Below are 144,179 nucleotides of genomic sequence, written 5' to 3' on the forward strand. Positions count from 1 at the left end.
GTTTACCCTTGCCTAAATGCTGGGAAAATAAGGCCCAGATGTATCCTTTGGGGTTTGAAATGTGGAGTTGATGGAAAAATATAAGCATTTGTTATTTTTTTCTGTAGAAGAAAGATGAGTTAGGTTACTGTTTTCCTTGGTTAATAAATAGAGTTATTATCTCAAGTGAACCCACCTACATAAATATTTACTGTTTGCTTTATACTGTAGGTTTAGTTTATATTTTTAAACAACAAACCAAAAATGTATTTGTTCTATCCTCTTACCTTCAATCTGGTTTGTCTGCCCGTCCCTAGACAGTGTGCTTCTCAAAACGAGGAAAATACTTTACCGGTGGCTTGGAAAGGAGTTAGCTTGGGTCTAGCCACAGACAAATAACTGAGAATGTAGTCTAAGTAATATGTAACTAACAGTCATTTAAAAAGATCTGAAGTCTTAGGGCTAGATCCAGTAAATTGTTCTGTTCTTCCAGGTAGGTGCCCTAAGCAGAAGGTTACAGAGTCCCAGCTGCTGCCTCTGAGCCAAGGAGTGGTGGATTCCTGTGTGAGTCCAGGGACCAGTCTTCACTGCAGGGCGAAGGATTGCCCTCACCTCAGCTGACCTACAGCCAGACAGTAACAGTACTCGCCTGGAAAAAGAGGCAGTGTGGACTGAAGGTGAAAATTACACCAGTGTTTTCCAGTTACAGGGACTAAGCTTTAGCCACTAGGCTATTACACAGTGAGATAGGAACCAGCAGAAGGAGCAACACTATGTCTTACAAGAGAAGCTGGAGCTTTGTTTATGGTGTTCAGGAGCTGGGGTAGACACCTCCCTCTGAGAGATGCTGTCGATCTCAGCAGAACAAAGCTGTGCTCTAGTGCCAGGCTTTTACTCAAAAGAGAAGGCTTGACTGGGACCATTTCCAGCAGGCCTGCTTTACGGGTGCCCTTCTTGTCCTGGGGAGTTTTTTAGAAGGTCATTTAGGGATCCCAACTCTAGTTTTGCCCTGGATTGGCACCTGGGTTCCTTCCTCGGCTCTGGATTCCAGCCCAGGGTTGGATGTAGCTTGCAAGTCCAAATAACATGCATATTCAGTTGCACAGATCAATGATGCCCCGGTGGCACAGGCCAGGGAGGTGGTGCAAGATCACAGGTTCCCCCACAGATGGGCTGTGCCTCTGAGGAACCTCCAGAAAGATCTGGGAGCATCAGGAAGACATTCAGTAAGTGTAAGGTGACTGCTACTCTGTTGTCAGGAGCTCACGCATATGTTTCCTGTGGATGATTTTGGGCTTGCAAGTTAGCAGTCCAGGCACCTTACTCTTTCCCCAGGGTCATCTTACTCAATGTGTTTCAAATGTCCTGGATCACGTCCAGATTACAAGCTAAGTGTTCTAGAGTAGTATTTTGAGAGGAAGGATTATTTCTTCTACCAGCGTTGATACTAAACACTAGGGCTAAACACCAGCCACATCAGGCTGTTTCTTTAAAACTTCTTTGAGCTTTGGATGGATCTCTGCAGCCCACAGCTTTGTATAACTGCAGAGGCTTGTTCAATTTGGCTGGATGTTATATAATCAGTCTTTTATTTTCCTTTTGCCTGTGATCATGTTATGTAGGCTGCCTTCTTAAATTTCAGCAACCCTAAGGCAGCCTGAGTCATGTGTATGAGGCTCTTCTTTGCACTGTTGTGTAAGGTAGTGAGTTGCAAAGGTCATGGGAATGAGTTATTTAAAAACTGAAACATGCTGGGCTCTATCCAGCTTAGAATAGATGAGCTCAGAAAGGCATTTACGTTTTAAATTACAGCTTTCGTTATCAAGGACTGGTTGACTTCAAGTCAGTATTCCTGTTTCCTTAGCAAACTGCAGTAGCACACAATATTCCTGTTTCTTTTATATGTGTTGCTGATATAATCATGCATTCACACATGAGACAATGAATAAAATATTTACTTTCAGTCCTCAGAAAACAAATGCAGTCATAAATATTGCCAGCATAGGCACAGTCTTCATACTCATTCATTTTCAGTGCTCACAGCAATTCATCTCCCTTACCGTTTGTTCTCAATGGAAAGCATTAGATTCACGGTCGAAGTGCGTACTTGGGTGCTTTGTTCCACCCAGTGGACGATGTGTCACTACGCTCTTGTGTAATCTGGCTCAGTCATACCAATGCTATTCAGGTAAAAGGCACAAGAGCAGATAACTCTGGAGGTCCCTCGGGCAGGTCCGTATGTTTCTATTTACTCTGTCCCGTGTCTGATTTAAGCCATCCAGCTGTACCCTCATTTATAGGAAGCTCTTTCTTGCTTCCTCCTTCATGTCCCCTCCCAGGCCCTCCAAGTCACCACCCATGCAAGAGTGTGTCCAGCCGTACTTTAAAGTGGAAGTGCTCTGAACTACCCCAAAAGCACTTTTAAACTTGGAACATTTCACAGATCAGTTCAGGGCACGGCTCCACAGACCGCTCAGCAGGCAGAGCAGGGCAGGCAGCAGCCTCTGGCAGAAGGGAAGGGCATTGCAGGGAAGGGCTGGGGGAGCAGGAGGGAACACAGAGTCACACCCTGGGAGTGATTTTTGTTCTCTCCATCAGCCTATGCAGCTATCCCAACATCATTTTGGCCATTTGCAAAATCCCACATGTACAATTGTAATTTACTTCCATTTTCATGCAGCAAAATGTAATCAGCCTGTGATCACATCAACTCTTGTTGAAAACAGTAAGAGAAAGTTATGGGATGAGAAAAAAAAACCATTAAATTGGTTTGGCATGAGGAAGCAGTTAAATGACTCTGATTACTGAAAACCAAAACAGTACGATCCACCTCCCAAAATATTGCGCCAGTATCACAAAATTAAGTAATAGCATGCCCCCTAACAGGCCGGTAATACAGCATATTGGTAAATAATACAGACAGAAAGTGGTTAAGCCGTGAGTTGTGGAGTCACACATGTGCATGTAAGAGAGGAAAAAAAAACATAAAAAATGAAGGGTAGAAATGCAAAGGGCGCAGTAAAATGAGTTCAGGGACATGACACTGGGGCAAAGGGCTTCCTGGAAAAGGCTTGAATGTGAGCACAGGTGGGCTCTTGCTGTTTGCCTGCCTGCTTTTTGCCGTGTTCAGAAAAACAAGAACTTTGTACATGTCTTTTTAAATAAAGGAATTGTGTAAAGAATAATGCTTGAGTCTATTGCGGTATACCCAGTACCAGCATCACGACTTGAGGTGATTGCTAGGATCCAACAGGAATGGCTATGAAAGGAGAACTGGTATAAGGGAGAGCACGGGCTATGAAGCTGTAAGGGTTTAAAGATGTGAGCAAAAAAAAAACCCCAGTGATTTTCCTAGATTCGAGTCTTTCTGTTTTGTATTTGCATGTGTCAGTGGGTAAAATATGTAAGATTCAAAGGTTTGTGTGTTTCTTGCATGTTAATAATGTAGGGGTGCCTTACCCAGAGTCAAAAAGCAATGCCTTAGGTTAGTCTGGAAACCACTGCTTGAATCTGCCATCACCTGGAATCTGGCAACAAGCTCGCTTTCCTCCAGAGGAGAGCTATAAAACCAAGCAAGAGAAATCTGCAAAGAGAAAGTCTGTTCGCTTCTCTAACACTGCTCTTATCCTCTTGAACTACCTCAGGTCGAGCAACTGGAAGACGGCATGTTCTGTAGGCAGACGGCTCCTGGCAAGCAGTCAGTACAGCTGAGAATATGACACTCCGTGCCAAACATGAGTTTGTAATTTCTACTACTCTCCAATTGTCTGCTTTTTGAGGATACCATTTAGTCATTTCCTAGGAGGACAAAGGGTGCCCGACAAAGCTAATGATACTTTACTTGCACACGCGTTGCAGTGTGGGAGGTCGTTATAACATGGACTTGGAAAATGAGCACAACTGATGCAGAATCACAGCAATGATGTTGATGCAGGAATGTGCTGCCAAGCAGTTCTCAGAGTCCCTGCACCCTTTGGTGAACAAGGAGGAGTTTTCTTCTGACTTACTTTTCTCAGCCATCTAAATAAGCGAGCAAATGTGCCTCAGGAGAAATGAGAAGTGTGTTAGTTTTCATTAACTTTTAATTTGAAGCCTGCATAACTGAATGAAACCACTGTAGTAATCTGGAAAGGGTATCTGAAAGCCCTGTTGAATCAGAGATAATTCCTCCCCTCTCTCTGAAAAGTATATATAAAAAGGTGCTTTGTTCAGAGGCACAGTATCCCCACCAGTGCCGGCAAAGAGTCTTCTCTGACTCAAGCAGTGGGAGCAGCCCTAGAAAGTCATTTCAGGCTGCTGCAACATTCCCAGGGCTGTACTAAAGGTCAGTGTATTGTGTCCTTCAGCTGTGTGGAGTTTTGATTAGCAAATCTGTGTGGTCGACAACTCTGAACTGCTTCCAGACGGCGATATATTAGGGCTCCCATGTGCGGAAGAAGGGCACTCCCTGTGCCCAGCTTGTGCTCAAAGGCACGGGACTTGCTGCACAGTATTTAGGCTGTAACACTTACTGCAGCAGGGCTCACACCCAAACATTCCAGTCATGTCAGGAAAGAAAAGTTTAAAAATGTTGTTTTGCTGCCAGGTCTTCCTCAAAAAAAAAAAAAAGGAGACTAGTTTCAAATACTTAAGGATAACCTACGATAATAGACAAACCTCTGGGTCTCAAATGCCTCCCTGCATGCTCGTAATGAGTAATGCCAACCCTCTTGTGAACAGGGATTTTGTATATGAAATAAGGAAAATTTGACTAAGGGAAAAGGGACTGTAGTGTGACTGAGTCTCTCCCCACGCTGTACCATTTTCCAGGGTCATTCCTTAAGGCCATCTTTACAGCACTCACAGTGCCAGACCCTCATGTTTTCAGGATTTCAGCACGCCTGCAACAATCGTAGTTCTGCCAGGCGCCTTGCCACCTCTGCCTTGAGTTTTGTGACTGTGTCCAAGCCTGTTTGGCCTTGCTACCAAGGCCAAATCATCAGGTGTAGTGTGGTGTTGGAAGCCACGTGTCCCTGACCCCTTTAGAGCTTCAGTGATAAGAGTCGTGCCAGAAACCTGCCCATACCTGTGAATTAGAAATGCCTTCTTTCTTGTGTCCAAGCGCCACTAACCAATCCTGTGTGGCTAAGAATTAAGTTAAGGGTTTGTCAAGTATAGCTATGGTGCAGTTGCTTCCATATGGTGCATTGGTATCGTGAATGTCGCAGTAAATACAGGATCTGGAGCATTCTTCCGCTTCTTTTGGTCACCAATAAATAGCAAGTGATAGCTCATTCGCTAGCTGTCTCAAACCAGGCAGCTACATCAAATATAAATATAAAAAAATATAAAAATATATATAAAAATATATAAAGAGGAAGGGTTTGGTTTTGGTGTTTGAAAATTATTATTTTTCTTCCTTTTGCTTTGTCCTCCGTCAGCCACAGCCACTTTCTGCACGAGAAAAAAATAGAGAAAAATGCCGTTTGAAGCAGAGCTGAATGACAGGCCTGTGCCACGTGCCAGGGAGCAGCCGGCGAGTGAAGCACCTCCCTGGCAGCCCAGAACATCAGAGGAGCTGGATGTGGAGAGGAAATGTCACTATGTTGATCCATTACTTCTGTTTTGCTTTGTTTTCTGTTAATACCACACCACTCCCTTATTCGAGCTCACGTGTGGGGAGCACTGGGGACTGTAGCAACACAGCGAGCCAAGGCTGCTGACGCCAGCGAAGGTGGGAGAGAAAAACATACATTTAAGTGAGAGAAGAATTTGGCCCAGTGTCACCTTTTGCTTTTGTACAATCAAGGAAAACTAAAATACCGTTGCTGACAGTGCCAGCTTTTAACACTAACTGCAAAATTACAGGATACTGTATTAGAATTTATGTTAATATTTAATTTCGGATTTCACCTCTTTTTTTTCCTTTGCCTGTCATCTTGAAATGTATCTCCCTTAATGCCTGGCCACCTGGAAAGACGTGTCCCTGTAGTCAACATGAACAGGGATTGCAGAGGTAATGTCAAATGATTTCTGCAAATACGAACTTCCTAGGAAGTTTAATTTTTGTAAAAGTTCATGACTTTGAAACGTTTGTAAGCCAATGTTGTAGATAATTTATTCAGGCTTCCTGAGTGCACTATTTTTCTATACTCTCAGTTAAATACTGTGAATGAAGGTTGCCATAGTTACAGCTGAGTTCAGAAATTAGCTCTCTTGTATTGTAATTCCAGTTTCTTGTCTCACTCCTCTTGCTCTGATACAATCAAAGACACGCTTCCATCTCTGTAATTAGCCATGATGCGAAAGACCTTGCTCATTCATTTAAAAATGCTTGAGCAAATGTGGGAGGAGGGACATTTTCCATTCTCTTGTTTTCACCAAAACCAATGAGTGACATGGTACTTCCTGCACCCAGTCTGCATACCTTCTGTGCATAACTTCAGCTTAGTCCTGGAAATTTAATTTGGCATTTTAATTCATTGCAAAAATATACACCGTAAAGTAAACAGGTACACCCACGACTTCCTTTTATAAAGGATATATTGCATGTAAAGACCTGCATTACATTTGCATTTATTTTGACAAAAAAAAAAGTCCCAAGGTCTTAACATTGACTTCCGTGTGGTTTGGATCGGGTCTTAAGATGGTGGCTGGTGAGCAGGAATCATCAAGGACTTCATGTAATACCTACTGCAAAGCGAATGCCTTCTCCTCTAGATGAGGAACGACAAGGTGTCTGTCTTACTGTCAGAACAACTTGTCTCCATGAGCTGTTTGCTAACACATCAAAAATGACACATGAATAATTGGTAATGATTCAGGAGGTTTTTTTCAGGTTCCTGGGTCATTACAAAGCAGACTGGGAGCCGGGTTGTACCGCCCTGCAGGCGACAACTCTGCACATCTGGGTCTGTCCCGTGCTTACTGGTGAGAGCAACGCCTGCTCCGGGCTGCCGCTGCTCACGGGTCTGAGCGGGGAACGGGGCAGCGGCTCGGCAATACAGCTGCAATAATACATCCTCACCGCGCTCCTCCCTTCTGCTACCCGCATTTCTCACCCACAGCCCAGCCCCTTTCCCTGTGCTGGCCGTCACGCTCTGCGGACCCTTTGCCGGGACAACGCAACTCCCAGAGCTGGGAATAGAGAACTATTCAGTTTTTTCTCATTGCGTTAGATGCTGCTGGTTCAGTGAGTTGAATCCTGCCCAGAGAGGAGCAGAGGGCTGCTGGGCTGGGGCGAGGGGAGTCATTGACTCCTGGGGAGAAGCAAGGGGAAGCGAAGGAAGGAGGTCTGCCTCTCCTCTTGGCTCCGTTCTATCATCAAGCTGTGCCTTTTGAGCTTAAAGGTGTGTGTTGCCTTGCGATTTGTTGAAGAATCAGCATCTCTTCCTTAATACAGTAGTGAGAATAAATATGCTTTATTCCCCTGAGATAGTGGGTGGGAGGGCACGTCCATGGCGCAAGAGGGGGCAGGGCCAACCTTCATCCTGTGAACATTTTCCTGGGATTTTTTTTCCCCCGACAGGAATAAGGCATGTGTGTACCTTACAGAAGGGATCCACTGGCCATTTGGGACAAACCACCATAAACTGGCATGAACAGGGCTTTGTTTTGAACATGATATTTGATGCAACACTGGTGGAACATTAAGGAAAGCCAGCATTTACCATGCTTTAATATTAAAATCAAGCTGTCGGAGATTATATGCATGTCACATCTACATAGTGGACGTAATGAAATATGCATTTCGTACCCGTATTGAAATGAATCTTCAGTTTACTTGCAACCCGTGAACTGCGATGGCACATGCCTGCCTGAGCATTGCTGCTGATGGATCGCCGTGCAAGGATGCCTTACGCTGGGGGCTGAGCTGCTTGGTGAGTCACTGGAGTAGAACACACAGTAGAAAAGCTCATTTCCCCAGTTACTCAGAGGTAAAATATTTTTGGATCCACGCCTGGTTTGTGCTAGGAATATTAAGGATGTTTCTGTTTTTCTGATAAAGTTCAGTTAAGAGAGAGCGATTATTGTTACTGCAGTTAGCACTGAATTCTCTCAGCCTACAGCTGAGTTTTCCTTTCCAAATCAGTTCGCATGGCTCTGTCTGAAACACGCCTTGAAACAGTATGGTCGGCTTCTGTATCGAACACAGAGGACTGCATTTACTCTTTCATCTTTGCTTTATAGTTAATCCCCCATAGCAAACTAGCATTCAGCCCTCATCTGAAACATGGACCATAGGAAATCTGTAATTTTTCAAGCCTTGATGGAGTAATTAGAAGATGAGAAGTCCTATGATAAAAAAAAGATTTTAAAGGAGTAAAGGCATGTTTAACTCAGTTAAAGCTGTCCAAGCTCTTCAAAATAACGAGTGGAATTAAAACCAAAGCAGTGGAAGGAGTGCCCAAATTTTCCCGTAGCGAAAATCTGAGGAGGCTAAGAGTGAAATAGTGCTGGAGCTGGAGGTCAGCCGGTAAAGTGGGGCACGTTCTGCACTCACGTGTCTGTGCACGGTGCTGATCGGCTCTCATGACATCTGGATGTGAGCGGCTGAGCGCAGAACTTGCTCTGCCAGCAGCAAACACAACAAAAGCAGACAACCGAAGAGAAAGAGGTGAAGGACTGATCGGTTGCGCGTCTCCGAGTTCAGTAAGTCCATGTCCATCAGGGTGGGAAAAGGATGGCCCAGATCAAAGTGTTTGTCTCTCCATTTATTGAATCCTAATCTCTTCTAAACATGTTATTTCTCGTGCCCATTCTGTTTCTGAGGGGGTGGCTGCCCGGTTACAGAGGGCAGCAGGGTCATCTGAGCTGCGTACGGTTCTGACGGACCAAGAAAAGGCACCACACTGAACACGATGAGGATTTCTGGCTGTTTCTGCTGGAGGCACAATACTACAACCTTGTTGGCAGATGCTTTTAATTGCACTAAAGCAACAAGGTCTGGTAATCAAGTAATGGTAGGGAAAATAGGGTGATACGTCAAGCCAGGATATATTTGACATCAGAAGGCATCTCATAACCCCTGCTGTAGGCACCAAGCCTCAGTGGTGACAAGGAGAAACCTTTTCTTCCCCTCAAACCCCTCATCTCTCCTCATGTTCTCTTGTCTGTTGTTCCCCGTGTCACTTACTCCTTTTACTTTCTGCAAGCAAATGAAATGAGATGTATTTAGTGCCTTTCCTCAAATCCTGCCGGGGTCTGTGGGGCACCTTCTCTGCTCTCAGCTCGGGGGTCTCCCACCCTTTGCAGCTGGTGCTCCTTTGCTCACACCTGCATCAGATGATGCTAAACCAGACCTTTGGAGGAACGTGTAGGTGTCTGATATGGTTGTTAATGAGGAATTCAAGCCGGTGCTTATAACTGAGCGGACTCTTAACCACAGGTAATCAACCAGAAACAGCAACAGAAGCGCTTTAGGTGGAGGTTATAAGTGTGTGCCTTGTCCCTTTAGGGGCTGGGAAGTGTGTCTGTCAGAGCTAGGTATCTGCAGTTCTGCAAAATGCCCCTGAATGTCACGTTTAGTGTGAGTCCTGCAGACCGCGTTTCTCCGAGCTGCGGGTGCTCAGTGCTGGGAAGGCATTTAAACAGCTCAGCGTGGGTAAGAAAATGAGGGCTGTGGGCTTGTCACCTTGTACAAAAAGCCCTTGGACCGCGCAGAGTAGCCTTCGCTCCCTCCAGCAGTTTTAAAAGGCCTGCCCAACTGGACATCTAGTCTTGCCCTGGGTGGCAGAAGGAAAGGTCTACCCGGAAGAAGAGACTATCGTAGCCGCATCCAAAGCGGTACGTCTCTTATCCTGCCCTATCTCTGGATCTCATATAGGCAATTTCACTCTAGCATACATAAAAGAAGGAACACCTGTTATTACGACACCTTGGGAATCATCGGCAAATAGCTTTTATAAATATCAAACACAGGAGAGAGAAGCACCTGGATAAAAGGACAAATCGTGTGCCCTCAATACAGTGAAGCCAGCACTGAGGGAAATACATTTCCCATAAGAAATCTGCAGGGAAACCTGCAGTTCCTGCAACAAGTAAGAGGAAGGGATGGAGAGTTACAAATCCCGAGCACTCTCCTTTCCCAGCGGTGGGAGGACAAGTGGTGGGTTTGTTCCTCACAGACCACAAAGTATATGTCCAATTTCAAAATGAAGTTTGGATAAACATGTAGACATGTATGAGACCTGAACAGAAATCCTGGGCTTTAGGTTGGTTGTTTAGGGTTTGGTGTTCCTGTAAACCTCCTTTTTTTCCAGGAATTTCCTTTTGTGTTATCCAAGTCCTTTTCAATGTGTCCAGGCTCCTTGTTCCCTGAGCGTGGGCATGGGAACCCTAATGTCCTTGGTGTGAGATGGTATCCTCCGGGATGCCAGGCTCTGTCCTGTGCTGCAGGGAGCTAAGCGCTGTTCCTGCTAGGCATTTCCAGGCTTCCCAGCCCTGGAAAATAAAAAGTCTGAAATGTTAGGAGCCCCCTGGAGCTGCAAGTGCAGAAGTCCAGTGAGACTGTGCAGCTCAAGAAACCAGCAAGGAATGAGGCAGGTCCTGAAAAAATCTGTTTCTTTTTACTCAGAAGTTCATTAAAAGCTGCTCTGCTGGTTCAAAGCGTGCTGATTTTGACAACTGGCATTTTCTGATGAAAACCTGTTGTTTTGATGGAAAAAATCCCGCCAGCTGTAGGAGGTACGTTACAGCCTGGTAGAGCTGCAATGACGAGTGTCAGCCGGGCAAGTGAGCCCTGAGCCCCCGTGCCCGGGGAGCACGGTCGGGGTCCATGAGCTGCCTTCAAACGAGGCCAGGACCGGAGAGGAGCAGCGTTACAGGCAGCAGCTCCTTCTTCACATCTCCTGCAGCCGGCTGCTGGAAGGGCCTGGCCCTCCCCCTCTTCGCCCGTTGACGCAATAGGGCTACCGGGGCTCGTGTATCTCCAGAGCAGTTTCTAATTTGTTTATTGACAATGACAAAAGCCCATTTTTACTTCTGTCAGCAGAGTTGACGTGGCTGTAAACGAGCAGGCTGCTCTGCCTCCTGCATTATCAGCAAAATCGCCAGCTAAGCACTAACTCCTGGACCCTTTTGCGGCTGATGCTCGGCACTGGTGTATGGAGCAGAGCAGCAAAACAAGTTGCCTATTTACATTTTGCTATGCCGGGGGTGAGAAAAATGTGATTTTAACCGCTGAATTGACCGAGTGCATAAACAGGGAATGTGTGTGTATGCAGGTGGGTATACGGCCCCGGCATACGATTTCATGGAAGTATGTTTCTGATCATAATCGATCTAAAATAACTGGGGTTTTGGTAATGTCTAGCTTTTTTGCCTGAACTCATACTTTCCGAGTAAATCTCGTAAGATGTAGATGGCAGTGATAAGAAGCTGATGGCCCTGGAGTGATTTGCGTGTTGCTCTGTGTAACAATACATATATATAACATATAACAATACGATACAACAGCTTTAACTCGGATTCTTGTAGGCATAACATTACAAAACCAACATTAACTTGAGATAATTACAGGGAGATTGTTTTTAATTAGCTCCAGGACCATACTTTCTCCATTGGAAACACCAGTTCTGCTGTTTGTCCCTTTAACCTCCTCACTTGGCACGGAAAGCAGGGACAGGACAGGGTGGAGCTACAGGCAGCACAGGAGGAGAGAAGAATAAGACAGACGCAAGGATAAGACACGCCAAAGACACAGCATGGAGCGGGCTGAAGCAAATATACATAAGCAAATTCATGATAGCAAATAGCAAGTATTTAAGGTCACTTCCTGGCAGGGGGAAGTTTTATAACCTAGTATTTTGCAGTGTTTAATATATTTTTTTATCTGCCATTCTCTGGCCACACAGATAAATATCTGTACAAAGATAAATATCTGTGTAATCTTTCACGTTTACCTCTCTCCCTCTATGAGATCCTATTCCATGCATGTTGTTTTGAAGTCCCTTTAAGACACATTTTGTGCTGTTGTAGGACACTTAAAAACCCAGCTGGAGTTCAACGTGGAGGTTGTCACAAGCAGAAGGGGAAGGCTCTTCCCTTTGGCTTCTGCCTCAAAATCATCCCCTCGGCAGCCAGCACTGGCAGAGTCTGATACGCAGTTGATGGACAGGGTGATTGGAGAAGATAGCGGTTTTGTTCTCTTTGAAGAAGCCTCGGCACTGAAACCCAGCTGGCAGTGCTGGGGTCGCCTCTGGAAAGGCAGCGTTTGGGCCAGAACTTGTCCCTGTGCAGGAGCAGGCTGCACGGAGCGGGCTTGGACCGGGGGTCTCCAAGTGCTCGGTGGAGATTTGATGGCAAAGAAGTGATAAAACATTTCGCAAAGTATTTGGGGAGCTTGGAGTGTTTCAGCCACCATTCTCAGTGTGCATTCCCAACTCTCTGTGCTGTGGTGGCATCAAGCAAGTTAAATTGCCACACCAGTGCTTTCAGACTTCAGCCCAGGTATTTTCGGAAAACAGCAGCAAACTTCATCAAAAGGCTTTTCTCCTGTGTTCCCAGATGTTTTTACCCTCCTCCCCGAGCCCCCTCTACCCCAGGAAACAAAACAAAATCCTGTATTGGCCCCGGATGCAGAATTTCCCCGGGGCCAAAGGTGGTCCTGTACTCGCTTTCTGTCTGAGAAAAAGCCTGGCTTTGTCCGACCTGACTTCTCTCAGCAGCCGAGCGTGGGAGTAACCACACAGGGTGGTGGTAGCCAGAGCTGCCTGTCAGCACCCGTTCCTGGTGGAGAGCCCTGTCCCTGTGGAAAGACTGCAGGGCTGGCATCTGTCCTGCTGCGGGACGTGCGGGCAGGGGGACACTCGGTGTTTTGCGGTACAGTGACAGGCAGGGTTGTAATGTTTGGGATAGGCAGGTGCATAAGGTGGGGAAATGTCCTTAGAGAGGTTGAAAGAGTGGACTTGTGGGCTTAGGAGGGAAGAGGGGTTTGGGGCGACAGCCAAGCAACCCCCAGTGACATGTCCAGGAGCGGTGTGACAACTCCTTATCCCTCAGGAGCCGGGCCGGCATGGCAGAGCCTCTCCGGCTCCTCTTCCTGCGGTGGCGAGGAGGAGTTTCTTGCTGAGCAGAGCTCGGCCTGACAGCAGAGCTCGGCCTGACAGCAGAACTGCTGCTGCGCAATGGGTTTGATCCTAACATGCCGACTCGATGCCAAAAGGGCCATTTCGGAGGCGGGTGGGCGGCGCAGGGGTGTGGGAGCGCTGCTGCGGCTGCGCTGGGAGCAGCAGCTGGAGAGAGGAAGGGGTGCCAGAAAACACCCTTCCTCCCTCAGCCCTCATAGCTTATAGAAGAATGTCTTTTGTCCCGCTTTTTTACATGCTCCCAAAGATGCCGGCTGCGGTAAAATCACCTCTGCCAGCTCTCTGACATGTTTTGGGAGTGCAGCCCCCTGACCCAAGAGCCAGCCCAACCCCAGCAGGGCTCTGGCACTGGCTCGGCCCGGGCAAGGGCCTTCCAAAATCACTTCTCTGAAGCTGTATCTCATTTAAACCTGCATGCTCAGGCATAGACAAAAGGGGAATTACCAGCTGCACTGCTTCGTGCTTTTCCAGAGCCCTCCTGTTTCGCCTGCGACGGGCCGGTGCAGCCTTCCAGCAGAACTAATGGGCACAGCTGGCTGCCCGGGGACCGGGGCTGTGGCGAGCCCAGCACAAACTCCTGCTCCTGTCAGGAAAGGGCTTCACTGAGAGACCCCCCTTTTCTCCCCAGGTTATGAAAGAAATTTAAACTTTTCTAATGTGTCACTGGCAAGACAATATTCTTAAGTCAATACTGCTCCGGGACTGAGCAAACAAGGGGGAGGTCGTTTAAAACATTTCTGTTCCAGGTTTGGCTCGAGTACAGCCTTCATTACGCATGTGTAAACCCAGAGAAAAATTACATTTGATTAACAGCGTAGTTTGTGGGGAGCATGCGTACCTTCCTCCGCTCTGAAATTAACCCTGAAAATAAGTATTGTGAGAGCAAACCATGCAAGAGCCTGTGCTATGAGGCAGCAATGGGGAACGGGCCACTGGTGGGGTTTCAGCATGTGCTTGATGGCTTTTTTTGAGAAAAGCATTTACAGGCACCAGCGTCACCGGCCAAAGCAAACAGGGTGATTTCCCCTGTCCTTTAGCTAAAATCAGGCCTTGGCAACAGGGGAGAGCGAGCTGCAGCATCACCAGACTTTGGACGGGGATGTGAGCTCTGGGGCATTTTTATGATTGCTTACAACCTTCCTTTACACTCTTAAGCAATGCCTTGGGGCCAGGAGAGTAACTGGACCCTACTGGCTCTTGGGCTAATGGTTACAAGAACACTGGGGCCCAGGGGAGATGACTTTTAAGCTGCCAGCGTGGCCACCCCGCTGGGAACCATCAGGTTTGTTTGCAGAGGTGGTTCGGGGTGGGGAAAAGTGCCCTTTGGGGATACCCAGACCTGCTGTCGGGAGCCCTGCAGGAAGGTGCTCTCTACTCCCCCCCTTGCTGACGGCATAGGTGCTCCCGCAGAGAGTTGAATTTGCGCGTGCCAGCGGCTCCCGGTGCCCTTACTGGTCCCGTCTGCCTCCCAGCAGGGACTGGCAGGGAAGCAGGAGAGGGGGCAGCTCCCAAGGAGTCTCCGGGAGGGAAAAGGAGCTTTTCTCTCACAGCAGGCAGCCTGTCTTGAGGGATCAGGCTTTGTCCCCGGCCACCCCCAGAGTTTCTGACACTTGTCTTGGGAAAATCCCGCAGCAGCCGTCCATGCAGAGCGAGGACTTGGCTTGGCCTGAAGCTATGAGGGCACGTGCTGGGGGGCTGCCTCTGGTCCTGAGGGGTGACCTGGGCTGAAGCCATGAACCTGGGGTGGAAGAGGCACGTCCTCAGGACGTCTCAGGTTGGGTTTTAGGCTTGTCAGTGACAAACCTACCCAGCAGGCTGGGCAGCATTGTGTTATTTAGATGCACATACCCTCTACTGGCTTCTGTTCTTAAATTAAAATGACATCTTCTCCCAATAAATACGTGTTTCCTTAAACTGTGCTCCAGAGTGCTTGTAACTAAGGAGATTTGGCCTGTTAAGATGTCCCATGGAGAGGTGACCGAGTTTCCCTGTTTCTTAGCAGGAGCTCCAGATGGTTTCACTGTTTATCAGGAGAGACCACAGATACATCCTCTTCCCCTCAACCCAACACACGCACGCACTTTCTCTTGCTATTTACCACATCACGGGAGGCTTTTCACTCTGCCTGTGCAATTCCTGCTGGTTTCACCCCAAGTGAAAAATTCAGCCTAAATTGCTCTTGAAGCAGATGCTCTGCAGCGTAACCGGTGTTCAGCAGAGAGCAGCCTGGCAGGAGCAACTTGTTCAGAAAAGCGTTTTTTCTCACGCAGGAGTAAAACCAAGTGCAGAGTCACAAGTCAGAGTGTGAGACACTGGAACAGGTTGCCCAGAGAAATTGTGGACGTCCCATCATTGGAAGTGTTCATGGTCAGGTTGGACGGGGCTTTGAGCAACCCGATCTAGTGGAAGATGTCCCTGCCCATGGCAGGGGTTTGGACAAGACAATCTTTGAAGGTCCCTTCCAACCCAAACCATTCATGGTTCTATGATTGCTTATGAAATGGGAGGGTTGGTGGTTCACCATGGATCCCTCATTCACTCTGGGGGTGACTGCAGAGACCCATCAGGCTGCCTTGGCTGGGCACACGCAGGTAGCCAGGCACGTGGCCACACACCCAGGAGGGAGCCCAGGGATCAAACAGGAGTATCAGTGGTTCTAGTCTCCAGAAACCAGACCTGCAGGTCCCAGTCACTTATGCACCGTGGGTCTCCTGAGCCTTTGTCACACAGTGAAAAGCTTGAAGATGGCAACATTCGTGACTGTGGGCACCTTTCTCAAGAAATGCCGTCGTTGGTGGGACAAGGGAATCTGTCTGGTGATTCTTGGGTAAGGTCTGAATACAAAACCGTGTGAGAAGGTGTCATCACAGGGTGAGTGTCTCTGCTGCATCGGCTTTGGGTCCCTCGCTCTCACCCCAGCTCAGTGCACGTCAGGTGGGCAGATTGCAGACAGCCAGGGATCGCAGTGGTGCCGTGCATTCAGCATTCACATTTACTGCACGCTCTTCTCGCGGCAAAGGGGCTGCAGAGAAGGAGTACATGAGAACGGTCTGCCTTGTATTTCCTGCGTGATGCAAAAAAAAAGCCAGCCAAAAGAGCTGGTGGACGTGAGCTGACGCTGTGCTTCGCTCTGGTGCCTCTGGGCCAGGCTGGACCCCTCTGCCCCCACTGCCCCGGGTGCCTCTTCCCAGGCCTGGCTCCTCCACTTGTTCCTCTCCTCACCTGGTGCCACCAGCATCGTCCTGGCCCTGCGGGGCAGCAAACCCTGCCAGGGCTCCTTGCTTACCAACAACCCTCCGAGCCGCTTGCTCATTTAGATCCATTTCAGTGCCATTGCACAGATGGCGTTAGGGGCCAGGGCTCGCTCCCAGCTGTGAGCTGATTTCTAGGGGTGTTTATTACGGAGTGCATGCACCCGCAGAGCTGGCTCGCTCTCCTTGCAGACTCCTGTTATACCGTCCTTGAGCTGAGAGGCTGACAAGGGGCGTGAAAAGCAGCTAGGATTTTTCACTCCAGCATATACACAGGCACAGAATGTGAAAACATCCACCTCCTCTAATTATACACTGTTGTTTCCAGTACAGCTTTTATAACTACCGGTGGCATGACAATGACTGGGGGGGTTTAAGCTTCCCAAATTCTCTAACTGCTGCTTTCACCTGCTGCACCCATTTCAAGCTCTCCCAGTTAAAGCAGCTGCAACTGAGCAGTGCTGGAGAGAAAGGGGAAGCTGAGAAAGCTAAAAGCCTCAGGAAACAAAAGCCATTCCCCAGAGGCGATCAACTCCTTTCTGTTCCTCTGTCTAGATACGTTTAAATGCGTCTGCTACTTAATTGCATCTTTAAGAGTCCCAGCCCTTCCCCAGTAATGGTTGCTGAGGCTGCAGCGTTGCCCTTGATGACAACTGATGGGGAATCGGGAGGGCTGGGTTGGAGGAGCCAAGAGCACCAGGTGGCACCAGCAAGAGAGGCTCCATTACCTCATGGTCTCTTCTGGCTTGACATCTGGTGAGTATGGGCAATGAATATTATTGTTTCCAAGAAGTGTGTCATCGAAGCATCACTCTACATTTATTCATAATGTCAGAAATAAGCCACTGGGGAGCAGTGCTAGCTCTAAACAGCAGAAGAGGTTGAGGAAATTGTGGTTTGCTCGCAGTATTTGGGGTGAGGAAGCAAAACTTCCCTGCTGACAGCAGCCGACCCTCCATTACACCAACCTGTATATCAGGGGTGTCGCAGCCGCACATCTGCGGCTGCAAAACCAGACAGCATGGCTGTAGGGTCCTGCTGTTTCTGTTGCCAGACCAGATGGTACTGATCCACAGGTCTCAGATCCAGCTCTTTCCCATCACCATGCTCACAAATCCCTGGGACCCATCGCAGCATCTCCAGCCTTGAAAGGAATTCAGTATTTTGCCTTCCAAACAGTATATTGCTGGGCGCTCTGCAAATGCAAAGGCAGGATGCCATCTGAGAGAAATAACATGCAGTAAGGTCAGTGTTAGTCAGGAATGAGAGCTGCAATGAGCCTGTGCAAACCATGTAGCCATATTCTCTCTCTTTCCTTTTTTTTTTCTGAGAACTGTAATCATGTCCACACGGAGGAATTTGTCAGGCTTTGTCTCCATCCCTATGGAGAAAGATGTCTCCCTGTCCCTGCGGGTTTGGGATGCTGCGGGGGGAACCTGGAGTCTCAGCAAGTTCTGCACTGAGTTTGGGTGTCCCATGACACAACTCACCTCTGCACAGCAGTCTCAACAGAAAATACTGTCTGCATGTCCTATCACGTGTCTGACCATGCGGTAATGTTTTCGTAAAGAGAACTACTGCATACAGGGCACAGATGAGCAACTCTGGTGTTTCCAATGGTGTGGCTCAGATCTTTGCATACACCAAAAAAAAAAAAAAAAGAAAAAAGAAAATGTTGAAAATGGGAAACGCAGCCTTTTCCTTTCCAGGAAAAAGTGCACTTTTTCTCAAACTGTGAAACAAACAGAAACAGATTTCTGACTGCACGCTTTTAGGAGTAATGAACACTTGAAAAGTCCCTCTCCCGGCATCATCTCTGCTCCGACCTTCCAGTATAATGTAATAAATACTGAGCTTTCAGCATAGCTGTTATTAAACATAAAGATATCAGCATATCTATATCTCCTGCGTCCCCTTGCCAAGATTTCCGGGGGGTTGGCTCTCTGCAGGGCCAGGTGAACCTGGAAGCAAAGAGGTGAGGGGAAGGGCCGGTGCAGGTGGGGCAGCAGCCTGGGGGCTGTGCCCCAAAGACAGCTCCTGGATCTGTCCTCTGAGAGGCCAAGGAGGGAGGTGCTGGCCCCCACAGTGCCCCAGCAGCTCCACGGCACGTAGAAAGGATTCAGGGGAGACCACGGGCATGTGAAATCACTTGGGGAAGTGATCGTGCCCCTGTACTCGGCACTGGTGAGGCCGCACCTTGAATACTGTGTTCAGTTTTGGGCCCCTCACTACAAGAAGGACATCGAGGTGTTAGAGCGTGTCCAGAGAAGGGCAACGAGGCTGGTGAGGGGTCTGGAGAACAAGTCTTCTGAGGAGCGGCTGAGGGAACTGGGCTTGTTTAGCCTGGAGAAAAGGAGGCTGAGGGGAGACCTCATCGCTCTCTACAACTACCTGAAAGGAGGTTGTAGCGAGGTGGGTGTTGGTCTCTTCTCCCAAGTAACTAGCGATAGGACGAGAGGAAATGGCCTCAAGTTGTGCCAGGGGAGGTTTATATTGGACATGGGGAAAAATGTCTTTACTGAAAGAGTGGTTAAACATTGGACCAGGCTGCCCAGGGAAGTGGTTGAGTCCCCATCCCTGGAGGTATTTAAAAGACGTGTAGATGTGGCACTTAGGGACATGGTTTAGTGGGCATGGTGGTGTTGGGTTGACGGTTGGACTCGATGATCTTAGAGGTCTTTTCCAACCTTAATGATTCTATGATTCTATGAAAGAGCAAAATCTGTTTGTCCCAGCTCGGCTGCCTCCGGCGGGGCACAGATGGGAAGGAGGATTAGGTCAGGCTCCAGGAGATACTGAGCTGTTTGCTCAGGAGGGAGGTCGGTGCAACTCTTCTTGTCCCAGGCATCAGGCAAAGCCAAAAGCAAATATCTCTGTTCAGCATTTGCAGAAAGAACTGCAGACTTATTTTTTGCATAATTTGAAGGGGATTATTTTCCCGCAGTTGTAAACCAGGGTGAAAAGGTCACGGAGACCATGGGGGTACAGGTCGGTTTTTCCATTTCAGTTTCTTCCATACTGCATGAGCCTTTCTAACACCCTGATGCACAGAGCTGTAAAATGGAAATTCGATAACTGCTGTAACAGGAGGCACTTGTGCAAAGAAGAAAAGAAAAAAAGAAACCATCTAGATCTGCCTCTTAATTGTTGTGTGTTTTCTAGGCAAAATTGCTTTTGTGCTGTGACAAATATGTTTCCTTCTCTCTGGTTAGATACAGCCTCTGCTTTTCATACCATCAAAGCTTATTGAAGCTGTACCAGGAAAAGATGGAAACGTTCATCTTACAGAGGCAAATCCATCTCCCGTGGGGTATCCTGGGGAATGTCCCTCAGGCTCCGTGATCCCCAGCCTGAGCTGTGGATCCACGTCCTCCCCATGGGCACCGGAGTGCAGAACTGCCTGCACACTCCTGCCCACGGAGGCTGGCAGCAGCTCGGCCATCCTGCCTGCAGGGTGACATCCACAGCCCCGCTCCCTTTGGCAGCCAGTGGCGGGCCAGCGAGGACGGTGGTTTTTCCAAGCCACCTGTGGCAGGTGTCATCTGTCTGCTGTGGTGTGGTAAGAGTCACACGAGGAAGCTGGGAGTGCTGGGGTGGAGATGGTATGTAGAGAACAAAGGAGGCAAAACTGGAAGAAGCCAGTGCTCAAAGAGCAGTTTGTTTGGAGGTGTCATGGTGTCATTTATTCTTCCTTTTAGACATACACGGAAGTTGGGACTTCATGCTTTTAAACTGATTTCTAATGCTGTGTTTGGATTTTCATTCTTCTCACCAAAGAACCTGTGCTGCTACCCCGAGGCCCACCTTGGCACGCAGTTCGTTGCCACCCAGCTTGGCAGCATTCTCCTGCAAAGGCCACCTCCCCTCAGCCTCTGGCCAGCCAGACTGCGTTTCCCTCATTTGCCCAGGGAAGTGGGGATAGGCAGCAACTGCCCCAGCACGCAGCCCTGCTGCCAGACCCACAGGCAGGAAGGCAGGGGCAGGACCTGAGGTGGTGGGGCAAAGTAGGAGGCTGTGGCAGGCACCACCCGGAGGCACTGGCTTGAGGCACAGGAGAGAGGGACAGGGGATTAGTGCTTGTGTGAAAAGGTGCAGAAGAAAAGCGTGCGATGCTGGGATCCTGGCTAGAGAAAAGAGGAGATGTAGGGGAAAGAAACGTTGTTGAGGGAGACCAGTTCTGAGATGTTTGATAGTTACCTCCTTCCACCATCCCAGTTTACTTGTGATTTTCATAGGAGTGTATCACAATGTCACACTCCCCTAGTCACCTACTGCTCATACACTCCCTTTCAGACTGACAACAAACAGAAAACCCCATGAGCTTGGCTTGGATGGCATCGCCGTGCTGCTTACGCTGCAGCAATCTGATGGGCAGGATGAAATTTTGAGCCTCGTGCCAGTTGCGCTTCTCACCTCCGGTACGATTTACCTCAATCACACGCCTGCCCCTACCATTAAAATGAATGCTGTAGTAAGCCACAAATCAATCAAGTCCTCAGTAGTAAATGAAACCTGTGAATTTTAAACATATTCTTGAAATTACTGTACCTTCTCTGTATATATGAGTTATAATTATTTGCAGAATTGACTATTTTGGCATCTAGCCCTTAAGATACTTGGCAATAAGCAACCATCTCTTTCCATTAGTTGTGATTATCCAAAACCGTATCCCTCCTTTGCCACACCGACCGCAGAATCCCTTTCTTACGCTTGTCCTGACAGAGCTTCTGTGGACTGCAGAGCCATTGGTGGCTGCCCTATCCTGAAACCTCTCATGTTCGTGGAAGGAAAAGTGTGTGGTAGGCTTGGCTCAACTGATTTAACAAGTGCAAAAAAACTTCTCTGGTCCTTGAAAATTTTTTTATTGCTTAGAGGAACAGATAGGAGAGTTTGAAATGCCATGTGATTAAATAAAACATTTAGAAACTTGAAAGACACTCGGCAACGACACATTGTAGCTGCATATTAATTTTTAAAAAGGAAAAACATTAAGTTGGAAATAAAATCAGAAGAGCTATTTCTTGAACAAAGATCAAGCAATAGGAGAACAAAGCGCAGTCAACCCGTTTCAAGTGTTCACTGGACAGCAAGAATGAAGAAAAGCTTCTATGAATTTCTGGAGCTTTTGACTCCTGTAATTATTTCCTAAATCATGTAGAGTGCCTATGTTAGCTATATTAACATTTTAGATAAATGACCTGGAAAAATAAAACACAACAGAGTAGTGTGTGCACTGAGGAGAAAGAGGGGGCCAAGCGACTGAACTGTTTTGACAGGACATTTTTAGATTAATTTATCATTTATCTGTAACAAGAGTTGCCGTTAGCAGCAGTTCTTGCAAATTGCAAGGTCATTAAAGCTTTCACATGCCCTTCCGAGCAGCAGATAATTAAAGGCATATCTAAAGCAAACTCAAAGCACGATTTTTGCACAGAAAGGTGTACCTGGTTAGCAAAAGCATTGAGAATAGGGTACAGAGTGAGAGGCCACATGCCGAAACGTCTCCGTTTCTGCTGGTACCGGACTAACTAAATTAAAACTACGCGGCTGTGTCTACAGATGGCACAATCGCACCTTCGTTTCGCTTGCAGACATTCCCTGGTTTACTCAGGTCTGGTTACTACTTTTTAGTTATTCTGACTGAAGTCGGCCATAAATCAGACCATTCTAGAGGAGGTATGTTCGAAGTGTGGTTCTGTTCCCTAGAATAACTTCATGACTATGGACACGTCATCAGAATCTGCACAGAGAAAAAGCCTGTGCCCGTTACCATTGGCAATGATGCCCACTTATATTGCTGGAAAGTGACAGTAAGAAAAGACCTGTATTAGGGTAATTCATTAGGGTCATACTTGCTCACTTACGGATCACAGCAATTTTCTACACCCCTTTAGTCACATCAGTCCTCTTGAATAAATATGGTCACACGAGAAAGATTGTATTTCCTCTTGTACATTGATATTTCAGTAGGACTTGCAAGATCTGGAAAGTTTAGTTGTTTAGTTGAGCTATGCTTGCATCATGCAAGCCTAACTTTGCCTTGCAAATGTCCTGCCGCAGACCGTTTTTCAGATGGCTCCTCAGCTTAGTTTACAGGTTTGCCACTTGGTACATCACTGACAGGCAATACGACAGAAACCTCACAACTAGTGAAGTCGTCATACAGTCATGGTACTCAGCGGAAATAAGATTTTTGGCTGTTTTAACAGATAGAGAACCTAATGGATGCTTTAATTACTACATTCACTATAAAGGTAACAACCTTGATTTTATTTATAGTGGGCACTTCCCTCTGTTGGAAGTTTTGCATTCATACCTTTTTTGAGGCATAGTGTGCGCCAACAAACTAAGAATTGTGCACAGAAGTAGACTGAAGTAAGGAAAGCATGTCATGGAAATATCCATGCCAAACTGCATATTAATAAATGGATGTCCTGCTGAAAACCAACTCCTCAGTTATCTACCTTGTTACAGCCTTACTGGCAGACACCCATTCTATCAGTTAATAGCACCTATATCGGACTACCAAGCTGCAGAGGTTTTGCAACACCAAAAGCAAATGCAATAGCGAGCAACAGTGACCCTGAGATTTATGTCCATGTTACCATAAGTTTAATATCATGATATGATATGGTATCAACATGAGAACACGTTCCTCTCTATGAAGCCAAAAACACCTGAAATTCAATGCTGCTTCAACTCAGATAAGCATGTCTGCACTGAAAATCTGCTAGGTCCAACTGATTGTGTCCTCAGTCTCTGTTTTGGAATAAGCATGCTAACCTCGACTTACATTTTTATGGTGTTTTTGCTGGTGAAAGTCCCTTGTTGAATCATCTAAAGACAAGTAACAGCTATAAAACCAGAAAACACTATTCAAGTTCAATCATTTACTGAAAAACATAGTTTTAAAAAAGTAGGGAGACTTTTCAGAGATACAAATGGGAGGTAGACACCTCACTTTAAGGTGTTTTGAAGGCCATTCATAATCTCCCTTAACACTTAATAAGTGGCACCTGAATAATTATTAACTTGTCTAAATTCCAAAAATATGATGACAGTAAAATGATTATGGTCTCTGTGTTATATCTAAAGATAATAAAGCCAGAAAGTTAGAGAGACAGAGGTACATGAGCATATATAGGCACCTGTGCAAACACTTCTAAAAAGATAAGAACAATTGCTTCTATTTCACTTGTGTGGAAACAGCACAGAAGAATTACTGTATTTCCCTGGGCATCTCGCATCAGATGACAGATCAGGAACAAACACCAAATACCTATAACCTCTCCTCTGCCTGTTTTTCTGCATTGCTGTAACACTACTGTATCTCAAACACAAGGAAACTTTGTCATGTGTAGTCCACACCTAAGAAAAACAATGATAAACTTCAAGAGAAGAGACAAAAGCATACAATACTATGACACAATAAAGAAAAGCTAAAATTTCAAGTTGGAGTTGCTGTAAATAAATGATCTTTAAATCAAGTCCTCTTGACATATTAATTTAATTCAGAACAAGTCCTGTGCTGCATAAAACTGGAAGTATGTTTGCTAAACGTTATACCTCAAAATAAATTACCAAAAAAGAGAGAAAAAGATTTAAGGGATTTTCAGAAAACTGAAGAGTTGACAGCCTCTCCTGCCAACTGGAATGCTCAAATTTTTGTCTCAAAGTGAGTGGTCCGTACCTCAGCAAAAGCCATTAAACAATTTTTATCTTATTCTAATAATAAGAACAGTAAGTTTACGTCTGTCTTATTTTCATTTCATGTACCTTTCCTTTTAAAGGCCTATGGCTTAGTGTTCACAAATTAAAAAATATTTGTAAATACACAAAAATAAAGCTTAATAGCACACAATGTAAAAAATGATTCATTTCAAAACCATTGCATTATTATTATTGAAAAGTGCATTACAATTAACCTGTAGGTCAGAGACGCTTTGATCATGGACATAATTTCCATGATTAACTCCTCCACAAAGTTTTTCGTCTTCTTAATTAAATGAGAAATCTTTCATCCACCAAGGTTTTGGATGCCAAATTCTTCTGCCCAAGTGTATTACGAATAAACCTAAATATCTAAGAACATTTTAGAAAAAATGTGTTAACAAAGAAATACTTAAACCAGTATGTTTCAGTACCTAACATAAAATAACTTGATATTATCTTTAAATCATAAATAATATGAGTGAATTAGGTGCTTAACTTCCTTTAGCATTTTTGAAATATTTCCCAGTATCTTTCCACCCTGAAATATGATATAATTATGTGTGATTAATTTTAACAGATATTTGTGTTTTCTACTGAAGGTTATTTGTAGCCCCTTTAGTCATGACAGGCATGTGAATAAAATTAATTTCTCACAAGCCTGTTTGACAAAAAAAATCAGAGAACTATTTTATAAGCTCTCAGTATAATCTTCTGTCACCACAAACTGCTAACTTACTGCTTTAATTGTCTAGTTAACTATATAAACTTCCATACTAACCCACATTTTTTAAACATTACTTTGTTCTTAAATTGAAATTTACCTCTTGTTGCAAATATGTTAGAATAGCAGCTAAAACAAAACTTTGGGAAGCCAGATCCACAATGGAGAAAAACAGGACATCAAAGATGAGCAGTGTTGTCTCATTGCCATAATAGAGAACATCACTGAAAGAGTGTCCTTCATCTACAGAAAGAAAATAATTTTTGAAAAATTATTATTTCTATGAAGTGCAAGTTTGTGGAGTTCATCAGTCCACGCTGAGAAAGCTCATAAGAAAAAGGGAAGTCAGAGCAAGAGCTAGTTATGGCATTCTATGGCATCATAAAAGCTAGTTATGTCATTCTATTTAAGCAAAATAATACAAACCTTTTCACTTATAAAATGGCTTAATACTGACGGAACACAATAGGAAAAGCCCATGTGCCACACGCAACTTTATTCACTCCTGAAACCTCAATCGGATTGTTTGAAAAAGGCTGCTTTGAACAAGAAGCAGATGTAACTTCCTTGTCACTGCAATTTTTAGCAACTGTTAACTCTGGCCCCAGCTCAACAAAATAATAAAAGCATATGCTTAAAGCCTTACTTAGGAGGAGGTTCAGAGCTTAACATTATCTTTGTTCATTGGTTAACAGTTTCCCAGAAAATGGGTCTTTTAAGCTTAAAATACCTTTTTCATAGCCAAAGTAGTCTAGACCACTTATCCACTTCTTTATTTTATCAAAAAGCACCACTTTCAAAAGAGAAAAGAACACTTAAAATAAACAATTACAGAAAATAGATTCTTTTCCCTCTTCCTACTTTTTCAGAAAAAAGTCTAATGCAAGTTTTATTGGAAACAGCGTATTTTCATTACAAATTGTATATGTCCTACTGCCATGAAATCCTGATTTGTATCTAAACTTCTGGGAACCATGGCAGTCTAAACCATCAAACAATATGTTTATATCAATGCTTATGGTTATGAACTTTAAAACAATGGCAGTCAAAAGACCAAGCCTTTGTTGAATACTGCACAATTTGGAGACATCACATCATGCTTATACACTTAATTCTAACTCAGACATTGCATACCTGACAATATTTATGGCTGAGTAGACTCGGGGTTTAGAATAGGGTTTTGGAATGACTGATGTTGCAAGGTATGGAATCACAGGCTGAGGCTGAAGAAAGTTCTAGTTATAGTTTTAAGGCAGATATTGGCTATCTGGCAACATTTATTACTAAAGATAGTGCTTCGCTATGACAGGGGAGGAGAGCCCAAGCCTTTAATGAATTAGGTGTAGCTCAGACATCTAGACCGAGCAAAAACATCAGACTAAATCATGGCTAGTTTGAAAGCACGTGCTGCATTCCTGATTATATAGCAAGGTTTGAAATTCAAATTAGGCTTCAGCTTTTGCAGCCCCAGTGTCATAGAGCAGGAGAAGTTCTGCACAGCTCAGTGATGTAATCTGTAGATTGCTATTATCTAAGAATAATGACATATTTAGGATGTGTAATGGTCATCTGATAATATCTATGGATTGGTTCTGATAAAGTTTAGAGTTTCTGAACAGTGAGGCTGGAGAGCCAAGTACTTGAGGGACACAAAATGAAGGCTTGCAATCGTCTTGGATCACTAGTTAATGTTTAGTTTTCATGCAGGTGATGGCCGTATTTATGGTTAGGGGTAGAATCAGAGTCTGAACTAAGGTTTTCAAAAATAATTTTTGATGGATTCTGTACAGCTCAGGGACTGAGGAAGCAGACTGCTACCAGGCCTAAGTTATAGAATCATAGAATAGTTTGGGTTGGAAGGGACCTTTAGAGGTCATCTAGTCCAACCCCCCTGCCGTGGGCAGGGACATCTTCAACTAGATCAAGTTCGCAGCTCGTATTTCATTGCAGTGTGAATACTGGTCCCCAGACCACATCTGTTAAGAGGAGGAGACCAGGACTCAGGGTTTCAGAACCTTGGAAGTGGAGGACCTAACACTGGATGAGGAGTCCAGTGATGCAGGTATTGGTCACCTGGCAGTAATTATGAATAGGGTAAGGTTTTTAGAGCCTTGGTGTTTCACAGCATCAATCTTCCAGGGATTCAGTTTTAGGAACCTAGGTTGAAGGCTGAGATATGGTCAAGAACTTTCACTAAATCTATTTTTAACACATGTACTGGTCACTTGGAAATACTTATGGCTAGGTTTAGCATGGGCTTGGGATTCAAGATGATGCATTAGAGAACCCAAGTCTGACTGATTTTGCGTAGCTCCAGGGACCAGAATCAGAACTAGTGTCATCCCTGTTTCTGCTGGAATACTCATTTTTTCTGTAGGTATTGGCAACGTTTAAAAAGCTTCAAAATAAAATATTCAAGAACCCAAATTACTTAGCGGAGTCTGCAAAGATGAGTGGTGTGTTAACATCAAGTATTCCACTAAAACATTCTCACTGTGGTCAATATCCTCTTTAAAGAAATTGTCTATCTGTACTTTTAGTTGTTTCATAAGAAATTTGGTTCTATATTACAAAAAAAAAATAGCATGGAGTTTTTTAAATATTGTGGGTCTTCTGTGCATTTACCAAGTGGATATTGGATCTAGATAGCAAGTCAAAGGAGCACTTCGTAAACACGTGCACATCTCTACACAGTATCCTTTCAGTTACCTAAAAGAAAAAACATTGCAATCGAGTGACAAATTATAAATAGGATTTCTGTAACCTGAAGAACATGTCTTAAATACCTCCCTCACAAGCAGTCATTTAATGACCTCTCCTGCTGTAAAGTCCAGTTTAGATTGTAAATCCTGGGAAAGAAATCTACACAGAAACCTGCATACTTATAATAGTACAAATACCAAGTCACAAATCTTTTTACCGTTGTAAAAAATACTTTTCTCTATTGGTTCCATGAACTCCATGCCAAGAATCCGTTCAAGCAGCAACTTATCTTTAACAATATAATCCATTTCTTTATGAACCTATAAGAAAAAGAAAAACAATACTTCTTGTTTTACGATTTCAAAGAAAAAGTACTTGTTACAAAGTGAAGTACAGCTACTTAGACCTTTATGAATGAAAAAAAGCACTGGTCTATTCCAAGACAAAAATAAGTACATAACAAAAAAGGGTTTGTCATTTTTAAGAGCAGGCTGCACTGTTGGACAGTACTCCAATCTTTTTTTTTGAATGAAGCACTATTCCAATTGCCATAAAGTCTTTAACAAGTCTTGAAGCGCATATGCTTAAAAAGAAATTACAGTCTTCCAGGTTTACAATTTTTAGTCTCTACTTACTATATTTTCCTTAATATAGTAATGTCAATATACATACGTGGTCAATAAAAGAACTGAGAAATTTGTTCATGGTGTTGTATGCCCTTGTGCTTTGTTCAAAAGTATTTGCAGATGAGTCCAAAAGCCTAGCAGGACCACGTTTCTGAAATACAACATGACCATGACTTCAGCAGAAACACTACATATTTTAAATAACATTTACAGAATACAGATATCTCACTTACTCTTGTTAGGGTTTCATGAATCCTGTCATAGTGTAGTCGCATTTTTCTTGAAATGGAAATCTGAAATGTCTGGCCATCTGTGTTCGGTAACAAACCTCTCTGACTACATAGATTTTCCTATACAATTAAAGCAATTGTAAATTAACATTGTTAATGTCATTCATAGACCCAAAAAAGTCAAAAGCTTTTAATTTCCTCTCTTTCATGTACACATAGTACTTAATATCTCTAAATATTTGAAACCACTGCACTCTTCGTTCTATTAGAGCAAGATTTTCTTAGGACATGAAATCCTGACCCCTGCTGTCACAAAGACATATTCCTCTTTTCCCCTGTGTTCAGTTCATTACCTTCTAATACATCTCTTGACATTCATTCTGAAGCCCTTTCTTTTATGTTTATCATTTATTCTATACTTGTCCTGCTTTTTTTGTGCTTTGGATTCCTGACATTTTCCATATGTTTTTCAGGTCACATTTAATAAATCTCAAAACCTCCATGAAAACAGAAAATTGGACATCTCCATAGGGAAAAAATGGCTTTTTCCAAAATTATATTAAAATAAGCAATTAGGAAAAAATTATAGGAACACACAAGCCAAAAATATTATTAAAAAGATTCCTCTACATTTCAATGTTTGAGATTTAATTTTCACATGGTTATGTTTTTTTCTGCCCACTTATCATTGAAATAGCAATATCCTTTGCCTAAGGTACTTTCTTCCTACTTGTCCCTACAAAGATGCAAGATGTCATGAAATTCAGTGCAAAGTGCTCCAGTCTTGTATTAGACATTTTACATTTGCCTGATCTTGCGGCAAAGATACAACATACAACAAACTAGAAAAAATACTTATTTGAATTAGTTTCTGTAAATTAACTTATATCACCAGAGGAGAAGAGATGGAATAAAAGAATTTATTGGAAGAGTAGATGTCTCTTTATTAGGAGTTTTTCAGGTTTGTCTCTTTATGAAAGCTTCTTGGTATGCATCTTTTTGAATGTGGCCATGAGCTTACCAACGGCTGGTATCTTTTAAGTATCATAACTTGGTGCAATGTAATGCACAAGTGCAGATCCATAATGCAAAGGTGTGAGGTTTTTTTATAAAATAAATAATTAGAGCAGGTGTAAACTTAACTACTTTTACTTACTGCTTCTCTCTTTAGGTTCATATTCATTTCTTCCATATTGGTATCTGCATGTCCATGCACGGAGCGACCATGGATATAATAACCAAAGCAGCTGTGTGACAAGAGAAACACTGAAATCTAAAAGACATGGGGGAAGAGAAGAGTACTTTAATTAAACATTATAATTTTATTTTTTAACTTTTGAATTCACAGTGGAGGTCAGCAAGACCAGCCCCTCTACAAATACAAAATAGGCAGGTACCAAAATAAATAAGGCAGAAAAATATTTAATAACTCTTTTACTGATTAGTTTTATCTATGTTTAACTAGATACACACACCAGCTTCAAGTTTAGTCTACCAACAGCAAGGATCACTACTTAATTCCACAAAGCCAAAAAATTAAAGCAAAGTTATTAGCTTTTATTTTGATTCAAAAGTTATTTCTGTGATACATAATATGTTTGCATGATTCCAGTTGAGCTCCTAGGAGACTGGATTTAATAGAATCTCATTCAGTATGATACAATGCTTATATATCACATAAAAAACAAAATTAACTCTCTCTACAACCCATGCACTACATGGGTTTTTCACGGAAGAGGAATAACCAAGGCTGGAAAGACTAATAAAAGGAGTTAATCTCTATATTTTTAAAAAGTTCTGGCCAAATGAGCTAATCCAACCTGTTCTGACTGCACTTTTCTTTGGTTAAAAAGGAATTCCTGCAGTACAAAGCTTCAAGACCCATATTTAAATGAGAGAAAGGGAAGTAGTTCAGATGTGAGTAAGTGAAAATGCATGAAAAAGGTGATAACTGTCCAGGAGGGACAACCATGAAGTTCAGCGGTTGAGGGACAACCACAAGATAGGAGCAGAAACTGAACATAAACATGTTAAATAAAATCAAGACAGCTGTGTCTGTAAGACAAAGGTACTAAAATGCAAACCAGTAGAAAGAACAGCAGCAAATGGTTCCACACCTAATTTCTGTTATAATTTGTTACTTTTTAATTCTGCATGAGCATATGTAACCAATTTAACTTCAAAAAACAACCTAAAAATCACACGTCTAGAAGAACATATTGATACCTATGATTCCAGAATCTTTTTTCAATTAAAGTTTAACTGAAATCTTCTTGTAGATTGCACCAAAAAGGTGAGCTGAAAGAAACATTGACTTCAGCTGTTAGCTAGTAATCTCTGATTAAACTAAATGAATAAATATTATTTAATATTCTTAAAACTATCTGTCGTGGTTTGACTCCAGTCGGCAACTAAGCACCACCCAGCTGCTCGCTCACTCCCTCCACCCCAGTGGGATGGGGGAGAGAATTGGAAGAGTAAAAGTGAGAAAACTCGTGGGTTAAGAAAAGAACAGATTAATACTTGAAATAATAATAATAATAATAACAATAACAATAACAATAATAATAATAATAATAATAATAATAATAATAATAAAATTTGCAATGGAAAGTAAAACAACGAGAGAGAGAGAGAGAGAAAAAAAAAAAGAAAAAAAACAGGCAAAGGAAAAAAACCCCAAAACAAGTCACGCAACTGCTCACCATCTGCCAAGCAACGCCCAGCCAGTCCCCCCTGAGCAGCAATCACTGCCTCCCGGCCAACTCTCCCCAGTTTATATACTAAGCATGATGTCATATGGTATGGAATATCCCTTTGGCCAGTTTGCGTCAGCTGTCCTGGCTGTGCTCCCTCCCAGCTTCTTGTGCACCTCCTCGCTGGCAGAGTATGGGAAGCTGAAAAGTCCTTGACTTAGTATAAACACTGCTTAGCAACAACTAAAACATCGGTGTGTTATCACATTATTGTCATGCTAAATCTGAAACACAGCACTATGCCAGCTACTAGGAAGAAAATTAACTCTATCCCAGCCAAAACCAGGACACTATCATATATATTATTCTATTAAAAATGCCACTGTACAAATGAGACAAAGAAATACTTACATTGCTCATGCAACACAAATCAACAAATTGGCTTATCTTATCTTCAATAAATCTTTCATAAAACACAGAAAAAAATGTAATCTGAAATAAATCAACCAAATTTTCTTTTATTAGTTCATCAGCTTTGACTTTATTAAGCAATTAACTTCACAGTTTAACACCCACAAATTACAGACTTCTGTAGTGGCCACCATTGCATTGGACTCTATGAAATGGGATTGACATCCTTCCTCTAAGAAGTAAAGTGTAGCAATAACATGCTTTTCATTTTGAACTTGGGAGATGCTTCAAAGTTGTTAAAAACAAAACAAAGTAGTTGCATAAATTCACATCTTGGAGAGGATTAAAATTCTGACTACAAAGTAAGATGTCTCATAGCTCAGAAGATTCATTTTGAGTCCTAGAGGTGTACCATGCTAAAGCAGCTAAAAGTCTAGATCAAGCAAAACAGTTAAGAATATACCCAATGCTATGATATGTAGTATGGATGGCCTAGTGATACATTCCAGCTTCCAAGAACCAGCCTAAAAATTATAATTCAGTATGTCATGTGTTTCACATACCTGTAAGAAGGCAATGGCTAGCCAGAGTGCAGCAGACACACCAAATCTTAAAATGCGGCTCCAAGGAGCTATGTAACTCTCACTGTTTCTTGTAAGACTGGAAGAAGAATCCATTAAAGCCAGGTTTGAAAATCCCACCACCTGAAGAGATAAGAAGGTCAGTATAACGACATGAGGCAATGAATAGTATTAATTATGACCCTGTTGTTTCCATCATAACAGGAAGTAAGAAGAAAAAATTAGGAAAAATGGACCTGGGAATAGTAGCATGTTCACTAGGATAGAGCTCAATTGTGTGATCCAGTGTTATTACTGAGAAACATAATTAAAAACATAAACTCTACGTATATGTGTTGATACATAAATTCAAAAATATACGCACCTAAATCTCATGACAAGTCAACATTGATTTTTACTGACTCCAAAGGATTCTACTGTTAGACTGCATAGGGATATTATTTCTGCCAAATTTCAGCTTTTTGGTCCTATATATTCCAGTGTTATAACAAATTTTTTATCTGTTTTGCAACTGTAATAAATGGATTTTTTTGTTTTTATTGAATAGAAATATATTTCCCTTCACTGTCTTTATAGCTGAATCTATTTTAAACAATCTAGAAAAAGTTCCCAAATAAAAAAGATGAGAGAAACACTATGTCTTGGAACACTTAAGAGGTGAAAGTTTTATTAAAATCATTCAGAACTGAAGCTGTACCAGAAACATATTTGAGGTGGGTTGACCCCCACCACAGCGGGATGGGGAACAGGAAAAGCAAAAGCAAGAAGACTTGTGGGTGAAGATAAAGACAGTTAATAAGCAAAGAAAAGGGAAAAAGAAGGTGAAAAAAACCCCTACGACAAGTGATGCAAAGGCAATCACTACCTCCCTCCCACAAGCAGACCGATGCCCAGCCAGTCCCCAGAAAATCCCTCCCCTCCATTTTTATTGCTGAGCATGATGGTATATGGTATGGAATATCCCTTTGGTCAGTTGGGGTCAGCTGTCCTGTTCTCCTCCCAGCTTCTTGCGCAGCCCCAGCCTACTCGCTGGGGGCCTTGACGCTGTGCAAGCGCTGTTCAGCAATAGCCAAAACACTGGTGAGTTATCAGCGCTGTTTTAGCCACAAATCCAAAACACCACACTCCATGGGCTGCTATGAAGAAAATTAACTCCATCCCAGCCAGATCCAATACAATACTGAAAAGCTCACTTTCGATGCCAGAGTGCTATCTGCACTAGCCATGTAGTCAACACTGCCACGGCGACCAGTGCCAACCAAGCGGCTGCTTTGGTGCCAGACACGAGGCCTGAGGGGAGGGAGACGCTTTCCAACTTCCTCCAACTATTATTTTTCCTGGCTTGTTTTCTACTAGTGTGCAGCCTGTCACCATGATCAATGAGAACTGAACAGTCACTTTATCAAAATTAGTAATCCAAGAAGACAGGTTTTGAGCAATACAGAAGTTCCCCCTTGTAGTGAGCAGCTGAATGCCCCCCGTGCATTATACTTCTAGGGAAACTACATTCCAAACTCCAGCATGACAATGAAAGTTATAAAGATTATCTGAGGTTTTCACAAACACCAATTTTAGCCTATTTAGATACCTTTCATGACTTCCTTCACCATCAGTGGCGAAAAAGGGAATGTCCAGAGTGAAATTCATAGCAGGAATTATAGAGCAAGATGTTAATCACTCTCTACTAAGAGTAGCCTCTCCATTATAGTAATACCAGGAGCCTATGAAGAGTAACCTAAGGAGACTAGTTAGTTTTGGGAATACGTGCTCTCTTTTCTCCCATTCCTTCCTTGTAACATGGCACAGAAGTTGTTCCTAGCCAGTATTTACCAACAGCAAATATACTGATGTAGTGAATAAGGAAAGTTTGGGTTTTTTTACTGTATATAATTTAAAAGAAAAATAGGAAATTTAAGAACAGAAATATAAAAATGAATAAAAGTATTGAAAATATGTAGAAGAACCTCACATAAACAACTGTATGCTACACGCTTTAAGAATACTTCCCAAAATAAAAGTACTTACCAAAATACAGAAGAAAGAAACCAAAATGTTTTTGAAAAGCTAAAGTACAATTTCTCACATATCCTTAAGCTGTAACTGAAGGCACACTGCCTTGTGTTATGCCATCAGGAACAGAACTGGCACATTTCATTTCCTGCTTTATAAAAGGTCACTATAGCAAATTAGCAGGAAAGAAGCTCAGTTCAGATAAATATGAAACCAGAAATAAAGCTGTAGGCTGTGGCAGGAGGGACCCAGTAGGCAAATAAAGAATTGAGTGTGTACACAGATTTATCACTCTCTTAAGCCATTTAGAGTAACTCATTACCTTAAAAAAACCAAACAAAACTAACAAAGGTCTCTAAGGTAAATAAAGGTTGGTGGTTTCTTTTTCTAAGTCTTCCTTAATGAAATATTGCAATGACCTATACATACATACATATAAATTAAAAAATGTGTTAAAATAATTATTTTACTAAGTAACGTTTTCAAGTGAACTTGAAGGTCATCCACTATTACCACAGAGAATGCAAGAATTAAAACCCAGACTCTTATGTTACACTCTGGTTGTGAATCATAAAAAATTAATAACAGTAACAATGATAACTGTAGTAATAATACCTCCAGAAAAAAAAGAACTGCAAGCACTTGAAAGAGGGGATTTATCTTCCTCACTGTCTGAATTTCATTCCATTCATTTGCTATAAAATATGTCCTCCATATGCTCACAGGTGCAGCAGCACTTTTAATAACACCTTCACCTAAAAAGAATACATACAATAAAGCTCTGAAATTTAATACTTGAGAGTAATACTCGCATTTAACCAAAGCTGTTCATACAAACAAGCATAGTTTGAGTTACCTTCAACTGCTTTAAGAACTTTGCCCTTAGGTCTTTCCCAGTCAATAAAGAAAATATCTATAGCGAGTTGTGAAACCAGCAATTGTAAGAACTGCAGAGCCTAAGAGAGAAAAAGGAGAAATATAACAAGTAAGGACAGCAACAGCAAATAGACAAAGATGAAGAAACAGTCATTGCACATGTCATTCATTAAACGTAACAGGTAATATACTTGACTATACTTGAGATGAGATTGCAACTTTGTTACCAACTTTTGATGCAGCTTTTTTTTTTTAATTTAAAAGCTTGGAGTAATGGTAAGTCATGTGGCAATGTCCAAAATAATGAAGAAAATACAGCAAAGTAACAAATTAAAAAAAAATTGACTAAGTATTTTCCTATAACATATTAACCTGTATTATGAATTCCAATTCAATATAATACCCGTAATTAATAAAATACTTGTGTGTCCCATGAAGACAGAATACCGATCTCTGAATTCTACAAATATGCTTGAACAGAATTATTTTAATCTGTCTTCTTTTTAATCAGGAACTGACAGCACTTACATTCTGCTTTAAAAGAAAGCACTTGCTTTCTTGATATGGTGTTATTTTGTTTGGGTTTCTTTACATCTTTATCCTTGAAAGAATAATTTTCCATAGATCATCTTCCTTAGACATTTGTTTCCCTTTAAAGACTCCACAAAATAAATGTCTATGGAAAAATGACTTAATTCTTAGAATAAAATAATTGTTTACATCTATACACTAATAAAATGAACTGTACAAGATGTTAAAAACAAGCCTACTGAAAATCTACAGGAGGAAAATAATATTTACCTTTAAACTAAACGCACATGCTATATATGTAACAAAATCTTCTTCTTGAGATGGAAGTGGTAAAAGGACAGAGACAAACTGCTGAGCCTGTAATTGAGAAGTTACATTGGAACAGTGTAGATGGCATATGTAACAACATACTAAGTGCTAAGTGTGAAAAACGTTTTGCAGAAAAAGATCAATATTTCATGTGCAATCATTTTGAATTTGTAAAATATTTTAAGAGACTGTTAAGCAGACTGCAAGTACAATGAATCCTAAGGAAAAGAAACAGGTGAACACAATAATTTAAGCACACAAAACAGAATATGATACAGAACTTGCCTCAACAGTCTGACCAGAAAGGCAAAAAAAAAAAAAAAAAAAAGAAAAAAGAAAGAAAGAAAATGAATTTTTGTGTAAAAATATATGCAATATTAATAGCTTTTCATAACACCCAAATCTGGAAAAATACTTACTTTGAAGAACACAAGCCAATAAATCCCTGTGCCCACTGTGATGACAAAGAAAACATTGGCAAGGTCTCCAGCATAAAACAGTAAGAACTTCAAAACTGTCTGCAATTATAAAAACACACTGTAGAGATCTGTAAAACTAATTAAGTAATGCATATGTACATTTATATAAAATGTTATGCAGCTCACACAACAGGAAACTTTAGTACTGAAAAGTAGCCTTGAACAAAATTATTCTACTATGGTCATATATTTATGGTATATTCAGTATCTGAAACTCCTACATGCTAGTCTTTGTTCAAAGAACTGATCTGAAAACTAAGGCCACTCAATTGATCAGAATAGCTCTGTAAATACCTTTATTTTTAACAAAAATATTTCCTAAATGACAACATCAGAATCCAAAAAAATGCAAAAAACCTACTTCCCCAAGTGAGCCTAAGTCCAGGTCACAGTTCTATGAAGCTAGGCTAGAAATTATTTCAGTTACCTTACGAAACATAATAGTTATATCACAGGGAACGATAGCAAAGGTCTCCTTAAAGAGAGGAAGACGTGTCCCTTTTTAAGTTACCAGCTGTTTATACCTGCAAGTCAATTATAGAGCTTCCTGTACGCCTCTTCCAGCCTGCAGTCTTGAGAAGGGACCATAACACTGCAAGCCCACCCAACACACCCAACGTGATCTGAAGAGAATGAAAAATTATTTGCGGATATTTTTAAAAACCACAAAATAGAAGTAAATCACTGTATCGACAAATTAAAGAGCAATACAACTTACATCAGTCTGAATCTGAGCCTCTGACTGATTCATCTCATAATTGACTGAGAAGGAAACCTGAATATTAAGATACAGGAAGTAAATATGCATAGAAATTCTGAAATACTACAACCATTATAGACAGTGGTAGTTTTCACACTTTTAGTTGGTGGCAATTCCCATCTAGGGCTACTATACAAGTACAACATATACCTTCTTTTCCTGTATACATCTGACCTGGTGTGCTACAGTGCTAGGCTAGCATGTGCTCTGCTACACTTAGTGCAGATTTTACCAACAGTAATGCTGGGAATGGATCCCTGCTATCTGCAAGTTACTAGCCGTACCTAATTATAATCCTTTCAAATCCACATAATTTTTTTCCTTCTGGAAGGTGACACCAAAGGCTTGATACTTTCCCTTTTATCAGTGTTGATTAAAAGTAACTTTAATGTAATTACACCAATATGCAAAATCATAAAGTGAGCTCTTGCATAGCTCAGTCACCAATTTTTTTTTTCCAGCTTGAACGACAAAAATTGTCATGCAGCATCAAAATTGCTCCCTCTAGTTTAAATATCTATCTGACCTAAGACCTATTTTGACTTTGGTCTGAAAGATTTGTACAAGGAAGAGAAAATTGTCTTGGTTTTATAACATTCTGGCCTGAATCTTTGTCACTGCGAGACTAAAGTTAACACAAGTATGATAATGAATAGTATTTTTAATTCAGTTTAAAAAAAAGGACAAAACTCCCCAAAACCAATCCCTCCTCCCCCCTGCCTTGGCTTCCCAAAACATTTGCTCCTGTCAGAGCTCATTCTATCACCTCACTTGGATTTAAGTCTAAATATGCTCAGTTACTAGAAGCTCAGTGTTTATAGAAATTGGAAAGAAATTCAATCTATTCTTTTACTTGCATAAAATTTGTTAAATGCAACAAGACATACAAAATTCACAACACCTAAGTAGATCAGATGTAGATGTAAGGGTGAAATAGTATAACATAAATTAGAGAAACTGAAAACCATTGATCCTGCCATCGCCATTTGAATGAATTATTTTCTAAAAACAGTGCTGTTTCTGTGGTTAAATAAAGACATCATTTAGGCAGGGAAGAAGTGTCTGACTAATTTTTCTATCTTTCTAATTCCCTGTCTCTTTCATGCAGCTAATATGGAACACAAGGAATGGTTCTAGCACCAGAAATTTCTAGCTAGATGTCTATCTACACTGGAAGCCTGAACTGTTGAAGGTTGATAAGCAGAAAATATTAATATTACAATTTTTGTAATAGCAGAATGATTATTCTACTATATTAAGCTCAAAATTTTCACTTTTTTAAGCAGTGCGATCTAACAAGCAAACAAGGCACAGGGATGGGACATCTGAGCTGCTGCCCATCATGGCAGGCAAAAGGGCAAGTAGGAAATGCCCCTTCTGCATCTGCTACAGCAGAACGTGGTGGCTTTCAGTAGAGGAAGATCCCCCAAACTGGTCTCCAACCCCTCTGGGTACAGATTTTTGGATTATTTTACGTTAATGCTTAGAGATGCGCTGTAAAATAATACACAGCAGACAAAACACTTAAGGGTGTTTTAGATACATTACCAATATTTTAACTTAAACTACAGGTGACCTGAAATGTCTGTGTCATAACAACCTCCTCTTAAGGCATTGCTTTAAATAAAATTATTCAATTTCTTGCATAAATTGCTGCTTTCAGTGCATTGCGTAGAGTACTTTTCCTGTTATTTTCTGTGCGTATAGTTTTATCTGAACTGTAGCCTAATTTAGCATTACACAACCAATTGTAAAATTCTAATACTTTAAGTTAAAAAAGACTCAAGATAAATTAAAAAGAAAATACTTTTACCTGCTTTGTTTTAAAAGCTTTACATTTTAGTGAAAACTTGCAACTTCAAAACTGAGCAGAACTAGAAACTGCTTATTAGATTTTTACAAACCCCCCTAAAATGTTCACTCAACTGGCATTCCAACAGAACTAAAAGTATGATTAACAGATCAGGTCAATTAAGATAGCACAAAGATCTCACCATCACACTCTGGGTTTCAGGGTTTTGGACAAGCACATCTGTGTAAGCAATAGTAAGTAGAGGAGGGTAGATAGTTCCTCTCTGAGTATGGGATACCAGACGAATACTGCAGAAATACAAACAGAGTATTATTTTTAATACAGAAAATGGATGAGTTGCTTGGAAAGTATTGATTGAAACTTGTACTAATAAGAAAATACTAAATGAACAGAACAACCTGATCAATAAAATGTGAGTTTCAAACCCAATGACATGGCAATTCACATTTTAAAAGCAAGCAGTGTACAAAGGCATGTACACAAATATATAAAAAGAAAAAAGCTGGGAAGGACTGCTTATTTGTGAGAGAATACCTGAATCAATCTTTACCTACTGCTCACATTATGATAGCTGCAACTGAAGTCAATTCCAAAGGTAACTTTTCTCAAAACATTACAGAATGACCTTTTCTATATTTATTTTGAATGTCTGGCATTATCCTTTTTTCCAAGGGGGGGTGAAAGGGGGTTCTCCTAACATACGTAGGCTAATCCTTATTTTTTGAAATAATGTAATATGTAAGTCTCAGCAAATGGAGTTAGTACATTAAATTAATCTTCAAGATGATTACTTGTATGGATCAGTATTCAGTGCTACTCAGCAATCTTTTTAACTAATGAGTTGTGAAGAAGAGCTGAAGGAAAAGGGAGATCCCAAGTTTTGGACATTAATCTCAGAGGAAGACATTACATAAAGAAGGAGAAAAAAAGGTTCTTCCAAAAGATATTCCAGTTGAGATGAACTATCAGTAATGACCCTAACAGGCAGTCTCATAATTTCAGTTAAATGACTACAAGCCTATTCTGGATTGTACAACAGAATAGGCAACAGTTTGTAAAAACACAGCAAAAAAGAATATGGAGTATGAAATTGCACCCTTGTATAGTCAGTAACATAGACATTGAAAAAGAATTAACAGAGGAGGTTTTAGGTCTTTCCAAATGGCACCTGCTTCTAAGAGGTGACTGAATGCCTGCTAACTTGCATTATGCATACATAGTCTGATCCATCTTACCTGGAAAGTAATCACAGTAATTTTAACCCCCACAAGTCAATGTTACGTTTTCTCACTCACTCATCAGAACAACCTATGGAAACTCTTGCTATTTCCAAGTATGCAATGGAAAAACCAGCACAGGACATATTAGAAACAACATAATAAAACACCTTTCTTTTAAGACAATAAAATGCAGACTGCACAAAATTGGCTTTATTTTCTATGGACTATATATTGTATGCAATTAATCACCTTATTGTTATTTTGCTAGCAATTCGAATTACTCTTGGCAGTTTTCCCAAGTCATTCTCTTTTCCACTTAGCGTATCCACCAAAAAAAATCGACGAGTCAAAAGCCAGTTGTTCATATTACTGCCTTTGAAAAAACATGACAGTCACATAATATTTAAAAAACTAATTCAACACACAAAAAGAATGAAATCTACTAGAAATGATACATATAACTGTACGATACATATAACTGTGTTCAGGACACAAAATTATTTATTTTCAACTTAAATACATAATGAAATTAGATTACTTTATTTGCGCATATTATTGATTGGGCTGGTATATGCAACCAAAGCCTGCATTTAACACTATCAGAACTTGCCCACAAAATATTAAATTCTTAAAACAGAAACAACTTATGGTGGGTTGTGGTATCTTTAAAAACAACTCAGTAACAGTAATTAATACAAATTCTTTCTATTTGAAGTTATTCAGTTTAAATTCACGGAAATGTTACTATGACAGTCTTACCTTGATTAACAAACATTTCACTGTATTGAAGATTCAAGTTTAAAACTGGCACGGCCCAAAGATATTGTTGTCCATTGTCACCATTATATTCAAGGAATAGGTCATAAAAGATTGGATTAGCAAAATCCAATAAAATCTTGGAAACTGAAATTTTGCACTACAAGAAAAAAACATTAAAATAAAAAGATCACTTTAGCCATTTAATGATTTTATCAAGTTGTGGATTCCTCCCCTACAAAATTATTGTGGAATCTGTCCCATTTCTTTGCAAAAGACAAGGCATTCCAGCTATTTGCAAGCAATTACAAAGCATTAATGTTTTTATACAAACCTCTTGGAAATGACTTGCAATTGACTAGAATGACTAATGTGGAGAATGAAGCTTTGCTAACATTTTTCAACAGATTAGGAAAAAATATCCTAGCAAATTTCACAAACATAAAATTTAAACCAGCATAAACACTGAAGTCAAGAAACAAACGCTGAAGTCATGGAGTACTGTGTCTGGTTCTGGGCTCACCAGTGCAAGAGAGAAATGGAGCGACCTGATATAGTCCAGCGCAGGCCACTAAGATGATAAAGGGACTAGAACATCTCTCCTATGAGGAAAGGCTGAGAAAGCTAGGACTGTTTTCCCTGGAGATGAGAAGGCTCAGGGCGGATCTTATCAATGTGTACAAATATCTGAAGGGAGGGTGTACAAGACAGTGCCAGGCTCTTTTCAGTGGTGCCCAGTGACAGGACCAGAGGCAATGCGCACAAACTGAAATAGGAGGTTCCCTCTGAGCATCAGGAAACACTTCTTCACTGTGAGGGTGACCAAGCACTGGCACAGGTTGCCCAAAGAGGTTATGAAGTCTCACTCCTTGGAGATATTCAAAAGTCGTCTGGACACAGTCCTGGGCAACCTGCTCTAGGTGGTCCTGCTTGAGTAGGGGGTTGGAGAAGATGACCTACCTCCAGAGGACCCTGCCTACCTCAACCATTCTGTGATTGTGTGAAGAAATTAAATGTGAAAGTAGTTAGTTTTCTGCATATGTGAACAACAATGCAGTCTTTAAATACTCATATAACACGTCCACAATGTTTTCTCCAAAGCTGTAGGAAAAAAAAAGTGATGCATACAATCCATGAAAATAAGTACATTAAAAATACTCAGTAAGTTAATATTTATTGGTATTTGTATTTAAATCCAGTAATATTAACTGTTGTTAATACTTAACAACAGGTTCTACAAACTTAATGTATCAAATACATAAGATTTTAAAAAGTACAAAAAAAAAGAATAACCATACTCGACCAGTTCAATGATCCTAAATAGGAAATAAGTTTCCATTCTACTGAAATATGGATTAAACAACATTAAACAATATGGAAGAGTAAAAATATTTAACAAAGATCTGTCAAAATTATTTGGTAAACACTTTAGTTTTTAAGGACTAAAGCTTTGACAGCTATTACGCTACAAGACTTTCACACCACCCAAATAGCAGCCAGAGTTTATATATTTTTACACTGCAACACATAATGTGGGGAATGGTTTTGAATGTAGATGAGTTAATAAATAATATTAATGGATATATAGGTATTAGATGCTGCGCACACATATGGAGTTTTATAAAAATAAAGATGTTATTTCTCCACCCCTCCAAAGAGACTACCACCTTCCCATTTAACACGTGACAAAAATTAATGAAGCTTTATTGCTGGCAGAACCATGTCTGTGGCTGACTAAATTTAGCATCTAAGTATACACAAGCTCAAGTGCTCTACCCCTTCTCCCTTTCCTGGTGTTTAGTAAGGTGTGAAAACTCCAAGTTTTTCCCATAGTTAAGACAGCTAAAGAATCTCTTTCCTCTGATGAGTCATCTGTTCGATTAAAACTTGCCTTCAGTCTCTTTATTGAATCCACTGAAATGAGGGAACAGATTAAAGAGTTAATGGGGACAACATACAGGCATGGCACGACTGCATATGCTTTCTTTCCATATGAAACCTGGCCAAAGATGGAGGCAGGAACATTAGAAGTTACAACACAAAGTACATGACTGTCAGAATTCAGGTATTGTGTTCTTCCACTGATAAGTCAGCAGCCTCACTAATACAAATGCCAGTTCAATTTATTTTGATTATCCTATATAGTAAACAAGTTTTGTGATGTATAGTTAAATAATTTTTAAAAAATACATTTATTTCACTCAATAATAAAAAAATTAAAATAAGCAACAGTTTCACAAGAAAGAAGTCCATGTTGCAGCTTATGGCTAAACTCCAGAGGTCCTTCAATATGCACTGAATTACTGATGATATACAAAGCAACTTAATTCAAAATTTAGAATAGCATTTTATCTCTTACTTACACTTTGTTGGTAAGTTGTTCCAAATGCATAAGCTGCATTCAATTTAGTTTGGGTATCAGGACAAAGCTGAACAAAACATAATAATAATTAGGTTAATTCAAAGGAATCATTTTCTCACATGAAATATTCACAAGTACCCCAAGCAGTTTATGTATTCACAGTTCTCACAAAAGATATTTTGTTCTATTTTTTAAGAAGAGAGGGATTGATTTTGAAGAGTAAACACGATTATTTATTGTACTAATGTTGGTGTTCTTAAAACTCTGTTTTAGCTTATTCTTACTTGCATAGTATTTTTCAGTTCCATCACTGAAGTTGAAATCTGTGGACAGCAGCATCCAACCAGGCAAGAATAATCTTTCTGGGGACTGAATGTTCAACGCACTGTGCTGCGTCAAGCTTTATTAGTGGCTTCTGCTAAATCCAAGAATCCCATAAGAAAAGAACTCCACATTCATATTGCCCCCTTTCTCTTAAGCTAGCATTCTCAAAGGATCAAAGTTATCATGGCGAGTAACAGATTTTTTTTTTCCTTTTTCAGTGTAACTTTTACATTTTCTGCAAAGACCAAGTCATTCTAAGCAGAAGCCAGAAAAACGGGCCAAATTCTAACTAAATGAGCATGGCACTTAGGGGAGGGCATAGCCACTTTCCAAAATGAAAATCAAGTCTAAATTTACATAAAACACAATTCTATTAGTGTGCAACTGAAATTCTGGGAATTGCTAAAATTATGCATTGAGGTTGCTTTAGCACTGCAATGTCTTATCATCACACACAATCTATTACATTAAAAGAGGCTTTGAATGAGAAGCTATTCCTTTCCCATGGATTTTTGATAGCTACTAAAAGCTCTGCATTTAGGAAATTAATGTGTCCCAATAAACCTTAAAATCTATGTCAGAATATCTAATTTTCTATGCACAGTAATTGGCTTAGTAACCTGTTTGCTCAGACACTAGTTTTCCTTAAAATTTGAGAGGCAGATGCAAGACAGTTCATCCTGAGACAATAACAAAAGAAACAGCAGTCACTATCTAAATCCTTAATGTCAGCTGCTCTTCTGTAGATACTGGAGCATTTGAAGTGATGTGCTCCAAGAGTGACATGAAGAGCCTAGAAAAGGGGACAGACAATTCCCAATTGTTCTTGCTATTGTTGCCAGCCTAGGGAATTGCTGAGAGTGCCTAGATCACCACTGGACTGCTAAACAAATTCTACTCTGTAACATGTTTCGCAGCTGCCAGTGTCTGCTGTTAGGCTAATTACTATTGCGCTTTCCACTTGCTTCTTCCTTGCGTTTTTCACACCCTATACAGCATGGTACTGCTGAAGTAGAATGTGCGTGTGCCACTGAAATCTGAGCGTAGAGTGTCCAAGAGTACTGTGAATCCTCTAGCCAGTGTTCCCCAATTCTATGTAAAGCCTCCCAGCAAGTTTTTATAACTTTGTTATGAAAAAGCCAGGCAGATGCTGGCCAAAGTGTATATTTTATATTAAAACCAAAAGAAATTAACATACAAAAAACCCCAAGAGAACTGAAAGAAAATGGGGTGGTAGATCAGTTTTCCTACCTCTCTTGATAGTGACATAATCACTGATTTGCTTGGCATCCCCATAATGTGTGAAAACAGGTGACAACATCCATAGGGACATACTCCCAGAATTTTCTATAAATGTATGTGGACTGAGAGCTAAAGAATATACTTTTCTCACCAAGAAAAAGAGGGCTAATAATAAATTACATTCATGGGTAACTGTATGCTGAATGGAAGAAAGAGATAGCTGGTTCTAAATGACTACTGCTGTTTTTCAGAGCTTTCCAACGTTCCAAGTTTATATTGGTCCAATGGATGAGGGCAATGTTGCTGAACTTACATTTTTGATTTTGTAGAGATCATCGTGAGCAAGAACCAAGGGCTATTTTCCCTAGTCTAGCTCTATGGTTATCTTACAAACGGTCACTACCGTAGTAACCAAACTCTTGGCTTTTGTCTTAATTTGGCTAAAGGCAATCAGAACGTTATGGTATCAACAAAAGATAATTAAAATCAAATGTACCTGCAAGATGCCTCCTTCCAAATTTTGCCACTTAAGAAAGTTTCCTGCTGCATCAAATGAGGCTGCAATAAATTGCAGCTTTACATCCTGATGATGAAAAAAGATAAAGAAACAATGAAACTGCCATAAAGTGGACATACACATTTTAGGGACTGCTGTCTCACCGTTTGATGCTTCCCTAAAACTTTCAGCATAATGCTTCATTTTGATTTCTGCTTTGGTTTTATGTTTTTAATCTTGGTTTTGGCAGTTTACTTTTTTCAAAAAACATACTTTACAATTCTACAGCTTCATTGGTGACGTGGAAGAAGTTCCAAAGGAACTTCTATACAGGTAGACATGCTCTAAATTAATCAGAAGTTTATGCAGATTTCTACTGTTTAACAGGCTGAGATCTTGAGGGCTTCCAGGACCTTCAGTGTTAGGAAGAATAACGAGTATTTTAGTTGTTAAAACAGAAGCTGCATTGCAACGTTGTTTAATTTAAAACACAACCTTTTAGAATATGGCTGAAAAAAATATTATTTTATTTCTGAGTCAGTAAGAAAACTTAACATAAATTTGGCAGTATAATCGACAAACAGGTTATCACTAGCACTACTTACTTTCTGTGATTAGCTTAACCTGAATAAACCATTCCAGTTATTCTAATTTTACAACGAATCTGTAAAATAAAATGCTTTACTGTTTGATTCCTTCTTAGAACTGTGGCAGTTAACAAGCTACTTAAGGAGTCCATCCCTCTCAGGGATGGATACCTGGCTTTGTTAACATTGAAATGATTGTTTTTCCTCACCTCTTTTTTTTTTCCTAATTCACTGTAGGAACAGGAAAAGGCTGGAGTAATAGACTGAATCCATCACTGATACCACTCAACTTGTAGAGATTTGTAACAGAGATATTAAGGTTGATATAAATGAAGTATGGATAGAAATGTGTGTGTAAGCACCAGAAGCAACAGAAGGAAAGGGTTAAACACCGCATAGCAATAATGAAGAATATTATTCCCAGCAATAAAGCTGAGAAATGGGTTCTGATAAAACCATGGCACAGACAACTTGTCAGCAAAAGATCATGTGCCTTGGCACCAGGAGAATGGCAGCAAAGTTACAGTACCTCACATATATCCCTCTTTTTCCAATTAGCACACCAGGAAAACTGAAAAAAGGATGTATATATTTCAAACAAGGGAAAAAGACCAACTTTGCTTCAGATTTATGGAGACTGAAAGAAACAAGACTCTGAAGCAAAGAACAATGCCAAAACAACTATTAACTCCTAAGGGGTATAAAAGATTTGTCTAATTACTAGTTCATCACTGCCAATCCAGAAGAACCCTGGGGACGTAATGAGAACTTAATAGCTGGCATCCCTTGTTCCTTGTGTCGCACACAATTGATCCTGGTCAGACCACTCAGGCAAGCACACCTTGGCCTTATAAGAATGGGGGTATGAGAGCGTGAGCAAAATAAATGTGTGAGCAAGTGAGTGTAGGTCAGTAAAATCATCTTACCTAGAGATTTTTTACATAAATATCATCTTCCTCTTCTGTAAGATCTCACACTGAGTTTTGTCACACTAACTGCCTAAAAATTATGTTTAGTGGAGCCACATCTGCAATGAATCTAAACCTGTTCATGTGATTATGTCCTCTTCAAAATGTCTGTTTCCCCATGTCTACTACCCAACACCTACCTTATCTGTTCCTTTAAAACTGAAGATTGTAGGGAAATGATTTGCCTCAAGCACTTGGGATGCTAATCCTGGTTGATCACCGTAATATAGCCATGGAAGATTATGCCTCCTGAAAACAATTACAATGTTTTTTCTAAAGAAACATAACGTTTTGCATCAAAGAACATTTAGAATAACAATTTCGATAAAACACTATTAAAGACTGAAGTTATGGAAAAGGCAACTTACCAGAAGGCTATTGAATGAACAATGCCTAGCCTTGCTGTATTGACATAAATATACTGAAATAAACCACAGGCATCAGTACTTGAAGAACTCAGTGAGTTCATATTCATTACACACATATTTCCAAGAGCTTGGCATGCTGTTAGATTGGAGTACAACTGCAGTGGAGAAACACAAGAACACAGAAAAGTATTTATTTACCCTTCCTTTCAGTGAGGCAGTCATTAAATTAATGTTATCTTTAATAAGCCACTCCTAAATCCTCATTTTTACTTGAAAGTGATTTCATTTTGTCAACACCTAGTATTTTCTTCCACCTATGCAGGTTCCATATTTTTATAGGTCTGCAGATGGCAGCATGAAATCAATGCTCTCACTTTTTCATTTATTTTAGTTGCATCAGCTAGATGGTATGATGTGACAGAAATGTCAAAATCTGCATTTAGAAAACAAAGTAAGAATGAAAATGCTTAACATCACTTAGGCTGTATGACAAAGATGACTCCATCAAAGATCTAAGACTGACAACGATAGCTGCATGTATGGTAAATGTCTTCTTTCCAGTTTTTCTATTCTGCTGTTCCTAAGCTACGTTGTATTTATACCATTGTTCAATTTTGGTAAACAAACCACTGCCATGTGATAGGCAGAAGTGATGCCTGGCATCTGTGCACAGTGATCACTGCGCTAGTATTAACTTGCCAACACCTATTGCCTTTGTGTGGGTCAGATCGGCAGTTGCACATTACACTCAGGCAGCACCTCTGAAGAGCTGAGCAGGCCGAGGTAGACAAACAGGATAAACTTATGTAAGTGATGAGGATAGCCTCAGTTTGTAAGAAAGAACGGGTTAAGTAGGAGAATACATCTCAGAGCTGTGTGTATGAGATGGTGATGGGAGCAGCCACAAAGGTGATCTGGGAAAATACTGAACAGAAGTCTGCTGAAATACTAACAGAGAGAATGCCTGCCAGCCTGGGAACTGCTAGCCTGGGAACTAAGCCTGCGAATCAGAACATCCTTGAGAAGTGCAGGTGGGTACCTAAACACCAGAGACAACCTGAGATACCATCAATAAGCACAAAACCAAGGAGCTGTAACAGCAACTTATCATCTGGAAAGGTGAAAATAGTCTGGAAAATACTTTTTCATGTTTCTCTTTTCAAATGGAAAAGAGGGAAAGCATTCTAAGAAAGCAGGAATTGGCAACTGCTATGGCTATTCTAGCTGAAAGAGCAGAAGAGCAGTCTGGAAAAATAAAAACTGGTCTGAGAGAATATAACGCATCATCATCTATCAGCTGTTCCAGGTGGTGCTGTCCTATGCCCCTTATGTCTCTGCAATACAAAAATGACTTATTTTTTACCCAAAATGGAGAGTGAATTTGTCCCTGTCTGTCTCTCTCTCTCTCTCTCACGCGCACACACACACACACACACACAGAGAACTCCCTCTGCACAAACTTTTCTACGAGCTCTCCTAGGCAAGTTATCGGACCATCGCTGGGGACACCTGGCTGACTCCAGACTCTGTGACGCAGATCATCTTCGAAGTGAGACTTTGTCGTCGACTTTGAGGCCCCACTTCTGGGAGCGGTTTGGTGAGCACTGTACTGGTACTATTTTGACTAATATATATACATAGGCACGCATATAGGTAATTGATCATAAGTGTATTTGCTGCTTTACTAGTGATAATTTTCTAATAGTGAAATATACGCTTGCTGCTACTATTGATTGCTGCTACCATTGTAATACATATATACTTGCTTTATTAATCATAAGTATACTCACTTTACTAGTAGTAATCTGTAATAAAGAAACGTAGGAAATAAAGACTCGGTGTGCTTGTGTATTATGGAATTCTGCAAACCCACTGTTGTGATCTTTACACACCCGTAGGCCAGGTAACCCTTTGGGTCGTGACAGATTGGGAGAAAAGGTAGGGCCTAAGAAGTTAAAATCTGATTTTGAGGAGAGAAATACGGAAGGGAAATGAGGATGTGTGATAACAGTGTTGGTAAAAAGGAGGCAGAGGCATATCCCCTTCACAAGTATGCATGATTCTGTTCCCGCAGCCACTCTTCCACCCATGGTTACTGCCACCCAGACCAATATAATGGTAAATAACACCTGCATACATAAATCAAAGCAAAGCTAAAAAGGATGGCTCTATGGTTATCCTTCTCCATCACAAAACAGAATGATTAACTGGAAGCCAAATACGAGGTAAAGACCAGCTGCAAATCAATACTGAATACGTAAGAAGGTAATTTTCTGAGTGATCCCTTACTGGATATACTCAATAACAGTTCAGCAGGATCTTTTGTTTACCACCAGTCACTTTCTGAAGATTCCAACCCCGGAGACTTGCATTAACACTGACTAGCACTCAATATCCTTTCTAAACATTCTGTATATATATTTCTTTCTTACATACTGTCATCTCAAAATACGGTTCTTTAAAAACAAGCAAGCTAACTTCCAAAAACTAAAGTGCTATGCTTTTATACAGAGTATCGCTTCTGTATAAAAAAGCAAACTGCAAACATTAATGAAACTCACCCAACAGGCAGAGGCTGAGGATTGCAGGTTTTTCAGAAACCATGCTGATGTCAGTGTTATACCCTGTAAATAAGGAACCACTTCACTGTCTTTGTTCAGAACAATTTATCCATAACGTAACAGTCTGGAAAACTATGTCAGCTAAAAGATGCTACTTCTTTTTTTCTAAGAGCTTTCTGTCCTTTGTAAGTGTCTAAATCAAACCAGCTCAGTTCAAAACACAACCACAATGCAATAATTTGTTTCACTTCACTAAATTAGACAAAATATACACAACAAGAGCAGAAATATTTAACTTTTGAATACGGATTCTGTGACAAAGTTTTCTTTACCGCACAAGGGAAGTACTAACGATTTCAAGGGTAAGGTGTTGGCTGGGTGGTAAATTTAGCTCAGGACCAAATCTGCCAAATTAATTATTTCACAACCTGCTTTTTGTAACTACTCATATTTGAACTAAACATAGCTTTTGTACATACTGTAAGCAACTGAAAAGACGTTTTCAATAAAATATTATTTAGAAGACTGCATTTTCAGAAAGCAAGACCAATATTTGCTGAAGACTGCTTTTTGCTTTCTTTCAAGCAGTAGACTTTAACTTTAATTCATTTAAGAACAAACTACATTTATTGGCCACATAGCATTTCCTGAATTCAGAACTACATGGAAAATGGTCCTAACTTTGAACAGATTTCACAACTAATACAAGTTCATTAGCTAAAACAATGAAAACACCTTCATTCTTCTCAATAGAACATATTTTCAATCATTAGCCAATTCAAGGAGTTCAACAATTTCATACACAACCTCAAATTGTATAGGTGTCCACTTTCTTCTATCAGCTTTAACCGTCTAACAAGTAAAAATGTCCTTTCAATCTTTATATCTTCTTTCAAATATTTTATATGAATACCAATTTTACATAGCAAAAAGAAAAAGAAATTAAAAAAGCCCAGAGGCTCTCATGAACTCTTCAGCGCGTTTTTGTGATATACTGTGTGTTTTAAATACATACAATTTATACAATAGACCACATACTACTTGTTTTGATACTAAATTCATGTACATTACTTCCCTTTTTCAGTTTCCAACAGGGCATGAATTTTCTTAAACATACTCCATTAGAACAATGCTTGCCTGGTCTACATGTCTACACTCTATCTTGATGCAAATTACCTTGCAATCACCGTGATCAGACAAGAAACCACCACCTTTGTTTTTCAGGAATGGAATTTAAAAGACTTACAGGAAGTAAATAATGAGCTAGCTTGAAAACGTTTTAGGATAAACACACTTACTAGCTGTCCAAAACGAACAGTTGCAACTCCTTTTGGGGGTAAGCTGTCACTAGCACTGAAACATAATCCCCCAGTCTGAAAAAAAAAAAAAAACAGAAACAAAAAAATGGAAATTTATACATTTGTCAGCATAACTTTTCTTTTTCTGAGCTGCAATACAATAAGCATTCTTCTACTTACTAAAATGTTTGGGCTGCTGCAGTCACAAGACTTGCTTACATTGATGAATGCTTGTTCACATCTTACACACCTATGGATCACAAACATGAAGAATGCACTTAAAATGTAGTTAAGTATGAGATTTAGTACTTAGTGAAAGCTGATTACATAGTATGCCTGATAACACTGCCAGCATCTTCACTAGTTCGAACTGAAATCCAATAGACATTACCGATTTGTTTCTGCTGTCAGTGAAGCAGAAAAGAAATGAAATAGTTAATTATCAAAATAAGAATTCTGTTTCTGCTTCCAATCCAACACCCGCTTGTAGTCACAATAAACAATCAAACCGAGCCACTGGTCACAAAGGACTTCAGTGAAGACAAAACATACTGAGTTTGATACGGGGTATAGGATTTCCAGTTCACTGCTTTTAAAACTGTCATCCCAAAGATACAGACTGTTCCTCAAGAATATTCCATTTAAACAGAACATGACATGTTCAAATTTATCATCACAAAAGGGAAAGAATACTCACCTATTTCCTGACGCATCTGAAGCAGAGAACGATTGCTCACTTCCATTACAATGTATGCACAATGCTTCATTAAGCAAAATGCCATCGATACTTCTTTCCACTAAGTGGGAAAGAAAAGCAACTGTGATAAAATTGCATGATGCACAGTATGTCACGCAGGTTAAGAAAAGTGTAAAAAAATAAAGTGTCTATGCAGATCTAAAATAAATGCAACGACTTTATTTAAAAAAAAATCAAGAGCACAACTTGCAAATAACATCCACTATAAATGCATGTTCATATATGTGTATGTGCATTGTTTATAGCTACACACATGCAGTCTAGTTTTAATGAGCAGTGCAGTATTACATGTCCAGTTTTGCTGTTCCTTTGTTATTTACTCTGAACTAAATTTCAAACCAAGGCTTCACTGCAAAGCTAAAACTCAAAATATCAAGTTTACAAATTACTGGAAAAAAATAATTTTAATTGTCATCTGAAATGATTCATGCAAATGTCACAAATTCAAAGTTTCAAAACTGTATCTTCCAGCCATTAAATCATTTGGCAAGAGATTTCAAGTCTAATTATTAAAAAAAAAGAGATACAAAGAGAATCAAAAGAATTACAATACTAATGTTCCTTCTGCATGTTAAATTACAGAATCAGCTTTGCTCTCAATATTTTACCATAAAGGCTTGGAATGTATTTTGTAACTCTCACAAAGTTTAAGGGAGATGGTTTGGTATTCACTCTTTTACAGATTCCTTTTAAATTAATGATCTGGAAAATAGCGATTCTCCAGTATACTCTGTTAGAAATGTAACCAAAGCGGACATTAGTAATACCTATTCAAAGAATTACAGGCACGCGGTAAGTCTTTTCCATCCTGTGTCTTTGATAATACAGAAAACTAGAGCTCCCAAGAGCTTTTTTGTTTTAGACCCTTTTTAGTGATCAAAAGGGACTTCAGGGCACTGGGGCGACTGGTTGAAGGATCAGGAGCACAGGTAGTATTTTCCTCTATCCCTACAGTGGCAGGGAAGGATACCGAAAGGAGCAGGAAAACACACCTGATCAACGCGTGGCTCAGGGGCTGGTGCCATCGGAGGAATTTTGGTTTTTTTGATCATGGGGAGGTTTACATGGCACCAGGCCTGCTGGTGACAGACGGAGTCCAGCTGTCTCACAGGGGAAAAAGGATCATGGCTCATGAATTGGCAGGGCTCATTGAGAGGGCTTTAAACTAGGTTCGAAGGGGGAAGGGGATAAAACCGGGCTCGCTGGAGATGAGCCGAGGGGTGGCGTGCCGATGCCGGGGGCGAAATCGATAGCCCAGCTCAAGTGCATCTACATCAATGCACGCAGCATGGGCAGCAAGCAGGAGGAGCTGGAAGCCATTGTGCAGCGGGAGAGATATGACTTAGTCGCCATCACAGAAACATGGTGGGGTGACTCTCACAATTGGAGTGCTGCAATGGATGGCTATAAACTCTTCAGAAGGGACAGGCGAGGAAGGAGAGGCAGTGGGGTGGCCCTGTATGTTAGGGAGTGTTTCGATTGTATAGAGCTCAACGATTGTGATGATGATACGGTTGAGTGTCTGTGGGTAAGGATGAGGGGGAAGGCCAACGAGGCAGATATCCTGCTGGGAGTCTGTTATAGACCACCCAACCAGGATGAAGGGGCGGATGAAGTGTTCTACAAGCGGCTGGCAGAAGTCTCACAATCGCTAGCCCTTGTTCTCGTGGGGGACTTCAACTTCCCGGACGTCTGCTGGAAATACAACATGGCAGAGAGGAAGCAGTCTAGGAGGTTCCTGGAGTGTGTGGAAGACAACTTCCTGACACAGCTGGTAAGTGAGCCTACCAGGGGAGGTGCCTCGCTTGACCTGCTGTTTACAAACAGAGAAGGACTGGTGGGAGATGTGGTGGTCGGAGGCCGTCTTGGGCTTAGCGACCATGAAATGGTAGAATTCTCGCTTCTTGGTGAAGTAAGGAGGGGGGCCAGCAAAACCACAACCATGGACTTCCAGAGGGCGGACTGTGGCCTGTTCAGGACGTTGGTCGAGAGAGTCCCATGGGAGACGGTCCTGAAGGGCAAAGGGGTCCAGGAAGGCTGGACGATCTTCAAGAAGGAAGTCTTAAAGGCGCAGGAGCAGGCTGTCCCTGTACGCTGTAAGAAGAACGGGCGGGGAAGACGACCGGCCTGGCTGAACGGGGAGCTCTTGCTGGGACTCAGGAAAAAAAGGAGAGTTTACCACTTGTGGAAGAAGGGGCAGGCGACTCAAGAAGAGTACAGGGATCTCGTTGGGTCATGCAGAGAGGAAATGAGAAAGGCAAAAGCCCAGCTAGAACGCAATCTGGCCGCTGTTGTTAAAGACAACAAAAAAAGTTTTTACAAATATATTAATGACAAGAAGAGAGCCAAGGAAAATCTCCATCCTTTATTGGATGCAGGGGGGAACATTGTCACTGAGGATGAGGAAAAGGCTGAGGTACTCAATGCCTTCTTTGTCCCAGTCTTTAACAGGCAGACCAGTTATCCTCAGGGTACTCGGCCCCCCGAGCTGGAAGACAGGGACGGCGAGCAGGATGAACCCCCCGTAATCCAAGAAGAAGCAGTCAATGACCTGCTACGCCACCTGGACGCTCACAAGTCTATGGGGCCGGATGGGATCCACCCGAGAGTGCTGAGGGAGCTGGCAGAGGAGCTCACCAAGCCACTCTCCATCATTTATCAGCAGTCCTGGTTAACGGGGGAGGTCCCGGATGACTGGAGGTTTGCCAATGTGACGCCCATCTACAAGAAGGGCCGGAAGGAGGATCCGGGGAACTACAGGCCTGTCAGCCTGACCTCGGTGCCGGGGAAGATTATGGAGCGGTTCATCTTGAGGGCACTCACAAGGCATGTGCAAGACAACCAGGGGATCCGGCCTAGCCAGCACGGATTCATGAAAGGCAGGTCCTGCTTGACCAACCTGATCTCCTTGTATGACCAGGTGACCTGCCTAGTGGATGAGGGAAAGGCTGTGGATGTGGTCTACCTGGACTTCAGCAAGGCCTTTGACACCGTCTCCCACAGCATTCTCCTCGAGAAGCTGGCGGCTCACGGCTTAGACAGGTGTACTCTGCGCTGGGTAAAAAACTGGCTGGACGGCCGGGCCCAGAGAGTTGTGGTGAATGGAGTTCAATCCAGTTGGCGGCCGGTCACGAGCGGTGTTCCCCAGGGCTCAGTTTTGGGGCCGGTCTTGTTTAATATCTTTATCGAAGATCTGGATGAGGGGATCGAGTGCACCCTCAGTAAGTTTGCAGACGACACCAAGTTGGGCGGGAGTGTTGATCTGCTCGAGGGTAGGAAGGCTCTGCAGAGGGACCTGGACAGGCTGGATCGATGGGCCCAGGCCAACTGTATGAGGTTCAACAAGGCCAAGCGCCGGGTCCTGCACTTCGGCCACAACAACCCCATGCAGCGCTACAGGCTTGGGGAAGAGTGGCTGGAAAGCTGCCTGTCGGAAAAGGACCTGGGGGTGCTGGTCGACAGCCGGCTGAACATGAGCCGGCAGTGTGCCCAGGGGACCAAGAAGGCCAATGGCATCCTGGCCTGTATCAGAAATAGTGTGGCCAGCAGGAGTAGGGAAGTGATCGTGCCCCTGTACTCGGCACTGGTGAGGCCGCACCTCGACTACTGTGTTCCGTTTTGGGCCCCTCACTACAAGAAGGACGTCGAGGTGCTGGAGCGTGTCCAGAGAAGAGCAACGAGGCTGGTGAGGGGTCTGGAGAACAAGTCTTCTGAGGAGCAGCTGAGGGAACTGGGGTTGTTTAGCCTGGAGAAAAGGAGGCTGAGGGCAGACCTCATCGCTCTCTACAACTCCCTGCAAGGAGGTTGTAGTGAGGTGGGTGTCGGTCTCTTCTCCCAAGTAACAAGCGATAGGACGAGAGGAAATGGCCTCAAGTTGCGGCAGGGGAGGTTTAGATTGGATGTAAGGAAAAATTTCTTTACTGAAAGAGTGGTTAAACATTGGAACAGGCTGCCCAGGGAAGTGGTTGAGTCCCCATCCCTGGAGGTATTTAGAAGACGTGTAGATGAGGCACTTAGGGACATGGTTTAGTGGGCATGGTGGTGTTGGGTTGACGGTTGGACTCGATGATCTTAGAGGTCTTTTCCAACCTCAATGATTCTATGATTCTATGACCCTTGATGAAATTTACACTTTGCTCTTAGTGTTTTACTATGCAAGATAAGCAAAAATATAGTTAACACAGACACTAAAGTTAATATTAAAATTAATTGTCTGTGTTTACTGAAATTCATCTGCAACTATTAGAGAGCATCAAGTAAGAGGAACAGATATAGGGAAGCATGTCGCAGGAAATCACAGATATAGGCATGTGTCTCAGGGAGGCATGAAATCCACTGATATTAATGCATAGTAGTTTGCTTGGCTTGCTCAGGCTATTCTGTTCCACCTACTCATATATGTATAATTCCTGTACTGCGAAATACCTACACGTTATATCCTTCAAAACATTTTAATGTTTTTTCTTAGTCTATATTGGCATTGTTTTTATCCAAATTTTAATGCCTCCACCCAGTGCAAACCAGCTTAAAGGAAGTAATACACCAGTATTCATTTTTTGAATGTTTGCATTATAGTTTTTATTGCAATGAACACTGGTAGAGATTTATCTGCTGTCGTTCAGGAATGAGGTGTAAGATCAAGAGGAACGTTGAATTTTTACATTAGGTATGTAAACATATGTTAAATTTCCTTTCTTATTTAACAGAAGAGCATGCCTTAATAAACTCAAATATCTAAAATAACCACTAATATCTCATAACTTGCATATATTTCTTACCTAATATTTCATTATTGAGGCATTTACATTTTCCTTCTGAAGTTAGGCCTTTAGGGCAAGTAATACAATTCCACCCATCTTGAGTAACTCCGCTCTAAAATAAAATGTAAAACTACTGTAATTTTAAAAAATATAGACATAACCAAATATCTATGAAGAATGCCTGATCCAGCTGTTATTTACTAGAAAATGCGTTCAGACACGACATTGGTAACATTCATGAAGCTTTTAAAGATAAAAAAAGGCTAAACAATGTGGCAAAAGTAATTCCTATGCAGACACAGACTAAAAAACGTGTCCTTAAGTTTTTGAACCCATTAGCTAACACCCTTTAATGAAGTTATGAGTTCACTGAAAGTGTAAGGTTTAAAAAAGATACAGAGGTTCTACACTGAAAAAAAATAATGGATAAACATAACTGCATAAATAGACCTATGTGCCTATAAATATACAGAAGTAATGGAAATGGAGGAGTCTTAAGCCAAGCAGCTTCTATAACTGCATGGAATTTTGCACGTACTCAAATAGTTCACATCCACACTTATGTTCTATCACGAAGTAGCTGCACTACTAATTAAAACCAATGAGGAAATGGAAGAGAACTGCTCATCCTCAGGTGATACAGATGTTATTCCCTTCTTCACTACCATCATTTTATCTTTGCATAAACCCTGCCATAGGATCAAAGATGAATGCCACCATTACAGGAAAGAGAAAGAAACAGCAGAATGATCAAAACATCAATGGATATTTGTCAATGTCTTTGTCTAACGCAGCAAGAAGATGGAAAGAAGAGGGAAATTACTTACATTACCCATTAACCATTAAACACCTAACTTAAGCAACTAAGCTGGTCTCTTGAGAGTTCTTCTACAGTTATTGGAGAGAAAGAAGTATTCAGGAAGGCTCTCAACCTGAAAAGTTGTTTTTGCTGGAGAAAAATTATTTCTCTATTTACTGTAGCGGGAAAAAGCTGGTTAAGCCTGGTGCCTCTGGCTCAATGCTGTGAATATGAACCAAAATTACAGCTTAATTTGCCAAGAAAGGTAGAAAGAACTGACCAAACTCCAAAGAGATATATATAATTAAAGTAATGTAATAGCAGCAGCTCATTTTGAAGTAAAAAGTATCACACATACATACATATCAGTATGAAGATACAGGCTAAATATTACAATAATAGGATTTATATAAATAAACAAATAAGATACCTCTGAGCTGAAAAGCGTCTTTGGCATTCTATAAAACAGTGGTCTCTGGGCAAGGATAACATAACATGAAGAAGAAAAGAAAAGCAGTGGAAGGAAATTAAACATTTAAAATACTCTTACTTTGTCTGTGGGGTCAAATTTATAATGAAAAAATGTCTGCAAAATAACAGTAATAAATACTTCTAATGAGAAAAAAATTACTACCTATAAGCACAGTCTTAAAAATTCCCAAACAAAGACTATTATGCAAAATAATTTTAAATTAATGAAAAATAACTTGCAGTCAGGAGGAAATTTAAAATTTAAAAAAGCATTATTATTATGGCAGAGTATGAAAAGTTCAATACTTACCATATTTTCTGGGCATTTTTCACAAATAACGGAGGACCCACCATTACTAGAAACCATTCTGTATCCTGGCTGACATACACATGAACTACCTGGAAAAAAAACCCAAAAACAAATGCACTTTTAGTCTATATAAAACTGATTTTTTTTCACAGAATACTAAGGACAACTGCTATTGTTCTCAAGAGATCAATATAGATTATTAGATAGACAAATAAAACATCTGAGCGACATGTGCATGAAAATCACCTTGCATTTTAAAAAATGTTCATGTTACAGTTTGTACAAAGATGTTTTAGGAAAATGTTAGTAGACTGACTGATATACCGGGGGGAACAGGAAGCCAGAGCTTGTGTTTTTGTGGGTTTTTTTTAAACTATATCAGTTGGTCTAATAACAGATATAATCTCTCCCTCTAAATCTTGCCACACTGCCATCCTTAGCCCATCCTCTCTACACCACCAGCATTATATGTTTATATACAGTTTTTATCCTTTGAACAGGAAGTCAGTCCTAAAAACAAAACGTTTATATGCAAAGGTTTTTCAAAATATAACTGTAGTTTGTAAAGTTATTTTAAACTCAAAGCTTTTAAAATTGTGCATGGGGATCAAGCTTTATATTAATGGTTTTCAGTGAATAACAGAACATAGTTAACATTTAGTATGAAATTAAAGTAAACACTACTTTCATGGCACATCATAGTGCACATCTGCTAGTGTTCAATAACTTTTTTTTCAGAAACTTTTTCAGTCTCACTATCATGGACCTCTCTCTGTACTTTTAAACACATACTACAAACCAAAATTGATTCTATGTACTAATAAATGGTAGTTATTATTATTTATGCTTATTGAACTGTGCATATAAAAATCATGTAAAATTCTGTGAAAAGTTTTATAACCTTAAAATACATCCTCATGAGACCAGTTTTACAGAAACAACATTAGTCAAAATGATCAACCATTCATACTTAACTACAAAGAAGAAAAAGCCCAATAGGATCAGATCGGTGAAAAGACTTGAGTTGTGACATTCACTGTGATGATACCTAAATTTTTAGACATGTTGCTTGAAAGCAGAATCCACAGTGACGAGCTAGCCATGGAGTGCATGGGCAGACTTGTGCAATCCCAAGTGGAATTCAGACAAGATGCAAACAGCAGACTGACTGGCAGCTACCTACACTGCTCCCTTCAGACGCTGTGGAAAAAGAAAAATCCTTGACTTCCCCCTGGAAATTATCTCTTCTTGAAGCCCTTGAGTTAGAGGAAGATTCAAGCCTAAAAGGGAGTTATGGATCTAGACACCCACATTATCAGGGGGTCTGAAAACTATTACAGTGCATTTTTTCTGCAAGTAGACTACGGGGTTACTCTTTTAAGATACCATGCTGGTGGAGGAAGAGGTGACCAGCTTTTACGCAGCAGCTGTGAACACAGCCATCCGGATCACGGCGTCTGACTGAGGTACCAGTTCTGAAGAGAGATGCTGTTGGGTCTTAGTCACAAATTTGTTTCTGTACACACAACACTGAACTCCCACTTCTCTTGGACTGTGTATTTATAAAAGATGGACACTATCATACCATCTTATCTCCTAAAGTAAGTGTATTACCAACTGTATTTTTCATTTAGTACTCTCAAGCTGCGTTGTGTATGCTCCAAGTTCCCACGTGGGACTTGGATTAGTATGCACACAGCCTGAAGATCTCAGATACTTAACATCTCAGACATTCACGTTTTGACAAAGAGTTTCAAGTTATGGAAGTGTTTGAGAAGAGAAATCCAGGGCACTACGGAATTTTACTGGTGAAAATGTGAATACCTGTAACCATACAAATGCCTGACAAAAGAACGATTATAAAAAACGGTCTACAGACGTTTCTCTGGGATGTATCTCTGAGCACAGGTATCAAAGCTGTGCCGTGGCCACTTAGGTCTTTGCGGGATCCCGGCCCCTTCCGCCGCCTTTTCAGACTTGCCCCTGAGGACAGCTGTTTTTACCGCCAAGACCTGAGCCCCGATTTTGCATCTCCCGATGCTGGGGGCGGATTTCAGCGCGGAGCTGCCTGAGCTCCGCCGGCCCCGCACGGCCCCCGCGCCCGGGCGGCCCCGCCTCCCCCCGCGCGGCAGGGCCGGGTCGCTCACCGCCGGCGCTCTGTCGCTGGTGGGCCCCGCAGGGCCCGCAGGCCAGGCGGGAAATGTCGAAGTAGCGGGCGTCGCCGCAGTCGGCGGGCCGCTGCAGCGGGAGGGAGAAGCCGCGGGCGGGCGGCAGCACCGCCGCCACCGCCGCCAGGAGCAGCGCGGCGGCGCCCCGGCGCCCCGGCGTCGCCATGGCTACCCGCGGCCTCCTACGGCACGCCCTCATTGGTCAATCGCCTCTCGTACGGCAAGCGCGAGGGGCCCGCCGCAGGAGGCAAAGCGTTCGTGGTGCGGGAGGGAAGGCGGGCGGGGCGAGGGGGGCGCAAGCCCGGGGGAGGATTTAGGGTATCGGCTACGGAGGGGCAGGGAACTCGGGGAACCCGAGCGGGCGGGGGAGCGGCAGGGGCGGAGCAGGTGAAAAGAGAGCAGTGAAGTTAGGAGGGGTTTGTTTGGCTTGTTGTGGAACGTGGAGCTGGGTGAGATCAGCGGGAAAAACAGTCGGGAGAAGAGAGAGGTCTAGTTTGCACTTTCTGGTACCTCATCTCTAAAACTGCTACCCGATGTATAATACAAATGTAATAGGTGTGTGTTATTTCCCCCCGACAGGAACCGGGTAACAGGGCAAGCACACCAAATGCCTCGAGGAATAGGTGGACGCACAGCCCAGTTACCCCCTTTGGCTTTTTCACCTGCCAGGATGCTCTTGTTCACACTCCCTCAAGCGTTACCAAAACTTTGCAGGGCACTTCATGTCCTGGACTGTAATTATTCCTTGCTGCCCCTTTCCGGTGTGCTAATCGCCTAACTATTGTGATTCTCTGTATTAGCATTGCTTGGAAGCCTATATGCTTATTGCACCAAATGCTTTATTCCTCATCAGATTTCTTCTGCTGGGTTCAACAAGTTTTTAAAGGCTGAGTTACTAGGTGAATCTACCGTCAATAATACAGATTTTTGTCTGTCGAAAATGGAGCAGACAAGCACAGAATAAACCTAGAAATACAGGGCAAAATACATAAAAGACAGGGAAAGGCAGGTGGGATAAACACTAGGATAAAATAACTACCTCACCTGCACAACCCAAGTACTCTGCCTCCCCTTCCCTGTACACGGCCTCACACCTTTCCTCCTCCTCTTCCCGCCCTCCATCCCTGCCCGCCTTTCCTCCCAAAACCCAGCCCCGAGCCAGCCCCGAGTTAGGTTATAAACCGTGTCTGTAGCCATCGGAAGAGAAGCAGTGGGTGCAAACCCCCTCCTCGGTGCCTGAGGCACCCACAGGCCCAGGCCAGTCAGCACTGGGCCCCACCGGACCTGCCTTCCTCCCTGCCCCTCTTCCTCGGCTGGGTAAGCACTGGGACTAACGGAGACGAGAGACTGATGACAACGCTTAACACGCCAAAGCAACGGTGATCTCAGTGACGCTGTCCCCTGTGTAAACCCCGGGTTTATAGGGATGCCCCGGGGACGGCCACGGGGCCGAAGGCGCATGCGCACTAGCGGCAGAGCGGCTCCCCTCACCCCCCCCAGCACCGATCTCGTCTGCGCGCCAAAGCGGCGCGCATGCGTGCCGACATGAACCAGGCGTGAGACTGCGCATGCGCAGGTGCAGAAGCGAGGGTTACGAAAGCGGCATTTTCCGCCTCCCGGCGGCGTTCTGGGGCGCCGCGCGCTCGGAGCATGCGCGCGCTGGGTCGCGCTCGGCGCCTGGCCGCGGGGCGAGAGCGGGCCGGAAGGATTCGTGCGGGTTCAGCCGTAGGGGCGAAGGGGGGGAGGGGGGGTCGCGCAGGCGCACTTCAGTCCCTCCTCAGAGTGTTGGGGGGGGAGCCACGGAGGACGCCATCTTGGTGGTGCTGTGCCGGGAACTGCGGGGAGCGGGGCTCGGCGCCGAGCCTGTCCTAGTGGCGTGTCCGGTGGGTGGATGGCGTGAGGGAGAGCGCCCGGCTTCCTGGGGCGCTGCGTGTAACCGAGGGCGCGGGGTTCGCGCCGTGAGCTGGTTCTCGGCCGCCCAACCCTCGCGGAACCGCTGCGCGGCGGTTCCTCGGGCCGCGGCCTCCTCATGCCGCCTGGCTGCCCATCACCGTTCCCTCCCCGGTGCCTCCCTTCAGCCCTGTCCCGCGGGGAGGCCGGGCTTCTCCGCGGGGTCGGACCACAAGCGGTCTCTGGGGGGCCGGAGCGCCTTTGGCGCGGGGCGGCCTCCCCTTCACTGCGTCCCCTTCACTCCCTGTTCCCCATCCCGGCGCCGGCGGCCCTTTCCGGGCTTGCGCTGCGCCGCCTGTGGTCGGAGCGGTGTAAGGGCCGGTGCGGGCCGGCCCTCCAGCGGTGCTGCCGGCGGCGGGGCGCTTCCCTTTCTCCAGCTCGCAGCGCTGGGAAGCGGCCCCGTGCTCAAGCCAGCCGTGTAGCGGGCCCAGCTGCAGAGCTTACCCGCATCTTCCTTCAGCGATGTGAAAACGGTCATTAGCAACAGCTTACTTCGGCTGTTAAGGCTTATTTTGAAGAATAGAATGAGAAGTCGTCTTCTGATCCACCAGTTATTGGTGCAGTTTTATAGTTGGGATGTTTCTGTGGGTGTTCTTTCTAGCTTGTGTGCTCACTGCATGCAGGCTATGTAATCTCTCAACGTTGTGGTAAAAATACTAGTCTAGTGCAGGCTTAGTTTCCTACAATGTTTGCAAGTTGGGGATTTTTTTTAGTGAAGTTTCAATGGCATTTGGAATTTGCTGCGGAAGTATAGGTATAGTACTGTTTTCTAGTTAACTCGGTTCAAATATAAAATTTCTTAAAGCGGTGTACACGCTTCTGTGCTTTTAAATTGGTGGCAAGAAGCTGTCAATCTATTTATTATCTAAATACTTGTTCTCTGAAGTCCTTGCTCAGTTAATGAATTGGTCCTAGTTTTGTGTGGCACTTTCATCCCAAAGTCATTCTCTTTGGTCATTCACTTTAAATTGTTGGATGGCTTGTGTATACTTTCTACCAATGCTCGATTGTCAGTAAAAGCCTATTATTTGAACTTGCATTTCTGTTTGTGGACTTCTTAAATATTACATTATGACCTGGAATCACTGTGTCTAGTTTTCACCACTGAAAGTTGTATGTTGTATCCATGGTACATCGTGGAGAACTTGCCGTTTATCACCGAAGAAATACTGAGGAGATCTGTTCTGAATGCTGTTTAAAAATTGGGATAAGAATGCAGAGTTATGAAATTCAGAAATACTACAGATTAAATACATCATGAAGTAGCAGGGCGTCGGATTTGATTTTTCAAGACACGGAGGTCCTATAAGAAAATTCTGCCCTTGAATTCTCCTTGCTTTTTGGCATTGCCGTCACATCTGTTGAGAAGATACATTAAAAAGTGTACTGGGTCTGGCTGGGATGGAGTTAACGTTCTTCATAGCAGCCCATACAGTTCTGTGTTTTGGATTTGTGGCTAAAAGAGTGTTGACAACATATCAGTGCTTTGACTGTGGCTGAACAGCACTTGCACAGTGTCAAGGCTTTCTCTTTTTCCCCCCAGCTCTGCCACCCCGGCAAGTACACTGGGAGTAGGCAAGAAGCTGGGAGGGGACACAGCTGGGACAGCTGACCCAAACTGATCAAAGGGATATTCCATACCATGTAACATCATGCTCAGCAACAAAATCTGAGGCAGAGGAAGAAGAATGTTTTTGTTTGATTGTTTTGGTTTTTTGGGGCGATTTTTTTTTTTTTTTTATTGGCTTCCAAGGTGGTTGTTGTTCGGAGGCAGGCTGGGCGTCAGTCAGCCTGTGGGAGGTGGTGAGTGATTTCCTTTGTTTCACTTTTTTCTCTTTCCTTCACTGATTAAACTGTCTTTATCTTGACCCACAAGTTTTCTTGACTTTGTTCTTCCTATTTTCTTCCCCATCCCGCTGGTGGGGATGAGGAGTGTGGGTGTTTGGCTGCCGGCCGGGGTCAACCCACCACAAAAATACAGAGAGCAGATGATCTTCAGTGCAGTTATTAAGTAGGCAGTTGGTTTTGGTTTGTTGTGTTTACAAAGTGCTGAAGTAGAAGTGATGTAGAATCCGTTAGTTACAGAATTTGGGCTTTGCTCTTGTATTGCTAAGCTCAGGTGAAGTGATAGTTACTGTGATCAATAGATAACTTGGCATCAGGATCTAGTGCTTTACGTTTGTTATTGAGCAAGGGGTTTGTACAAGGGATATTCACAAACACGTGTCACTGGAGCATTGGGCTCCTGTTTTTTTTTTAAGTGATGTAGTCATTTGCTACAGAAGCTTGTGTTTTTTCTGAGTGCTGTGTAATGTATTGTGTGAAGTTAGGTAACGTTGAAAATCAGGATATGTTCAAGTCAGTGTATTAAAGTGATTCTTGTTCTTACGTTTGAAAGGCAGTAAACATACAAGTAAAATACTGAAATTTGCTTTGTAAATTGAAGTACTCCCTGAAGTTTCTCCTTGTTGGATATTTTTGCTCTTTCATTTGATTGTCTTCACTGTGTACACTAAGTGCAGTGCTGGACTGGTGAGTAGCATACTCTTGTTGTGAACTTTGAAAGCAGGTGGATTTCAGAAGAATGGACACGTACTGTAATCTTGAGATGGACTTGCGCATCTTTCAAGGACTCAAAAGAATTGAACTGAGAGTTTTTCCCTCGATTTACTGTCAGTCTGTTTCATTTCAACAGTTCAGTGTGGCACAACTGATGACCAAATAATCTCATCGTGTTTTCATCATTTGCAGAAGTCAACTTAAATTTTGAATTTCTTTTACTTCTAAAATGGAAACGCAAAGATGCAGTGCATAGCATCTTGGAACATGGAAGGAGTTCTTCATAGTATCCCAAATTGTGCGTTCATTACAGGCTCAGCTTTAATATTAGCCACTGCTATGGATGAGCTGCAGCAGTGTAGCACAGTATATAAAGCGAAGTACAGATATCAGCTATTAATTATGTTTCGTTTTCTTTCCACAGTTAAGTTGATTTTACAGAATTTATCAGGTCTTCAAAGCAGAAACAGGTAAGCTGCCAAAAGCTTAACACTTCTCACTGAGTATTGTCACAAGATCATACACGGCCTTTTTTTCTCACAGACTTGTGGCTGGGAACTAGGATATGCTCTCCTGAGTGCATGTGGCTGCTGCAGTTAATACTCTGACTACATGAAAGAGACAACATTTTTGAACGCTGAGAAAACATACATTATTGAACAGAACTGATCACTGGGTAGAGCAACTTGTCAAAGCAGTAAAGTCATCACTTTTGGTGAATTACTTCATTTTCCAGTGACGTAGTTATCCTTTTTCCTTTCTCCTTTTATCATCTAGTATTTTCTGTGTTACGATCACAAGTGTCCTGTTCAAAAGTAAACAGGATTTTTTTTTTCTGTTCCTTAGGACTGGGCAGAGATCTCTGGCATACAGTAACTATGCCGTGAAAGACTTCAGGTGTTCTTTAGGTATCGTGGATGGTGAGGAGTGACTTAGGTGGATTTTGTTGCCCTTAGGATAGGGAATATTGATAGACTTGTGCACATGTGCCGGTGGAGTAGCTAACTGTTCTGACTAATCAACTTTAGTGAATCTTGTTTTAATCTTGTTCTTGTGAACTTGTGGGCTTTTTGATACCTTCTCTCTTGATTGAGACAAGGACATTCATTAAAAAGGCTCTAGCTTCTTAAGTGTTAAGATACTGTAATAGCTGAGTACTAAAGACGTGCTATCATGTGTACCTTTTTGTCTGCAGGTGATTTTTGCTGTGGGTTGAGCTCAGCATGGCTGTAGTCATCCGTTTACAGGGGCTTCCTGTTGTTGCGGGTCCTGCAGATATTCGTCGTTTCTTCTTGGGATTGAATATTCCTGATGGAGGTGTGCATATTATTGGAGGAGAGATTGGGGAGGCTTTTATTATATTTGCAACAGACGAAGATGCACGGCGTGCCATGAGCTGTTCAGGAGGGTTTATCAAGGACTCGCGCATAGAGCTCTTTCTCAGCAGCAAGGCAGAAATGCAGAATACCATAGAAATGAGCCGGAAACGATTTGACCGTGGGGGACGAGAAACTATGTCTGGCTCTAGAAGAACAGGTACTAATGGTTCTGGTGCATCAGGTGTTGGAGACATTCCACATGTAGTCACGGCTTTTCCAAAAGGAATAAGTAAACCTGGTTACGGTCCACCAAATCATCCGGAGGCTGGTTTCCATACCAATGGCACAAGACGTGGTGATATAGGTATGCCTAAATCAAGTTACCAGTTGAGAAAGGATTCTCATCCATTTAACCCAGATGATCTTTACTTATTTCTACGTGGTATACCTTACTCTGCAACAGAAGATGAAGTACGCGCTTTCCTTTCTGGGATACATGTGGATGGAGTGATTCTGATAAAGCATCGCAATGGTTTAAACAATGGTGATTGCTTGGTAAAATTTGCTACGCCTGGTGATGCCTTAGAAGGACTTAAACGTCATAGACAATACATGGGTCAGAGGTTTATAGAAATAAGCCCATCTACAGAGGAACGGTGGATTGAATATGGTGGGAGGGTAGACATGCCAAATGAAATCGATCGCTTTTTGTGCGAAGACCGTTCTCCAAGAAGTTCAGGCTACATGCATTCAAGGAAGCATTCTCATTCAAGATCACCAAGGAGACAAAGAACACGGTCTCGTTCACCTCCCAACCAGGAATATTACATACACTTAAGAAATCTATCTACTAATCTGGAGAAGAGAGATTTGAGAGCTTTTTTCCCTGATCTGGATATATGCAGCAAACAAATCAAGCTTCTAACGGATAAGCATCAGAGGAGGACTAGAGATGCCTTTGTGATGTTAAGGAGTGAGAGAGATTATCAGGCTGCTTTGGAATGTCATAGAAAGGTTCTTCTCAATCGTTCCGTTTACATTTTTCCAATTTCAAGAAAGTCAATGTTGAAAATAATTGATTCTTGTGAGAGGAAAAGATCCCAGGACAGAGATCATCCTGGACAGGCCATACCAGAAAAAAGTTATCGGGAAGGTCATTCTGGCCCTAAGATGTGTGTTTATGTAAGGAATTTTCCATTTGATGTGTCGAAAATTGAAGTGCAAAAGTTCTTTGCGAGATTTGATATTGATGAAGATGATATTTACTTGCTCTATGACGACAAAGGAGTTGGGCTGGGAGAAGCATTAGTGAAGTTTAAATCTGAAGAACAAGCCATGAAAGCAGAAAATTTAAATCGTCGAAGATTCTTGGGAACGGAGGTATTAATAAGACTTATATCGGAAGAGCAGATGCAGAAGTTTGGTGTAACTGTACCATTGTCTGCACCAAATGAAATGCAGAGTCATTCACATCCGTATAACAGAGGTGAGCTTTCCCGTCCAGTTGGTTCACCATCTGGGCCACCACAGGGGCCACCCATGCATTCATTTGGTCCCCCTGGGAACTTCAGGCATCCTTCTGAATTTAGGCACCCCCCTGAGGACTTCATGTGCCCTCCTAAGGATTTTAGAGGTCCACCACCCCTCATAGATTTTGGTGGTGACAGTGAACCTTTTGGCAGAATGGAGTTTGGGAATAATAAAATGGGAAGTTTTCCTGAAGGAAGATTTATGCCGGATCCAAATTTCAGTGGTGGTTCTGAACGTGTTGTTCCTATTCGATTGAAAAATTTACCTTTTAAAGCTACCCCTAATGAGATTCTGGACTTTTTCTATGGCTACAGAGTCATACCAGAGTCAGTTTCTGTACAGTATAACGAACAAGGATTACCTTCGGGTGATGCCATCGTTGCTATGACAAACTATGAGGAAGCTATGGCTGCTATTAATGAACTGAATGATAGGCCAATTGGTCCACGGAAAGTTAAGTTGAGCTTGCTGTAAAGGAGGAAAAGATGCTCTAGAATAAAACAGTCTAGATTTGACAGTATTGACAGTTATTTTCAGTTTTTTAATTACTGAAAGATGCAGAAGAAACTGTTTCCATCAACGGTTGTAAATAATATCTAGTTCAGTTGTTTAGCTCTTGGTTGAAATCTCTGTATGGTTAAGATATGAGAACTGTATTGTGCCTACTTCTTGTTGCAGAGAAGAGCCCAGAAATTCTGGAGGACATTGAATGTCTTACATCAAGGTGTAAAGGCATGGAGTTGTAATGCTTTGGGTTTTTTTTAGTTTGCTGTAATTCCATGTCTCATGACTTTGCATCAAATAAAAATGTAAGTGCTGGTTGATTTACCACATAAACGGTTCAAATAGAAGAACTTCAGTGCTACTGCATTAATAGATAACGCTTCTTACTGAGGTTAGCTTAATAAAATTAAAAAATGGGGTTTTTTTTTGTGTAAACTGTTCAGGTTTTGTTCGGTTTCATGTGGTTGCAGGCATTCCTATTGAAAGAAGAGAAAAGAGCTTCCTGTTCACATTAGCTGGCTTTGCAACTTTTTTTAAATAAAAAAGAAATTGCCATTAAACGTGTGTCTTATATTTAAAACTTGTATAGTTAATGATCCCAACTATTATGCTCAGCATAGCATACCTGGGTCTCGGTGAGAATGATGCTACTACAGTTTGTCTACCACAGCAATGAATACGTGGTTTACAAAGACTGCAAAATCTGTATTAATCAGTTGGATAGGCTTTCTTGTTCTCCTCACTCACTGTAGTACCTTGAGACAGAAAATGAACCTTGGAATTAGACCAAGAATTCCAACTTCAGCCTGGGCTTTCGGAGTGGTCTTTATTTTATCTCCACATGCTTGTAATATGAATATTAACTTGCTAATGATGTCTGGATGCATTCCAGGTCAATCTCTGATTAGTTTTAACTAACATCTGTCACTGGCAACCAAGCTGACAACCAACTATGTTACTTTCTTATGTAAGAAAATAAATGCTTATGTCAGTATTTAGAATGCTTTGATTGGTTTGGTACCAGCATATTTAAATTTTGGGAAGAAACAAAAGCTAGCCAGTTTGAGGAAAAACTGCATCTTCAACATTCAGGCTTAGTCAGAGACTTTGGTTGTGTGGATAAGGACTTTGTACCATTGTTGACATTGCAACTGTACAAGATAGTACTTGGAGTTCTAAAGAATTCTATGAAGTTTTAGTCCCCTCTCAACATAAGACAACAAAGTTGCAACTTGGTGATGAAAACTTGTTTTAACCTTTGCTTGGGCAATACCAAAAAAATCATAGATTCATAGAGTAGTTGAGGTTGGAAGGGACCTGGAGGTCTCTAGTCTAACCCCCTTCTCAAAGCAGCGTCAACTAGAACAGGCTATTCAAGGCCTCATCCGACCTTAATTACTTTGTTTATGTAAAGTCATCATCATTACTAAACTTCCACATAAACTCTTTTAAGTAGAAGCAAACAAAATCAAGAGATTTTTTTTTTTATTCTGTGTTTTTTAAAAGGCCAGTGTAGCTTCATTTCTCCTGCATATTGTTTGTCATCTGTTTTAAGTGCTAGGAAAAAAGCATTTTGAATGAGAATGATAACGCTAAGCCTGTATGTGTAGATTCTTCTGAGCAAAGAAACTTAAATGTGGCCAGATTTTCAAATTCTGAACACTTACATACCTTTCTTTGCTGTCTGGTAGGTATTAGTTTCAGAAGCGTACTGTTCTGAATCCTCCTCTGAATTTAAATGGAATTAAAATTAAAAAAATCCACAACAGATTGGTGCGTTTATTTCATAGTTGCTATAAAAGTGATCAAGGAGTCAGAAGACTTGCAGGGAAAATAAAGAAGTTTTACAAGAGTCCTCAGAATAAACCTGACTGACCTAATCATGCTGTTGAAAACTTCGTGATTTTTTTTTAAGCTAACATCTTTACTACTAATTCTTGTCTCTGTATTATCAGCTGTTTTGTAAATGTGAATGCAAGTAACTTTTCCAGTTAATCAACTTCAGATGATTTGTTTGTTTTAAAGTTCTTCTAGCTACTACACAACAGGAGATTGCAAACACTGACAATAAATTGGTAAACTTTTTACCGTGCTTCTAGAGTAGTGTTGGTACACACACATGAATTCTTGTAATTAAAAAAAGGATTTGGAGGCTGGAAGGATAAGGGAATTTAGTAAGTATTTTGCTGGTTAAGTGTGAGATTATCTTTTAGAAGAAGCATTACCTGTTCTTGAGAAAGTTTGAGTAATTGCTGGTAAGGTACCATTCATTTTTGGGATGGTGAACTTCCCCCCCCCCCAGTGAATGCATAAAAAGAGTCACGAAGCTTATAATGGCAGAGGTCATAATTAAGGCATTTCAAAATGTTTTTTGTTTGCCCTATAGCTAATTTGTCTTTAATTTAAAGCCAGATTAGAGTTTATGACTACTCTAGGTTACTCTATGAAATGTCTGATTGATAGGCCAAAAAAGTGGGTTTTTTTAAAGGTCTATAAAGACAAAAGCTGTACTTCACAGTATGCATAGATGATCTGAAGCAGAGGGAAATTAGGAAAGGATGCCAGTACATCAGTTAAATAATAAGACGGTTAACAGGACAGTTGATTCCCAGTTTATAGCTGTTATCTTGCTAGTATGTTTTGGTTGGTGTTTTGGGTTCCTCCCCCCAAATTGGGATGTGTATATATAGGCATTATATTCTGATTTTGCCTGAAGAGGTGGTACAGGTGCATGGTGTGGTGACAGCATTTCCTGATAAGGGGTTTATAACTTTAGATATTTAATGGTTTGGAGGCACTGTACTTTCAGTATAAAGGACACATCAGAGTCTATAATTACATGGCTGGAATTATTGTTCTTCCTTTCTAAGTACCATCCATATAGTAAAAGAATAACAAAGGCAATCCTGCAGTTTGTGGTGTTGATACAGAATATAGCTAGTTTCCTTAGTTATGCTTACTCTGAGGTTGCTTTTGCTACCATTGTCCAGAAATTATGATTTAAAGGAGAACAGTCTCTGTCATCAAAAACTAGTAGTAGTGATCACGTACAGAAGCAGCTTGAGGCATTCAGGAAAGCCGTAACATATGACAATCTGATGAGTACAAGAAGATAATCCTTAGTCCCAAAGGGATGGGCCAGCATGTTCAACGGAGTGGCAAAATACTCTTAGCAAGAATGGATACAAGCCTGCATCATCTACGTGTCAGTAGTCAAAAATATGTATGAACAAACAGAGTACTGTCAGTCTTGCAGTCAGCACTTAATGCCATGAGAAAAATCTTTGCAGAAGTATCTTTAGGTAATATTTAATTTTGTAATTACATTCTAAATTCCTCTTCTGGCTTTAAAATACATTAATCAGTGACCTTTTTCATCTGTAGTTTTGAGGTCACACAATTTCTGTCCAACGTGCAAACTTAAGACATATATGCAGGACAAAGTTGCCCAACACCATATTTCTCCCTTTCTGTAAGTTTTTCTGTAATTCCTAAAGTCGATTTTTTTTTTGAGGTAGGGGAGGAGAAGGAATTTGAAGCTGCTGAAGATAAAAAATTCTCTTTCTGTACCCTAGCTACTAATCTTTTAGTGGGAATTAATCTAAGCACTGCTTCCTTTTTTATTCAGAATTCCTTTTTCAAGGCATAGTACAGAAATAATTGCTATTTGCATATATCTGTATTATACAAAAACCTGGCATAGTCATGAAGTTAACCATCTGTTTTGGATTACATGACTTTACTGAATATGAAATGGTAAAGTGGTGATCATCATAATTCTGATGTTGTGATACTAATATTTATTGAAGTGCCCTACTCGCTGAAATAGATGGGGATTAGTTACCTAGATACTTTTTAAGTTTTGGTCGTTAGTATTCTACTCCTTGTCAACAGTAGTTCAATGTCAATAGTATGTAATTCTGGTGTAAAACTATTTTCTGGGTTTCAAACAGAAACCTATATTGTGACATTTTCACTTATATTTTCATCACATTAATTTTTGGCAAAACCTGTTTTTCCACCTGTCGAAACAAGTATGCATTGCATACTTCGCATCAGTGGACAAAGGCAGCGTCAATATTAAAAATGCACTTCCTGGTTTATTTCCTTAACTGAAAGAATATTTGGTTATAACTTCAGATTTTTTTCCCACTTACAAGTTCAAATTCTAGATTTAAACGTGTTTCTACATTTAGCAGATACTAAAGCTGGAGATAAACAGTATGGTAGCAGCTTTCTGGCAGACAATTGTATGCTATTCAAAAGTGAACGTGCATAACCACCATCTCCAAACAGGATAAGAAATTACACTCAAAATGTGTAATTTCTTGTCTGTTTGATGGAATCAGTAACTGAATGAACCAGTTAAACACATGAAAGTTGAACTATACATACAGCATGTCAACTAATATAATAAATGTCAACTATATAAAATATCAACTAGTTTTATTATGAAGGCACTTTTATTTAAAAGCAAAGCAGCATTAAAAGTAGATACTGGGCTAGGTCCTTATTTGTTAATGTTCATTCTGTATGTGTGAAGAAATCAAAAGTCATCTTAGTCAAGCCCGAGGAAAATGAGAATGAGAAAACAATACACCTCACCCTGCCTTCTGCCATCCAAGGTGGGTAACAAAGTGAAATGTAACAGGATTGTTGCTGTAATCGGTTTCTTGAGTACTACAGTTACTTTAGGATGTATAAAACCAATTATGCCAGGTATAGCTACAGGACTTACTAAATCCAAGAGGTGTGTAGCGAGCAAATAAGGTAATACATTGGCAAAGTAGCAAGCAAACCCTTACGTTTGTAACTGCCTGTCAGCTTCGTGCAGTTTTTGGACACTGTTCATCATGTAAGTTTAAGCAAATGTGACTGCAGTATAACATCTATGCAAATATAATACAGGATTCTATTTAAATACTGAATTTTCTAGCTACTGAAATTGTCCATTTTCAGCAGATTCTGTTCCATTCTTTGAAACTGATCATTTGTTTCTGGCACTCTACTATTAGGGCCAATTCTTGCTCCTGTTGGAATTTTAAAAATACAGCCCCAGTGAAGTTTTTGACTAACACACAAAAGCCTTTATGTAAAGGGAAATCTTTTTTTTCCCCCAATCAAAAAATAAGGCTCTTAGAATAGTTTTGTTATCTCACTTCCTTAGTAGCATCTAATTCCTCCTCCTCCTCTTCTTCCTCATCTTCATCTTCCTCCTCCTCCTCCTCTTCATCTTTTCTTAGCATACTGTTGGAAATCTGCTAAAACAAAAATCCAACAAAAGTAAATCAAGTGTTTGTTCTCCTGAAAGAAAAACAATTCTCTGCTGGCATTTCCAGTCTAAATACTTGCAGGTTTTTCGTTTAGGGGGAGGGGGGAAGTTGTCTATCCCTTAACCCTTCAACTTCTAGTAACATGCACAATGCCAGCAGAAAGATATATGGCACAGAATATAAATACAGTAATGATTTTTAAAAGCCAAAAAAAATCCCCGTAGTCCTGAGAACTGTTATAGGATAGGGAAAACTATGCATTGATCGAATTAATGCTAAAAATCAACAGGATGTAAGTCAGTTTTTCTGTGGGTCAGCTGTCGAGACAGCAGGCTGAATATGAGTATTAGGGCATAATCTTACCTTGAAGACATCAAACCTCTTCAGTTAAATGAAAAACTCAACACTAGGCTGCTCTAAGCTGTTTTTGAGAATAAATTAGACGAACTTTACTAGAAGAGTCTTGATTCATATATGAACTTCTTTCCCTGCCCATCAGCGCTTGCCCTTCAGAATGATACTGTAGTCCTATTTTGGTTCATCAAATGTTAAAAACAAGTGCCAGCTGCCAAGCTTTCATCTCATCTGACAGATTCTGCCATCTATACTTTTTTCTAATGAGGGCTCAATCTAATTCCTATTGAAGACAGATTCTTCACAGAAGATGCGACATTTACAATTTAAAGTGGAATATATGTATTTTTTTTTTCTTTCCCCATAAGAAAAGGAACATTAAACTCAAAGATAGTTCATCTGGAATGCTTTTGAAAAATGATTTTAGGTTCAGCAGTTCTCTAAGGGCATCTGCAACTCTATATTTTCTGAGTTTTCTCACATACAGTGATATAATAAAACTTCAGTATTGAAGACAAAACTTGCCTTTTTTTTTTAAACAACCCCCTATTTTAAAAGTCCTTAAATGCTGGTTATTAAATTGACTTCTGAGATTTCATAATTCATACAGCTATGTATGTAACAAAAGATTTTTGTGTGTGCATAAAGCAAACTGCAATCACTGAACTAATGAAAGCAGAAAAATCCTTAGTCTTGTTGATGCTCACAAAGCACATAATTTAGCTTGAAGCAAATGCTTGCTTAGAAATCTCTGAACGTAACAGAAAATGGAGTTAATAATTGGATGAAGCTGGATTAACTTGAGTCTAAATGCCTAAACCAGCAATCTTTCATTCTGTGAAAGAAGAAAAAGACAATGACACTGATTTGTAATTGGAGATTAAGGAGTGCTGCAGATTGAGCCTGTTAAGGTAGCTTCATTTCAACGGATAGACTAATTTTCCAAGTTTTTTCTAGTTAAGAGCATCTGAAATTCTTAAGCAGAACTTCAGTCATATTTCTGAATAAAAGCTCCGCTTTCCCCTTTCCTGAAATAAGAGGTGCTATTTTGGCTTTAAGGCTTTTTTCTGCTCACTACTCAAGTACTTCTGACCATGCTGTAATTAACTACATAGTAAATTAAATATTATCACTGTTGGCAGTGAGGTCGTGGTAAGATGGCTAACGTAAGAACCAGACTGGATCAGAGTAAGGAAAGTGATAAAGGAAATTGGGCAGTTTAAATCCATGTTATTTTGCCATAAAGCTAGAACATACCTGTACTTGAAAATTCAATTTTTGATTATTTAATGCGAAAAAATAATTTAATTTAAAAAATTTAATGGAATCTGATAATTTGTTGTTCATCATAAACAATTTTGTGTGAAAATGAATTCTCTAAGTTTGCACATAGGTGATGACTGTCCTTGCTTAAGCTGTTAAGCTGCATGTTTCACTGCATGTGCTGCTACAGAAAGCACGGCAATTCTCATGTCTTACACGCAGCGGGCAGTGTTGGAACACCTGGATGCAGACATTTTCAGCCACGGTTGAAATGATACTTTGCTGTCTTAGAGGGCAGGTGCAAAACAGTTGGCTATATTAAATGCATGTGGATAAAACTTGTATAGTTAAGTTTGATATAAAATATCTGGAAAAGGTCATTCTCTTCTGCTATAGTTCTGTCTAAAATACAGCATACCAACCTGAATCAGTAAAACGAAATGCTGAAGATAAATTGCCAAATAAAGTGCAAAACGAAGCGATTTACAAAGGATTGTCATGAAAACTTAAATAGCCTTTTCAGAACTTGCGTAAAACTAAGTATCTGCAATAGTCATGTTTTAAAAAAGCCCTGAACCCCTGAAGGGGTTTTCTCATAATGGGGAGCCATCCTATGAAAAACAGCTTTCCTGGTGCATAGTTTTCTCTCCTGATCATATTAATTGCATAGAAATGAAAAAATCCAAGTCTTATTGTTGTACTGTCAGTGCAGCTTGGGACATTAATTCTTTCTAACAGGATTGTCCGTTGCTCCTTTCCTTGTGTTTTTTTAGTACTGTCTGCTAAATGAAGTCTGGCAGGTAGGATGGAGAAACTAGCATCTCAATTGCTTCAGCTAGTCCGAGCGCGAGTTGAAAACAACTATGAAAGTCAAGGGAGGAAAGAGTTGAGGGACAAAAGCACTAAGATGGACACAAAAATATCAGTGGTCTTTGCAAAATCCTGCTTTTGATAATTTAGCATACAGCAGTCCTTCCAGAATATTCACTCGAGTGTGTGACCACACTTAGATTATCATGTTGCTTTGACATCACATGAAGGCACCAGAACTTTAAAAGGAGGTAGCTCTTTGTGAAAAAATGAATCAAGCTCAAGGAGTACTTCAGATTTTTAATATGGAAATACTACAGAAAGGCAGTCCGCAGAACCAGAAATAAATACAGGGATGGTATGTGCTAAATCCTCTGAAAGACAAGTATTGTGTTACCAGCACAGTTTATCCCATCTGGTATGCAGTGACTTCCTGCCCCACCCCCTGCCTACAGGTTAGTGTTTGTGTCCCATCGTCCGTGTGTTCTGTGTCCCATCCCCCCCCCCCCCGTAGTCTTAGTCTGTGTGATTCTGTGAACTGCTTACCATATTATTTATACTGCTTTAAACTGAAAATTCCAAAGTACTGCATTATGGTCAGTAAGTTATTATGTAGCATGAAACCAGACTTGTGAAAACGTTGGCAGTGAAAGATCCACAGAAAGGTAAAACAAGTCACCTGAAGGTTTTTCTGAATGCAGCATTTTTTGCTAGTGAGATGTTTGGTGGGTTCCAGAGATTAGAGCCCTTAGTGTAACTCAAGGTACTGATCCTGATGCAACATACTATTTGCAGAATCAGAAAGGGCAGCGTGGTGGGGTGCGCAGAACAGGATGCCTGCTTCTTCTTTACTGCCCTATAGTGACTGCATTAGCAGGGTGTTCCACCCCTTTTTTCTGCCATGTGATCCTCCTCTGCAGATACACTGCATAGCCCAGTAAGATGACATTATTTTGAGATGTATTGCATTCTCCCTCTAGGTCTAGATGACTTCCCGTTCTTTTCAGATATTCGAGTGAGAGGTTATGAGAACGTTAACATCTGAAGTTATAGGTAAAAGAGAGGTCTAGGAGAATCATAGAATCATAGAATCATTAAGGTTGGAAGAGACCTCTAAGATCATCGAGTCCAACCGTCAACCCAACACCACCATGCCCACTAAACCATGTCCCTAAGCGCCTCATCTACACATCTTTTAAATACCTCCAGGGATGGGGACTCAACCACTTCCCTGGGCAGCCTGTTCCAATGTTTAACCACTCTTTCAGTAAAGAAATTTTTCCCCATGTCCAATCTAAATCTCCCCTGCCGCAACTTGAGGCCATTTCCTCTCGTCCTATCACTAGTTACTTGGGAGAAGAGACCGACATCGACCTCGCTACAACCTCCTTTCAGGTAGTTGCAGAGAGCGATGAGGTCTGCCCTCAGCCTCCTTTTCTCCAGGCTAAACAACCCCAGTTCCCTCAGCCGCTCCTCATAAGACTTGTTCTCCAGACCCCTCACCAGCCTCGTTGCCCTTCTCTGGACGCGCTCCAGCACCTCAACATCCTTCTTGTAGTGAGGGGCCCAAAACTGAACACAGTAGTCGAGGTGCGGCCTCACCAGTGCCGAGTACAGGGGCACGATCACTTCCCTACTCCTGCTGGCCACACTATTTCTGATACAGGCCAGGATGCCAATAGAATCTTGGCCTTCTTGGCCGCCTGGGCACACTGCCGGCTCATGTTCAGCCGGCTGTCGACCAACACCCCCAGGTCCTTTTCTGCCAGGCAGCTTTCCAGCCACTCTTCCCCAAACCTGTAGCATTGCATGGGGTTGTTGTGGCCGAAGTGCAGGACCCGGCGCTTGGCCTTGTTGAATCTCATACAGTTGGCCTCGGCCCATCGGTCCAGCCTGTCCAGGTCCCTCTGCAGAGCCTTCCTACCCTCGAGCAGATCAACATTCCCGCCCAACTTGGTGTCATCTGCAAACTTAACTGAGGGTGCACTCAATCCCCTCATCCAGATCATTGATAAAGATATTGAACAAGACTGGCCCCAAAACTGAGCCCTGGGGAACACCGCTCGTGACCGGCTGCCAACTGGATTTAACTCCATTCACCACAACTCTCTGGGCCCGGCCATCCAGCCAGTTTTTTACCCAGCGCAGAGTACACCTGTCTAAGCCGTGAGCCGCCAGCTTCTCGAGGAGAGTGCTGTGGGAAAAAGTGTCAAAGGCCTTACTGAAGTCCAGGTAGACTGGACCTTACTGGAGCAAGGTAAACTTGCAAGTTAGTCAAAATGGAGTTCCACTCCATCTCTGAGAGAAATCAGTGTACATACATTCAGTTTTCTGTTTTTTTGGTGTTTTTTGCGGTTTTTTTGAAGGGAGTCCAAAACATAGCTATCTGTGGCACCTCAAAGTAATTACAGATGCTTCTATACCCTTGATACAGTTTTACAGCACCGCAGGAAGTTCTCAAGGAAGATGGCAACAGATTTTTGACAGCTTCCTCTGGTCTTCAAAAAAATGAATGGGTAAACATTTTCTGAAGTAGCTTGAATGTGAAATTTGCTTGTTTGATAGAGAGGACAGGCAACATTCAAAGTCAAGGTTGGTCTTCATGCACTGAATCACTGGGTTCTTTTATCGTCAGATGGCATGACTCATACTTTCAACAACAGAATAACTCAACTGTAATAATGGATCCTTTCTGTGTTGAGAGCAGAGAAGGGGTAATGGTGTGTATGAAGTCAAGAAAACTTTTTAGTATGACAATATCAATGCATGATTCTATCCAAAGAAGAGAAGTGGGATGTGTACATTTTAAATTTGGCCATCTTTGTCTTTAACTGAAACACTGGTAAGAAGCATCTTAGTTACAGGACTAAGGCTGCAATAAAGAAAAAATAATTTAGCCATTTTGCAATGTCTGCAAGTTTACTGCTGCAAACAACTGTCAATGATTTTTGCAAGGTAGCTGGTTCAAAAGCAGTGGCACTTTCTCCATGTTCCACTTATTTTTATCATCCTCCTCTTCCTCACCTGCTCTGAATTTTCAGAGTATAAAAGGAAAGATCTGTTGGTCATGGGTTTGCTCTGCTGCTAGGAGGTATCACTAGTCTGAGTTAGGATCTGGTAGAGAATCCACACTCTAGAATCTGGATACTGAGAGTAAGAACATGCAAGTGTTATTTAAAGAAGGTCACTTCTGTTACCAATAAGCTCCTAGATCTTTTCTCTGCAAGATGCCACAGTTTGATGATGAAAGAAATAGTATCGCTGGAAATGGCATTTTTCAAAAGTAAACAACACAGCTTTAAAAGCTCATTTTGTTTTTCCTCAAATAAAAATGATATTTAGAAGCTGCGTTATTAAAAGCTCAATATGATCTTTATGCCCTTGGAAGTCTCTTTACCTTTGTAACTGTCCTGAACTGAGTAAAGATAGTGAATCCATGTACATGTACATTAGCTAAGGCTCTACTTAAGACATTCTTTTAATACAGTGATCTAGCATTTAATTTTTCTTTCTTACCTGTACTGTCCTCAATGAAGATTTTAAGGAGCCAGTTCTTTGCAGGGGGGACTTTGAATTTGCACGAACTATGTCTAAGCGAGATTGATAGTCTGGTGGATAGAGTGAGCTCCGAAAAACCTGTTCAAATGAAGAAAGCTGTGATTTGGGTGCCATGATACAGCTTGCAAGCTAACAATTGCCCAGACTGTAGCTAACAAAAATGCAGCATTGGACTATTAAACCTGCTCTAGAGAGGTAGTTTGGATTGATCGCTTTTAGCTGAAACAACCTCCTTGCTCAACCTGAGACATACCAACACACTTACGTGGTCCAAGTAAACATTCTTCAGAGATCTGAGGGGATTTACAAGTGGAAAACTGCAATGGTTTCCCACCAGCATACGTAGCTGGGTTTCAGGCTAACGTAGAGGTATGAACCCCAGCAACTCCCTTCAGGCTCTCCATTTCTTGGAGAGATGAACTCTTAGCCCCTTCACAAGCAAATCCTTGCTGCCACTCACAGCTGCATCAGAGAAATTTTATCTGTAATGTTCAGGAGATGTGCAGCTCAAGAAAATTTGGGAAAACCCTTAGAATATGGGGAGACTGTAATATCCATTATATTTACAAGTTCTTTCCAATAGCCAAAAAGAGTAAATTGTAAGACTAACAGCCTGATATTAAATATAATAAAGCTATTCGTGCAAGACTTTATTAATAAAGTCAAAGAAGATGGTAGAATTATGGTCAGTCAATATTTTTATGAAAAGTAAATATTGTCCAATTAACAGGAAATTTAAAATGAGATTAGAAATCTGGTTGTGAAAGATAAAGTATTGACTTAAAGGATATTTTTGAATTGGTGCCATATGACATTTTAATTGTGAAACTAGAATAGTACAAAATTGCCATGGCGTAGTTTAAATGAAGTAAAAATACCAAGTAGTCTCAAATGGGACTGTCACTGAAGAATCATGATTTTGTATGTCTTGCGCTAACTGAATACTGCCATCCTTGGTCCTGAGCTATGTCATAGAAGAAATAAAATTAGGACTGGTAAGATTTACAAACAAAGACCAAAAATGATCCAACTTTTCTTGACAAGCTGAACACATATACACAACATACATTTCAATGATAGTAAGTTTAAAGGCTCAACATCCAGAAGAACTGCAAGAATAAATAAAGGACTGAAAAACACGTCTTGGGAAAAAAGAGACTATAACTCAAGGAGAACAGAAAGGGTGACTTGAAAGGAAGCTGTAACTGCCACAAGGCAAAAAAAGCAATTTGGTAACAAATGTCTCTTAATTCTAGAACAGCCTAATAAAAAACAATGACTGGAAGATGAAAACAAGCAAACAAAACTCAGAATAGAAAGAAGAGAGAGATTTGTAATGAAGTAATCAGTCTTCAGAACATCTTATCAGAGCAGCGTAAGATTTTCTCTTACTGTGCATCTTCACAGCGAGATTCACTGCAGAGGTGTTCTTTAAGAACTATGATTAGCTGAGCTTGGAGTGGCAGTTAATTTAGGAAAAGTCTCTTATCTGTATTTTGTGGGAAAGATTAGATTGCCACTGCAGTTGTTCGCTGTTTTTAAAATCTCTGAGCTTATAAACCTGCATGCTCTTGCTGGAGAAGTGCAAAAAAGGGCTCGGTATATATAAGAAGTTTGTTCTGGGAACCTGAAACCTATGTTGCATTTTCTGCCTGGGACATGTATGGCCCCAAAGTGTGAAAACTGTTTTTATGTAGTAAGTAAATTGAAAAGCAAATCTTAATCACTCTTACCTCTAAATCTTCGTTTTCATCAATATTTTGGATATTTTGGTAGGCAGCAGTATATATCTCTAAAGCTTTCCCATGGAATAACATTTCAATAGTTATAAATTCAGAAAATATGTTCTAAAAGCAAATGAAAACAAAGGTCTTCTTAATGCAGTACATTTCCACTTCAAATACAAGAAATTACTGAATTCTGTACTTGGTATTTATATGAGACAAATAACTGCATGATACCTAGTAGTTTTAAGTAGTCAGACCTGAATTTTAGAAATTAAACATAAACGCTGGCTGGGCTGTCACTTACGTGGTTGTCATTTCATACTAAATTCTAAGTAAATGCTTGAGAAGCGGAGACTCATTAGGAATAAATAAAATGCTAAAATGCATGCTGAAAATGCACTTGATATTCCCCGATACGTATTTGCAAGATGTAGTCGGGGGATTTTTGCTTTATCGATGGCAATCTTTTTTAACAGGTTGGGGACAAATGACCTGTAAATGCTATACATATCTATAATTTACAGATATTTATTTTAGATAATAAAATATTCTTTATCTATAAAAAAAGCACTTAATGATGACATCTTCCCAACTCACACAATCTTTTTCATATTACTCTAACATCAAGTACTGGTTGGTTTGGTTGGGTTTTTCAACCATCTTTCATTCTTTCCTGTTTAGTCTGTCTTTTTTTCCCCCCCCAGTAAAAAAGTATCTCACTCCAGCAATTTTATAATTGAATATGAGATCACACAAAGCAAGTGTTTTTCGGTGACTATAGTCTTTGGGACTTAAGCCACTTAATGTTTGACTTTAAGAGAGAAATGAAAGCTTTGAATACTTGCAGTCACTGAACATTTTGTGCTTTCTGCATCAGTAAAACTTTTAACTGCAGTAACCTACAGAAATTTCAGCATGGATAAATATATTATTTATTTATCACTGTTTCTGTTAATTTTGCTGATAATCCACATACATCGTTCCATGAACAAATGCAGCTACCAGTGAAATAGAATACAGCAACTGTTGGAAGGTGCAGATGCTAAACAATCAGATACAGGAAAATTCTGAATTCAATAAACTGTATGAATCAATGAACTGATTTTTTAATTGCAAAGTTCATGATATTTGGATTATGAAATAGTCATGAATGCCAGAAGATATATATTTATGTAGGCTTAAGTTAGTAACAAATGTTGCTAATCTTACCAAACAGTAACTACAGTAATTTTACTATGCAAGATGAAATGTGATGTCATATACTGAAACGTGAGCACACATACTTTTATGTCCTTTATTTTCTGTTTCTCAAAATTATCAATGGTTTCCTCTAATTGCCGAGTTGTTCGAGTTGCATCCAGTGAAGCTCTCTGCAATTCACTTTCAGCCTGGTAAAGTAACACAAAGGTGAAATTAGTCCTGTATTTGATACAAAGCTATTTGCTCTAGTTGCCATGAAAACATTTATGTCTGGGTTTTCAAAATACTACACATCTGTGTTACTGTATTTGTAAATTTGTTTGTAGCTTAATAAACAAATAAAGATGCCTTCTGCACCGTTGTGACTTTGATCTGAAACATGAAAAATGACTAGCTGCAGCCAGTCAGGAAAGTCGTGCTGCCCTAATCCATTTTCTGTAATAATCATCTGCTAATTCCACTGAGCCAGCCCTGACACTCTGCTAACGACACAGTGACTGGGTTCAGGGAATTAACCCAGCACAAGGGTTTACCCTTCAGAAAAGTTAAGTTTTTTTTGTTAAGCTCGTGTAAAGGAGAGGGCAGGAGTGCACAGGCCAGAGTGGTGGATTAGAGCACCCTTTATTTTCAAGTGCAGATCAGCCTGCTGGGTCTAGAATGAATCTTTTCCAGTGTCATGTGCTGAACCACATCTTCCTAAGTTTTTATAAATTGTTTAAATAGACAATAGAACAGCAGCTGGAACTAATGCAATTCTCCCTTAAGTATCTCAATTGGCAGACTAGAGTTAATATCATTTTTAGATCTGTCCTGGTTTTGGCTGGGATAGAGTTAATTTTCTTCCTAGTAGCTGGCATAGTGCTGTGTTTTGGATTTAGCAGGAGAATAATGTGGTAACACACTGATGTTTTAGTTGTTGCTAAGTAGCGCTTACACTAGAGTCAAGGACTTCCCAGCTTCCCATACTCTGCCAGCGAGGAGGTGCACAAGAAGCTGGGAGGGGGCACAGCCAGGACAGCTGACCCAAACTGGCCAAAGGGATATTCCATACCATATGACGTCATGCTCAGTATATAAACTGGGGGAAAGCTGGCTGGGGGACAGCAACCACTGCTCAGGTCTGGCTGGGCATCGGTCAGCAGGTGGTGAGCAATTGCATCATGCATCACTTGCTTTGTATATTCTTCTATTATTATTATTTTACTTTATTTTATTTCAATTATTAAACTGGTCTTATCTCAACCCACGAGTTTTCTCACTTTTACTCTTCCGATTCTCTCCCCCATCCCACTGGGGTGGGGGCAGTGAGCGAGCAGCTGGGTGGTGCTCAGTTGCCAGCTGAGGTTAAACCATGACAAGATCCAAAAGGATTTCAGGTATTTTATATTTTTAGTATTTTTATATTATTAAAATATTTTATAAAAAAATCTTCAATAGGGCACTGGGAAGGGGAGACACCAACCAATCACTAATGCATAAATATAGTTTTTCTTATTTTGTTACTACAAAAAGCATTTTAGATATTATTTTAATTAGATGTAACTATGAACTGTATAAAAATACACACTACCATTTAAAGAAAGATATTGAAGCTATTCTGGTTAAGTAAAGTCTGAGAACTGTGTACTATTCCAAAATAACAATGTAAAGATGTAAGAGCTTGCACTTGAAGACTGCAAAATTTGGGTCTAAATTTATTTTATTTTCCATACATTACTGGTCAAACATCATAGACTAAGACAGTATTTACTTACAGGCTCTGTAAGTGAGTATCATCAGGAATCTATTGTGTCCTGGGCTTTGGAAATAGTATATGGATCAAGTAATTGTATCCTACGATCAGGACGTAGGATTCTTCCCATTTCTACAACACTGCAACTTAGAGGAGGGGTTTTTTTGTTTGTTTGTTTTTGTTTTTTTAATAAATGGAGACACCACAGGCCCAGTTCCCATAATCTAGCTTTTAGTGTTATATGTATATGGAACCCTAAGGCATAAGGCATGCTCTGTCCCTTCTTTTTCTTTGATTAAAATCTGATAACCTTATATTACAGGATTATGAATTTGAAACAATCTCCTTACAAAAACGGCTTAAAGTCATAGACACAATTCTGCCATTACTGGGCAAACAACATTGGTAATGATCTTTAGTAGTACACAAAGTCACATGTTCATCTCCCTTTCTTGATTTTGCCCAAAACACAGGAGGAAAACAGCGTAAGAAAAGACGTTTTGTATATTCTCAATTATTACAATCAGTCACTCTCTGTAAATGAAGGCAGCAGTTATGCATAAGCAGCCATTACACATACAAATACAGTATGTTATTTCTATGATAATCAAATACATCTCAATCCATCTTGAATAGACTGGCCAGATTTTGTGCGCAGATGCATTGGGAAAGGAATTTTGTTTGTTGTAGAGTGAAATGTCTAAACTTGCAGAACCTGCATAGTTTGCACAACAGCAGTTTGATATTTTCTCTTCTGAAACACTCACCTGTGACTGGAAATATTAGTAAAGGAAAAATGGCAAAACAACAATCACTATTCATAAAAGTATCTGTTTTCACTTCTACTTTTAATATATTGTGAAGTATTTACCTCAGATATTTCAAAACTTCTGTATACTTGGAGGGTGCTATTATTATCTTGTCTGAAGCGTCCTGCTGTAAGACATTACTTACAGTTTGTTATAGCTTTGCTAGAATTCAAGTATCCAGGCCAAAATATTTCAGGACAGCTGTTTGTCTTGGACTGAGGGTTTGGTTATTTATTTATTAAAAAACCATAAAAATAAAAAATCAGACAACCTAGGTAGACCATTTCAGGAAAAAAAAAATCAATTTTGATTTTAAAAAAATGCATTTTTATATTAAAAAAAAAACTGGTAAGGTTTTATTTTCAAAGCTGTACTACCCCCACATTTTATAAGATGGACTTGAAATCTGGGCGTGAGTACAGATCCTTTGCTATCTGTGGCCAAAGTTGTTAGCTGCTGAAACATCACAGTTGCTCAAGAATAAGAGAACCACTGCTGGAGCCTAACAGCCGTGCTAACAAACAAGGTGCAGCCTCTCTCAGACCTAAAAGCTGACCTGCATACATCCTCAAAAGCAAATGAACATATTCCTGCTCCCAATACTTTTTATGCGTTTTGTGTTGATCACTTTAAAATGCAAATATGTAGCGTTTGGTGCCTTTGGCCATATGCAAAACCAGACTGTATTGAGATTTAATAACTCTTCAGGCAAAGTCTTAAGTACAGAAAACACAGGTGTTACAAGAAGCTAAGCCACAGAAGGGTATTTGGGAGTAGCTTAGCAAAGAGACAAGAAGAAACAAGCTAGGTGCCAGCGATATACCCATGAAATCAACTGGGAATTAGCGAAGAGGGAGAAAAATGGGACCAGTCTCCCTTTGGGGAGAATAGCTCACTGTTATCATTTACTCCCTTAATTCTAATGGAAGAGAACTCTGCATCACAGCTCAAGTTCTAACCTCATGTCTTTATTACATGACGAACTCTAGTCATCACTTGATTTAACTGATTTGATTAATATTAAATGGGAATTCTTTGGCAGAGACAAAAATAAAATTTAATTCTCCTTGGTGGCATTTGACCATCACAGTCATTGTCGCTCTTTCTGCAGTCCCATGCCCCAGTCACTAGAAATATCCTAATTTCTGAAATAAAGTTGATGAAATCTTACAAAGAATAGGACTGTTTCACTCCTGAGTCCAATGCTAGAGTGTAAGAGAAAACAAACAGCATATCATCATGAACTTAAATGCTGTATCATAATACATAGGCATAAAGGGACTGAAGTAGGATTGCCGTGATCCTTTATTTTGGCATTTCCTAGACCTAGATTCCGACTCCTTCAGAATTTGAAACTTCAATGAGATTTTAATGGAAATTCTGTGGAAGCTTAATTTTTCCCTCTGTGATACAGAACAGTATACTGGGGAGGGTCACTGGTCTTTTGAAAGGAAGAGTAGTCTGGCTGAGTATTCTACTAACCGAGTAACAACTTTTCCTTTCACACTTCATCTCACAGCTTATGGAACTGTGAGATGGAAGAAACTTATACCTCATCTAGGTACAAGGAAGCACAACCACCACCAAAATGACAGGGAGAAAAACAATAAACCAAAAAATCCACAGAAGTAAAAGAGGAGTTGTCTGATTACACTTATTTTCAAAAACCTCCAAATTCCTAGATGCCTCCAAATGCCTACCTCTCTTGCATAAACATATCAAATACTTTGTAGTTTCTTTTCAATCAAATAGGGAGTAACAAAGCAGCTATTATAAGCTGTAATTCATCATAAAGTTTAAGAAAAGATTCAGCATCAACATAGGAAGCAGTCCCTCTAAAGAGCATTTTTCTCTTATCACTTTCTAAACACAATAGTTTAATTCCTGAGAAATTTTAAAAATATTTCTTATAGCCATTAGAAATACAGGATACAATAATGTGTCGATCTGATGGATTCCGCTGACGTGTCTTTTCCAGTTGAGATAATTGCTTGGCTTCTCGGTTCTTTGCTGTTAAAGTTGCTTTAAGATCATCCTGGAAATAAAATGTTTTAGGCATGTTTGAAATAGATCTAGGATAACACAAAATGCACTTTTCTTCATAGATGCATTGCCTAGAAAACATGAACAAAACTTCTGCTTTAAACAAAACCAGATTTTACTGATCTCAGCCTGTTAAATGATCCCCTGAAAGAGAAGTCAATGGGGACCAAGAGAGTTTAGCACCTTGCAGAAGTCTCTGCAGCACACACTATAATTTAGAATGTGGGGGAAAAAAGAAAAAGATATTTACGGCTTTTCATGAACAGTACAGTAGATGGTCAAAAGCTGAGATCCCCAAAGCAGTAAGACAGGCACATTCCAGGTTTAGCAATGGCATAAAGGTGGCATTTAGAAATAAGAAGTGGCACCAAATAAAACAGTAAGAAAAAAACAAAACAGGCAGCAGTCAGTACCAATCAGAAGTTACTGAAGAACAAAAAACTGCTACACAGAGCTTAAGGTACCATAGAAAATCCATGGCTGAAAGGGTTAAACTGCATATTTATATATGCAGTTAGTAAGGTGTGTAAATACATTTGGAACAAAATACATCCTAGTAATGATGTCATTGGAGAAGATGAAACTTATTGATCTAGACAAGGCAGAAACTGTTGATAAATATTTTTGCTCCTCATTTCCAAAGCAGAAGTAGGATGTACTTCTAGGAAGATCTGTGACAATTTAGGAACGTTTACATACCACTCTCAAATTCTTGTTCATGCTATAAAACTGTGTTTTGCAAATAGTTTGGCATACATGGAATCTAAAATTGTCAGTCAGATATTTATCACTCCATTGACCCAGCTATGGGAAATGACATTAATTTTGATGGCTCTAATTTAAAGGAGCAGTACCTTAGAACAAGCAGAAATACAGCCCAAAGGAATCAGTCTAACAAAATCTGAGGCAGGAGTTGGGCATGCATTTCAAACCATCATTTCCTCTAAAAAGACCAGTTCCCATTTATCTACCACTCCAGAATGGAGTGGATTAAAGCTATTAAAAACTATAATCTTGGGAAGTTGTCTGTGCTCCTTCCCTGGATTTCAGAATTTTAACATGGTTGTAGGTCTCCTTCACCCACAAAGACATGCAACCAAGAATGTCTCTCTTACAAAAAGTTCTGTGATCCTGTGACCAGATCACTAGTCAATGACAACCACAAGCGTGCCAAGTTTCAGAGTGCTGTGTTTCTTCAATGAGTCTGTACATGAGGTCAGGATTAAAACATGCAGTTTCTTCGTTGTTTCTATCCTTACTGTCTGTTTGTATGTCCTTATGTATATGACTGTCATTTTGCTTCAACTTTAGGGACACAGAGCTGGTTTCTGATAATAAAAACAATTGCATCTTTAGCCCATCAACACTAATTTTGCTGCTGTTCCTTCAAAAGGGAATTTACACCACCTTTAAGGCCACCTGAAAGACTGCTGGAAAGGGCTTTCTCCTTTATGAAAACCATGTGGCTGCAAGAAAAGCAATAATAGAAAAAACATTTATTGCTTTACATTTTAAATTTTAAATTAAAGGTAGAGAAAGAGAAGAGAAAAACATATTTATTTTTGCCATAGAACAAAGCAATTTTGTATCTAATGTTAACAGCTGCATGTTTAGTGTTATGTGATGACTAGGCCCTGTAACAGCACTGACTTTATAGGCCCATTTAAAACAGTCAATCAGATTTAGCACTGTGGCTGAAAGGGTTCTGACCTTCATGCAAAGTATACTTGAGAATGCTAAGGAAACCACTAGAGTTACCATTGTAAAATTCCGTATTTTCTTTCTAGCACATAGCGACTTTGGAAATACCTACAGGGACTGCACTATTCCCTTCTCTACCTCTGTTCTCTGTAGCAACAACAGCCATCAAGCATACTTCTCTGCTAGCCAAAGCCTGACAAAGATTTGGTGCTACTGTGGCTATAGTGGTGGAGCTATATACAAGTTTTGGATATACAAAGGTAGGGCACAGTTACAAACACATTTTGTCTAGGATGTTGAAAAACTGAAAAGGATGCAGAAAAAAACCCATTTAAAAAATATTCAAAAGCTGGGGAAAATGCCATTATGGTGAAAGAATTAAGGTCTACATTATTAGCTAACTGAAAAGAATGAAACATGGGTTTTACTAGCATCTAAATACCTTCAACCAGAAAAAAAAAACAGAGCATCACAGAGCTCTTTAATCTCAGTGGAACATATAACAAGAACCAAAGATTAGGTGAGGTCTTTCATTTAAAACAAAACACCACAAACATCAACTAACCACTAACTACTACAAACAGTCCTACATTCCCCTCCAGTGTCTTCAGACCAAGATTTGATATGTTTTTGGAAAATATGCTTTAATTACACCCAAGGAGAAATGGAATGGAATAGCCAGTGAGATAAAGGACAGGTACAGAGAATATAAAATTATTCATAGTCCCTCTGGCTTTCAACTATGAATTCAAGTCACACGTAAGAACTCTGGTCAGCCATCTAATTTCAAACCATACAGAAGTATAGCTACAGTCCTTCCAACAGACAATGAGCTGGCAGATCCTCATCACTGTACTGTTACCTGCTTTAGTCACGGAAGTTATTAAAGCAAACCAGTCCTTTCTTCTGCAGGTGGATCACCTTGGTTTTATGATGTCCTGTTTTATATGAAGAAAAGGAACCAGGAACAGAGTTGCCAAAAAGCAGAAAAGTAAAGATTGATATGTAGAACAATGAAACAGAAAGAAATCCTAAAATCCTACATTTAAGCTGCATTACAGGACAAGAATATTATACTAGCTTCCACTGAAGCTGCCAAATCCTGCCCCAGAGAGCTACTCAGCGTAGTAAGCCAGGACATGTGAATGAAACAATTTTATTGCATCAGCAGTTAAAGGGCAACATTATTCTCATTGACCTGGGCTTCTTTAAAGCATTTAGTATCACAGGACATTGATGTCTTACCCCACAGAAATAGCAACAGTTCTTTTTAGATACAGCACAAAAATAGTTTGTGTACACCCTGGAACAGATCCAGTAAGTAGCAGTGAGAACAACCCCTTTGTAAAAAAAACCCAAACATATTCTGTCTGGTTTTACTTAATCAGCTAATGTAGTTACAGGTAAAGCAGTCCTACAGCTAGCACCCTGTGCCAGCTTTACAGGAAGTAACAAAACTTCCTTTTTCACTAGAAATGTCCCAGTGTTTAGAGATGATAACGGAAGACCAGACAGCTGAATTTTTAACCAAGGTTTATGGTAACGGGCAGGGGGGAAAAAATAAAATCATTTAATGGCCTACATCTGTAGTGAAGTCTCTCTTTAGTTCAAAGGTACATTGATAAAATAGTTAATCCCATCTACAGTTAAGAATGCTCTTGTACTCCTCACTGTAGCTAAGATAAACATTATGTAATGCTTTCTGGCATTCTGAAAGGCAAAGACAACAGGAAATGCCATTCACTGTTGAGAGGGATGACCCGGCTTCAGTTGCTTCTGTTCTCAGCATTTACTGGCTATCAGTGGCAGTGCACCTCAAGACAGTATCTTCAATGCTTCAGAAGCCCCAGGCACTGCTGTACAGCTCTGCGTCTCCTCAGCAACGCTACTGCCACAAACACATGAAACTTGCCTTCCACCCTCAACGTTTATATCCTATGGAATACTCAGTTAGTTCTAGGTCTCACAAACTGGGTTTCAGAGTGACTGTTAAGATACCAAATTCTAGGATACAGGCTCTGTAGCCTACAACTCTGCTAAGGACTACCACATGTAGTACCACTCAAGTGCAGGATGCATTTCCTTCATAATTGTTTCTCTAACAACCAAGTGAGATAGCTGTGTAGTTACGCTCCAAACACTGTACTCGGTTGTCCACCGTATTGAAAAGATACAAGAACAAAAACATATGAAAAATGCTAGTTTGAGATGCAATGCCACAATGTACTCAAATTAACCATGATGAACACGCTGTAAGATTTTTGTATGTAAAATACCATCAAATAAAGATCATTTTACCTTTTGATTTATATAGATTATGATAGATATATACATCAATTACAGATTTGAGTTTACAGGACAAAGGTATCCCCTATGTAATATATAAGTTTTACGAAGAACTAATTTCATCCTATAAACTAGTATCTGCTTATTAAAATTTACTTGCTCAAGCTTATCCCTCCTCGAGAAAAGAAATTTACAGATACTTTGTGGGAATATTTGAAACCCCTGTATACACTGTTTCCAGAATATAGTGAATAAAGAGACCTCAGTTTTTTGTGTATCTTTAGGTCATCCTGATGACTTTGCAGGACAGAGAGGGATTCAGGGATTCCTCCAACATATATGTAGCTTCAATTCAGATGTATTACTATATAATTTAGTTAGACCGATTACTGCAATATGAAAAATCAGAACCACTCCCCCCTGTAAAGCAGAAGTTTTCAACTGAGTGGCCAGAACATCAAAATGTACCTTGTGAGAAAAGAGGTGTTTAACCTACCCTTTTAAGTTTCACTATGGTCCCGTAACTTTTCAGAGGTTCAACAACCTTGGCTTCAAGCCTGTCAACCTACAAGAGAAATCACAAGGTCACTAAAATCATCCACATCTATGGTGTGCAGAAACAGGAAACAATTAATTTACTAGTGACTCATTAGGAATTTAGCCCATATATGCTGAAAATATAGCAGGATGGAGGTTTTAAAAATATTGCAAAAAACAGTCTCAATTAAATTAACCAGTTATAAAAATCATTTATATTTTGAGGAGCTCAAGCTGATTTCTAGTGGAATTCCTTTTTCTTCATGGGCAATACATCACGATAAATAAAACACGGAGATTCTAACAATTGAGTACTAAAACACTGCATCTTGGAGATCTGTAGCTTTCTATCTAAAGTTAAAGATCAATGTATTTACTCTACACTTGTTGATTGATTATGGACTAAGACATCCTTGCTATCAAACATACTGTACGAACCGCAACACTTCTGTTCTTAAAAATAATGGAAACAGCATCGTAGGTACTGAAAATATTAAAAATACCAACAACAGGTTGTGTAAAATGCATGAATGCTCTCACAGATGAGTGCACCTGAATTTTTGTTTCATAGAATCATAGAATCATTGAGGTTGGAAAAGACCTCTAAGATCATCGAGTCCAACCATCAACCCAACACCACCACCCACTAAACCATGTCCCTAAATGCCTCATCTACTCGTCTTTTAAATACCTCCAGGGATGGGGACTCAACCACTTCCCTGGGCAGCCTGTTCCAATGTTTAACCACTCTTTCAGTAAAGAAATTTTTCCCCATGTCCAATCTAAACCTCCCCTGGCGCAACTTGAGGCCAAGTTTCAGTTCTCCTCGTTAGAAAAACAGCTACATATGGTCAGACAGGCAATAGGATAAGACCTGCCTGCTTGTCAAAACTGACAATACTGCCCGAGTGGCCCCAGCATAAGCTGCCGATGACTTTGGACCAGTGAGTCATCTGGCCCATCGCTGTTATGTCTAAATTAGGACAAGGTGCATACCTCTACTAGGAAGGGATAGACATTACACTCCCCTCTTAACTGGCAGTCACCAGTCAGCCAAAATCTATGCCAACTGAGCAAACATTTCGCCTTTACTACACTCTACCAGTACACTGTCAAACAATTTCACTTAAACTATCAACAGAATAGAATGGAATAGGGCAGTAAGGCTCTAAATGAAGCACGTGATACAGATATACCAAATAACCTGCCCGTCTTTCTTACTTAACCCTTCTACATGTTGTGGAAGTACCTCACACCTCAGCATTTATATATCTAGCACTGCAGCTGAAGACCAGAAATCGATAACCCTTATAAGCTCATTTTCTCTTGCCCACATTGTCAATATATATGAAAACTGTTAACTAACCTGATGCCCAAAAGAAATAAAGCTGAGATTATCTATTTGGTTTTCATGAGCAAAGGAGAACTTGATTTAAAGGCTAAAAGCTTCTCTTTTCCTTTGCTGCTTCTGCCTTTTCTCCTTCAAAGGGCAGTGGTGGTTTGGGGACACGCGTGGTAGGAGGATGTAGGCCAAATGTCAGGTTTTAAAAACACACATAAAAATTGAAAGAAGCAAAACTCAAGTTGTTACATAGATACCTCAGAATTACAGATTCATAGTTCAAAGGTGAAAACGGACAGAGATATCATGTAGTCTGACCTCACATACACCTTTGGCCATAATATAAATTTACGCCCATTAACAGAGGGATAAATTGCTATTACATCAATTGAAGCATAAGGACCTATGTGTGGCTCAGCTGGAGCCAGATGCATAAGAGCTCATGGAAAAAAAATAAAAATCACACTATCTACACCCTTGGATTTCTTATTACTTCTTAAAAATCTGGCCCTAAATAAATTGTTAAAGATCCATGTGTATTTCTTGTTTTTCAAACCCTCTACTTAGTAGACTAGACACCTCATAGAATACCTTCTTTTAAAAGGTTTTCTTTTCTACCTCGTTAATATAGAAAGATGACTTGCAATGCTTCTTTTAAAAAAAAAAAAAGTCCTATCTGAAAACATCAAGAATGTCAACTACTTCAGTCTCTTTTTTAAATTATAATGGTTCTTAGCTTTTCAAAACTGTAGACGGGAATTTTCTATGCCTTACTGAAAGAATAGATATGTACTCCAAAAACTAGTCTCAGTACATGTGAACAAATTTATTTTTTCTTAAATCTCAGCATTTGGAATTCTGGATCATAAGTTACGGTTTGACTGGCCCCGCGCATAGGTGTGTAAGTGGCATAACCACCTTTCTTTACACTCTCACTTACCTAGCAGAAATGTGACTATATTGTCACACGTGGTCCAGATCAAGTTTGTACTTTTAGTGTTGAACTACAGACTTATGAAATCTACAGTGGTCCCTGATAGTACCTCAGAGGGGCTGCCAGTGCCCAGTGAAGGTTTCTGGTTAGTATTCTCTTCCATACTGCTTCTGATAACAGACTCAGCAAAAGGAAAATGACTGATTTTAACTCAGCTGGTGCTAGACAACTCAAGTCACAAAACTAAAAGAACACTTTATTAACCATAAATCATAATCCAAAGCCTAAGACCAATAAAAGACTTGCTCTGTCTCAAATTCTGTGAGTGCTCATACGGATAGTTTCACTGACTTCAACAGGACTAATCACAGGCAGTTTTCACTATGTCATTAGCAGAGTAAATGATGAATGCTTTGGCAGCCTATCCTGCTCTGCCACTAATACATTTAAAAGTGTTTTATCCTATGTTTCTCTCATGATTGCAGAGTATATCTTTTCCCTTTTAATCACAGATAAGTAACTGAAAAGTTCAGATGGCAAACACAACATGTACAGCTTTGATTTTGTACCTCTGCCTGGCGATAATCCTGAAGTCTGGAAAATTCATCTGCAAAGTTTTTCAGTCCAACTTTTAAGTTTGGTGTCTCTGTAGCTGCATATGCATATATTTCATTTACTAGAAGATCTGCTTTGTCTCGTAGTCTGGCAGTTTTACGTACATATCCAGCAAATATTTGGCACAATTCACCAAAATGTTTTTCCACGTTTGAAACAGCATCTTGTATTTGTCTAGTCTGATTGTCCCTGGATACCAAAGAAAAATAAGTGAAAAGCTAAGAAGGGGACAAATGTTTACAACACATACAGAAGAAAAATTATATAATTATACCATTAATAATTTATACATGATTTGGACATCTCATTTCAGTGCAAAACAGCAATCGATTCTTAAAAAGATAATGTTGTAACAGTCTGATGTAATATGTGCTTATTTATGAATGAATAACAAACAAACAAGCAGGATTTATACTTAAAGATCCAATAGAGGAAAACCCAAATCGCAGAAATCAGCTTGGAAGTTTTCTTCCTGTGGTTAAGCCAAAGCTCACTATTACTGTTGGTATTAATTACTAACATAGTGGTAACACCTGCAGGTCTCAAACAAGACTGGGTCATACAGCTTCCTGCAAGAGTCTGCAATCTAAACCGACAAGTCAATGGTTGGAGAAATTAGGTAGTAGAAGGAAAAATCTGTAAAGGTATTAAATGTTCTTTAAATTGTGAACAGGTACCAAACTGCTCCTGGTCAGCACTACAGAGGACAAAGATCCCTGAGAATTAGAGAAGAAAAGTGAATGGACACGAGCATAGAGGTGAAAACTCTAAAAACACAGAAAGGACGTTAATCACACCAACAAATTATTTTCTTTTTAATTATATTAATTTAATTCATTTTTTTTAATTTGAACCAAATGCCTGTATGTTTCATTATTAATGATCTAGATAACTCATTCTGAATTTTTAATTAATATATTTCCCTTGATATTTTGCTTTCCTATTCCTACATCTTTTGACGGTCTTGCTTTAGTTCTGCTTCAGTGATACTATTAAACCAAATCAGTATCAGTGAATTCATGCCAGCTGTTGTTGATCTGACTGAATCAACTATAGGACAACTTAGCTAACAGTAACTGCCAGATACTGGGTCCTAAAAAGTCTCCATAGTCTACATGAGGTGATTCACGTGAAGTGCTGGAATTGTCAGCAAAAGAATTCACTCGTACCACTGTCTTGGTGAGGGACAGAAACAAAGACTTCCTTCATATCCTTAAGCTATCCCAACTCCAAATGCTGACCAATATTTAAATATTGACTTAATATCACAACACATGAAAAACAGAAAAATTGGAAGAAATTAAATACATTAAGACTAAACAACAATGCAGTCAATTCAACACCTTTCTTCAGGAACTCTTCAGGAAAAGTATTTCAGGCCAAAGTTCTGCTACGGGCAAAAACCCGGTTGTGTTGCTTCATGGCAAGCAGTCTAGAAGACTGTTCAAAAGAGATTTTGTTCAAAGAAAAAAAAAATTCCAAGTTGTTCAGTCCTCCAGGACATGCTTGAGCATAGAACCATTTGAATAGGAAAGGTTTCACCCAGTGAGTGGGAAAGTAAGCGTCTCATTAAGTATTAATGAAGTTGTTTTTCAAAATTAATGCTATCTGATAAAATCTTCAGTAAAAGGTACATCTTTCATATTTTATTGGAAGGTCTTCATGTCAGAAAGTGTTCCTCTCCCAGGGGGAAGCCTTAAGTACGTTTCCTCACCCACTTTACAGTTTTTATCTCACAGTACTCCCATGCAAATAATATTTAGTTTTGGGACATGAAACATAACATTTCCTTAGATGGGGGTGTGAAAAGTTTTTTTTTTCCCCTCCTAATTATTTGTGACCACTTAGAGGCGGCCACAAAATTATCAGCGAGAGGCCCGATTAAATCGGCAAGTCTTTACTTCATCTCTGCATAGCACACTAAGCCTAGAAAAGTTTTGCGGCCTTTACCCGAGGAAAACAGAGGCGGATCCCCCACCCCTAGGGAGGTTAGCTGCCGTAAGGGGGACTTGGCCCGCATCGCCCCCAGACCCCCACGCCACTCCCCGGGTACCCTGACTGAAACAGGGCCTCCTCCCCTGCCCAGCAAGGCCAGGCGACGCAGCCAGCCCCCGCCACGCAGGCCCCCAAGAGCAGCCCTCCGGAGGACGGGCAGAGACCCGCAACAGGCGCCGAGGCGGCGGCACGCCGGGGCCTCCCCAGCCCCTCGCCGCCCCGTTACCTGGCGTCCAGCCCGCGGCCCAGCAGCATCATGGCGGCAGCGGCTATCCGGCGGGAAAGAGGGCGGCGCTCCGCGTGCGCTCGGTTTCCATGGACACCACCCGCCGCCCGCCCGCCCTGGGCCCCGCCCCGGCCCCGCCCCGCCGCGCCGCCTGTGGGGCGAGCTCCGGCCTCTCCTTTCCCGAGGGCGTCGGGGAGAGCGGGTGGCTCCGTGAGGGGAGTCGGCCAAGTACTCCTGGCCCCCCGAGGGACGGGCGGGCCTTCGCGGACCGGCTCCCGCCCGCGGAACTCCCCCGTCCCCCTCGGCGGCTGGAGGGCGGTTAGGCCTCAAGCCCGCCAGAGGGTCGAGGCCTCCCGTTTCCGAGCTGGCTGTCCCCCGGAGAAGGGCAGCGCCAAGGCCCGGACCGGCGCGGGAGCAGAAAGAGGGAAGGCTCGAGCCTGTCTCATAAAAAAAAAAAAAAAAAATCAGAAAACTAATTTTTTGGTAAATACTCTTTTTTTGCACATCCAGGCTTGGCAAGTGAGAAGCAGAACCAGCTCACCAGCCTGCCACTTCTGAGGGAGAGATGCTGAGGTTGGGCAGCCATGGGGAAAAATCTCGTGGAGCACCAGGAAAGGTCTTTAAAAAAAGGGAAAAAACCCCCACTTAAACCCAAAATCCCCTTTCTGTAAAGATAATGTATTGGGAATGTGACTTGGGGACTGTGTGGGCACCATCCTGTCTCAGCGCTGAAGAAAGAGGTTGCTGGCAAAGTCCCAGCAGGTGGTGTGCAAGACATGCAGAAAAAGGCTCTGACGGAGGGAAGGTAGGAATTGGGCTGTCCTCAATACAAACCTGCTTGAAAATACAGCGATGCAGGAGAGCTAAGTACTTAGACAAGTGTTAGCATGCATGAGAAAATTTTATAGGCTTGCCTGAGCATGTGAATAGAAACGGATTTAATTAAGATTTGGTTTTTAACTTTCATGATTTTTTTCTGTTAAAAATAGATTATTTAGATCACTTAAGCTGAAGCTTTAATTCACCTAAAGTAAACTACTCTTCAAATAATGAGGGTCTGTTTAGATCTACTTAGTGGTTTGCACCAACTAAGCTGAAATGAAATGGTGCCATTTGTCCTGAAGGAAGGTTTGTGAAATCAGTGGTAAAACTCACCCCAAAGGTTTGCAGCCCTTAAGGACTTGGCAGACTAATACATCTAATCCCAAAATGTCCTTCAGGAGATGCAGGGGTGAGAGGTCAGCTGTTACCTGAAGGTCTTAACTTCTTTTGACTGCAGGCTTGGGATGAGAGGCTATGTTTATTATTAAATCAACCCACTATTAATAATCTAATAAATCAGTAAAATGACCTAGCTAATAATGACATCACTATTATTAATGTGCAATTCTGTAATTCCTCACACTGCAGCAAGATCTGAGTTTATCATTCTTAACTCTTACTCATTACACACAACTACCAGTGAATTACAGCTCTATCACCTGTCTCTCTACCATGTCACACTCCCTGTTAACCGGGGTGCAATATCATCTGCCTCTGGACGGATTTTTTTTGGGGAAAGTTTTTTTTCCCCAAAAAAATCCCCCAAATTCCCCTTCAATTATCTAGTTCATACTGTCTGCATATAATTTACCTTGCACACTTTCTGAGACATACCATTCCATTTTAGTCTTGATTCCTCTACCTAGCTCCAATTAACTCCAAGCACTTTATCCTATATGCAAACAATTGACATGCCTTGCGGCTTATCCTGTTAAATGGGTTTTTTTACTGTTTTTGTGCTCACATAGCATCCTGCTTTTAAGTGCTTAATAACAAATCATTGCCCTTGACATGTTCTTTGGACAATCTCCTGGTCTCCTGCAGTGGTCTTGTCTCTTCACGAGGCCCTGTACTTCAGCAGGACCTCTAGCTCACAAATTGTAACCTATTTCTGTAGCATTAAGAGCTCTGAAAGTTGAAAACATCCATTCTGCTACTTAGAGCATGTTTAGACTTAGTCACCCAGGAAAGCTCAAGCAAAGCAAGTACCAGAATACCCAGAAATTCTTAATAAACAGCAGAATGGTGGTGTATGAGGTGCTATATAAACATTGTAAGAAGAAGTACAAAGTTATTTGCTTCAAATTATGGGCCAATGAGAAACAGAGACTGACACTTAATGAGAGGGTAAAAGACTTTGAAAATAAGCAAAAGTTACTTGTGATTAAAATCAAAGAAGTAGTTGTCACTGGAACAAGACACAAAAGAGGAATGACAGCTCATCTTCAGCTATTGCAAACTAAATCTACTCCAGTCCTGAAGTATAGGACTTAGCATAGACATTAAAAAACTTAATTTGTGTATGCTGATTTCGCACATGACTTGACTTAATAGTTCTTAATACGATGCTGCAGATAGTCCTGGAATGTATGGCCCACCAGCTCCAGCTGCACATAGAAAGTTGAAAATAATGTCATGAGGGCCTGTTGAAATTTTGAGTCATCAGAGGGTGCATAAGAGCACAAGCTGCATAAATCATGGAGTGGAAAAATATTTTTGTACCATGATTTAGAAATAATTATGGAGAATGATGTTGAAAGTAATGCCAAATTTCCTGCTCATTACCTCTAAGTAAGTTTCCAGAATAACATACTAAAGATGATGACATCTTATAAATGACAAATTCAGAAGAGAAGAAAGCTCTGAAATAGCCAATTGACGATGTTTTCCAATATTCCTCCAGACCATAAGCAAGAGTCCTCCTGACTTAAATGAACTTGAGTAAATTCTCTGTACTGTTGTATTGAACAACAGTATAAAACTCCAGCAGTTTTCAGCAGTGGTGAGGAATTGCCTGTCATTGCTGGGTATGCATGAGCCTGTGGAAACTTCAAGAACACGAATTGGGATAGAATTTCTTCTGTAATATTTAGGGAACATTTTAGCCATTGGTAAGGTAGAGCCATTTTTCTGGGTTGGAATTTCACATCTTGTCAATGAGTTTGTCCTAGATATATGTGTAAAATACCAACAGAATATTCAGTCACTTTCATTTAAGTTAACTGACATTAATTTATATGGTATAGTAATTACCAACTGATCCATACAGGTCCAGAGGTTCATCTGTGCACTACAGTTTATGTGATTAAGTCTCTGTATGTAATTGATGAGCTGCCTATATGTTTGTGTGACTACTTCTTTTCTCCTAGTGTGTTTTGTAACTTCAGAATATTTTTAAAAATCTTTAAACTTTTTTTATAATTTTCCATTTTCACATGCACCTATGCTGTCGAATCCTATTATATGTATAGAAAGGCAATCACTGCAGATCTTGGATGTCAGACAACATTAATTTTAGCATACGGGTTTAGCTCATAGTGGATTGGGGATTGTTCTTTGAGATTTAATAATTTAAAGTGTTTTCTTCTGCTGCAACAGTTCCCCTCTTCCTCCTATTTCACTTTGGGTCTGCAGTTCCCTTACTTAATGCAGGAACTAGACCACCTCTTATTCCTAGCTCTGTGTTTTCTCAAGAGCAAGAGGCAGCTTGTGGGAACCATCCTTCCCTGACGCACAAGTCTCCAATACCAAGTTCCGGATATCTTAATTAAAAATCAGTTAGTTTGTTAGAGAAAAAATTGACAACATAATTAGAAAAACAGTAAAACATTGTTTCCTCGGGCTAATACCCGTAGGCCGGTATAACCTTCTGTCATCCATTTTGTCAGTATTGGTTAGAGTGTAGAAGCCTCTTGATGATTTATGCATTTGCCTGTTGTGTTCTTAGTTCTTTAAAAGAGCTTTGGCCGCTGTCAGAGGTAGGATGCTGGGCTAGTGGGATCTTTGATCTTTTTCAGTACAGGCACTCATGCTTTTATGGTGTTAAGTTTTTTATAAACTAAGAGGAGTTCTTTTGTTTGCTTCCTTGCTTACCTTTGGGTAAGTGTTTCTGCTCCTGTGCTTCTCTTTATGCAAACCGAGTTCAAAGGTGAAATGTGTAATATGTCTGGAACATGCTGCTATACAAGTTTTTTTGATGTCTTCTTTTCAGTGATCTGTCAGAAAGTAAGGTTTTGTCTCAGTCTTACTGCCACTTTTTTATACCATGTACACTTTCAGACTTGTTTCTCCCAGATTCTCATTTATGTAGTAGGACCCTATCTCCTTGAGTTGTTACTCCAGTCTAGCTAATCAACATTGTTTCTCGTTTATCATTAAGACCTACTGCTCAGATACTGACAGATGAAGATGTTCTGTGTTGACACTGTTTTATGATGTTTGATACTCTATTTAAGGTAATCACATTTGTTGTGATGCAGACCATGATCTCAGTTACGTGTAGTGAGTACTGATTCATATGCCAGGGAAAGTGTTGGAAAACATCTGTTTCCTGGATCTGCCGTCTAGATGATTCTGAATGTTCTTATTCATTAGTGTCAACAAATGGTGCTCCAGTTATTGTTGGTAGCACTGTAGAAATCCTAGCTTAGGCTGTCAAAGTGCTTTCCTGAAGCCTGCTCAAGATACTTGAGCCGTGTAGGCACATCGTGAACATTGTTGAAGACAAAGAGCCTGCGCCAATCTACTTGTGTTGCTGGAAAGACAGGGCAGAGGGGACTCTTGGAAGGAGACTATTATTGCACCTCTCCCTGGGAATCTTTAGTAAGAAGCAAAAGATTTATTTGAAATTAGGGTATAGATGGTGAGGAAAAGAAGCTTTGGAGAGTGGGCCTGCTACTTGTTCTGCAGCACTGTCCCTCGTTCCTTCAGTGGCAGTAGCACTGAAGCAGCCCGCTCAGCTTTCCAGGGCTCTGATTGATGAAGGTAGGCAGTGAAGCCAGGCTGTTTTGCCATTCCCCTTAAGCTAGTGCCAGAAGCAATCTAATGTCTTTTGCTTTCAGATAACTGTGATAATACACACATTAATTAAATAGACACTTGTATTATTAACATAGTACATAATTTTAATTAGTAAATAGTTATTTTCCAGACATATTTTATTATTGAAATGAGTATGAGTCAACAAGAACAAGCAAGTCAGAATTACTCTTTTTCAATTTTATATTTATTAAAATACAAAACTGGTGGCAAGTCGCTTTGCTGCCTGAGAAGCAGATCAGAGAGTAGAGGGTTCTTTGTTGCCCCATTCAGCAGGTAGGGAATTTCTCCTAGATCCTTCAGAACTGAAGTGAGTGAGGTTGGAAGAGTGGCAAGATCGATGGAGCTCATGTGTTTGGACCAGGCGTCTGCAACACGTACCAGGTGCAATACCTTTGATGGAAGTTTCTTCATGTCTTCTATGCCAGACTCATACTGGTAGTCGTGGCAGGATTCCTGAAGGATGTCTATACTGCTCTTCAAGAATGAGATTGTAGACAGGGCATGTTTCTAAATTGCTTCTCATATAAGCAACTGCTTCCCAGAGATCCCAACACCAAGTGGCAGGGGTTGTCTTATGCCTTCACTGTAATTGCTAGCTCAGTACTGGTAGTAGAGCAGGCTGGCTGCATCTGTACTGTATGCCTGGATGTCTCCTCTGGGTCTCTTGTGGTGCCACTGTGGCTGAAATAATGCAAAGGCATGAAACAGCCCTCCTGAGTGTTTTTGTAGCATGGAACTGAGGCTATATATGTCCTGGGATGTGGTTTATGAGATGTTTGAGGGGCAAAATTTGCTGCAATAATGTTGAAGGATGGTGGAGAACGGAGGGAGTCAATTGCAGAGCGGACACAGCAAACCTGGTGCAGTTTCAACCAGCTGACTTTTGTGATCATTCCCTGGAGTAAATTGTTCCCAGCACTGTGCCTGTACTTCGTCTGAGAGACAATAATTTGGAACTGCCAAGAGTAGGGGAGTGATAAACCAATTAAGCAATACTTGGTTTTGTCTTATGACCCTATAAAATTTAGCAGTGTAGATATACCCAAACAATCAGTTATACTCAGAGGGTCTCTTCCAGGTGCACCTAGGGGCTTTCTTGCATGTTTGCTATCTACGTGAACTGCAGATCTGGTCTTTTGGGCAATCTTGGATTTGCTCTCAGAAGATTATAAGTATTAAGTATTAGAAGGGCAACGAGGCTGGTGAGGGGTCTGGAGAACAAGTCTTATGAGGAGCGGCTGAGGGAACTGGGACTGTTCAGCCTGGAGAAAAGGAGGCTGAGGGGAGACCTCATCGCTCTCTACAACTACCTGAAAGGAGGTTGTAGCGAGGTGGGTGTTGGTCTTTTCTCCGAAGTAACAAGCGATAGGACGAGAAGAAATGGCCTCAAGTTGCGGCAGGGGAGGTTTAGATTGGATGTAAGGAAAAATTTCTTTACTGAAAGAGTGGTTAAACATTGGAACAGGCTGCCCAGGGAAGTGGTGGAGTCCCCATCCCTGGAGGTATTTAAAAGATGTGTAGATGAGGCGCTTAGGGACATGGTTTAGTGGGCATGGTGGTGTTGGGTCGACGGTTGGACTCGATGATCTTAGAGGTCTTTTCCAACCTCAATGATTCTATGATTCTATGATTCTATGATTATATAAAGCTTCAAAAGGAAGTTGATATTGGTTTCATTTAAGTCCATGACAGTTCTGTCATTAGCAGTAGGAATCAAATTTTATCCTTGTTTTCCTCTTTTTACAATAGTAGTATTCTGTTCCCAACAAACTGCTGTACCAGGAATATTTTCTGCAGCTGAAGTGGCAGCCTAAAGTGAGGTCATGATGAAGATACTGGTATGTGATAATAGCTACCACTTGGTGGCATCCACTTCATGCTTTATTTAGTTGAAAACTCCACAGCCAGCAAGCTGAGAAAACTTTCTGAGTTCCTGGCTTGACATTCTTTAAGGGTATTTAAAATAGTTGCAGTTGACTCAAATAATCAAAGTGATTAAACTCTATCTTTGTTCTGTTCTTTGGAAGACTGTACAACTATTTTTTATTCACGGAAAACCTGTTTAAACTCTTGGACCCTTGGTCTTGACCTTGCTGGGTATCTCCGTTTAAAAGAAGCTTTGATTTTAGATAAGTTCATTAGAAGCAAAAATAGCATAGATCTGGTTAGGAGGAGAGTGTACTTGAAATGAGTTCTTGAATTTTTGATTTGCACTTTTCAAAGGAAAAATATTCAGACTCATTCTGAAAAGCGTGTAACATTAGCATTAGTAATAAATTAAGGTTTATTAGGAGATGTAAACAGCTCTAGATTCACTTTACCTAACTTCTGACATTTAAATGAGACATCAGAAATATATTTCACCAACCAAAATCTTAATTTGGAGGTCTCTATCTGTCTCTAAAATAATATATGGCACAACAATCTAATTCAGTTTGATTCTCATGAGTACCTAACTTCAGATTTAAAGTTGCAAGCCCATCCTCCTTGTATTTGTTGCTAAAGTACTGTGAAAAGAAGCAAGACAAGATTTTTTTAAAATGGCTGGTAAATATGAATACATCAGATATTTGGTAGCTTAGTGCAGATATCCTTAAGTGGGCAGTTTTTCTGATAGTATTGGTCTGATGTAAGGAGAATCAAGAACTTTTCAGCTGTTCAAGACTTGGTCTGCAAGTTGTTGGTCACTTTGGGGAACATAATGTAGTAATGAGCATGGTGTGAGATCTAAATAAATGGCATTTGGCAGTTTGTGGAATGGTACTAGAACAATATTTCTACTTTTGAATGTTTCACCCATAAAATCCACTTGTGATGGTAGTGAAATTAAAAAAAAATACCTAAGAAAACTGTATACTCGTCATCTGATTGCATTATGCGATGATAATTGAATGGTAGATGACATTTTAACCTTATTCATTGCTTTCACACCTAGATTCTTTGACTTCTGCTTGGAGCTGAGGTTAGAAGGTTTGAGGGTTGTCTTTTTTTTAAAATTTAAAGGAAATTTCATTAGCCATTCCTAGGTCGTTGGAGAGTTGGTGGAAACCAGACACTTCCCAGCACTTTTTAGACTTTTTTGTCCTACTAATAAAACCAAAATAAAATTGAACACAAATTTCTAAAAACTTGATAAGCACATAGTCATTATTAATAAATGAGATCACTACTACTTTTGGAGGCAATAAAAAATTTAACTATTAAATCATTACACCTAACTGAAACTTGCTGACTTATTTTGTGATTTTTTCAGCATAACCTGATGAATCTCCCATTCCTCTCTGTGGCCTGTATCAGTGTGGTGAGGGTTGTGCTTTAAAAAATGCAGTCATGGTCCTCTTTTGCTAATTTTCAGTTTTATTAAACAGGGTAAAGAAATAATTTGAGTTAATTTCTTCTTGGAAGTTAACTCTGTTTGATAATCCCAGGAGCAATACATGACACCATTCCACACTTCCACCAAAATAATCAGTCATGTTATCAAATGACTGTGAATTCAGAGAACACTTCAAAATTCTCAGTACCTCGTAGTTCATCACATCTCTCTCGTCCTTTGACATTGCTCTGCATTGTTGTTACATACATTTAAAAAATTACAGCTAGGAACAGGCCTGTATTGAAGAAAAACAAAGTATATGCGTCAGTCTGTTTCTAGAGGGCAGCAAATGACTGTGTTTTAGCCACAAGAGAAAATACAAAATTCACATATGGTTCTGCCAGCAAACCAAAGGCACAATCCAGCATCTTGTATTTAATGGCAAACTTCCCATTTTCTTTGATGGGAACAGGATCAGGCCCCTGTTGCTTTCCTTGCTGTCTTCCCACCTCCACTTTTTAAGTGGATAAGTAGTGTGCATAAAATACATTGGACTCCTGTTATCAGACATCATTGTTTTAAACTGAGTGAACTATGGATGCAAATGTTACGGTTTTTGTTAACATTCTGAGGCTACGATTCATCTGATATAAAAAAGTACATGACATAATTCTAATAGTATTTATCTAAATATTAGCTCATTTTTGTTTTATCTGTTTTGTGGTATTTAAAGGAATGTGAATGATTATTTTCTCTGCTCACACACGGTAGAGAATAGTGGGGGGTGCCCCCTCTTTTGGAAAAAAACCTACTGATAAATTCGCAAGTGTTGCTTAATGCAATCAAAAGAAAGAAAGACGGTAAGTAAAAGTTTTATTTTAAATGTAATTCACTTTTATTTATGCATAAGTTTTTCTATAGCCCTCCTTACCATAGCACTGGTATATTCACATGTAAGCCTATACCAGTAGTGTAATATAAATGGTCATAAATTGCCTAAACATCTCATAACCATTATATTTTTCTTGGTCAGTGGTCTATCTCTACAGAAGTTGTTCTAACTTTGTAGCCCTTGTGATATCTTCAACTAGACTTTCTCTTCCTTGTCTCTCAGATAAAATACACAATTTCTTCTCACAATTACATTAGTTGAGTTTGTGCAGAGCTAGAGGAATGGGAACTGGTCAGATAGCAACTTCTTTAGAGAGTGTGTCTTGACTCTTTATCTCTTTGGCCCTTTGCTTAGGAAGAACTTAAGTTTTGTGCCCCACATACCTAGGGAACAATCTGGATGCAGATATAAGCTCATGAAATTGTAGAAGTTCTCTAATGTTTGATTTATTCCTCATGGCTACCTATGAATGTAGAAGACTGAAAACAGCCACAGTTTGGTATATTCTGATAATGCAAAATCTGCATTGTTGTTTGGGAACGTGGCTCATATATCCTCTGGCCTAGAGGGCATTTTTACCAAGTATCAGAGTATCAGAAATAACAGTCAGTGTAACACAGTCAGGCCCTGACTGTCATAATTTCAGTGTGATGCAGGTCAAGAAATGGGATTGTTCAAATACAGGCTGAGGAACTCTCTTCTAGCTGAGAAACATCCCAGAGCATCAGATCGGATGCCTCTGGTTGAGGGAGAGCCACTGCGGATCATGTTCACAGCACCCTTGCCAATGGTGGCCTTTCCTGGAGGAGTCCATTCCTTTGATGATGCTCTCAGTCCAGAGCCGCTGGGAGGAGGATGCGTGCTGTAAACCATGGCTCTTCTGGAGTCTAATGAAGCCTACAGCTATTTTCTTTGTCTCAGAGGTAGCCCCTTACCAGTGAACAATTCCAGTGGCAGCAAATCAGATCTCATTTCAATCGCATTTTTTAGAATTGTACTGGAACTAGCTTTTCCAGGTCTGCATTAGTTCTTACTCTGTTTTCAGTGCTGGTCCTGGGTATCTGTGTCTGAAACCATTTACAGTTCTGATTCAATTTTCTAATAGAGACAAGTCTAAAGAGTGACTCTCACCATAGTTTCAATTTTTCTTTTCAATGGTTATGAATAAAACATAATGTAAGGGGGGGGGGAAGCTTTTGTTGTCTACTTCTGAAGTGTACAAAGGGAACATAGAATATTCTGTGTGACTTAGTGCCTGAAAAAATCACAGCAAGGCTTCCATAAAAGTCAAGAGGTGAAATACTTTAGCTAGATATGGTATCTTTGAGATGTCTCTAACAAGGAAATACTGTAGAATTTTGCACCCATAAAAAGAGAGTTTTTGTTCTTGCCCAAGGTTTGTGTTTAGTTTTTGGCACTCTGTGTATCTAGAAATGATGATGTTTGCAGTGGCGTAGTTGTTTCTCAGAATAATTATTCATTACTCATTTCAGAAATATTTGCACAGATACTGGCCCATAGCATGCTGTAGTTTAGGCTACTAAGTGTATTATTTCTTGGCTGCTGATGTCTTCAGCATATGGTGAACACAGAAATGTTCTATAGTCTTGCAGTAGCATTGAGTGTGGTTCTGTGGCTTTCAACTTTAATTATGCTTAATAATGTAATACATATACAGCAGATAACATTTCCCATATTTAAAGTGTGGTTCTACTCTGAAATGTGATGATTTTAAGATGATAGTAACTAATTCAACAAATAAGTTCCTTATGCTAGTCAAATCATAACTGACTACTAACAAAAATAAATTTCTCTCTCTATCTGCCCTTCTCTTAGCAGGGCAGAACCAGCAGAGTCAGCGCCCGTGCTGGTACTTTCCTCTTCAACCTCTGTGCAGGAAATGCATTTGGTGTATTCAGGGGTGAATATACTGCACAATGGCATCTCTTCCCTTATTAAGAAGCTACCTCTTAGGATGTCTGCCTCTACCCAGCTGAGTTTTTTATACAGTTATTATTGTTAAACTATCAGTGAAGTTTTGAATAGATCTCAGTAAACAAACTCAATCTTTTATTCACATTTCAGCAATGACATCAACATCAATCAATAAGGATAATTTAAAAATCTGGGAGTTGCTGTCACTTTTTTCTTTCTCAGGCTGTAGAGAGATGGTTATGCTGAGGTAGGTTTTTTTTTTCTTTCTTTCTTTCAGTTTACAGGCTTTTATTGTCAGCCCTTTCTAACTAGCCATGCTTTCATTTTGATACAGGAGAAGACAAGTGAGTAAGCCGGCTTGACAGGCACAAGCAAAAGCAATTGGGAAGTTAAGGACCAAGATAACCAAGGAAAATTTGAGACTGAATTCAGAAGTGTCAATACCTTCCGGGTTTATAGCTATATCAAAGCATAACTATGCTGTGGGCACAAGAGACAGCTTTGCTCTGTGCTGCCTTTGGAGCTGGAAGTGCAGCGAGGGGTGCAGAGGACGGCACTGGCTCCAAGAGCCGGCCCAGTGAGGAGTGTGCTGGCTGTGACAGCTGATGGATGTGAGCTGGTGTCTCTGCACAGCAGCGTGTTGTGCACGGGGCAGCTCACCTGGAGGTCTCCACAACAGGCTTCTCTGAACAGGAGATAGCTTCATTTTCTTACAGAGAAATGGTTATGATCCGTTCCCAGTTTATTGCACAAAACTGAAAACAAACAGGAAGTCAGTCCTTCTACTTTAATAAAACTGGCCATCTTTACAAGCCAATAAAAAAAAAAACCCTCCTCAGATTGACAGGAGTGAAATAAGTGAAATTAGCCTTTGTTGCTGCTTTGAATTTCCTAAAAAATCCATCCAGTATCTCACTCAGAGCACATGTGGAAGCAGTCTTGCTGTACTGTAACATGAACTGCGATAAACTCATCCCAATTTGTCCATGATGTACAAACTAGCCATGTGTATATGCTGGAGTTTCATTCACACACACATATAAAACTTCAAAAAAACAACTTCCAATTCAAGCAGAAACTTATTAAAAATAGAGATTTTTGCTTAATTACATTGAAAATAACTTTGTTTTATACAGTCTACAAGTTTTCATTTCAAATTCTCCTAGATACACTATCAGATGAAGAAGTCACGCTACACTATCTTTTTCTACAGGTTCTTTACTTTAGCAGACTCTGGTTTGTTATACGAGTAAAGTAAAAGTTGACTCAGTCAAACAAAACTTTAAAAAGCAGCACTAAGCAGTGGAACTGTTGCTTAAACCTTGTTTTCAGTGATCAAGGCAGCTCAAAGCAAATCTTTTGACAAAAACTAAACTCAAAGCTAAGAAGAAAATGCCATACCCTAAAAATAATGTAATAAAAGATTTTCCTTGTGTCTCTAGCTAAGCTTGCAATAAAGTTAACACAAAAAAGATAAACGGTTGTTCATTTTTGCCCTTTAAAAGATTGTATTAACCCTGGCCTCTCTGCTTTTTTTAACAGGTAGAGAACAGACACTCAAGAAAAATACCCCTGGAAATGTGTGCTAATGGCTGCGTGAATAGTGACGATATGTTTACTGCAGAGGTTCAGCTAGTGCTTGCCATAAGGCTTGGAAATGTGGTGCCAAGGGTTGTTTTGGCTGGGCCTGGCCATCTCGAGGCGGAGCTCTTCCTGGAGAGTTAGTCATCCCGGCTGCACAGCCGCCAGCTGGGGAGCACCTGGTCGTGTCACCTTCTTGCTGTGACACCGAACGCTCAACCCTTACACTTTCTAGGGGGAAAGGAGAAATGAGCTGCTTGGTTCAGTGAAGTCAGTAACGGAGCGTGTCACTTCAGGCTTGCTGTAGCTTATGCAGAGGTTTCTCAGTTAATCGTAGTGGACTGCCAGATGCGAGGCAAGAGCAGGTCTTAAAAGTTTGAGCACGGCTTCAAATAACATGCACAGAACTACTTGTTAAGGGCTATAAAAATAAAATCACAAGGTTATTGCTTAAGAGACAACAAAAAATGCATAGTAGTACTTATAGTCACCTGCAGAGCTTGTGTGGTAATGACAAATTAGTGTTGTTTTCTAAGATTATCTTAGCTAAAATGATAAATCTTTGTACAGCAGATACTCAGTATATTAACAATATATTAGAACCTTTTTTCAATTGAGAAAATGAAGACTTGAAATGGGCATGTTTTTCATTTTGGGCTCAAATCATGGAAATATAAAAATGTTTCCCATAATCGTTTTTAACTACACAGTTTAAAGTGGAATCATCCACCACATGTGTGGTTATTTTCAAGACATTAATAATACCGCATTAGTAGTGTCTCCAACTCTAAGAGATATACTCCAGCTTTGAACTTCGATAATGTGTCATCATGATAGTGTATCATTTGTAACGGATAATGCTGAAGTAAAGTGTATGCAGATTAATGGAAAATTGGAAAGTTATTTGTTTTCAGCTAATTGTTTAATTCAGGTACTACAAAATACATGAATACACGTGATAGCTACATTACTATTTATTCTTGAGGTTGTGTAATTTCAGTTTTCATATCCTGCACTGTGTCTGTCAAAGAGTTTAAGAGTTACAAGGGAGATTTAATTTTGTCAGCCTTGAAGATGAGGAAATAATGAAACGTGTCCCCACAAGGTGGTTAATTCTATATTGCGCAGTTGAAAGAAACTTAAAATGTTTTGTAGCTCATATAAATTACTGTTAGGTATGGACTGCACAACTGCAATTTTACATTCTTCCAGGAAAATGAAAGTAAGGAAAACACAGGGATATTTCCAGTGACAGTTTACTACTTATATTTCTTTCAAAATGTGCTAAAAGATTTCTATGGTAACACTTTTAAAATTAAACCAGTTTGGTTTTGTGTATGCTGAAGCTTAAGACATAATTCGTTAATTGAATAGTGAATTACAACAAAAAGCTTGTGACAATTTTTGGCCATAGGGAGTCCTACATAAAGCACACTTCATGGAAAAAGAGAAAAAAATGGAAAGTGATGGTGAAAAAAATGCTGATAGTTTAGTAAATTACAAGCATGGTTGGAAAAATAGCGGGTTCTGAGAGATTCAGTTGAGTGTGTGTGCTTGTTTTGGGAGTCAGAAAGTCCGTTCTTATCTCTAGTACAGCAACAGGAGGATATGTTCCTAGTGCAAACATACTCAGTTTACAGAAATCTGCTAAAGCTGAGCTTCAATTAAGTTAATTTTGGTGGTATACATAAGAATTGATTAGAAAACCAAAAGAGAGTGAAATATTTTACAACTGTTAAGTATCATGTAAATAATAAATTGATGCTTTTGGCAATTTTGCCTTATATTTAATAGTAACAGGAATGCATACTTGAAAGTGCATGATACACTAAAAATAAATCATATTTTTCTAAAATGTTCTTTAGAATGAAGCATTGTTCCTTATTTTTTAAATGAGACACTACTGTTTCTTTTTTTGACCATCTTAGCTCACAAGTTCTTGGTTTTCCTTTTTTAAAAACTCAAGAACTTTTATTGGGGTAACACCAAATAAAAATAGAGGGGATACTTCCCAGAATAATTAAATGATAGTAAATGACACTTGGTGCACTGGGTCTACTCTTCTGCTGGAGAAAATGGAAATGGAACCAGACAGGATTTTTTCTTCTATCAACCTCATGCTCTCTGAGTAGGAGCTTGAAGCCCCATTGATATTTTCACTCAGGTTTTGAATTACACTAATTGCCTGTTTCATCAATATGGTTAGTTTGTTGGGGGTGTTGTATTTTGTTTTCAAACTGCAGCTATATGACCACATGCTGATATTTGTCTTTGTGGATGGAAAGCAACTTCCATGACCACAGGGAAAGTGCAATGAGATGCTGGTGAGTTTGGCTGTAAAGGAGCAAGGGGCTTGGATGGGGAAGAGAGGTTAAAAAGTCTTGGTTGGATGCAGAGGTCTGGAGGCATCAGAGAGCTCCAGGAGGTAGCTTGCTCCTCAGCGAGCAATGTTCTGTGCAAGGCTGGGGAACTTCTGATGGGATCCCACCAGTTGCCCTTCTGCCAAGGAGTCACCTGATACTCCTTTTTTTCTTCTGCTCCGGGCCCAAACAGTCATCAAATTTCTGAGAAGGATCGTTGAGAAGCCTCCCATGGGCTTTGCCTTTCAAGGCCGATAGGCACGAGGCTGCAGCCCCAGCTGGCTGGGGAGTGTAGCGGGAGAGCTGCTTCCAGCGTCTTGTGGGGGCCCCTCTTGGTTCCTTTCAGGTCCCTAGCTAGGCCTGAGAGTTTTGCACCTGCTGAGCGTTGGCTTTGTGCATACGTGTCTTTTCAAAGGAAAGGCACGCCTGTGAATATTTACCTCACTAGTTACGAGTTGTCCAGGCTGGCAAGGCAGCCAGCTAGCTCTGGAAAGCAAGGCCTAGCGGGCAGCCAGCCGGCGTTGCATCAGCTGAGTGCGGTACAGGGAAGGCATGCTGGGTAGCAAAAGAAGGCTGATGGTTGAAATTAGAGCTGAAAGCAGTTAGGGAAATACACCCAACTCCTGAGCGTTATTTTGAAGGCAACAGGGTGAAGGGTAACTTTGAAAGTTGAGATTTTGCTTTTCATTGGGTTTCTGGTGTATGACTAGTGTTGGTCACAGTTTTGCAGCATTGGGGAGGTATGGCTAGAGACACCACACCTGAGCTTGGCTCCCTGAGAGGTCAGTGATCCTACTGAGGCACCCAGATCCTGTGAGATGCAGTCTCTGAAGTAGACTTTCAAGTTTGCAGGAAACCCCCACGGCTTTTATGAGATGCAGGTAGAGCAGCAAGCCTGGTTGCTTCTAGTGGCAGAATTGGGCCTTTATGTGGTTGATAATATGCTATGTGCAGCTTTAGTAAACAGTTGAGAGAAATTTTGGCTTCTTTTGAAAAATCAAAGTGATCATTAGCTTACACTGAGCTGACACCAGAAATAAGTCAGAAGGGGTCCTGATCTGAAAGCTTCCCTGTAGGGCATGTACATGCATCCTCAAGCTTTTATCTTCTTTCCCTGGGAGGGCTTGCCCTCATCCAGTTCACAACACTTTGACTTTCTGCCTGATGTTGGTAACTTCTGAAAAGTTGCCAAGAGGCAGAATTATCTGATTCACCGGAACCTCTGCATGTTCTCAAAAAAAAGTTGTATTTCTCAATAAGAAGGATTTTTGTGAAATTTCTTAGCACAGTGACCATCATTTCCTGCTCGGGCCATGGGGAAAGAGTCAATTTAAGCTCTTAGCTGATGTATAATCATTATTTGTCATACTGTCTGGACTCTTTTATTGAAGTGGATGAATGGAGCCATACTGAATAAATAAAAATTTGAAGATGGGGTTTTCCAAAGTGCATTGATCTTCTTATGTTCCCACTTGATAGGCTTTAACTGATATGCTAGGCCAATATTTGCCTCCCCACGTTTTCCTTAGGACTGCTGTATGTACTAAAGAAACCCAGGCAGAGGGCTGAAAAAATTATGAAGCAGTTTTGCAGTGGAAATAATTTTGCTGCCATGACTTCTAACAAGAAGGAAAGTCACTGAAATAGGAGAGCAAAATGAATCAAATAAACTGCTGGTTTCTCCCAGAAGCTCCAGAGTGTTACTTCTCGTAACATCGTCAGGTGGTGTAAGGAACAAAATTTACATTTAAAGGCCCCCGGTTTCCAGAATAAGCACTGTGGCATGAAGAGAGGGATAGTGCAAACTTTATGCTCCTCTCCATACTTGAGCTGTAAAAGAGCTGAGTGAAAAATGAACTTTGCAGGCAATATGAAAATAATTAAAGGGAAAGCAGGACTTCACCTTTATTTTTGGTGCATGTATCAAGTGTCTAGTTTGATAACTTGTAGAATGAGATCTGTGATTCTTCCTCTGTAAACGGCCTCTCATCTTCCTGAGAAATCACATTCTGCAGTTCACCATCTCAGTTTCCACCTGGAAGGAAGAACTTCAGTTGTCTCACTGCACGAGAGCCTTTCTCTTCTTGATGTCCTGGCTGTCAGTATCTGTGAGCAGATGTCAGACTCTCTCCCCAGGGTGGGCAGGCTTACTGCTCCTCTCCTTTCACAAGAGGATACTTTCCAAAACTGGTTTACTGCATACGTGTGTGTGTGTGTGCGTGCACATGCCTTCTCTCTGAACTCTCTCAACAGCTATTTGAAAGCAGTTAAACAAAGTTCTCTAGCTGAGACTGAACAGGTCTGTTGCTGAACAGAATTCCCCTACCACAGCATCTCTTTGAGAGAGACAGAGAGAGGAGCAAGTTCAGGGCAGATACAGCCAGCAGCAACCTGGCAAATTGACAAAATCCATAGTCCTTAAGCTAAAAATATCCATCATGTTTTGAATCTTTTGTACCTTCTTGTAATCTTTCATGGGAGATTTTTTTCCTCTCACTATCTCGTTTCTGGAATTTTAGAGGTTTAATGTTGGCTGAGGCCTCTTTATGAGACCAGTACCCCAAGCAGAAACTCGTGTTTGGTTGGTAAGCTTGTTATGGCAGAGAAATGGGTCAAGGTGCTAGGCTGTCCCTGGCTGGGGAACGTGGTTGCTCTCAGGAGCTGTCCAAGTAGATCTGCACGATCTTGAAAAGAGAGGGCAATTTTTAATAAGTCACTACACATTAAATCCTCCTGTAGCAACCCACTACCCTCTTCCTTCCAGTTAGAAACCTCCTTCAATTTCTGATGTCTATTTATGGCCATTTGTGTTAGTGTTTTGTTTTGATTTATATAGCTCTTTCCAGCCACCCTTTTTATATCCCTAGAGAGTAGTCATATCTCATCTGAGACTTTTGTTTTGCTGAGTTAATAATCTGAGCCCTTTGACTCTTTTTATTTTCTTTCCCAATTGTTCTTTTAGACCATCCCAGCCAGCATCTTTTCCAATTTTCGTGAAAATGGGTACCAAGCTGATGCATAGTATTCCAAATCAGGATTTATCATTGGCAGTAGTGCCAATGGCAGTAGTGCCAATCCTCTTTCTGCATTATCCCATTAATCCTAAATTGCATGATTTGTCGTACCAAAATCGCCTCCAGGGTTGACACCTTTGATTAGGATCAACCATATTATCAGTTAAAAAACCCTCATTTTTTTTCTCTCCTTCTGGTATTAGTAAACTAACTGGTAACAAAAATTCTTGCTATTAGCCCCGAAGTGCAGTAATTCACACTTCATACTATACCTGCTATTCTCATTCCTGCTATATCAGGCCTGAAGGATGCTCAAGATTATCACAGGTACTTCACAATAAAAAAGAAGACATGTTCATTGTCATGACGAACTTGTAAACTTATTCAAAACATGACACTACTTGATGGTATCAAGGCTGAGGCTGAGGTAAATCAATAAGCTCACAGTATAGCTCAGAAAGACTAATACATAGCATGATGGGATTAATATTTTTTTTGTTTAATGACTAAACCAAATAATTTTATTTATTTATTTATTGGATTGATGTGCAGCAGCAAAAATAGCTAAGAAAGTGTTGGAAATCATCAGAAAGGATATTCAGAATACGGCAGGGGATGTTATTTTATCACTATATAGTACCTTGTAGCATCCACATCTTGGGTTCTGAATGCAGTTCTGGTCTCTGCATGTCAAGGACACGGTGGAGTTGGAGAAGGTACAAAGAAGACAGCTAAGGTGATTAAGAGGATGGAATAGTCACCTTATGAGGAGAAGCTATAGAGGCTAAGACTCTTCAAACAGGAGACAAGAAAGCTGTGGGGATATGGTTAAGCTTTAGGAAACTGTGGAGATGTTAGATAAGCTGAATGCAGAACTCTTTTTAGCAAATTCCTCAGTACTAGAAATACAGGGAGCTTGGTGAAGCCAATGGGAGGCTGGTTTAAAACAGATGAAACACAATACTTTTTTTACTTCGAAGGCAGAGAACTGCTGGATTTACTTGCTGCAGAAGTGTGTGGAGACAGTATCAGCAGGTTCAAAACAGATTAGCCAAATTTGTTGGGCATCAGGTCCAATTAGATTAAGTTACTCAGGACCACATCCAGTCAAATTTTGAACAACTCCAAGGATGGAGTATCCACAACCTCTTGGGGCAACCTGGTCCAGTGTTTGACCGCCGTTGTAGTGGAAGAGGTTTTCCTAATCTTTAATGGGAATTTCATATATTCCAGTATGTGTCTGTTGCCTCTGGTCACACCATCTTTCACCTCTGAGAAGAGAGTGGCTCCATCTTCTCTGTACCCTCCCACCAGGTAGCTGAAGATAACAGTAAGATGTCCGCTGAGCCCAGGTTTCTCATCCTCTCCTCATACATCTTGTGCTCCAGCCCTCACCGTATTCATGGCCCTTCACTGGCTTTGCTACAGTATGCCCATGTTTTTCCATTGTTTATTGCAATGAAATATGTTAATTTGAAGCCATAGTATTTTGAACCAATGTCTTCCTTTTTATATTTGTCATCTCAATGAGTTTTTAAATCTGGAGAGACAATGATATCATACTTATTCCCAGCACTGAAGTATATGACATCTGGTCACTGATATTGCTGATTCTACAATTTGGGTTTTCAACTTGAGAGCGCTATAACTCCCCAAATATTCAAAGTGACAATTGCAAAAATATTCTTCTTCCACCTTCTAGAAATAATGTCATAAACATTGTCAAAATTCATTAAGTTTAAAGGGCAGCAAGGTCTAATCTCTGCATAAGGGACAGGATGAAAACCACATGCTCCAGAATTTTAGTGAGAATTCCACAGTTGACTTAAACTGGCTGTTCCAGTGATGGAAAGTTCCAGGTATTATCTGCATCCCCTGTACAGACTTTCCTCTTTTTACCTCTTAGGCAGAAATCCATTGTGTAGCTTGAACAATGAGGCTGCTGATACTTCTGGGATTAAGGCTGTTGTAACGATGGTCCAGTCAGTCCACTGAAGTCAGCAGAGAAAAAGCATTTAATTGTCCCATGAAATCTAAGAGCAAAATGTAGTTCCTGAGGTGTATATCTGTATTGTACATACCTAAAATAATGTAGCAACTTGCAGGTTTTCCTCCCCCCAAAACCAGCAAAAACCATCAGGTATCTGCTATGTATTGATTTACTCCACTGCTCCTAGACTGAATTGGGTGATCGCTTGCCATTAGCTCGCAGTTCATCATCTGGTGGCATCTAATCAATAGATCAAGTGGTAGTTGCAGTTAATCTTATTTCTACATATCAGTGTACAGATCAGCACAGAGTTTTGTTTGTTTCTCTTCATCCTTTTCAAGACTGATCCAAGGATTCCCATTCTTGATGACAGGATGGATCCAAAACCGTGCTGCATACCCTCCCTTCCCTTCTGCAATTTCCCCATAACCACGTCCAGACTTGAGCAATTCACATTACATTCTCAGTTCAAATTTAATCTTAATCCAAACTCAATCTTCTCTTTCTTTGATCCTTTCCTTCTTTTCACATTTCAGACATACCATCAGCTCTTTCTGTACCTGACTGGCTCATTAAGGAATTTCTGTACCTGCTTCTCATCAGGTGCCACCTGGGTTCCTCTGCCCAGCTCTTTTGTGGAGCCCCCTTCCCAGTCCTCTCTGATGGTTTCCCACAACCTCTACTTGAGATCTACAGTTCTTTGTCCTGCCTTTCACGAAAACAGCAGGCTTTCTCTTACAAGCGTTTCTGTTCTGTTCTGCTATTTGGTGTTCCTGACTTTCTCATTGAGCTACCTGTACAAGGCTTAATCTGCTCATATGGTTCAATAATTGAGTTTGTTTTTCTAATGCTATGTATAAACTAATTGGTGCATGTGGTACAGCAGCACTCCTGCAGTCATAGTCCCCTGAAGGTTCAGGTCACAGATAGATCTGACTCATGTATTCTGGCTTTCACTCCAGGGAAGACAGGGGATGTCAGGCTGAAGGAGCTGCTGTGTGTGCCTACTCTTTGCCCAAGTCCAAATTTCTGGAGCGCGTGTTCCAGCCTGAGGAGGCTGGAAGTGCTCCAAGGTGCCTGAGCTTGGACATGGTCTAAAAGACCAGAACACCCAGGAATTTTGTTACTTTGTTTTTGTTACTTATCTGTATTGGGACCTAAGTCAGACAAAATAGAAGGAAAACACATGGCAGCATTTGTGTTACCTGCTTTGCAAGTCACTGTTTTTGGTAATGATACATTCAGATGTGTTACACAAAGCAAAGAAATAATGTTCCTAGAAGTAACGGTATAGACCCTCATTAAGAATACCAATAAAAATAGAAACAAATCAAAATGAAAACAAAGACATATCTGATCTAATTTTGACATTTACAAATCATGAACTTCAGATTTGTGTTTGACAGGTCTGTATTGATCCAGCGGAAAAAAAAATGTCTTTCACTGTGAAGCAACTGAAATAAAAAGTATTAGAAGAAAACATGTGAGTCATAGAAAATGACATTTGGACCCACAAATGATTAGTGTGGGCAATTTAACTGAGGACATGCAGCACAAGTTTTGAAATGACAGCAACAAAAAAAGAAAGATGAGATGAGAGGGATGCAGTGAAAAGACGGAACTGAACAGCAATGATTGTGCTTGCTTTGGAACGGGCTGCTAGCTAGTAGGAAAAATAATGGATGCAGCTGGATAAATTACTGAGTTTCGGATTAATTTTGCAGCCGGGATGGTGACATAAACCACTTGTCACCAGGACTCTTTTCCTTGATTTATAACCTGGTCACCCATCCATCTCCAAACATCCCTTTCTCTATAGCGTACACTTCTGAAATTGTGCCCCTCAAAACTGTGGAAGTCATTGGAACAATAAAGAAAAATATAGAGTTCTTTCAAGAACTAATAGTTTTGTTATCTTGTGTGAGTCAGCTTATGTGGGAGTTAAAGAGCTTTGTAGCACATTGTTAACTGTGCAGCTAGTGAAGTTTAGTGTTTAAATGAATGTCTGTGAAAGTTGTCTCATCCAACTAAATCAATTTATTTCAAGTCTTTGCAACAAATCTATTCTTACAATCTCTTTGGTATTGGGTTAAATTCCTCAGTGTAAAATGAATTGCTTATCAGATTTTGCACATTATGAAAGCTGTACCCACAATGTTTCCAGGCTTGAGTCTATTAATTGGTGGAATTTAAAGATGAATACAGATGGTAAACCTATTAATAAATGATGGGGAGGGAAGTACACACCGATTCTTAGAAAAATATTATATGTGGAGTGTACTGTGTAGTTTAAGATAAGACTGATTTTCATCCCCAAGGAATTTTTATATATACTTGCAAATTAGACCTAATATATGTATGTAAAAGAAAAGGACAACTCTGCAGCAGGATGAAATTGCTCACTTTTAGTGTAAAATAGAAATAGTCTCATTAAGACAGAATATTAAACAAAAAGGAGAAAGCATCTCTTGGCTGCGGATAAGGAAAAAATATTTAAATCAAATACAGTGTCTCTCTATCCAGTGTAACACACTGTGAAAAGGCAGTCCCGTAACACCCAAACGTGTACTTTCAGAGCTCAGCGCAGCTGTGCGCGTGCTCTGCGAGGGTTTACGGGCTGTGGCAGAGACAGTGCAACATTTTATGAGAATACCGCGAGTGCCAGGACCACTGACTGCTGCCGCAGTCCTACCTGGTCGTGACCTTGGCCCCAGCTGTGGGTGCGTGTGGGTGAGTTGGGCTGTCAGAAGCTGATGGCAAAATGCCACTTACAGAAGCCTACTTTGGAGTAGGATACGTATATGTCAGCCCAGGGAAAAGTAAAAAGCTCCTGTGTTACCGAGGTGGTGCAGAGAAGATGATATCACATGCTGAAGTCTGAACATCTTTTTGAGGTCTGTGTTACAAAGAAAGAAGGATAAGCTCAGATGAGTTCCTTTTCAGTTGATGGGGATGTAGGAGTGTGGAGATCTTGCAGGACAGTCCTGTAAAAGAGTTTAAACAGAAGGCTTAATCACCCAATTCTCACCTTCTTATTTCAGCAAGCTTGCTGTGGATATGTGCGGAGCCTCCTGGCTCCTGGCATCTACACCACAGCCTCAAGGGAAGAGTACCCTGTGGATAACCTGGGGTAGGATCTGACCCATACTGCTCTCCACCCAGTACTGGGGACTCTAAGAGTTAGACAGTGACTTTTACTTCTGTGATGCAGACAACGACAAGGACTTGACTTTTAGCTGTTTAAAAGAAACCTTTCCTTACTGACCTGTCCTGCAGAAGTTAATCTGGGAGATGAAATGAATAAGGTCAAACTAATCAAATAGAAGTTTTATAAAAATGATTCTAAAACCCACAAAATGTAATAGGCAGTGATATTACCAGTGAAAAAACCTACAGGATTGGTTGAACTGTGTATAGACCATGCTCTGTTTAACTGCACCACTGTTATTCTAGTAGGAAAAAACTGCAGATGGAAATAAATACTAATCTGTTATGAATAGAGCACAAGTCTTATGAGGAGCGGCTGAGGGAACTGGGACTGTTTAGCCTGGAGAAAAGGAGGCTGAGGGGAGACCTTATTGCGCTCTACAACTCCCTGAAAGGAGGTTGTAGCGAGGTGGGTGTCGGTCTCTTCTCCCACGTAACTAGCAACAGGACAAGAGGAAATGGCCTCAAGTTGCTCCAGGGGAGGTTTAGATCGGAGGTAAGGAAAAATTTCTTTACTGAAAGAGTGGTTAAGCATTGGAAGAGGCTGCCCAGGGAAGTGGTTGAGTCCCCATCCCTGGAGGTATTTAAAAGACGTGTAGATGAGGCACTTAGGGACATGGTTTAGTGGGCATGGTGGTGTTGGGTTGACGGTTGGACTCGATGATCTTAGAGGTCTTTTCCAACCTCAATGATTCTATGATTCTATGATTCTAATAACAAATGGTTGTATCCTAGCCTGTCCCAAGTACCTTTCTAGTATTTTATTTAGCCTGGGAAATTATATCTGCTCCTTTGATTGCAGTCTCTCTTCTGGAACTGCTGTTGTCTGAACTAACTTCAGCAGGCTTTGTCTTAGCCTGATGGTCAAAGATGTTTTTAGCTGAACACAGGGTGAAGTTACGACTTTGTAAACAGCTTAACTAATGACTGGACTTACTTTAAGTGGCTGACAGACAAAGTGTTATGTTGTTTGTCAGTCTAATTAATTTCTGAAAAACTTACAGAAATTGCTATTTTAATTATCAGTTGTTTTACCCACTAAGCTCCCTGCTAACTTCCCAGACTTACACTGTTGCCCATAGGTGATAAGGATTTAAGATAAAGTAGCCAGGTATGGCTGTACAATATTATCATTCATATTTTTGCAAGCATTTAGAATATGGCATGCACCTTGCAAAACAAGAACATGTCCTTGTCCTAAGAGCTGTATTCATGATGACACAGATGTCCATCACATGCTAGAAAGCTGGATAACAGGGAATGCACGAGAAGAAAGAGAAGGATAATAACATGACAACATGGCTCTGCACCGAGGTACAAATACAGCAGTGCAGCTTCTTTTCGTTACCTCTCTTGCCCTAGACTTCTGAAAGGAAAAATAATGGAATTGAACTTTCGGTGGTGACTTGAGTAGGAGGGAGCTGATGGATGGTTGGAGGAAGAACACCCTTCATGCTATGAAAGTACAGAAAAGCAGATAAGTATAAATTAAAGTTGCATATGTACTGCTTTCATCCTGAATGCCAATGTGCAAATTTCGCTGTATATTATAAATGTAGAACAAAGTTCTTACAACACTTAAGTTACCAAGCTCCCATTGGCATAACTACAGCCTAAATTTTGCTCATTTTCTTCACTGTTTTAAAATCTCTTGATCAAATCCAAATCACCTTTTTAAGGATCTGGGGTAATCCTTCAGGAATACCTTCAGTAGTTCAGCGCTTTAGTTTGTGCTGCTTTATGATCAGTCTTTTGTATTTCCTGTACCTAATTATGCATTTTAATGAAGCTTGCCTCTATAACTTTCATCTCCCAAAGAGATGATAATTTTCACTTAGAATAATTTTAGAATTCTTTTAGATGATTAGTATTCTTTAGAATATATAATTTTTCTACTCTGGCAGTCGGAAGGATCATACTAGCAATTTATGCCTGTTCTAGCCTCAAAACCTACATGAGTTTAACCAAGCCAATTTTAAGTCACACTGTTAGATAAATCTGTGGAAATCTATCTGCAAATATCCTTTTATATTTACTGAATTTTGGTTTGGATTGACAGATATCGGTACAAACCAAGAAGATGCAAGCTAGGTTTAAGTGGATATGACAGCGTTTGCAATACACGTTTGCAGTGATTCCCCCGTATCAGTTTTTACATCAGTTTAAGTTTTACTGCTGAAACATGCTTCAAGACCTTCAGCTTTTTTCATTTTACACACAGAAGCTAACCTTTCAGACCGGTGCCAGCAGTAGGTCTGGTTCGTATAGATGTCACCACCCACGGTCTCCACTGACTGAGGCAGATCGTCCCAAGGTACCAGCGGCAAAAAGGTCAGGGCAGCGAGCAGCCAGTGGGGAAGATGTAGTGGTGGCTGGGCATGATGGGCTGCTTATTTGCACAGGCACAGAAAAGATTGGAAATTACTGAGTGAAAACACAGCCGAGCAAGCTTAAAGAGCCTCCCATGAATTTTTGACTTAGAGCTGTCCATGTTGCCAACTATTTTTAATGCTTGCCTCGCATGCACAGCTAGAAGTATGAGTTTGATAGCAGGCACAGTTGGTGCTGTGGCCTATCCCATATTGTCCTAGGTCATGAGGGCAGAGGAGGATATTACTGCCTGGAGTCTTCTCCAGCTAGGTGGGGAGCTGGAAGTGGGGGTGATTGCAGTGAATGTTGAGTAATTGAGAGCAGTGACTGCATGTGTTTGTTGGGGAGGGCTGGAACAGCTGGAAGTGCTGACACAGACCCTTTGTAATCCTGCTGGGATCGTCATCCCTTAAATGGATTTTCATAATTGGAAGAGTATGAATAACATAAATAAAAGGTGGTGATTTACCTTGCTTTTCTTCTTCTTGTTTCCTGGAGTTTTATAGCATAGTTGTGTGCAGTCTCTGTTAGTAGGCGGTGGGTAGTCTGCTCATATGAAATATTAGTAATGGCTCCTAAATTATTGTTTTGTTGAAAATAATCTTCTCTAATGAAAGCACAGAGGATGAGTGTTATTCATTGGACTTTTTTTGCGTGTTCCTGTGAAGGTATTTTTATTTTGCTTGCTTAAGGAAATGAGACTTATGTAGTAACAGGCATATATGCGTGTGTGTGCCTGTGTGTGTATTATGTTTGTGAAGGCATGTGAATACATGTGCCTTAGTGCCTTAATGCTTGTCTGCCCAATTAATTTTTCAATCTAGTGACCGATTTCTACCAAATTTAATAAAGGGAGAGAAGTCTTACAGTCACTATGTTCTTATACCTTCTGTAAAAAAATAGAAATCCTTCTAGAGGAAAGAAACCCTCTTGGGGACCTCACCAAAGAGGAGGCTACTGTCCTTAAAAGACATGAAAGTATCCCCACGGAAGGTTTTCCCCTTGAGATATATAAATCAGTAGGGGGTCGTTAGCTCCACTGCAGAGAAAACTACTTGTTTACTCTGTTTGGATAACTTCTGTCCCTTCTTTATGTCAGGAGACAATTGATCTTCTAATTGTAATGCCAACTTTAAAGGGACCATTTAGAAAGTGGACAGCGATTTTTTTTGTTTGTGGGCAATGTATAAAAATGAGTATAAAAGGGAAATCTACTTTTTTCCCTTCAGAATTGTAGCCGAGTTAACAGGATTTTTATTAATATAATTTATTCTGTGGGGGGGAAACAACTTGTGTAAATATCGGGAGCTGCCTGGTGTCTCTGTCTCCTCTCAAAAGTGACCATAAAAACAGAGGGAGAATGGATGCAATACAAGAGTCAGTGTTGTTCTCAGTTGCCAAAGTGGAAATTCAGAGTAACTCAGGAATCATGCTGGGGTGCCTGAAGGGAAAATTTCAGAAGACCAGAGGAGATCTGAATGAGATCTGAACTGTGGGAAGGAGAACTCCTAAAACTATGTCACTATCCCACTACCCTCATGCTACCGATCACCGGCAATGGGAGAGGATGCAGGCTAAGCATAAATATCAGCTAGGAGATATGGTTGCTTTGGAGAAGACATACCTGAGCCATCTTTAGTTTAGGTACAATATATATAGGGACTATATATAACAAACAGTTGCTCAGAAGCACTCAGCTTCTGACTCAGAGAAGTCGCCTGTTTCTCAGAAGCTATTGAATCTTATAAGCATCCCAGCCCTTCCAGTTCCTTTCCAGCACAGCTGCCACTGCAAAAGATTTCATGTTACAGGAATAGGAGTTATTTGGGAGCTTTGGACTGGAAAGGAAGATGTCAGAGAAAGTGGAAACAGCCTGGGACTTACCAGGGTGGATATGTAATATTTACAGATGGAGGTTGGCATGAAGGCTTGAAGGAGGTCCAATTAGCTCAAGTTACTCAGGACCACATCCAGTCAAGTCTTGAACAACTCCAAAGATGGAGGATCCACAACCTCTCGGGACAACCTGGTCCAGTATTTAACTGCCCTTGTAATGGAAAAGGTTTTTCTAATCTGTAATGGGAATTTTGCATGTTCCAGCTTGTGTCTGTTGCTTCTGGTTGCATCACCATTCACCTCTGTATCCTCCCATCAAGTAGCTGAAGATAGCAGTAAGATGCCCAGCTGAGCCTTCTTTTCTCTAGGTAGAACAAAGCCAGGTTTCTTATCCTCTCCTCATACATCTTGTGCTCCAGCCATGACCATATATATGGCCCTTCACTGGTCTTGCTGCAGTAAGTCCATGTTTTTTACTGGGAACTCCTACTGGACTCAGTCCTTCAGGTGTGATCTCGCTAGTGCCAGAGGAAGAATCACTTGATTCAACCTCCTGGCTACACTCCTGCTAGAACAGACTAGCATGAGTTGGTCTTCTTTGCTGCAAGATCATGCTGCTGATGGTGTTCAATGTACTGCTCACCAAGACACCTAGGTCCTTTTTGGCAAAGCTGCTTTTTTTCCAGTCTTTTCTCAGCTTGTGCTGTTGCATGGGATTGTTTCATCTCCGTTGGAAGATTTGGCATTTGGCTTCTTTGAACTTCATAAAATTCCTGCCAGCCCTTTTCTCAAACCTGTTGAAGTCTCCCTGCATAGCAGCTCTATCTGCAGCACATCAACCGCTCCACTCAGTTTGATCTCATCTGTGAATTTACTGAGAGTGTCTTCTAGGTCTTTAATAAACACATCAAACAGAATTGGCCCCAGTATTGATCCCTGAGGGATGCCGCTAGTAACCAGCTGCTGGCTGGGCTTTGTGCCACTGATCACAACCCTTTGAGCCTGGCAGTCCAGACAATTTTCTGTCCATCATCCACTTATCCAGCCAATATCTCACCAACTTGGCCATAGAAGACCATGACAAAGGCCTTGCTAAAGTCAACGTATAAATTATCTTACTGCTTTCTCCTTGCCCAGTGTGCCAATCATTTCATCACACAAAGCTATCACATTAGTCAGGCAGAATTTGCCTGTGGTAAATCCATGCTGGCTGTTCCTAGTCATGTTCTTGTTCTCCATGTTTTTGAACATGTGTTTACATATTTGAATTGTTTCCTTGTGTTGTCTGGAGTACATACTTATTAAAGACTCATTTCTTTTCCCTAATTAAATGGGATATGGTGAATCACTCTACAGAGGCATTAGCACAAACAACAAGAAACCTTTAAGTATATTAGGAACCGCAAACCTGTAAAGGAAGTGATGGCTTTTATCAGCTTTCGAAGAATTAAACAAATGGTTATGACATGAACAGGCTGCCAAAAACCTGAATAATTTCTTTGTATAGGTCCTCCCTTCAGAAGATGTCAGGGCGTTAGTTCACTACATTGATGTTACTTGTGTCAAATAAAGATGGAATACTGTCAGGGAACAATTTTTCAAAGGAAGAGGTAAAAAAACTCCAGGACTGTGTGAGAGAACACCCAGGAACTGCAGAGAAACCCAGTAATGAGGATATTGGTTAAAGCTTTCAGCACTGACACATAACTCGGATTGAAACTGCCACTGTTTAAAACCACCACACAAAGAAGAGTATAGTAGCAAATTTGGGGATGATCCTAGGAAAGTCAATAAAACTTACATTAGATGAACTGGATGAAATGCTAGCTAGAAATAGTTATAAAGCATCCAGATGACATAATATTACAGAACATGAATGATGCTTATGTAAAGGAAAATCTTGCATCTGTAGAGCAGGAATCCTTTAAATACTTTGTCAGAAAAACAGATAAACAGAATTCATAGCCACAATTTGCTTGGATTTTAAAAGCTATTGATATCTGTTGAAGTACTGATGAAGTAAAGAATTATTGGTGATGAGTTAGTGTGACTAGATTTAAACAATAAAAAGCTAAATTTAAATTAGTCTATAATTTATTTTAAGTCAGTAGGCTGTAGGCCAAGTAGCCTGTAGCTGGCATAAGCAACAGCTAACATAATTTATGGCTGAACCTTCCTCCCCCTCTCCTAATGAAGAAGAGTAGTTGTTGCCATTGCATTATCTAAGGCTCCCTAAGCAAAACAGAAGGAGATCAGGAAAGCCAAAGAAAGCCTCCTTGGAAAGATAAAGAAAGGAATGCAACAGCTGAGGGAGGAAAAGTGACTGCTGAGGTAAGCGGAGGCATTACCAGCTTTAAACAAAGAACTGGAAAAAAATTATAAAAGGTGACCAGAACAGAGAACTTGTGAATGCTTTGAACTTGTGAATGCTTTGAACTTAAAGGAGTTGAATCTGCATGATCTCTGCTGTAGACCATCTCCAGATTCTCAAGACTCACAGGACATCTGGCCAACAGACTGGTGAGATTTTATTAACAGAGGCTACATATCACTGCTGAGCTCTGCATAGTTGTGTATGTTCCAGTAAAGCTTGTCTGTTAGAGGATGGACTTTTTTATCTCAGCTGTTGACTGCCCACTACCCACATTTATCACTTTGGCAACGGATTTGGCATTTCTGGGTGGGCCTGGAGCTTAAGTGAACTGAGAGAGATAACCTTCCAGGGCTAGAGGTTTGAAGGATCGCAATTTCCTTCTCTGAATGTAAGGAAGGTGCAAGTGCTAAGATAACTTTGTTTTGAAATAGGAGCAGTTATCTCCTCATGCTATAAAAGAGATTGGAAATAACTGGAAGTTAGCAATTCATGCTTTGAATGTATATCCTTCCCATCTGGTCACCTATGGCATATCAGGAGGCATAGCTGTGGCATACCTGGTGATGCATCTGTTGTCAGGAAAGGCTAATGAGGGTCATGCATCAAACCCTGGGCTAACCAAGTGGTCACTGTCTCTACTGAATAAAGGGGTCGCAATAGGAGGTCAAGATCTGTCTCTGCCTCTGTCTCTGCCTTTGATTTGGTAATGGATGAAGCAAAGGCAGTAGAAGACCATGAGTGCTTCCCACCCAAACTGAAACCCCAGAAACCACTCTTTTTGGATGGGACTGTTAAAGTGACAGAGCCAAAAAAGCAGAGGGTACATTGGTTGGTTTGTAGGTGAGCCAGATTACTATGGAGGAGGAGCACCTCACATGGGGTACGTGATGGCGAGTGTAAGTACAAACAAAATGATCAAGGGAAAGTTCCTGTCACTTTATGCTTAGGCTGACAGGTGGCAGCATTAAAGACACACTGGTGGATCAGCTACTGCCAGGATCCTGTTTTAGATTGTGTAGTGAGGAACCGGCTCTTTATCTGGTGGAAAAGAGCATGCAGTCAGCAGAGAGTACACCTCCTTTAGCTTCAGCATGCAAGGCCAAAAAGTCTTTAAGACATGGCCTGATCCATCATCTCAAGTCAGAAGGACAGAGAGCTTAGACAAGATAGTATTGCAAGCACAAGATGTAACACTCTGATTTAGTGGAAGAAGGGGAAAGTTTGAGATGGAAAGTGGTAGGGTGTCACAAGTCTATAGACTTATACAAAAGCTGGACAGTGCCTGAACACGCACAGATCAGGTTGATAGAATGAGCTCATCCTCAGGGAAATTCAGGAATAAACAAAACCTTGACAAGATTACAGAGTGGTGCATGATGGTCTAAGAAAAGAAGAAGATGTAGAGATGTGTGTTAGGAAGAGTATAACTTACATGACCAGCAGTCCACATACAAAAGTAATAAACTCACTAGAGGATTTCTGGACTATGGAGCAGGTTGTGAAATGGACCCTTCTTATCCCAAACTTATGATAGTTTCACCAATTGACAGAATTATTTCCGACTTACAGCAAGAGAGCCAGCACAGCTGCTCAGGCGCTGATAGGACAGATGTTTCTCTGACAGAAACTGGCTATGACTTGGGCCTGTATGTCACAGGAAAAATTATAAATGATTGCATCTGGCATTAGGTTTGCACAAAGGCTGCTCATTGCTGGACATCCCCAGGGAGGACTGCTGAACCCTGAAGATGGCTCTGAGAGAAGTTGTAAAGCAGCAAGGGAAAGCCTGAGATGTGAATCTCCCAATAATCCTAATGCTGGAATGAGGAACTGCTGCATCTCCTGAAATAGAAGAGACTTGAGGATGCTCCATTTGTGATTAGGAGCGTGGCTGCCAAATAAATTACAACCATATGGTCCAACAGACAGATGGATTCAAGGCATGTTAAAGACAGTGTCAGCTACAAACCACCAGGTAGCCAGGCGTACATTAGAAGCAAATGTTCAAAAGATGGATAAAGTAGCATGCTTGTTGCACCTGGTAGAATGAAATATTGGAGACTGAGTAACAGAGAGCCAAAGGAAAAAAAACCATGCTGAGGCTTCAGAGGATGGGACCTCTTAGAAATATCAAGTAGGCCAGCCCCACCAGCTACAAGTGAGAAAGGGAAGAAAGACCAGAAAAAAATGTTCAATTTTTCAAATTTAAATGCATGGAAAAGACATTAATGAAGCTGAGGATTTGACTTTTATTTTGCAGAAAAATGAAAATGCAGCCTGACTGAGATTGAGCAAATGATAAACCTCACAGCATCTCTGGCCTTGTTTGAGTACAAGTACTTTCAAATTTGTGGTTTCAGGGTTTCCTTTGGTTGCTGGTAGATGTATAGCACTAAGTATAGGATGCACCTGACTAAACTTACACACCTGTGAGAAGTTTAGAGGGAAAGGCAGTAATTCCCAGTCGAAAAGACACTCTGACAAAGGAGTCAGAGTCCAGTGCATATTTAAATAAAAGACAGATAAAGAGTGGCACAGGTTGGCCAAGGTATAAAACCCACATGAAAAAATATTGGAAATATGAAAATAAAATTTTTAAAAAAGCTTAAACTTGTCCAATGTTCAACACTCAGGCTACATGACACATCTTTTCTGTCTACCCTAGACACAGGATAGTTGACTTGGCTTCACAACTGCTTCATATATGAAGTCTGGCTGATCATACTTGCTGGCCATGGCATTGAGAGGAGCAGGAACTGGGGAACTCAGACAAGTCAGGAGCATGAATGCTGGACCCCTTCCCAATTAGCTGGAGGCTACAGTGTTGTACAAGACCTCTGAGTCCTCCTAACTGAGCAATAGCCAAGCTATAGTACTGGAACAGTGGTTGGTAGGAGATGTGTTGCCTGTCTGGAAAAAAACCAAAAGATCAAGTGTTACTGAAAGTATTAGGAATTTTTTTTAAAAAAAAAAGCTCCCTTGGTTGCATACGGCACTCGGAGCAGATGCACTGAGATGGAGACAGAGTCCTCCCCACTGAGATCAGAAGGATTGTGTTGGATTCAGCTATGGATAAAGAGTGGCAAAGACTTGACGGAAACTCTTCACTTTTATCCAGGATCAAGTCCTCAGTTAAGTGATTGCTTGGTGTGTCATTTTAAGATCACTCTGCAGAAGTGTAAGAAAATAGCATTAGCTTATGTATGAAAAGGATGTGTGTGTTTCAGAACAATGTGTGAATATGATTTAATTAATGACATTTCCAATCAAACTGTGTTTACTGACTCCAATGTAGCTGTTATTGGATGCCATCTTTTTTTGTATAAACCACCCGTGTTTTCTAGTTGATTACTCATTAAATACTGTAGCTGGTATCAAAATATAACCCCAAACACAACTGATATGAAATTGTGTCGTGTAAAAGAAATATTAGAACATGCAAATTTTCAATAACTATTAGAAATGCTATGGAAGCAGACAGAATGGCCTTGATAATTGTATATCACAGTGGCAGGTACTGGAATGAATTGAAAGAAGGAAGAGTATCACTGGTGGAGTTTTCTTTGGGTGGTCACCCGCAGCTGCTGGAATCTTAAATGCATCATTGTAGGATCTCATTGTGGTCCTACTAACAGTGCTAATAGCGCTAATAATGTTAATAATGCTAATAATGTTTCTACTGATGTAAAAATGGCTCATTACTGGTTGAGGCAAGCAAAGCACCAAAGTGACAGCCTATTGCACGGACCAAGACTGGATAGGTGCCTCCTGTCTTAGTCAAAGACAAGGCCTCTGTCTTGGCCACCAATAAGTGTTGGCTCCATTACTGGCCACCACCCAGTAAGCCTTAAATGGCACAGACACGTGCCGTGCCAGGCCTTGATGTTGATAATGGTCTCATTTATTACGAGAGGGCCTTCAAGGAAGGTGTGACAAACAGGTGGTAGCTGATATGGGCTGTAGTTAGCATAATAACCTTTTCTTGAGCATTTTTCTCTTGCAAAGTCAAGCATGTGCTGTTATGTGACACAGGGAACAGAACAGGAAATCTGAGGAAAATGTTCTTAGAAAGATAGAGAAAGTAATGTAACAGCTGAGAGAGGAAAAGCAACTGCTGAAGTGAGCCTCAAAGAAAGAACCGGGAAGAAAGTTAAAAGGTGTCCAGAAGAAAGAAGCCATGAACACTTTGAGCTTAAAGGAGCTGAATCCACATGGGTCCCTGCAGGTGACCATTGTCAGGACCCCAAGACTCCCAGGGTGTTTGAGTAAGAGATTGGTGAGATCTGCTACAAAACAGTGCTTGGCTTTGTACAGTTGTGGATGTATCTTGTGAAATTAATTTGTCTCTATCTCAGGTGTGAAGTACCTGTTACACAGATTTACCACTTTAGCAACAAGGGCTGATTCTGCTCTCAAAACCACTTGAGTCTGTGGAAAAATACAAAGTCAAAACAGAGTAATCATATCAGAACCTGTGCTGCATCAGCTGTACTAGCTTTTGTGAAATAATGAGGATATTGAAGGTGGCATGAGTTTTCAGCACAGAATGTGTTCGTTTCAATTGATGTACTGGGAATGGACAGTTTATATCAATAAAGTACTTGTTAACTTATTGGATGCACAAATTAATTATTGCACTCTCTTGTATTTAATTGTTTTCTGTCTGCTATCAGTTTTATAGTCTCTGATTTACTCTTGGTGTTATGTCCCTTCTTGAATACATTTGATATTATATCCATTACTATGTATTTTTCTCTTTCTTTAACTCATTAACTTCCTGTTTTGCCTTTTAGACCAATTTCTTCCTGGGATTGTTCCAGCATGGGTTTTCTGCAAGTTTCATCTTTGAAAGGTAATTTAGGGCTTTCATAGTGAAAGTTCAGTTTCATTGCTTAAAAAGGGCCCTGTTATATAAGAACAAAAATTGACTGATATGCTAACCTTTTTTTTCCCCCCACTTTGGTTATTAAACAAGTCTTCTGGGGGTTATATAAGTTCAGAGATTCTTGAACTTCTGCCAGAACTGTGGTACACTTCCAGTGGGTATATATAACTCTTTAATGCCTAGAATGCAGCTGGATATGTTGGGTTTACACATACCCAGAGTCTAATGCACATTGTCTGCTCCAAAACCGATTCGTTCTTTTGCCATAACTCTTACTAGATTGTTATTCAATAAAGAGCCAGGTGCCAACAATCTTAGCAACGATGCCCCAGCTAAATCTGCTTCAGATGAAAGTGCACCTGCCAGAAGTATTTCCCAGGACATGCAATCATTTAGTCTACAAATTCAAATAATGCTTATTCTCTTGGTTAAATTACACCTAGAAGTCTAGTCAGATACATAAAGAAAACCTGGTAGATATGCCAAAAAATGAATAAATTGGAGTCTCTGATTACTGATAAAGGTTTTACAGCCCTGGAGCTCCATAAATTCCAGTGGAGTTACTTCAAATTTATACCATTTAAGTATGAAAAGGCTTGGAATCGCTTGTAAGAATTTTCTATTATTCTCTGGAAAAATATTTACAAAGGTGCATTCTCCTGCAATTTTATTGGATCATGTGCAGTAGTAACGGGTATGTGGCTTCTGTGCCTGCCCTGAACCCTAGTTTTCAGATTTTGGGGCTGGATAACTTTCTAGCCATGGACTGTTTCAAAGCTCACCGAGTGAAAGGCTGTGTGCACTGCAGGGGGAATTTATTGCCTTTAATGGACGCAGAATTTCCCCACTGACTTCGCTGTGTAACAACGCAGGGTACCAAGTCACCAAAGGTAATCTACCTTTTGTTAGAGCTTTTGTTGAATAGTTACAACTTAGGCCTGGAATATAGCATTCAAAGTCTAAATGCTTCTTTCTGTAAACTGGTGTAAATCAAACATTATTTCTTAGAAATCACCTTCTTGAAGAGCCTGTTTACTTCCACTGAATATAATAGGAGTTAACCTGAATTTAGGTGATGAAAGTACACACCGTGTTAAAATCGGCTGGGGGAGTAGGTGCCTTACAAAATTAAGGAGTACAGAGAACTTTGTTTACTGATCTGTTCAAATCCAGATTCTGGATGACTGAAAGTTATTATTGTCACATAGCCATGAAACATTAGATCATCTTATGTCATTTCCTGCACAGGCTTATGCTAACCAGAGTTGTCTAATTAGGACTCCTGCTGGGATGTCCAGGAGAAGGGAAGGACTGGCTGGCGGACAGACTGCTTTAACTTCTCAAGCCTTATTGCCATCATGATGTCTGTGATTAAAAGCATATTTGTAGACTACTGTGAGGAACCCTTATCTGCCTTTGCCCACACTGTAGAGGAAAGCAGTGCCCCTCTCACAGGGCAGTGCTTTTCTATCTGAATTTGATGGTTTTGCTTTTCAGCTGAAAGCCAGTTCTATGCTGTGTGCACAGTAGGTGATAATAGGTCTTCTTGAATGGTCTTAAGTTATCTAATGGCACAATAAGGAGTTTTAAATTCAGAGATTATCCCAGTTCAAACTTCAGATAATTTTAACATTTCATTTTTCAAACCATTACAGTCTTCAAAAGTCTCTGCTTGCTTTATTACAAGTAAAACTTCTGTGTGAGGATGAAGTAATGACATATTTGAGGGAGATAGATTGGTGGAGCCGCACCCTACCATCCCTGAGGCAGAGGCAGCAGAAGGAGGCTCCGCGAGAAGCAGAGGATCCCCTGCCTTCTTGCCACCAGGTAGAAAGAGGGGACCTAAGCGACGGGGGGGGATGGAAACGGGTCCCTGCTCGGCGTGCCAGGCGAACCCCTGCCCGGCCTCCCTCACCTTCCCGGTTGCCTTTACACAACAGATATGGGGCCCTGGAACTTGAGGGCGAGGCAAGCGAGGATGTAGACGAAGGTCCATCCGGGGGGTCGCCTAGGGTGAGGCAGTCAGCCCCACGCATTACGACTGCCGCTGCTAAGAAAAAAAGGAGGGTAATTGTCATAGGCGATTCCCTTCTGAGGGGAACAGAGGGCCCGATATGCCGACCGGACCCGTCCCACAGGGAAGTCTGCTGCCTCCCTGGGGCCCGGGTCAGAGACATCACTAGGAAGCTCCCTGGTTTGGTACGGCCTTCTGATTACTACCCACTGCTGGTTATACAGGCTGGCAGTGATGAGGTTGTGGAGAGAAGTCCTGCAGCGATCAAAAGGGACTTCAGGGCACTGGGGCGACTGGTTCAAGGATCGGGAGCACAGGTAGTGTTTTCCTCTATCCCTGCAGTGGCAGGGAAGGATACCGAAAGGAGCAGGAAAACACACCTGATCAACGCGTGGCTCAGGGGCTGGTGCCGTCAGAGGAATTTTGGCTTTTTTGATCATGGGGAGGTTTACATGGCACCGGGCCTGCTGGTGACAGACGGAGTCCAGCTGTCTCACAAGGGAAAAAGGATCATGGCTCATGAATTGGCAGGGCTCATTGAGAGGGCTTTAAACTAGGTTCGAAGGGGGAAGGGGATAAAACCAGGCTCGCTAGAGATGAGCCGAGGGGTGGCGTGCCGATGCCGGGGGCGAAATCGATAGCCCAGCTCAAGTGCATCTACACCAATGCACGCAGCATGGGCGGCAAGCAGGAGGAGCTGGAAGCCATTGTGCAGCGGGAGAGATATGACTTAGTCGCCCTCACAGAAACATGGTGGGGTGACTCTCACGACTGGAGTGCTGCAATGGATGGCTACAGACTCTTCAGAAGGGACAGGCGAGGAAGGAGAGGCGGTGGGGTGGCCCTGTATGTTAGGGAGTGTTTCGATTGTATAGAGCTCAACGATTGTGATGATGATACGGTCGAGTGCCTATGGGTAAGGATGAGGGGGAAGGCCAACGAGGCAGATATCCTGCTGGGAGTCTGTTATAGACCACCCAACCAGGATGAAGGGGCGGATGAAGTGTTCTACAAGCGGCTGGCAGAAGTCTCTCAATCGCTAGCCCTTGTTCTCGTGGGGGACTTCAACTTCCCGGATGTCTGCTGGAAATACAACACGGCAGAGAGGAAGCAGTCTAGGAGGTTCCTGGAGTGTGTGGAAGACAACTTCCTGACACAGCTGGTAAGTGAGCCTACCAGGGGAGGTGCCTCGCTCGACCTGCTGTTTACTAACAGAGAAGGACTGGTGGGAGATGTGGTGGTCGGAGGCCGTCTTGGGCTTAGCGACCATGAAATGATAGAATTCTCGCTTCTTGGTGAAGTTAGGAGGGGGGCCAGCAAAACTGCAACCATGGACTTCCGGAGGGCGGACTTTGGCCTGTTCAGGACGCTGGTTGAGAGAGTCCCGTGGGAGACGGTCCTGAAGGGCAAAGGGGTCCAGGAAGGCTGGACGATCTTCAAGAAGGAAGTCTTAAAGGCGCAGGAGCAGGCTGTCCCTGTACGCCGTAAGAAGAATGGGCGGGGAAGACGACCGGCCTGGCTGAACGGGGAGCTCTTGCTGGGACTCAGGAAAAAAAGGAGAGTTTACCGCTTGTGGAAGAAGGGGCAGGCGACTCAAGAAGAGTACAGGGATCTCGTTAGGTCGTGCAGAGAGGAAATGAGAAAGGCAAAAGCCCAGCTAGAACGCAATCTGGCCGCTGTCGTTAAAGACAACAAAAAAAGTTTTTACAAATATATTAATGACAAGAAGAGAGCCAAGGAGAATCTCCATCCTTTATTGGATGCAAGGGGGAACATTGTCACTGAGGATGAGGAAAAGGCTGAGGTACTCAATGCCTTCTTTGCCTCAGTCTTTAACAGGCAGACCAGTTATCCTCAGGGTACTCGGCCCCCCGAGCTGGAAGACGGGGACGGCGAGCAGGATGAACCCCCCGTAATCCAGGAGGAAGCAGTCAATGACCTGCTATGCCACCTGGACACTCACAAGTCTATGGGGCCGGATGGGATCCACCCGAGAGTGCTGAGGGAGCTGGCGGAGGTGCTCGCCAAGCCGCTCTCCATCATTTATCAGCAGTCCTGGTTAACGGGGGAGGTCCCGGATGACTGGAGGCTTGCCAATGTGACGCCCATCCACAAGAAGGGCCGGAAGGAGGATCCGGGGAACTACAGGCCTGTCAGCCTGACCTCGGTGCCGGGGAAGATTATGGAGCGGCTCATCTTGAGGGCGCTCACAAGGCATGAGCGGGACAACCAGGGGATCCGGCCTAGCCAGCACGGGTTCATGAGAGGCAGGTCCTGCTTGACCAACCTGATCTCCTTCTATGACCAGGTGACCCGCCTAGTGGATGAGGGAAAGGCTGTGGATGTGGTCTACCTGGACTTCAGCAAGGCCTTTGACACTGTCTCCCACAGCATTCTCCTAGAGAAGCTGGCGGCTCACGGCTTAGACAGGTGTACTCTTTGCTGGGTCAAAAACTGGCTGGACGGCCGGGCCCAGAGAGTTGTGGTGAATGGAGTTACATCCAGTTGGCGGCCGGTCACGAGCGGTGTTCCCCAGGGCTCAGTACTGGGGCCGGTCTTGTTTAATATCTTTATTGATGATCTGGATGAGGGGATTGAGTGCACCCTCAGTAAGTTTGCAGACGACACCAAGTTGGGTGGGAGTGTTGATCTGCTGGAGGGTAGGAAGGCTCTGCAGAGGGACCTGGACAGGCTGGATGGATGGGCCCAGGCCAACTGTATGAGGTTCAACAAGGCCAAGTGCCGGGTCCTGCACTTCGGCCACAACAACCCCATGCAGCGCTACAGGCTTGGGGAAGAGTGGCTGGAAAGCTGCCTGGCGGAAAAGGACCTGGGGGTGTTGGTCGACAGTCGGCTGAACATGAGCCGGCAGTGTGCCCAGGCGGCCAAGAAGGCCAATGGCATCCTGGCCTGTATCAGAAAGAGTGTGGCCAGCAGGAGTAGGGAAGTGATTGTGCCCCTGTACTCGGCCCTGGTGAGGCCGCACCTCGAATACTGTGTTCAGTTTTGGGCCCCTCACTACAAGAAGGACGTTGAGGTGCTGGAGCGTGTCCAGAGAAGGGCAACGAGGCTGGTGAGGGGTCTGGAGCACAAGTCTTATGAGGAGCGGCTGAGGGAACTGGGACTGTTCAGCCTGGAGAAAAGGAGGCTGAGGGGAGACCTCATCGCTCTCTACAACTACCTGAAAGGAGGTTGTAGCGAGGTGGGTGTTGGTCTTTTCTCCGAAGTAACTAGCGATAGGACGAGAGGAAATGGCCTCAAGTTGCGGCAGGGGAGGTTTAGATTGGATGTAAGGAAAAATTTCTTTACTGAAAGAGTGGTGAAACATTGGAACAGGCTGCCCAGGGAAGTGGTGGAGTCCCCATCCCTGGAGGTATTTAAAAGACGTGTAGATGAGGCGCTTAGGGACATGGTTTAGTGGGCCTGGTGGTGTTGGGTTGACGGTTGGACTCGATGATCTTAGAGGTCTTTTCCAACCTCAATGATTCTATGATTCTATGATTCTATGATTTTCAGAAGTTGTGAACACAGCTTTTGAATAAGGGAAAATATAGATATAATAGTAAATATTTCCATGATCATAAAGAACTAATTAAAACAAATGAATAAATGGGTTTACTCACATCACTTTAAGTAAGTGTAGCGTTGCTTGTTGTGATAGCCAGCAGTGGCTGTGCTCTAGATGCATGCAGACGCTTCTGCTGAGGAGTTGGACCAGTCCGGCTTCTAATTAGTCTTATCGTGGGTGGTTCTTTGCTTCCAACATCTGCTTGAGTGAAACACAACTGTTGATTTTCATCTTGAGACAAAAGAATGAAAAGTAATTAGTCCAATGGTTCCTCCCCCATGGCTCAGGGACTCCAGACCATGTTTATTATCTTTGATACATGGAAATGAGTTGAACGGGGAAAACTGTGGACACCCTCATGGTCTGTGAAAAGCTTTGAGGGGTAACTGTGCTCCGTGGATCCCAAAGTGTGGAAGCTACTGCACTAGCTTGTGTCTGTACAACATTGGTGAGTGATTTCTCCTTTCAGCTATCCTCTGTGACCCATCTGATGGACTACCTTTACGGCCAGAGGAGAGCTTGGGGTGGGTGCCTTCCCCTGGGTCTGGGCACCTTGCTTTGCCCCAGCAGCACAGAAAGCCTGGCCCTCACCTGAGACGGTGTTAGTGTTAGAGGTGTAGGATCAGCATACCTGATTTCAGGCCAACCTGCCGTTTCTCCTGGAGACAGGATTATGGGGGCTCTGTGAACGAGGAGGCTCTGCTATGCTGGGGTTGCCTTTGACTAGCAGATGTTCCCTTAAGTCTTAGGCCAGCAAATATAAAATCTGAGTGGCCCTAAATGTCTTTTAACAGAACTGGAACTGAGAGTGGGGTAGAAATAGATCCAGAGTCAGGGGTTCAAAACTGATTTCTTTGCAGCAGCTTTTCCTTAGCTGTACCCAGCAGATCCTGGGCACAGCTGAGAATATAAAAAGCTATAAACATGTTAATGCTGGTAATATTGCCTGTTCTTTTGGCACTTAGCTTCCCTCTTGGAGGAAAGCCAGCTCATCTTTTGATTTTTTTTGTGTTACAGATTCTCCTGAGATACTACATACTTCAGGTCAGGCTTTGTGATTTGTGTTAAAGTGGTGTAACTGAGAGTAAATCTATTAATTTATTTCAATGTAGCAAGTAAGAATCGGAACCCTTACTGCTATTGCTGAATCAGTAAACAGAGGTTAATAAATTGTGCCACTCTATACAGATTTTTTCTGCAGACAGGAACCCAGGAAAAACTTAAAGGTACTTGCATGACATTAAGTATGAGTGAAGTCAATGTACTTTTAAACTTGCGGTCTTTCAGGTAACAGTGTGGAAGGAAACAGACATTATAGGGTTTTTTAATTGTAATTCTGAAACTGGAGACTTGAAACCATTTTTGAGTGACTAAGTTTTGCTGTGAAAACCAACAGGTATCACTTGCAGATTAGGGTGATTTTGAAAAACAAGCTTAGCAACTGCACAAAGGTTATATCTGAAAGAGTTATAAAAAATACATCATCTATAGGAGACCAGAAGTGAAGCACCACAAAGGTGGGAAAGAAAATGAGTAAGCCAGGAATGAAAAAGGATATAGTTTGACTGGAAAGTAAGTGTTGAGTGGTCTAGGCATCTGCACAGTGCAGATGGGACTGATGTGCTTTAAGCTATTGTACATATTGAGAAATAATTTAAGATTACAAAGGTTGCTGCTGTATAATTTTTTTCTGAGGGTACTGTTAGAAAATGAAAATTCACAGCTGGATGGGAGAGAGAAGTAGATTTGTTCAGAGAGATAGATGTATGATGATGGTGGGCTGCAAATTGTCTTGGTAAGGAAAAAAATGGTAGGAGAGAGAGCTTACTGAGTGGCACAGTGTTGCAGGAGAGACTAATAATTAGAAGGGTGTCAGTGACCAAGAATTAAAAGAATGAAGCTAAACGCAGTATAACTTTTTGGCAAAAACTGTAGTGCCACTAATCCAGATCTAAGCCTGGGAGATTTCAACACTGTAGATTAGAACAAGTGCTAGTTAACAGATCCTGCCTTCTACTAATGGGAGCAATGTAGAATTCACCCATTTCTTGTCGCCTGAGCCCGAACACCAAGCAGGTGACTGCAGTGATTTTTGTTATTAGCTGTTACAGTTGGTACAGGATTTAGACGGTGGTTCTGGTGCACACGATGAGTCCTGATAAGGGTCATATGTAAAAGAGAGGTGATGGGGGCAAGCAACTGGGTATTATTATACAAAAAAACATTTTCCCTCATAAAATAAAGCTGATATGAGTGCGATCTATTCGACTGATGACATAATATGAGTTTTGTTGTACAATTTGACTTAGAGAGCAGAAAAGGAAGCAGAAATTAAACAGGAAGAGAAAAAATTAGAGACGAAGGAGCATGAACAATTCAAGATGTGGGTCTAGCATTTTTACTGCAAAATGAAGCAAATGAAATGTCACTCTGGCTTTTTGAAGTGTTTCAGAGACTCCCAGAAGTTACAGAAAGGCAGGGTTTTGATTAAGGTAATGGGATTCGTTATGGTGTGGTTGTTGGGAAGCATTCCTGGCTTTGCTTAAGTGCAGAATAGACAGAGAGGGTGTCTATAAGAGCTAAAAGAGATGGATATTCAAGCAGTGACATAGGAGGGGTATTTGGCTATCAAAATTTGTTAGGATTGTCCAGCTTTTCCAAATGCTATCTGTGACAAAAAGGAAAACAAGATGGAAAAATGCAGCCAGTTTTATACAGATACCAGACTCTTATTAGTAAGATCACTGAAACTAGAAGCATCTGCTTGGAATGGGAAATACATTTGGAATGACAGAGTTGTGTTTCATTAAGATATCAGCTAGAAGGTAGAATTATGGCTGAGGGTTAGGAAGAGGAAAGTCAAAACAAAGGGAAGGAAAGGTGGCAATTCTACATCAGTATGGTTGAATGAAATTGCAATAGGGCATTATTTAAATTAAAAAAAACCCAAACAACCCACAGGTCACATTCTAATTTTGGCTTCTTTCAGAATTCTGTTACCAAAACCAGAATTTGGTCTTGTCTTTGAGCTACCATTTTTAATTCCAGTCCATAGGCAAACAAACAAAAGAATTTAAGTTAATGACTCACTTGTCCAAAGTAGAGCGCAATTGCAACAACTAACTTAAATGCAACCAAAAAAGGGACTTCGTTATGCAGGAACATAATTTATATTTATTTCTTTGCTACTAATAACTTAAGTATGTGACAAGGTGTCACTATCAAAAACTGCTAAGAGAATTAGGAGGTTATGGATCTGTTTCTGTACACAAACCTGTTTCTCTGTCTATCACCATGCTTTAGGACAGTCTAGACACAAAGGAAATCATTTGGCTCCCAAACATTATGCGACCCAGTAGGAAACATGGAGACAGAAAAGGCAAATGCTTTTACACAATGGTTTTACACCCTAGGTCTCTCTATCATTCTTTGGCACCTGCAGGGAGAGAATTCCTGCTGTTTGGACAGTGAAATACATTTGGAATGACAGAGACATGTTCTATTAAGACATCATCTAGAAGGTGGAACCTGCCTGGACCTCCATCCTTGTCTTGTCTAGGAAAGATATAGCAGATTGGATGGAAAACGCCTATGGACTGGACCTGAGCCACAGGCTGCTAGTTGGACTTTGGGGACTGGGTTATTGAGAATGGCAAGTGAAGTGAATATAGATAAGTTTAGGAGACTGCTTGGTGGGACAGAGGAAAGTTAAATCTCCTGGTGAAGGTGTACTGATGGTGAACAAATACAGAGCGTGAAATATTGTGAAGATACCTGGCGTTCTTATGATTAGAAAGGCAACATCTCCTGAAACATTCTCACTTAGGTTAGGTGTTTAGTAGGTGTGGTGTGTGCAGCTTGAGATATGCACCAAAAGAATTACTTTTCTACTTGGTAAGCTCATTCCCTTATTGTTCGCTAGCCTGTTGTCATCATTACAGGCTCCAGCCCCGGCCTCTCATTAATCACAATCAGAGAACTTTGTAGTTCTCACACCAGGAGAGGAAGCCAGGTTTTTAGTTCCCAGTGATCTCTTGTTCTTAAATATTTTTGTGTTGTTTTTTTTTTTTAAAAAAAACAAAATTATCTTTCTGCTCCTCTATCTTTGACCAAACGTTACTTCCAATGGAGTGCAGATATCATCAGTGATAATGCTTGAATCTAAGTGGGCAAAGAAACCACAATAATTGTGGTTTTCAAATTTCTTTTGTAAACAACAAGACAAAAATACATGCTTACAAAACAGACAAGTACAAAAATGCTAAAAAAATCTTCAACAATGAGACAAAGTAACAGAGAACTGGGTACATTCTGCTCCCAGCTGCTCTGAAAGTCCTGGATGATGAAACTCACTTCAGGTTAGTCTAGATTTTCACCAGTGCAAGAAGCAGAAAAATCTAGTGCATTTTTAAAATAATTTACCTGCCTTATGAGATAAAAATTTGAAGAGAAAAATGCTCCATTGTCAGGTCTCAGAAAATCCTGATCATGTAGAACTCTGCAAACAGAGCTGGAACTTAGAGCATGACAGGTGCAGATTTATGCATCTAATAATATTGGGACCTTAGATCTAGTTTTTGCTGTTGATCAAACTAAATCATATTAAAAGATTGTATAATTATGTGTATTATAATTTGTCTTTAAATTATTTAAAACTAAACTGAGATGTACCTAACATTTTAAAGCAAGAGTATTATTTTAAGAACCTGTTTAGATAAAACTGGGGTATAAACAGAAAATAAAATAAACCATGTATTTTTCTTGAAAGGTCTGCATTTTTTAAGCTCAGATCTGTAACTTTCCTAGAAAGATGTTTCCAAAAGCAGTGGTAAATTGAGGATATTCCCTCTTATAAGAGGTGAGTTCTTTCAGTTGCATGACTCTTCCTCCAAAAACTTCTAAAAATTTCACAGTAAACTCAATCAAGAGGCTTTTCTATTGAAATCTAATGCTTTCTGTCACATATTTTGCCCGAAGACTGAGGACTTGGCCAGCCATACCTGGAGGCAGGGCAGCAGAAGACATGTACAGTGACTGTAAGTGGAAGCTAATGACCGGTGACTGCCCCAGCATGGGAGGGGAAGGAGGGCTCAGCTCAGGCTGAGGCATGCTCGCAGGGTTGTCTTGTTGTTCCCTGAAGATTTCCTTTGTGACCCCTCTCCCCTCCCTTTTTCTGGGGCGAGAGACCCCGGCAGGCAGGAGCAAGGGCAGGGGAAGATGGCAGAACGGGAGGCAGGGGCTGAAACGGGTCTGTCTGCGCTCTCCTGGAAGCGACTGGGGACAGACCAAAAGCCTTGTCTTGCATCTGCTCTTGAAGGGGGGCTGCTTTTGGGCACACCCTTGTGCACACTGAGGTGGAAAGAAATACCCTCACATGCAGATGAGGATGGCAGAGAGCACTTCTGTCGTGGTCCCCGGATCCTCTGGCAGTCCGCACAAACAACGGCAATTTGTCTGCTCTCCAGACATTTATTTATTGAGTGGGGAGGAGGGCTGAGCACTTGCAGGACAGCAAAGTAGAGAAATTAATAGGAGACTCAGAGAATTAATAATGTCATGTGGAACTATTCCTTATTTAGTTACCAGATGAAAGGTGGCTCAATCAATTAAACAGCCATCAAACCGTCCAGTGGCTGGCTGGCCTCAGTGAAAGTACTTTGTGTGAAATCCAGTTTTGAGTGTACAAACACCACTCTCATTAAGATAATTTACCCAATTAGTGCAGACTGGGACTCCTGTTGTCGCTGTCAAGAATCAAGACTAATAATGAAATAGCACCAACCACTTTTCTACCCAGGCATCATCTCGTTAGTTCAGTTTTTGGACTTGAGGCCTTTCTAAAAATTCTGGGAGATGCCTATATTTTAATGCTATGAATTTATTCCAGAAAGAAGAGATGGGGATTTGTAGGTGCACATCATGTGTATGTGTTAGTGAGAGAGAGACAGACGGTTCTTCACATAGGTGTCCGTGCAATGCAGCAAACCTCTCAAGTTGGTGGAATCAAATGACGTCTAGCGTTGTGCAGTGCAAATGAGCTTATTTCTTTGTACGTAATTATTTAAATGGGATTTTTTTTGAAATGAGATATGAGGCGCAGGCGGCAGCTGCAGCTGTACTGCTCTCGTTGCTCAGCCTTTCTCCTTGCACGTGCTTACCGTATTGTAAAGGTAATTGTAAAATAATAACAATTTCTTCCCTCTCTCTTTCTTCCCCTGTAAAATACTGAGTGACAAAGTAGTGGCTGAAGAACAGGCATTTTTGTGGTTGAGGAGCAAGAAAGGAAGGTAAGATTGAGGAAAACGCTGATGAAGGGGCACTATCCTTATTTCACTTCGGTGTTAACAAAAGCCTTAACAAGCCTGGAGTCTGCGTGCAAAAAATATGCCGGCAAGTGTGTGGCTGTCCCATGTACACCTGCTGCTGCAGCTGAGCGGGAAGGCAGGAGCAATGCGTGGAGGTGCCGATGTACCCCCCACATCGGTGTCCATGGCTGCGGCCATCGTCCTCAGCAGCAGCAGAGTGTGGCTGGGGGAGAAGGCAGGGTACTGGCAAGGAGCTAAGCCCTGGGAATGGTGGTGTGGTTTAAACCTGGTAGGCAGCTAAGCACCACACAGCTGCTTGCTCACTCCTTCCCAGCAGGATAGGGGGGGAGAATTAGAAGGGTAAAAGTGAGAAAACTCACGGGTTGAGATAAAGGCAGTTTAATAATTAAAAAAAAAAAAAGGAAGGAAAATCAACAAGGAGAGAGGGGAAAAAAAAAACCCCAAGAAAAACAAGGGATGCAAAAGAAAACAATTTCTCACCACCAACTGACTGGTGCGCCGAGCAATGGCAGCCCCCACCAACCTCCACCCCCCAAGTTTTATTGCTGAGCACAATGCCATATGGTATGGAATATCCCTTTGGTCAGTTGGGGTCAGCTGTCCCAGCTGTGTCCCCTCCCAGCTCCTTGTGCACCCCCAGCCTGCTTGCTGGCGGGGCAGTGTGAGAAAGAAGAAATGCCTTGGTGCTGTGTAAGCACTGCTCAGCAATAACTGAAACATCCCTGTGTTACCAACACTGTTTTCATCACAAATCCAAAACGTAGCCCCATACCAGCTACTATAAAGAAAATTAACTCTATCCCAGCCAAAACAGTACAAATGGTTAGGGATGCTGAACCACTGCGTTGGTTCCTGTGTTCAAGGAATAGGCTTGAATCTCTGGTGCTGCTGTTGTATAGGAGAAAGAATGACTCAGTGCTTGCTCTGACACTGGTCCTGATCCTTCAGCCAGGGCTTCCATAAATCTCCCCCCAAAGCTGGTGAAATTTTTTGATGTATACAGGCAGGGGGAGGGGAGCCAGTGCAATTAGAAGAAAAAAAAAAAAGGCTGAAGGAGAACTAATTGCTGCAGTAATTTTTTTCTGGCTTTGTTAATGAGGAAATGGAATTGGGAAGCAGAGATACCGTATATGAAACACTTTGACAGTTTAAAAACTGTTAGCCGCATCTAGTGAGAC

General features: G+C 41.1%; 3 protein-coding genes across 6 annotated transcripts; 1 reads left to right on the forward strand and 2 right to left on the reverse strand.

Moving 5' to 3' along the window:
• Positions 1-21,135: 21,135 nt before the first annotated feature.
• Positions 21,136-60,402, reverse strand: TMEM67 (transmembrane protein 67). 2 transcript variants are annotated; one of them, XR_012994586.1, is made up of 29 exons: positions 60,183-60,402; positions 58,036-58,124; positions 56,474-56,567; positions 51,636-51,735; positions 51,119-51,188; positions 50,939-51,013; positions 49,641-49,703; positions 47,080-47,234; positions 46,852-46,960; positions 45,157-45,243; positions 43,096-43,161; positions 40,736-40,892; positions 40,226-40,349; positions 38,938-39,043; positions 36,902-36,958; positions 36,708-36,806; positions 36,124-36,222; positions 35,666-35,752; positions 34,845-34,944; positions 34,604-34,743; positions 31,961-32,101; positions 31,398-31,478; positions 29,447-29,563; positions 28,294-28,410; positions 28,107-28,211; positions 27,652-27,754; positions 24,832-24,974; positions 24,216-24,379; positions 21,136-23,665 (listed from the first exon to the last, which is right to left on the reverse strand). XR_012994586.1 is itself a non-coding variant. In XM_076329420.1 (28 exons), the coding sequence occupies exons 1-28, from the start codon at positions 60,400-60,402 to the stop codon at positions 24,299-24,301; spliced, it is 2,985 nt and encodes a 994-aa protein (XP_076185535.1). In that variant the 3' UTR covers positions 21,136-24,298. The 2 variants fall into 2 exon arrangements, 1 of the variants encoding a protein (XP_076185535.1); XM_076329420.1 differs by having other exon boundaries at positions 21,136-24,379.
• A 1,613-nt stretch (positions 60,403-62,015) lies between these two features.
• On the forward strand, positions 62,016-68,625 carry RBM12B (RNA binding motif protein 12B). Of its 3 annotated transcripts, XM_076329421.1 has the most exons (3): positions 62,016-62,086; positions 65,137-65,182; positions 65,908-68,625. In XM_076329421.1, exon 3 carries the CDS (start codon positions 65,936-65,938, stop codon positions 68,033-68,035), a length of 2,100 nt encoding a protein of 699 aa, XP_076185536.1. In that variant the 5' UTR covers positions 62,016-62,086; positions 65,137-65,182; positions 65,908-65,935; the 3' UTR covers positions 68,036-68,625. The 3 variants fall into 3 exon arrangements, with proteins under 3 accessions (XP_076185536.1, XP_076185539.1, XP_076185537.1); XM_076329424.1 differs by lacking the exon at positions 65,137-65,182; XM_076329422.1 differs by lacking the exon at positions 62,016-62,086 and having other exon boundaries at positions 62,109-65,182.
• A 3,869-nt stretch (positions 68,626-72,494) lies between these two features.
• On the reverse strand, positions 72,495-96,576 carry CIBAR1 (CBY1 interacting BAR domain containing 1). The gene is given in 9 exon segments (XM_076329425.1): positions 72,495-73,326; positions 79,282-79,401; positions 81,057-81,170; positions 82,334-82,438; positions 86,725-86,826; positions 91,318-91,386; positions 94,204-94,438; positions 96,471-96,532; positions 96,535-96,576. Coding segments are annotated over 9 exon segments (945 nt in total). The 5' UTR covers positions 96,562-96,576; the 3' UTR covers positions 72,495-73,215.
• Positions 96,577-144,179: the final 47,603 nt, after the last annotated feature.

Source organism: Aptenodytes patagonicus, chromosome 2 (genome assembly GCF_965638725.1).
Source record: "Aptenodytes patagonicus chromosome 2, bAptPat1.pri.cur, whole genome shotgun sequence".
In the NCBI taxonomy this organism is placed as follows: Eukaryota; Metazoa; Chordata; class Aves; order Sphenisciformes; family Spheniscidae; genus Aptenodytes; species Aptenodytes patagonicus.

Bases quoted from the DNA above. Each gene is read 5' to 3' on its own strand.
- TMEM67 (XM_076329420.1), bottom strand. From the start codon at position 60,402: ATGAGGGCGTGCCGTAGGAGGCCGCGGGTAGCCATGGCGACGCCGGGG. The intron at 56,568-58,035 runs GTAAGTATTGAA...ATTTTATTTTAG, and splicing joins AAAAATGCCCAGAAAATATG to AGCGGAGTTACTCAAGATGG. The intron at 24,380-24,831 runs GTAAATTTCAAT...AAATGTTCTTAG, and splicing joins TAACATATTTGCAACAAGAG to ATATTTAGGTTTATTCGTAA.
- RBM12B (XM_076329421.1), top strand. From the start codon at position 65,936: ATGGCTGTAGTCATCCGTTTACAGGGGCTTCCTGTTGTTGCGGGTCCT.